The 135,418-nt window shown below is 55.4% G+C and overlaps 10 protein-coding genes across 23 annotated transcripts in view; 4 read left to right on the forward strand and 6 right to left on the reverse strand.

Moving 5' to 3' along the window:
* The first annotated feature begins 415 nt into the window (after window positions 1-415).
* On the forward strand, window positions 416-8,045 carry LOC138991742 (proline-rich protein 36-like). The gene is made up of 2 exons (XM_070387268.1): window positions 416-7,443; window positions 7,586-8,045. Exon 1 carries the CDS (start codon window positions 5,519-5,521, stop codon window positions 6,569-6,571), a length of 1,053 nt encoding a protein of 350 aa, XP_070243369.1. The 5' UTR covers window positions 416-5,518; the 3' UTR covers window positions 6,572-7,443; window positions 7,586-8,045.
* Window positions 8,046-11,304: 3,259 nt separating this feature from the next.
* Window positions 11,305-17,638, reverse strand: EMC10 (ER membrane protein complex subunit 10). Of its 5 annotated transcripts, none has more exons than XM_070387281.1 (8): window positions 17,456-17,638; window positions 16,271-16,343; window positions 15,262-15,371; window positions 14,343-14,447; window positions 13,778-13,980; window positions 13,530-13,623; window positions 12,691-12,740; window positions 11,305-12,477 (listed from the first exon to the last, which is right to left on the reverse strand). In XM_070387281.1, exons 1-8 carry the CDS (start codon window positions 17,567-17,569, stop codon window positions 12,441-12,443), a joined length of 786 nt encoding a protein of 261 aa, XP_070243382.1. In that variant the 5' UTR covers window positions 17,570-17,638; the 3' UTR covers window positions 11,305-12,440. The 5 variants fall into 5 exon arrangements, with proteins under 5 accessions (XP_070243382.1, XP_070243381.1, XP_070243383.1 ...); XM_070387280.1 differs by having other exon boundaries at window positions 12,691-12,777; XM_070387282.1 differs by having other exon boundaries at window positions 12,691-12,777; window positions 13,778-13,959; window positions 17,456-17,634.
* Window positions 17,639-17,706: 68 nt separating this feature from the next.
* Window positions 17,707-23,450, forward strand: GARIN5A (golgi associated RAB2 interactor 5A). 2 transcript variants are annotated; one of them, XM_070387293.1, is made up of 5 exons: window positions 17,707-17,970; window positions 18,155-18,273; window positions 18,593-18,759; window positions 22,415-22,685; window positions 23,185-23,450. In XM_070387293.1, the coding sequence occupies exons 1-5, from the start codon at window positions 17,901-17,903 to the stop codon at window positions 23,239-23,241; spliced, it is 684 nt and encodes a 227-aa protein (XP_070243394.1). In that variant the 5' UTR covers window positions 17,707-17,900; the 3' UTR covers window positions 23,242-23,450. The 2 variants fall into 2 exon arrangements, with proteins under 2 accessions (XP_070243394.1, XP_070243395.1); XM_070387294.1 differs by having other exon boundaries at window positions 17,727-17,970; window positions 18,629-18,759.
* A 564-nt stretch (window positions 23,451-24,014) lies between these two features.
* MYBPC2 (myosin binding protein C2) lies at window positions 24,015-49,700 on the reverse strand. The gene is made up of 28 exons (XM_005905040.3): window positions 49,535-49,700; window positions 48,326-48,418; window positions 47,692-47,778; window positions 47,401-47,549; window positions 46,991-47,108; window positions 45,903-45,951; window positions 45,658-45,717; window positions 43,215-43,408; window positions 42,835-42,967; window positions 41,177-41,301; window positions 40,648-40,753; window positions 39,346-39,518; window positions 37,179-37,344; window positions 35,867-35,973; window positions 35,599-35,628; window positions 34,709-34,848; window positions 33,461-33,620; window positions 33,254-33,358; window positions 32,653-32,841; window positions 32,067-32,201; window positions 30,345-30,512; window positions 30,098-30,186; window positions 29,774-29,969; window positions 29,396-29,535; window positions 28,025-28,184; window positions 27,503-27,639; window positions 25,428-25,614; window positions 24,015-24,137 (listed from the first exon to the last, which is right to left on the reverse strand). Exons 1-28 carry the CDS (start codon window positions 49,551-49,553, stop codon window positions 24,127-24,129), a joined length of 3,426 nt encoding a protein of 1,141 aa, XP_005905102.1. The 5' UTR covers window positions 49,554-49,700; the 3' UTR covers window positions 24,015-24,126.
* A 3,014-nt stretch (window positions 49,701-52,714) lies between these two features.
* On the reverse strand, window positions 52,715-58,184 carry SPIB (Spi-B transcription factor). Its single transcript, XM_005905022.3, has 6 exons — window positions 58,137-58,184; window positions 57,115-57,142; window positions 55,532-55,604; window positions 55,032-55,243; window positions 54,520-54,670; window positions 52,715-53,265 (listed from the first exon to the last, which is right to left on the reverse strand). The coding sequence occupies exons 1-6, from the start codon at window positions 58,157-58,159 to the stop codon at window positions 52,967-52,969; spliced, it is 786 nt and encodes a 261-aa protein (XP_005905084.1). The 5' UTR covers window positions 58,160-58,184; the 3' UTR covers window positions 52,715-52,966.
* An 810-nt stretch (window positions 58,185-58,994) lies between these two features.
* On the reverse strand, window positions 58,995-80,794 carry POLD1 (DNA polymerase delta 1, catalytic subunit). The gene is made up of 27 exons (XM_070387244.1): window positions 80,694-80,794; window positions 73,951-74,150; window positions 73,475-73,588; window positions 71,332-71,478; window positions 71,120-71,245; window positions 70,858-71,026; window positions 70,701-70,782; window positions 70,487-70,616; window positions 69,884-70,050; window positions 69,399-69,503; window positions 67,550-67,690; window positions 67,361-67,471; window positions 66,677-66,868; window positions 66,491-66,579; window positions 66,289-66,405; window positions 66,010-66,123; window positions 65,559-65,706; window positions 63,158-63,253; window positions 62,904-63,041; window positions 61,888-62,063; window positions 61,519-61,671; window positions 61,273-61,375; window positions 60,425-60,557; window positions 60,222-60,335; window positions 59,849-59,901; window positions 59,672-59,769; window positions 58,995-59,184 (listed from the first exon to the last, which is right to left on the reverse strand). The coding sequence occupies exons 2-27, from the start codon at window positions 74,147-74,149 to the stop codon at window positions 59,079-59,081; spliced, it is 3,321 nt and encodes a 1,106-aa protein (XP_070243345.1). The 5' UTR covers window position 74,150; window positions 80,694-80,794; the 3' UTR covers window positions 58,995-59,078.
* Window positions 80,795-83,433: 2,639 nt separating this feature from the next.
* On the reverse strand, window positions 83,434-90,129 carry NR1H2 (nuclear receptor subfamily 1 group H member 2). The gene is made up of 10 exons (XM_005905018.3): window positions 89,976-90,129; window positions 89,721-89,863; window positions 89,075-89,136; window positions 88,872-88,994; window positions 88,269-88,559; window positions 87,915-88,186; window positions 87,548-87,727; window positions 86,736-86,835; window positions 84,252-84,460; window positions 83,434-83,998 (listed from the first exon to the last, which is right to left on the reverse strand). The coding sequence occupies exons 3-10, from the start codon at window positions 89,115-89,117 to the stop codon at window positions 83,852-83,854; spliced, it is 1,365 nt and encodes a 454-aa protein (XP_005905080.1). The 5' UTR covers window positions 89,118-89,136; window positions 89,721-89,863; window positions 89,976-90,129; the 3' UTR covers window positions 83,434-83,851.
* A 1,515-nt stretch (window positions 90,130-91,644) lies between these two features.
* Window positions 91,645-94,403, reverse strand: LOC102267065 (aurora kinase C). Its single transcript, XM_005905039.2, has 6 exons — window positions 94,381-94,403; window positions 93,958-94,137; window positions 93,640-93,778; window positions 92,708-92,844; window positions 92,002-92,188; window positions 91,645-91,842 (listed from the first exon to the last, which is right to left on the reverse strand). Exons 1-6 carry the CDS (start codon window positions 94,401-94,403, stop codon window positions 91,645-91,647), a joined length of 864 nt encoding a protein of 287 aa, XP_005905101.2.
* Window positions 94,404-114,527: 20,124 nt separating this feature from the next.
* On the forward strand, window positions 114,528-121,107 carry NAPSA (napsin A aspartic peptidase). Of its 5 annotated transcripts, XM_070387264.1 has the most exons (11): window positions 114,570-114,719; window positions 116,811-116,987; window positions 117,146-117,287; window positions 117,400-117,523; window positions 117,711-117,829; window positions 118,173-118,372; window positions 119,442-119,564; window positions 119,772-119,916; window positions 120,482-120,580; window positions 120,767-120,990; window positions 121,093-121,107. In XM_070387264.1, exons 2-10 carry the CDS (start codon window positions 116,881-116,883, stop codon window positions 120,956-120,958), a joined length of 1,251 nt encoding a protein of 416 aa, XP_070243365.1. In that variant the 5' UTR covers window positions 114,570-114,719; window positions 116,811-116,880; the 3' UTR covers window positions 120,959-120,990; window positions 121,093-121,107. The 5 variants fall into 5 exon arrangements, with proteins under 5 accessions (XP_005905100.1, XP_070243366.1, XP_070243365.1 ...); XM_070387263.1 differs by lacking the exon at window positions 121,093-121,107 and having other exon boundaries at window positions 120,767-121,062; XM_005905038.3 differs by lacking the exons at window positions 116,811-116,987; window positions 121,093-121,107 and having other exon boundaries at window positions 114,528-114,719; window positions 120,767-121,059.
* Window positions 121,108-121,173: 66 nt separating this feature from the next.
* KCNC3 (potassium voltage-gated channel subfamily C member 3) overlaps window positions 121,174-135,418 on the forward strand; it is a 15,799-nt gene continuing 1,554 nt past the window's right edge. For 2 of the 5 annotated variants that reach the window (XR_011467602.1, XM_070387245.1), the window contains exons 1-5: window positions 121,174-121,675; window positions 123,755-126,216; window positions 130,276-131,383; window positions 132,500-132,691; window positions 132,944-133,070. Coding sequence is in view for 1 of the 5 variants with exons in the window: in XM_070387245.1 (XP_070243346.1) it covers window positions 125,329-126,216; window positions 130,276-131,383; window positions 132,500-132,691; window positions 132,944-133,047 (2,292 nt within the window). In the remaining 4 variants the exon portion in view is untranslated. The remainder of the gene's footprint in view (window positions 121,676-123,754; window positions 126,217-130,275; window positions 131,384-132,499; window positions 132,692-132,943; window positions 133,071-135,418) is intronic. The other 3 variants (XR_011467605.1, XR_011467604.1, XR_011467603.1) reach the window with 3 other exon arrangements.

Genomic DNA, 135,418 nt, shown 5'->3' on the forward strand with positions numbered 1-135,418 from the left:
CAGGACCACCCAACACAGCCTCTCTGGCCCCCTCCTGCTGACCCCGCCACCCACCCTCACCCCCCGCCCCCGCTTCTCACAAGCCTGTTCCTTGTCCCCAGGATGCCCAGCCACGCTGGTCCCAGAGCTTCAAGTGCTCCTGGGGATCCCTGATGGCCCGTTAGGAGCGGCCCAGGCAGACCCACCGGGAGTCTCAGTGCCTACAGGGCTTCAGGAGAGGGGGAGGGGGCGGCAGGTGCAGGGGGAGGTGACAGCTGTCCCGCGCCCCCCCCCGAGCGCCGGGTGCCGACAGCTGAGGCTCGATTTAGCTCTCTGATCCCGGGTCTGGCCAGATAAGGCCTTGGTGGGTGCGGCCCCGCCCCCTGGGGCGCCCCTTAAATCACGGTCGGGCTGGGCTGGGGCGGCCGCCAGCGATGCCAGGTGAGAGGGACCGCGCTCCTTCCTGCCTCCCCACGTCCCACCCGCTCGGCGCTGCCCCTCTCTCCAGCTCTCTCCTCTCTCCCTGCAGCGCCCAGCTCTCTCCCTCTGCCTTTCTCTGTCTCTTCGCATCTCGGACCCCCGCCCCCGCTGCTATTTCTCCCCATCCCGTCCCCGACTACACCTCTGTCCTTCTCTTTCTCTCTACCCCGTCATCTCTCTGGGCTTTGTCTTCCCACGTCTCTCTCCTCTCTCTTCATCTCTCTCTCTCCCCCTCTCGCTCCCTTTGCACCGCGCAGCCGGCGGGTTCTCAGTTCCCTGACCAGGAATCCAGCCGGCATGCCCTGCCGCCCTGCCGTGGGATCCCGGAGTCTTAGCCCCTGGACCACCGGGGAAGTGCCCTCCCAGTCTCTTTCTTTCCGTTTCTTTGTCTCCGTGGCTTTCCCCTCTCTCTCTCGCTTTCTCTTTCTGTCCCCCGCCCAGCCCTTCTCTCTGCACCTCCGACCCTTCTGCCCATCCCTCTCCTGTCTCCCCGTCTGTCTCCCTCTCTCTCCTCGCTTCTCTCTTCGTCTCTCTCCATCTCTCCCTGCCTCTCCCCGTCTCTCTCCCTCCTCTCTCTGACCTCCCCTCTCCAGCGCCCCGATGGAGCCGCCCTGGGCCTCTGCCACAGTTTCTGCTGAATAAAGCTGTGTCTATCCTCACCTCTCCAACTCCTCTCGCCTCCTTTCCTTTCTCACCCCTCTGCCTCTGAGCTCAGCAACACCGCCCTGGGCCCTGATCCCGGGTACGGGTACCGGGGGCTGGGGTCGGGGTTCTTGCCTCCCAGAGAGACCACCAGAAACAGGGGCTGAGAGCCAGATGGAAGAGATGGGGAGAAAGGCAGAGAGATGTGTGCAGAGGGAGACCCAGAGACAGCAGGGGACGGACTCAGAGACAGAGGCAGACCGGCTGGGCGCCATGGACTCAGAGATGGGGAGGGCTGGTGAGGGTGCAAGACCCAGAGGCTCAGACAGTGAGACCCGGAGCGGCAGACACAGAGACTCAGAGGCTGACAGACCGCAGGCAATGCCCGCGTCTCCCAGACACAGCAGACGGGGCTGGTAGCCACCACCACCCCCACCTCCACCAGGCGGTGCCAGGCCCCAAACAATGGGCCCTTGTCTGACTGCATGGTCCTGGGGCAGCTGGGGCGGGGGCCACCAAAAGCCTGACTTCAGCCTCTACCTTCAGACCCCGCTACACTGCCTTCTGGCCTCTTCCTGCTGGGGTCTCCACCCCCTTGAGCCTGCTTTCTGCTCTGCAGGGGAAGGAGCCAGGCATTTATGGAGCATCTGCTGGATGCACCCGGAATGCCTCTGTGCCTGTCCTGACACCCTCTCGTCTCCTGACCCCTCCCCTTCCTCGGTGCCCTCTGCTTGTTCTTCCTGAACTTCCAGCTTTCTTCCTGGGAAGAGATGGGCATTTATTAAGTTCCTAGTGTTTGCCAGGCAGTTTCCACACACTGTCTCTGAACCCTCTACTCTCTTTGTTCTCCCATCCCTTCCACCCAGTTTCCTTTCCCTTCTTCCTGAATTGCCTGGTCTCTCCTGCAAGGAAATGGGCATGTATTGAGCACTTACTGTATGCTAGGGAATTTACAAACCCTGTCTCTTCTTACACTCTTTTCTTCCCCAATTCCTTTCTTCTCTCTCTATTCATTTCCTCTCCTTTCTGACTCTGCTTCCTCCTTGGGGAGGGAATGAACATATGCTGAGCACCTGCTGTGTGCCAGGCAGTTTACACACTTTCTCTCCCTTCCTCACACTCTCTTCCTCCCCTGTTTTTCCTCTATCCTCTCCTTGTCTTTCTGGGCTCTCTGCTCTCTTCCAAGGCAAGGGACACACATTTATTGAGCACCTATGGTATACCAAGCAATTGCTTGTTCTTTCTCCACTCTCCTCTCGCCCTCTCTTCTCCACTGACCTGTGGGCTTTGCTGTCCTGTGCTTCTTTCCGCTCTCTGCCAGGAGAGGAAATGGGCATTTATGGAGCACCGACTGTGTGCCTGGCAGTTTCCCTCCACTCCCCCTGCCCCTTGACTCTCCCTGTTCCTTCATCTCTGACTTCCCCTTTTTTCTGCTCTGTCTGCCCTTTCTTGGGGATGAAAAAGCAATATGAAGCACATATTGTATACCAGGGCTTCCCTTGTGGCTCAGCTGGTAAAGAATCTGCCTGCAATGCAGGAGACCTGGGTTCGATCCCTGGGTTGGGAAGATCCCCTGGAGAAGGGAAAGGCTACCCACTCCAGTATTCTGGCCTGGAGAATTCCATGGACTGTGTATCCATGGAGTCATGTATACCAGGCAATTAACACCACCCCCCCAGCTCATCTTCTCTTGCTTCTTTCTTCCTGCTCCTCTCCTTTTGCCACCTTCTCCCTTCCTGTGCTCTCTAAGCCCTCTCTGGGGAAGGGAACAGCATTCATTGAGCGCCTCCTCTTTGCCCCATGATTCGCCTGCGCTGCCTCCTCTGACATTGCCTCCACCCTTCTGCTCCATCCTGTCGCCTCCTTGGCCAGGCTTGCTTTACATGTGTCTTCTCTTTCCTCTTGCTGTCTCTCTCCTCCAAGAAAGAAAACGTGCATTTATTGAGCACCTCCTGTGTACATCACCTGCACAATAGCATGTCCTCTTCCTCATTTTCTCTCTTCTCCCCAGCTTCTTGCTCCAGCTTCTCCCCATCCTCTCTGCCCTGCTGGCTCTCTCCTGGGGCAGAACTGGGCATGTATGAGTGCCTGCTGTGTGCCACTGCTCCTATCAGCTGTCTGTCTGTGCTGGCTTGCCTCACAAGCCCTGCTCTCTCTTCTCTCACCCTCTTGGCTTGCTTTCCTCCTCCTGGTTGCCTCCTCTGTCCCTGCAGCCAGGGAGGGGAGTGGGTATTTATTAAGTGCCTACTGTATTCCCACTGCTTTACCTACACTGTCTCCTTCCATCACAGCTTCCATTTTCTCTGCTGGAGCTTCCTCTCTCCTCTCCTTTTCCTCCAGTCTTCATTCTCTTGGGAAGAGAACGAACACTTAAGAGCACCCACTATATGCCTGGCTCTTGCCACCCCTGGCCCTCTCTCCTCAGGCTGTGTTTCTTGCTCTCTTTTTCCTCCGTGGTGGTGGTTCCTTCATTTCTTTTCTGACCTGGCTTCTCTCTCCTGAAGAAGGGAATGAATGGGCATTAATTGAGCACCAACTGTGTGCCAGGCTTTTCATAAAGCACACTATCCCACCCCCCAACACTTGGCTGCCTCTTCTCTCCTCTCCTGCTCTTACTCTCCCCCAGAAAAGGGAAGGGGCACTAATTATGCACCAACTGCGTGCTGGGCTGCTGGGCGACTCACACTGCCACCTCTCCTTAGATCCTGTGTTCTCCCCCTCCCCCCTCCTCTCCTGTTCCTCTTCCTTCTCAGCAGTGGAAGCTCTCAATTTTCCAGACACAAGGGGTCTGGGCGCTGTAGAAAGGGCCCATCGTCTTCGCCTAGTGGTGCTGGGTGAGGCCAACTGATGAAAGATGGGGCTCCAACTGGATTTCCTCATTGGGGGAGGATGTATGGGTCATAACAGCCACTACCTGGGCTGGGGGTGGGGCTGAAGGAGACCAGGAGGGAAAAGCAGGGTAGAAAGTGCTCATTCTTCCCCTGGTGGTGAAGCTAGGTGGTTAGATCCCCGAGGTGCTACCTTCTTGGCGCCCACCCCCACCCCCGCCCTTGCCCTTCGGCTTCCTCCCCCTCCCCCACCCCAGGAAGCAGCTGAGGAAACTGAGGCTCTGAAGAGGGTGAAGCGGGTGGGCGAGAGAACTCTTGATTCTCTGAGTCCTGACTCACTGGGGGCCTGTGTCTCCTGCCACCGTGAGCCTGGCTGAGGGCCCTTCTCTCCTGGGGTCTGTCTCTCCTCTCTGCCTCTCCCTCTGACCTCTGTCTCTCTCTCCTCCCTGCCATTCTGTGTCTCATGCTCTCTGCCCCCCATCTTTTTTCTCCTTCTCGCCTGCTCCTCTGCCTCACAGTTTCTCAGCCTCGGTTTCTCTGACACACACACCTTCCTGCGTGAATCTCCCCCACGCTGGTTTCCTTTGCTCACACCCTCTTGATGAGGCCTTTCTCTTCAACCTCTCTTCCTTCTGCCTCTCCTCCCCTTTTACCCGTCTCTACCTCCCGTCCATTTGTCCGTCTCTCCACACAGGCCCGCCCCCAGGTCCCTCTCACCGCCATCTTTCACCCTGATCCTCAGTTTCCTCTTGAATTCACACACACACACACTGCTTCCCCCGCCCGCCCCCATCTCTCTTCCTTAAACCGTGTTCCTGTTCCCCTTTGGGCTCCCCTGGTGGTTCCGATGGTAAAGAGTCGGCCTGCAGTGCAGGAGACCAGGGTTCAACCCCTGGGTAGGAAAGATCCCCTGGAGGGGGGCACAGCAAGAACCCCAGGGACAGAGGAACCTGGCGGGCTAAGTCTGTAGGGTCACTAAGAGTCGGACACGACTGAGCGGCCAACACCCTCACTCTCGCCTCTTGCTGCAGCCTCTCCTGCTCTCGCCTCTCTCCCCACCATCTCTCCCCACGAGGCTCCCGCTGCCTTCCCGTCCTGTCCTCTCTTGCTCCCACTCGGTCTTCCCTGCATCTTCTTGTTTATTTGGCTGTGCCAGTCTTAGCTGCGGCACACGTGGGAACTCAGCTGCAGCAGGTGGGATTGGTTCCCTGACCGGGGATTGAGCCTGCGCCGCCCGCACAGGGCGCTCGGAGTCTCAGCCACTGGACGCCCGGGGAGGTCCCTCCCCGTGTCCTCTCTTCACTGGTCTCGTCCTCTCTTTCCTCCCCGCCTCCCCACCCCACCCCCACCTTCACCCCCCCCACTCCCTCCTGGCACTGCCCTGCTTTCCCTGGGGACAGCTGCCCACCACCCCCTCCCCTCAGCTGCCTCTCCCGCTCTCTCCCTCCCACACCTGCTCCCGCACAGCGGGTTGGCAGCCCCGCCGACTCCCACAGTGGGGAGGCCCCTCTGCTGACCCATGGGGCCGGACCGCGTGTCCCCGCGTGCTGGTGGTATTTTTATCCTGTCTCGGAACACACGGTCCTGTGATGAATGTTTCACAGTTTACGGAATTCATTTCATGTCCTGCCAGGTCCGGGACCATCAGCTGCACGTGTTCATCCGTCTGCAGCTCATCGTTACCCAGGCTGCGGGACACGGCCCCTGACCTGGCGCCTTATCCTTCGGGAGGTGGCAAAGCTTCCCTTCCTCCCTGTCCCTCTCTCTCTCTGTCTCTCCCTTTCCCTGTCTCTCTCTCTCCTTGTCTCTCTCCCCCTCTCTCTGTTTCTCTGTCTCTCTCTCTCTCTCTGTGTCTCTCCTTTTCCCTATCTCTCTCTCCCTCCCCCTCTCTCTGTCTCTCCCCATCTCTTTCTCTCCCTGTTTCTCTGTCTCCCTCTCTGTCTCTCCCTCTCTCCCTGTCTTTCTCTCTGCCTGTCTCTCTCTGTCTCTCCCTTTCCCTCTCTCTCTCTCTCCCTGTCTCTCTCCCCCTCTCTCTGTCTCTCCCCCTCTCTCTGTCTCTCCCTGTTTGTCTCTCTCTCTGTCTCTCTGTCTCTTTCTCAGTCTCTCCCTCTCTCCCTGTCTCCCTCTCTCTCTCTGTCTCTCTCTCCCTCCCTCTCTCTCTCCCCCCCACCCTGTCTCTCTCTCTGCCTGTCTCTCTCCCTCTTTCTCCCTGTCTCTCTCTCTCTCCCTCTGTCTCTCTCTCCCCATCTCTCTCTCTCCCTCTCTCCCTCTGTCTCTCTCTCCCTCTCTCCCTGTCTCTCTCTCTCCTTCTTTCTCTCTGCTCCATCTCTCTCTCCCTGTCTCTGTCTCTCTCCCCCACCCTCTCTCCCTGTCTCTCCCTGTCTCTGTCTCTCTCCCTGTCTCTCCACACACACCCACCCCCCGTCTCTTTCTCTCTGCCTCTCTCCCCACCCCACCCCCGTCTCTCTCTCTCCTCCCTCTGTCTCTGTCTCCCTGTCTCTCTCCCCACCCCCCGTCCCATCTCTCCCTCTCTCTCTCTCTCCCTGTCTCTCTCTCTCTCCCCCTGTCTCCCAGTCTCTCTCTGTCTCCCTGTCTCTCTCCCCGCCCTGTCTCTTACCCCTTCTCTCCCGGCCTCCTCCTAGGGTCTCCGCTCCATCCCCTCCTGCCCCGCTGGCCTCTCCTCTACTCACAGCCTCCTCCCTCCCCGCTCCGTCTCTCCCTCACCCCTCCTCTGCTCTCCGCTGGCTTCTCTCCCTGCCGGCTCCCCCTCCCGCCCGGGCTGCCCCTGCCCCGTCCCCTTCACCGGTCTCTCGAGGCTCTGCCGCAGCTCTCCCCCTGCCTGCCCCTCCTGTCCCTCTCCCCCTTCCCCGGGCTGCTCCTCCCCCTACCCCCTCCCCGCCCCCCACGGCTCCCTCCCCACCTGGCTTCTCCTTTCTCTCTTACTCCCCTCTTCCCTCGGGGCCTCCCTCGGGGTCTCCGTTCCCCGTTTCCACGCCGCTGTCCCCTCTGAGCTGCCCCTCTCCTGCTTTTTCTCGCCTCCTCTCCCCTCTCCTCCTGCCCTCCCGCCTCCATCTCCCTTCTCCTCGCTCAGTCGCCTTCCTCACCTTCCTCTTTCCCTCTCTCCCCAGTGGCTCTTTCCTACCCCTCCCACCTTCCTGCCTCCTTCCTCTCTCCCCTCTCTGGATCTGTCATTTCTCTCTCCGTCTTGGGAGGCCCCTGCCCAGCGCCGCGTCCTCACCCCGCGGGCTCCTAGGGCTCCTCTCCCGCCCTTGGGACTCTCAGGTTGCCAAGTTCTGAGCTGATGGCCAAGTCGCCACCCCAGGGATCCCGGGGCAGGGCTGTCGAGCCGGAGTCCCCCCGAGCTGGAAGCACCTATGTGACACCCATTTTTTCTCTCTTTCCTTTCTGCCCCGGACTCTGCACGCTGCCTGGAGGGATCGAATCGGGCCCCCGCGCAGGGGAGCGAGGAACGGGCTCAGAGGAAGGAAGCAAGTTGCCTAAAGACGCACAGCACGTAGGTGGCGGGGCAGTTGACGAGGAAATCGGCCCCTTGACTCTGCTTAGCCCTGCATTCGGGTCTGAGCCTGGTGAGGAGGGGGCTGCCTCCCTCCCGCGCCGTTCTCCTCCCCAACCCTCCGCCGTCTTCCCCTCCTCAGGCGGCGTGGAGCACATGGGCAGCTGGGAGGACTTCACCCACCGCCGACTCCACCGACGAGGAAACAGGCGCCAGGTGTGCCTGAAGACTGGCATCCGCCATAACCGAGACCTTAAGGGAGCCTCGACGGCGTTGCCAGAGGACCGACGGCGCCCCCCGCAGGGCCCTCCCCTCCGCCAAGATGGCCCACGCTTGGCAGCGAGAGGTCCCAGGATCGATCACCGGAGAGGCTCTCTCGGACTGCGGTCGTCCATCGCCACCTACCGGCGGAAGACAAAACTACAACGCAGCTCTAAAAGACACTAGGAATGGCGGCCCCAAAGGAAGACAGTGCCTGGGGGCGAGGCGGGGGCTGGAGCGGGCGGAGAGGAGAGGATTTGCAAAATTCTGTAAAAATTAAAAACTTTTCTACGCCTAACCAATATATAAACATCATACTCAGCAAGCTTCTTGGTATGCCAGCTTAGAGCTCCAACTGCATGCGTGTTTTCTTCATGGGTGGGTGGGTACTCTCCTGCGTGGTCATGGAGACGCACGTGTCAGTGCTTTCGGAAACGCAGGGGAGTGGGATTCAGTTTACACAATGTGCTGGGAAGCCTATTTCTAGGAATTGAGCCAATTGAGTTTCATTCCTCTACCATGACCTCGCTGAACGCAAGGTGGGTGCAAGCAAAGGTGAACGGCTGACAGACAGCCAAACATTGGTCCCTGATCCTCACCTGGGGTCTCTCTGACTGGCTAAAGAAAGAAGCCTCTAGAGTTGTTTCCAGAAGCCACCTGATTCAATGCACAACTTGGGGTGGCAAACATTCTTTAAAAATATTAAAATCAACCTTATATGAATATATTTTAAAAGAATACTTGCCAAAGAACTATCTTGTGTGTGTTCTCAGTCATGTCCAATTGTTTGCAACTCCATGGAGCCCGCTGGGCTCCTCTGTCCATGGGATTTCCCAGGTAAGAATACTGGAGTGGGTTGCCATTTCCTTCTCCAAGGGATCTTCCTGACCCAGGGATCAAACCCATGTCTCTTTCATCTCCTGCACTGGCAGGCAGGCTCTTTATGGCTGAGCCAGCTGTTCTCAATAAGCCAGACGACAGTATGAAGGCATAGGTGCGGGGAGGGGTTTCCCCAGTACCAGGGAACAGGTGGCATTCTGTGGGGTAGGAAATTGGGGAGGGGCCTTCCCTCCACTGAGTATTTGCCTCATGGGTGCTCGTGCCTGTCTTAGACCAGACGTCAGGAGGCTGGGGTGAGGAAGCGGGAGGGAGAGAGGGAGGGCTGAGCTCGGTGGGGACAGAGAGGAAGGCGTGAGACAGGACAAGGAGGGGTGGGGTGTGGGGGTGGGAGAGGAGGGAAGGTGTCTGCAGTCTGGCCTGGGGACATCTAAGTAAATCAGGAACCAAGGCTGGGGTAGTGATTCACGAGGCAGAAGAGGAAGAGGAGACCAGAGGGCCTCACAGGCCAGGCTGAAGGCTGGGACTCTGTCCTGAGGGTGCTGGGAAGCCAAGGAGCAGGGGTGGCTCTGGGTCGGAAAGCCCTCCATGACGGGGAGGGCCTGGATGGGGCACAGTGGAGGCTGGGGAGGGGGTCTGGCTGCAGGAGAAGGGAGAAAGCAGGGAAGAACAATGGGCAGGCGGCCCAGCCCTCTGGTCTGAGGCTGGGGCTGAGGGCTGGCACCACTCACTGTGCATGTCCAACTCTGTGTGCATGCTAAGTCGCTTCAGTCGTGTCCAACGCTGTGTGACCTATGGACTGAAGCCTGCCAGGCTCCCCTGTCCATGGGATTCTCCAGGCAAGAAGACTGGAATGGGTTGCCGTGCCCTCCTCCAAGGGATCTTCCCAATCCAGGAATCGAACTCGTGTCTCTTATGTCTCCTGCATCTGCAGGTGGATTCTTTTACCTCTAGCGCCACCCAGATTCCTGGGTGACACAGACTCCCTCACCGGTCCCTGAGGCACAAGGGGAAGGAACCTGGGGTCTGGAGAACCTGGAGGGGAGTTGGGACTGGAGACGGGCTTGGGAGCCATCAGGAAGGGTTGCTCCCAACCTCCAATGTGAACGGGCAGCTGGTCTATGGAGGTGGGGGTGGGGGGTCCCACACACGAGTGGGGAGTCAAGCGGGAACATGGGGATCCCTGCAGCACCCAAAGGTCCATCGACAGACCAGTAGGATCTACTCAGAGCCAGGCACGAGGTGCAATGAGAACCACTCAGTATCAGACATGGAAACCTCCCTGACTTTTGTTGGGTGGTGGGGTGGGGGTGGGGAGCTGGGGTAACATATTTTTGCAAAAACTGTGTATTGTGACTGTGACTGTGTACACAGACTTGTGTACACAGACTTGCTTATTTCTGGAAGGAGTTTCTAAAGTCAGACGCAGGAGACTGAAAGCTCGGCTGCCCCCCATTGCAGGGAAGAGGTGCCAGGCTGGGCTGAGCAGAAGGTTCTAGGCATTGGATGCTGCAGAATCCTTTGGGTTTCGTTTGGTATCCCCAGATACCCTGATCAATCCAAAGAAAACAGTGACTGTGCTCTCCAGGGACGGGCAAGATTGAGAAGAGAGGTTTAACCAGGACAGATACCCAGGGAGCCAGCACCAGCTCGGATACTGACTAGAAAATGCCACAGAGTAACTCTGCCAGCTTGAGAGTGGCTGAAAAAGTCTAAGAAGAAAGTAATCAGATAAAGACCTTAGATCTCAGGTTACTAAAAAAAAAAAAGTAACAAAATGGTCCAGCAAATGACTGGCAGGAGATCACAGCTGCGAATTATGCGAATTAAAGGATCAAGAGCAGTTTTGTGAACACTGCCCACGAAAGCATCAGTGACAGATGCGTCACATGGAGCAGGAGGGGAGAGTGCGGGTCAGTGTCTCCTACGGCCGAGAAAGAAACGCCAGTTAGAGCAACTCGGGGACCCTCTCAGCTCTTAAAGCTACCAAAAAAATGGGTAAACCAATAACCCCCAATGCTGGCAGGCGTGCGACAAAAGTCACACTTGAAAACACAGAGGCAGTGTTTCCCAGGCCTCTTGTCACTGGCCAGAGGGGTGGGCTGTGAGCTCCTGGAGCCGGGGGGAGCTGCAGCAGGATCAGAATCCAAGGGCATCAGAAGACAGAAGGCACATGGAGGTCTCAGCATCATCAGACGAGTCACAAGAGGAACTCAGAAACATAAACACCGCTGTGGAGCAAAGGACGCGAGCAGCTCTCAAAAACACCGACTGCGCCACCACGGTCTGCAGTCGTGTGTTTCGGTCAAGTGTGAGTTTTGTGAAAAAAGTAGGTGGAGGGTGGGCTGAATGAGCTCGGTGTCCCTTTTCTGGTGGCACACGGGGCACAAGGCCACTCTCTGGACATGGCAGAGGACAAAACCGCAGAAGACACTGACCTGGAGCACAACGGTGAGTGCAGCTCAGTGTACAATGCCCAACTTACTACTCTGGTTACAGAGGGCGGCGAACAGCCTTCCCGCTGGCTGGTGCTGGCAGTCACTCCAGGAGGGAAAATTACCTGATCGAGTCATCAGGGAGACTCCACCAAGCACCTTCCTTGGCCATTTGGTCTGCTCGTAAAAATGTCTCTAACCTGCCGTAGTAATTCTTTGAGTCACGCGTCTGCGGGAAGTCAAACTCACACCAGGGACAGGCAGGTGACAACCTTCGTCATCCCGCTATTTATAACCACATGAAGCAGGAGGCAAACTGAACGCTGAATATTTAGGGGACGCTTTAATAAACTGCTATACACACACCGTGGAGCCTGATGTCGCCGTTACCATGACAATGGCAGCCTTTTTTTTTTTTGTGGCGTTTCTAAATCACATACCCAGCCACCGGCAGAATTCAGTAGCACCTGTACATCCTGACAGTCTCTTAGCCTAGTTAACAGCTGCGTTTGCCTGTTAAGTTGCAAGCTGCAACTTTCCCAAACGTTTACCTATTTCATTTATGTTGTTGATGTTTTTAAACAGACAGAAGGAGGAAGGGAGATAAATGGCAAGGACCCAGCAAAGTCCCAGGGCAACGACCAGCCGGGAAAGGGATTCTATACATCCACTGGCCCCTGACTCCACTGCTGGGTAGATCGCTCTGCTTTGACTTCCAACATCACTGGTTCAAGCCCCAGAGCCTCTGGAGGACCTGGCGTCCTAACAGCAGGAATTCTCAACTTCCACTAGAGCCGTGGGCAGATACAGGCCAGAGCAGGGGGAGCAAGGCTGTGCAGATGTGAAAAGGGGGGGCCCCAGGCCGGCCTACCCCTTCTCTGTGCCAGCTCTGGGCTTCGGGGAGCCCCAGGGTGCCCTCAAGACCACAGACAGAAGGCTGGTGTCCCAATCCAGTGTCAGACAAGGGGCATCCCCTGGCCTGGTGGGGTGACGAGACTAGACAAAGGCACGAAGGCCGGAGAGAATGAGGCATGTTCCCACCCCGCAGGGCTTGGGAGGGCGGGGTGAGGGGGCCGGACGTGAGGTCAGAGCCGGACCGGGAGCGTGGGCTCTACCCTGCGGCAAAGGGATACCGCAGGGGCTGCAGTGGGGCCATGGGGGAAGGTGGGGTGCAGCAGGGCCCAGAACCCAGCCACCCCCACACCCACAGTTAACTCCAAGCACAAGAGGGGAGGGACTCCTCGGGAGGAGGCGCCCTCTGACCCCCACGGGATGCAGAGATGGACGGTCCGGAGAGTCCCTCCTAAGATGATCAAGGGTGCGGGCATGCTGGGCAGGAAGGGCGTGCTCCGGGTGAAAGAGGGCAGGCAGCACCCCGGCCCCGTGCCCCTCATCGGCCGCTGCCTCCGCCGCCACCGCCGCCGCCGCCCCCGCCCTGGCCCCCGGCATCCGGCGCTCCCGACATCATGAGGAAGAGGACGACTGGGACGATGTACATCCACTGTGAGCCGGCGGCACGGGGGCGGATGGGCAGATGGACAGAGAGACAGAGAAGAGAGGTGAGGTAAGCGGTGGCCCAGCCAGCGTGGGGGAGGTGGGCGCGGCGTGAGGGGAGGCGTGGGGGGAGTGGGCCCGGGTCCCCTACTGCACTACGGGCTGGGGGAGGGCTGGGGGGCTGCGGGGAGCGGGGAGACGGGAGGGGGCAGGTCCTCACTCAGGCCTCGTGCGGCGGCGGTGCGGGCCCGGGGGCGGCAGGACGCAGGGCTGTGAGCAACACGGCCCCCCCCAGGATGAGATGCCACTGAGGGGGGCGGGGGCGCAGGTCAGGGCCAGCGGTGGCTGCGGTGTCCGGCGGCCGTCAGGGAGAGCGGGCCGGGCCGGGCGCGCCCTCGGCCTCTCCGGGCCGCGTTTCCAGCGACCAGCACGCTAACCGAGGCCTCGCTGGCTTCCGCGACCCCTGCCCTGGCCCGGGTGGGACGGCCTCCTCCAGCCCCAGCGTCACCAGCACCAACGACCCTCGGCTCCCAGGATCCTCCCCAGACCCTGCCACCCACCTCCCCAGCCTGACGGGTGGACCCCCCGCCCCAACTCCCTCCTTTCTAAACCTGTCCCTATGGGGGGACAGGGATCTCTCCCTTCCACCCCGCAGCCCCAGCGCAGCTCAGGCCCCCTCTCCTGTCCTCGGTTGGCATGGACCCCGCCCCTCCCTGACCACGCCCGCCCCGCCCCCGCACTCCCTCCAAACTGGACAGACACTGCCTGTGCTTGGTCTGACCCCGGCCAGGCACCCAGGGGGCTGGTCCCGGCTCCCCTCAGTGCCCAGCTCCGGGGCGGGCTGTTTTCTGAGACCGGATGCCCCGTGACCACCGCCAAGAGCAGACACCGGCGGGGGAGGGCCAGGGCGCGGGGCTCCAGCACTCAGCCCAGGGGCCAGGGAGACGAGCACAGAGACCTGCATACAGGAGGGGAGCCGAGCAGGACGGAGCAGGGCTCAGGATGGGAGGGAGAGGGCTGGTGGGAAAGGGCCCCAGGGGCGCGCAGAACCCCACTCACATATTTAGCGAAGAAGGACTTCTGCTCCTGGGGGTTCTTGGCCTTCTGGGCCTGCTCCATCTCCAGGCGCTCGATGAAAGCCGCTGTCTCAGGCCTGGGAAGGTAGGGGTAGAAGGAGGAGATGGGATGAGGGGCCCCTCCCTGCCCAGAGCCCCAGGCAGCCCAGAAGGGTCGTGGGAGGGGTGGGGTGGGAGGCTGGCCCGGCCTGGGGGGCCTGGCTCTGTCCCCTTCCCACACCCCCTGCTCACCCGGGTGCTGTGACTGGTGGCTGCAACTGCACAGAGGTGTTGAACAGCTCCAGGTCCACGTCCTCCACCTCGTGGCCCCGGCAGCCCCCGGGGTACGTCACCACCGACACGCCCACCACATTGCCGGCCACATCCACGTGCAGGGTCAGCTGGTCCGAGAGGTGAGACTCTACCAGGGAGCACTGGGGGAGGAGGGGAGGGGGCTGAGAGGAGGAGGGCCAGCAGGGGCTGCTGCCCAGGCTTCGCCCACACCAGCACCCCCTCACAACCCACGGGGCCTCTGAAGCATCTTTCAAAGCCCTCCACGAGACCCCCTCTCACCCCACCAATCTCAGGTGGAATCAGCAGCCTCTCCAGCGCCCACAAGGCCCTGAGCTGCCCCATCGGAGCCCCCGCCAACCGGACTGTCCCTCTCCAGCCCAGGAGACCCTCGAAGGCAGGACCAGGTCCAAGCCTTTCCCATCCTTAAACGCTGGGCCACGGACAATGGAGGCCGAACGGAAGGACCCGGGCTGGAGCGGTTCGGCAAAGCAAGGATGGGGCCGGGTCCTCGTCGCTGACTCACCGCAGGGACAAAGGAGGAGACGTAGCCACCGGCTTCTGGGCCATCAGGGGCCCCAGGCCGCCGCGGGACCCGGACACGGTACAGGCCGTTCAGTGCTGCCACGTCCTGCAAGGGCAGAGAGGAGGGGGTGGCAGTGAGCGAGGCAGCACCCAGCCCCCACCAAGTCTGCACCCCCATGGGGCCCCCCAGCCAGGAAAGCCCCTCCCCACTCCCTGGCCCAGCCAAGCCCAAGACTCCTCCCACTGGCCTGCCCCACTGGGCAAGGGGGGAGGGGGAGGGAAGACCACCAGGAGGAGAGCAGAGCCCGGCCCAGCGACGGAACAAGTCCCTGAGAACGCTGCCCCCAGATTTGGGTCCAGTCCCACACCCAGACTGTTATTCCTTTAGTTTTTTCTTTCTTTCTTGGGGTTGCCCCAAGTGGCTTCTGGGATCTTAGTTCCTGGCTGCGCATGGAACCTGGGCCCACTGCAGTGAAAGCGTGTAGTCTTAACCACCGAGGCACCAGGGAAGGCCCGGGACTCCCCAGTTCTATGAGCAGCAAATTTTCTCTGGGGGTGACAGGAATCACGTGGGCACCATACTGGTCCAGGTGGACCTCACCCTGCTATCTCCCACAGGGAGGGCACCCAGGGGCCCGCAGCTGCCCAGAATGAAGCCTGTGTCCCCAGCCTCCCCTACAGCTCCATCTGGCCAAAGGGACAGAGCAGCAGTGGACTGTGGCAGCTTTTGTGAGGTTCCCCCCAAAGTCAGCTAGCTGGTCCCTCCGCCTCGCCTTCCTCCCTTTCTCCACCCTGCTGTCCAGAGCCCCACCTGAGCCCAGTACCTCCCTGCACCCTCCCTAAGGAGGACCCGGAAGTACGCCCGCTGTGCTCCGAGGCACATGCCCCCCACTCCAGCAAAGCCAGGGTCCCCTCCTCACCCGGAGCCGGCCCCGCTCCTCCTCGTTGAGCTGCCGCTGCGATAAAGACAAGGTGCCGTCTTGCTGGTTCCAGAGCAGCGAGCCCCGCTTCCGGAAGTGGGCACTGTCATCTGGAGGGGGCAGGGGCACACCCGGACTCAGCGGGCCACCACGCCTGTCAGCCCTCGCAGTGACCAAGTCACCTCCCCACCTGAGCCCTCATTGTTCCACCTAAAAACTGGGGACACCACCACCGTGTCTTGCCCACGATAGGTGCCCGGACTCCAGAGCTCCTAAACCTGGCCTCCAACTTGCCAGGTGACCCAGGGTCGCTCACATAACCTATCTGGCCCTCAGCTTCCCAGCTGCAGATCATGGTGTACAGAGCTTGGGCACTCCCAAGGCCAGGCTTTCTTGGGCAGATGCCAGGCTCTGACTGGAGAGGTCTGCAGAGGGTCCCAGCTTCAGTGGTTATCATGAATGCCCCCCCCCGCCCCACCAGAGTCTGGGTCCTCAGACTGCATTATGAACCCCTGGGCTGCACTGACATCTATGGGAGTCTGGATGCCTGCATTAGCGCAGTTTAAGCTGGGCTTTAGAGCAGGTACTGGCTCTGTTATTCACTTGTAAAAGGACCTTGTCTGATGTCCCTCTGCACCTCGGTTTGCTCTTCTGGAAAATGGAGCTATCCCTAACCCCTCCTATTTGCATGACTAGTCTGAAGATGTCTGAGTTAATACAGGAGGAGCATTTACCCACAAGGGCAGGGCACGGGACAACTGGTCAGGAAAGGCTGCTCTGAGCTTATTACCACCACAGTGACCTTTCTGACACTGGCATTTTTCTTACCAGTATAGGGGTATTCAAAGACAGAGCTTCTATTCTTCCCCCATCCAACTCCCCCGTGTTAATGCAAACACACTCCCAAGTGCAAAGCTGTGAGTGAATGGACGACGTGTTTCACATGGGGAGGCACCTGAATTCACAGGGCAGTGGATAAGTGTCCAGGTCAGGACGTTGTTGGACTCACCGATCTCAAATGAGTGCTCCAGTAGCAGCCCCACGGTGCCGCAGCCCTCACCTTCTCGACCTTCCACCCCCACCTGCGAGTGATAAAAAGGGACCCACTTAAGGACCATCAGAGTCCTCAGACCGGCAGGATCCAGGAACCCCAGGACAGACAGACCCGTAGGCTGCTTGCTGGAAGAGCCTTATTTTCATACCCATATCCAAACACTGATGCATGCTCACGATTCCACCGGAATCTGACCATTTCATGAAAATTTATGATCTGGACGGGCCCCAGAAAACCAGAGCCTGCAAACCAGTTGCCTCATTTTCAAGGCAACTACCTCCAGGTCACTTTCACGCCTAGCATCATAAATATTCATGAGTTAAAGGATAGCCTTCCCAACCTAATATTCAAGTGACCTCGATGTCACCTTAAGCCTCAACAGTCACGATGCCGCCATCAAGCAAATTTAAGATTTCAGGCCTTCCTTTTCTCCAGCTCTCCAAATTTCTCCTACCTCTGCATACTCAACTCTCCACCCTCAAGCCTGCGCTACCTAGTTCCAGATTTTAATCCTTGAGCTCAACACTCCGCCCACCCCACGCGTATGCGGGAGACGGAACTCCTGCATTCTCTCGAGAGCCCCCTCGCCATTTTCATTTTAGCCGCCCCGACGTCTGATTTGCCAAGATTCCACCCGGGCCACACCTCCTCAAGCATATTCATGACTGCGGATCCCAAGCGTTCGAAACTTAAAGTCTTGCCCCGATCTCCTCTTTGGGTGAAGCCGAGTTTTCACCGCACCAAGAGCCCTCGTGCCAAAATCCCAACCGAGCCCCGCCCCCTTATGCATATTCACGAGCTAGAGCCTTCCTATGGAGAGGGAAATGGCAACCCACTCCAGTGTTCTTGCCTGGAGAATCCCAAGGATGGGGGAGCCTGGTGGGCTGCCGTCTATGGGGTCGCACAGAGTCGGACACGACTGAAGCGACTTAGCAGCAGCAGCAGCAGCAGAACCTTCCTAACCTCTTGCTTTCTCCCAGGCCTCATGCATGCGCAGGACTGCAGCCTCGCTTTGAACGGTTTTCATCTCGCCTTCCCTCCCGGCCCTGCGCAGCCTCGTTCCCACCTTAACCGACCTAAAGACCCAAGACCACGATCGCCGGCGGCCCTGCCCTCTATGCAAAGCGAATAAGTACTCACTCCCCGCACAGCGGCTCCGGACCGGCAGCCACTACCCCGCGCCCGGCTGGGGGTTGCTGCCGCCACCAGCAAGAGGAGGAGCAGTCGAGTCGCCCCAGCGGCAGGGACGGACATCTCTGCCCCTTCCCTCCAGCCCAGAGGCTGGAGTCAGGCGGGCGCCGCGGAGCACGCCGGGAGAAACGGGCCGCATCCCGTCGCCCGTGCGCCTGCGCCGGCTCCTTGCGTCTGCGCACTAGCGCCCACCGGTTACCGGGGCCTGACGTCACTGGACGACCGCGGCTCCCTCCGGGCGTCCGGGTACCGCCCCCTCTGGTGACGTCACAACCGTGGACTTCCGACGTATCGGCGCCATCCGCCGCCCTATGACGTCACAGAGCCCGCGGCCCCGCCCCCGTTTTCTCCCTGGGCACCGCCCTCCGCTCCTCCCAAGGGGCGGGGCGTTGCGATGAAACGGGGCCACGAGCCTAAGCCGGCCTTCGGTGGAGCAGGTGAGGCGGGACCAGGCGTGATGGCAGGTGAGAAGTGGAACCGGGCCTGGAGGGGTTGGATTAGGTGTGGGAACCAGGTGAGGGATGGGGCCTGCGATGCGGAGACCGGTAGCCGGGAACCGCCTACCCTCCGCGCGGGGCTGTCCGCCCTGGTTAGGGGACACCTACCCAGCCTCTTGGAATAGATCTGAGAACTTCGCCGCTTCTGTAGAACGCCCCCTGGTTCCAGCCTGTCCCACGGGCCGGCCCGGACGGATCCAGCGCCATCTCCTGAGCGGCGAATTCGACCAGCTGCGAGACTTCCCCATCTTTGAGAGCAACTTCGTGCAGGTGTGGAGCCCCAGGACCCTCTGAGCCCAAGCCTGGGCCCCGACCTCCAGACCTAGGGAACCTCTCCTCGCCTTACCGCCCATCTCCTGACCTCCACACCCCACGCCCGCCAATACCTCCAAACCTTTAGTTTCTCTATGACTGCTAACCGTTGATTCCCTCAGTCCATGTCCCTGACTTCATACCCAGGTGACTCGACCTTTGACCCCAAGATATCTGATCCTCTTCTTGATGGTTAATTTTATTGGTTCATGCCCCTTAATCCTACCAAAATTCCTGACCTCTGATCCCTCCCCAACCTTGCTCTCCGTTTATCCAGCTTCTAACCTCTGATGCCACCCCTCCCCCGGCCCAGGTGACCCGGTTAGGAGAAGTTGCCAACAAGGTCACCATGGGAGTGGCAGCCTCCAGTCCAGCCCTGGAACTCCCAGACCTGTTGCTTCTGGCGGGCCCTGCCAAGGAGAATGGACACCTGCAGCTCTTCGGGTGACTGCCCCCGCTCCCAGCCTACACTGTGTTCCTCCTCAGCTCTGGGCACCCTAGATTCCCTGAAACACCTCCTTTCACCCGGAAGACCCCCAGGGCCAGGAGCCATGGATGGCTGCCAGCCCTCTGTGGGCTACTGGTCCACCCAGGAGAACAACACAGGGCCATCCACAGGGATCAGCAGTCAGGGATAGATGGACATGAGGCGAACCCCATGGCCACATCCTGGTAGGGGTCAGGAGAGCGGCCATTTATGCAGCACCTACTGCATGGGTTTCCTTGGTGGCTCAGACGGTAAAGTGTCTGCCTGCAATGCGGGAGACCCGGGTCTGATCCCTGGGTTGGGAAGATCCTCTGGAGAAGGAAATGGCAACCCACTCCAGTACTCTTGCCTGGGAAATCCCGTGGATAGAGGAGCCTGGTAGGCTACAGTCCATGGAGTTGCAGAGTCAGACACAACTGAGCGACTTCACTTTCACTGAATGGCAGTTGTCCCATGGACCATGCACATTGTCTCGTCTCTGACCCCATACTCTCATAACCCCATCCTCAAAAAGAAAAACCGAGGCCCAGAGAGGCGAGCCACTTGGCCAGGGTCCTAGAGTGAGTCAGGGGTGGCCTGGATTGGAACTGCCTGCTCCTCACGACTGGCCCCCTGGATTCTGGAGCCTCAGGCCACTCTCTCCAAGCTGCCCCTGCAGGTCTTTGTGTTTTGTTTTGTTTTTTTCATTGAAAAAATAATGCAAATACACTCTAAGGTACAAAACACACAGCACAAAATGCACCCTTCTCCTATCCTAGGCTCCTGCCTCCAGCTCCAGCTGCAAATACCAAAGCATTTACATGAGTAGAGTATATTTACAGAAACATTCTGCCAGTGGCTTTCTTTTGTTTTTTGACTGCATGTGTGCTAAGTCGTTTCAGTAATGTCTGACTCTGCAACGCTGTGGACTGTAGCCCACCAGGTTCCTCTGTCCATGGGATTCTCCAGGCAAGAATACTGAAGTGGATGGCCATGCCCTCCTTCAGGGTATCTTCCCAACACAGGAATCGAACGTGTGACTCTTAGGTCTCCTGCATTGGCAAGGGGGTTTTTTTACCACTAGCGCCACCTGCATTTCATAGTTAATGAAAGAAAGGGGGAAGGGAGGGAAGGAAGGAAGGAAGAATGGAGTCACATTGTCACATACACACAAACACACACACAGACACACAATCCTTTGTTTCCAGTTCTGAAATCCAAAAAGTTTTTTTTTTTTTTTCAACTCATTCAGTGATATAATCTGATTCTGACCCAAACGAACTTGAAGCTACTTACAGCCTTTATTTATCCGCCCTGGATAAGTTGAAAACATTTCACAAAGCAGTATTCTGATGCCAGAACCCTGTAGTGAGACATTCTCTACCACCTCCCTTTACTTTTCAATATTAATTGTATCCCACCACTTGAGTCACGACTTGCAGTTGGAAGAATATCAGGGATGGTGCTGAGAAGGGCTCTTTGATCTCCTGGTAATCTCCTTCTGCACTCTCCCTTCTCCCACCATAAAACATACCACAGAAGTAAAATCATTGAGCTTGCTCTGCCAACTCAGTCTCCAGACTCACCCCCCTGCCCCTCATTTCTAACCAGCTCCCAGCCCTGGGTGATTCTGTGCGGGGATGGACAGGTCCTCTTTTGGACACACCATTCAACAAACTCCACCCCCTTGGACATCAAGCTTGCATCTGCCTCTTGCTGTGATTACCTAATAGGGAATGTCCTTGAATGAATGGCTGCCTTCAGACAGCTTGGGTTCATATCCTGGCTTCACCTCTTCTCTGCCTTTGGCTAAGTTTCCTACCCGTCTGGGTCTCAGTTTCCTCACCTGCAACATGGGGATAAGAGGAGAACCCACTTTCCAGGGCTGTCGGGGGATAAACTGAGTAAATGTTTGTGAAACACTTGGAACAGCACCTGGCACACAGTATGAGCTGTGAAAAAGTCAGCTGCTTTTCTTCCATTTGGGGACCATAATAACAGATCGAGTCGCCTACTGAGGGACACTGATGTGTCCTGTGCCTGGGGGTGACCACCAGTGCAGCAGGCAGGGCACATCCATGCACAGCCGGGAGGGTGTCAAGTCAGTTTCTGGAGATACATTGCTGGGCCTGAGGGGGCTGGTGTGTAGCTACCCAGTGTTGCTAAGAACCTTGGTACGACTTGGGTTCAAATTCCTGCTGTGTGATCTCTGCCAAATTATCCATCCTGTCCGGATTGTTTCCTCTGCTGCCTTTTTTGGACCTTGAGTTAGGCTGGGGGCCTGAGCGATTCATATATTCAAATACTCAGTGAGCATTCATTGAGCATGGACCGTGGGTCAGCTGCGGATACTAAGGAAACAGCAGTGAAAAAAATCACACCAAACCCTCTGCCCTCAAGCTCACCTTCTACTAGGAAGGCAGACAGAATAGATGTCAGTTTGTCCAGTGGCTGAGGTCTGTGGAGACAGATCAGAAGGGGGTGAAGGGTGGGCATGGGGAGGTCAGTGAGGGCAGATGTGGTTGTAAATAAGCAGGAGGTTGTAAACAGATCTTCTGAGAAGGTGCCTCTTGAGAAAACTATGAGATGAAGGGGCTGAGCCATGGGGATGGTTGGAGGAGGAAGATTTCGGGCAGAGGAAACAGCCTGTGCAAAGGTCCTGGGGTAGGACCAAGCCTGGCAGGTTTATGGAACAGTAAGACCAGTATGGCTGGAGACAGTAAACCAGGAGAAAGGGCGGGAGGGGAGGACGGAGAAGGCACAAAACAGCGCAGATCTTGCAGAGCCTAGCGGTCAAGACCAGGACTCCGTTTCCTCTGAGCCCTGGGAGCGATTTGAGCTAACTCTCCTGTTGATTTGGCTCCGAGGTAAAGAATCCACCTGTAATGCAGGAGACGCAGGAAACACGGGTTCGATCCCTGTGTCGGGAAGATCCCCTGGAGGAGGAAATGGCAATCCATTCCAGTGTTCTTGCCTGGACAACCCTATGGACCAAGGAACCTGGCGGGCTACAGTTCATGGGTCCCAAAGAGTCGCACACGACTGAGTGCAGGCACCCATTTCACCCGGGTGCTGATTGGCGCCCTCTGGCGGCAGTGTGGGAAAAGACTGGGGTGAAAGCGGGAAATTGTGGAGAGACTTAGAAATGGTTGGATTTGGAGTATTAATATTAGTACATTTTAACGGTGGAGCCATCAGGACTTGGTAAGATCGGTTAAGGATGTCAAAAAGACGGATCAGGAGCGATTCGCACAATTTCTGGCTGAGCAAGTGGGAGGATATAGCGAAGACGAAGAAGAAGAGGAGCAGGTTTGGGGTTGGGCTTAGGTCAAGAATTGGGCTGTTGGATGTTACATGTGTCTGATGTCGATCCAACATCCAAATGTTAAATTCAAGCAAGCAGCTATCTATTCGAGTCTTGCGTTCAGGAGGGGGAAGACCAGCGGGAGACAAAGATGGGCTCCGTGTCTGGACGAAAGTTTGGGATAGATAAAATGCAAGAGGCAGAGAAAGTGACAAGACTCCTAAAAAAAAAAAAAAAGACTCCTTCCGGGGGCGGAGAGGGGCGCTGGGGTGGGCACTGCTGGCGCCTGGGAGGGTCAGATGCTGAGGCTGCCCCTTCCGCCCACCCAGGCTGTTCCCCTTGCAGTTCGTCCAGCTCTTCGTCCACGACGAAAGCCGCTGGCAGCTCAAGGTCAAGTTCCGCACTGGCCGTGCCTTCTACCTGCAGTTGCGGGCCCCGCCCGAGAGCCGCGACCGCGAGTTCGGCCAGTGGGTGCGCCTGCTCTACCGCCTGCGCTTCCACTCGGCCCAGGGAGCCGTGCCTTTCACGCAGGACTACTCGGCGCTGGAGGACGACGAGGACGATGATGAAGACGAGGACCGCGATCTGCCAGCGGGAGAGGCGAGGAGGGGGAGGGGGGTGGGCGAGGCTCCTGGGTCGGAGGGAAGAGGGAGTTGAGGGCCTGGATCCCGGATCTGAGAGTGGAGGTGACCCAGAGCCCAGACTCCTGAGTCCTGAAAGGGTGTTCTGTCTCTGCTCAGAGTTCAGGAGGCTCTCAAAGCAGAGCAAGGTCCGCAGGGCCTTGATGCGCCAACAGAGATGGCAATGGTTTCCTAATGGGGCATCACCTACCCAGCCTCCCTCCGCTTGACCTAGCACGCTGGGATCTGGAGAGGGAATACCTAGGCCTTGAAGAGTCGGCCAGGCCAGTTCCCCCGAATGCCTGGGGAGGGGAAAGACACCAGTCTTCAAAGGGGACAGTGGAACCTAAGGGGCCTCTTCCTTGAGAACCCCCCTGCTCCCCACGCCTTCCCAGGAAGTACAAAGCGCCCACTCACCCATCCCCCAAACAGCAGATACATCCACAAAGCGTCTGAGACCAACTCTCTCTTGTACCCAGCTTCAAGCCATGGAAGCCAGACTTGACCCACAGATGTCTGAACTCTGGGGACTCTGACTCCTCCAACGTTCTTTGAGGTCACCAAAAGACCAGAGATCAAAGTGTCCCCTACCTTGGGGCCAGACAGATGAATTAATATTAAAGTTACTAAAGATTGGGCACTTAAGAACTAAGAAAACCGGGTCACGAGCACTTTCCCCATCGTCACCAATTCAACGTGGCGGAAGCAGCTCTTTCAGTAATGGCTCCTTGGGCCCCCGCAGGCACCATTCCAGCATGTCTACGCCCTAAGGGTAGCCCCTCCGAGTCAGTCCTTGGGTTCCTCTTTGACCTACTATGGCTGCCACTGTAGCCAGCCCGCCTCCTCCCCGCTCACAGTGGGTCCTCCCAAGAGGGCTGCCTCCAGAGGGTCTTGGGTCCCCCTGTGACTGTGCAGTTGCCATGGCAACATGGTGAAAGCGAAAGTTGCTAAGTCGTGTCAGACTCTTTGCGACCCCATGGACTTAGTCCATGGAATTCTCCAGGCCAGAATACTGGAGTGGGTAGCCTTTCCCTTCTCCAGGGGATCTTCCCAACCCAGGGTTCGAACCCAGGTCTCCCATATCGCAGGCAGGTTCTTTACCAGCTGAGCCACAAGGGAAGCAACATGGTAGCCTCCCTAAAGTAGCTGTTCCAAGATGGCGGCCTCAACATGGTCTGCTTCACCAGGGCTGCCTCGCGGTGGTGGTTGCCATTCCAACCTGGCTGCCCCACCGCCCACAATCAGGTGACTAAACCTCCGGGAGGAGGAAGGCCGGGCCACAGACTCAAGAAGGACAGACACACGGGTGTCAAGACAAGACTATTTCTCACTTATAATTCGGGAAAGGGAAACGTGTCCGGGAAGGTCTGGGTTAGGGCTCAGCAGCCAGTCAGTCATCTTGTTAGGTGGAGGACAGAGCTTCACTGTGGCACTGTTGGGGGGAAAGAGAAGAGGGTGGTAAGAATTCCTGTGCCCCCCGCCCCTGCCTAGCCTCTGCCCTTTAGATTCGCTTGGCCAGCAGGGGGGGGGGCGTCAAGTTTTCCCTTCCCCACCCAGCTGGACACCAGGTTAACCCAACTTCATCCAGCCCTTGATTCCTGTAGTTTTAAACCCCAAGCTGGCATGTTCTGACTTCTGAGCAGCTGCTAGAGGCCAGCCCTCACTGGAATCCTGAAGAAGGCATATTTCTGAGCGGATTCAATAGTTGATAAGGGGACAGCAGAACCCTAGGAACTGGGTCGGCTGGGCAGGGCGGTGCTTTAAAATGACAGGCAGGAGGTGCGTGGAGAGTGGTCCCTTGTCTGCTGGGCTGTCATCAGAGCCGGGGGCGTCACGGCCGGGGAGGTACCCTGGAGGCCCATGTGAAAGTCGGCCGCCTCTGAGGGGACTTGGTGAGCGGCCTCCCCATCAAGTCTTGACTGGGGGATGTCTGTTGGATGGAAGCCCGAGGTGGGAGAGGCAATGGCATGTGCAAAGTCCCAGGGGCAGGAGAAAGCACAGCTGGTTTGTCCAACCCCCATGTTCAGTGTGGCTGGAAAACGGGGGGCGCCAGGAGGGGGGACCTGAGGCTGGAGAGGGGCTGGGGTGGCAGATTCAGGACTCTGACACCAGGCTGAAGGGTCCCAGGGCCGCTGGGGGAGCCCTAGGAGGGCTGTGCGCAGGTCAGCCGTGGGTACAGAGCGCCCTCTAGGGCCTGGAGGTGGAACTGGAAAGAGACGAGGCGGGGTAGGAGGCTGGGGTGGAATTCAGCAGGAAGAGGACAAAGGAGGCTGAGGCTGTGGGGCAGAGAGGCAGGGACGGGAGGCACAGAGCTTGGGGACAGGCCGTGGAAGGGGGCTGTCTTCCGGGCTCTCCCGGCCACCCCTCGCCCCGGTCCTCTGCCACTGCCCATGACGGTTTCGATGCTGTGTCCACACACCTCCCCAGCTACACCGGAAGCCTTAGTGATCATTTGCTAAGCTCTTCGCATCCTCATTCACCTCTTATTTGTCCTTCAGCTCCTCTGGAGAACCTCAGACTCCTGCCCAGGCGGGGTCAGGTGCCACCCCACCCCCAACACCCTGTGCTGCCTCTGTCCCCCCTACCTGGCAGTGTCCCTGCTGGGGCCTGAATCAGCTTCCCAATCGTACTCCTAGAGGGCGCAGGTCTGCCCCGCACCATCAGCTTTGTGGATGAGGGTCAGGTGGGTGGAGCATAAGGCCCCCCCCACCCCCAGGCTCACCTCGGACTTCCAGCTTGCACTCGGCCAGGGCCTCCCCCAGCTCGTTGACAGCCCGACACGAGTAAGTCCCCGAGTCGAAGGGGGAGGGACGGCGGATGTTCAGCGTCAGGACCCCCTGCTGGTTAGTCATCAGGAACTTGGGATCTTCGCGGATCTCCATCTTGTTCTTCATCCAGACCACCTTGGGCTGTTGAGTGGAGCAGACAAGGAAGCCGCATGATGGAGGGTCCCCTGCGCGTTGGCACAACGGGGCCTTGGGAGGCAGTGTGGAGTCTCCTTTTGGCTCTCCCACCCCCTTATTTTGACTGGCTGATCATGGCTGGGTCACTTCTCTCTGACCCCCAGTCTCCTCTTCTGTAAGAGCAAGAGCTCCCCGTTGTGGTGGCCCACAGGGCCTATGTGATTTGGCCCCATCGGTCCTCTTCCCTCACCTCCCGCCCCCTCCCTCTCTCTGTCCAACCCATGGGCAGCCTTGCAGTTCCTCCGACCGGTCAGGCCCCGGAACAGCACCTGCCTGCCTTTGAGGTCTCCGCTCCCACGTCACTTCCGGGCCCTAGACTGGAACAGGAATGCCTACTTTACACTCTCACGACTGCCTGCGTTTCCCTAGCAGACCCTCCACGCTTTCTAATTTTCTTAAGTAATTGATTGATTTGGCTGCCTTGGGTCTTAGTTGCATCATGCGGGATCTTTTGCTGTGATACGCGGACTCTTGTTTCGGAGCGCAGGCTCAGTTCCTCCTTGGCAGGTGGGACCTTAGTCCCCCAACCAGGGATCGAATCCTCCTACCCTGAATTGTAAGGTGGATTCTTAGCCCATTGGACCACCAGGGAAGTCCCCACCCTTTGTCATTTCATTGTCAACCAGGTGGCACTAGTGGTAAAGAACCTGCCAGCCAACCCAGGAGATGTAAGAGATCTGGGTTCAGAGCCTGGGTTGGGAAAATCCCCTGGGAGAGGGCATGGGAACCCACTCCGGTATTCTTTACCATCCAAGCCCCCAGGGAAGCCCCCATTCCCATATTCTTGCTTGGAGAATCCCATGGACAGAGGAACTTAGCAGGCTACAGTCCATAAGGTTGCAAAGAGTCAGAAATGACTAAAGTGACTTAGCACGCACGCACATGTGACTTCAAAGGAATGGCCATCTTCCCCAATATAGAGGAACTCCTTGTTCAATTCACCAGCACATAGAAAGTCTCTGAAATATGTGTGTTGAAAGAATGAATGATGTAAATAAGCAAATGAAGTGAATGAATGAACTGAATAAATAAATGAATCAGTAGGGGAATGAATGAATAAATGGAGTTAGTGAATAAAACAGTAAACAGCAGTGATGAAATCCATGGTAGGCCTACTGGGGCTGATGCTAAAAACTGGAGTTAGACCAGGAGACGGCAAAATGTGTCAAAAGGGTCAGGCAGTCAATGATTTAGGCTTCCTGAGCTCTATGGTCTCTGGGCCAGAGACAACACACAAACCAGTGTGAACAGCCATGTTCCAATAACAAAAGGAAAAGAAAAAGGATTAAAAAATCTTATTTCAAGAAAGCAGTGGCAGGCAGATTTGGCCTGAGGGCCATAGTTTGCAGCCCCTGGTCTAGGTGGGCCCTTGGGAGTTAAAGACTGCAAGTATCAGCATTCCCAGACAGCAGCCTGGAAACTGGACAGGGCCTTGAAGTGTTAGAACCCCTCCACCCCAAAATTCCTGTTTTTGAGGGAAGTCGGAGTGTAACGAGCTGAGATTTGTGCTCTGGCTAGAGGAGAGAGACAGGAAGCGGGTGAAAAGCAAGCAAATCCTGGGGCTTCCCTGGTGGTCCAGTGGTTCAGACTCCGCACTACCACTGCAAGGGGCACAGGTTCAATTCCTGGTTTGGGAAGCTAGGATCCCCCCCATGCCATGTGGCACAGACGAAATTAACAAATACAAACAAAGGAAACACTTTTCACTAAAAGTAAATCCCATGAGCAGACGAGAGAGAACTCAGGGAGGAGAAGCCCATCGGTGGGAAGGCAAGGAGGCTTCACCTTGGAAGGTGAAGATGTTCCTCCAGGGTTACACACACACACACAGCACCTTCGGGTGGCCTCTCACGGCACAGTTGAGAGCTGCAGCATAACCAGCCACCACCACCCGGTCAGGTAGAGGCGTCAGGAACTTGGGGGGCGTTCGGAAGTCGTGCTCCTTGTACTCGGGCAATTTGAGGGTCATACCTGGGGGAGGGGAGATGCACCTGTGAGGGGACTAACCCTGACTGTCTCCGACCACCTCTCCTCCAGCACCAGGTGCCATCAACTCTGAGTCCAGGAGGGGGATGATCAGAGGAGTCAAGTGCAAACCCCAGAGAGGCTATGTATATGACAGATAACCAACAAGGCCCTATTGTATAGTATAGAGAATGCTACTCAATATTCTGTAATAACCTGCGTAGGAAAAGACTCTGAAAAATGATGAATATGTGTATATGTAGAACGGAATCACTTGGCTCTACACCTGAAACAAACACACCATATGTCAACTATACTCCAAAAAAAAAAAACAAACCCAGAGAGAGATGGGGGACCAGGACTGGCCCTGAGCCGGTGGGGGTGGCCAGACCTGTCTTGACGATCCGGGCTGTGTTCTTGGAAACGCCAGGCAAGTCGCTGAGCCCACAGACGTTTTCGCTGTAAACTCGGAAATAGTACTCGTTGCCCATGATGAGATCGGACACGGTGCAGGAGGTGTGCCGGTTGCGCTCATAAACTGTGAACCACTCCTGCAGCGTGGGGGACAGGGAGGGACCGGGAGGGTCAGGGACACGGACCCAGGAAGAGCGTCAGGAAAGCAGACGCCTCGCTCACAGAACCTGCCCTTCCCAGCAGCCCTGTTCACAGCCAGAGGGAGGCGGGAGCAACCCGGGTGCCCCTCAGCGGCTGAACGGACAAGCAAAACACGGTCCGTTCCAGCCAGGGACTGGTAGGGGAATTCCCTGGCGGTCCAGTGGTTAGGACTCTATGCTTCCACTGCAGCGGGGAACAGGTTCCATCCCTGGTTGGGGAACCAAGATTCCGCAAGCCAAGTGGTATGGCCAAAACTAACCAAATGAACATGGCACTCAGCCACGAAAAGCACTGAAGCACAGATACCAGCTACAACATGGATGAACCTGGAAAACATGATGTTGAGTTGAAAGGAGCCAGACACAAGGGCTCACAGCGTGTGACCATGTCCAGATGCGATGTCCGGGATGGGCAAATCCACAGAGACAGGATGCAGATGGGGGGCTGCCAGGGGCTGTGTGGGGGGGAAGAGGAGGGACTGCTTGATGGACACGGGGTTTCTGTTCCAGGTGATGGAAATGTCTTGGAATGAAATAGAGGGGGTGGTTGCACAACATTGGGAAGATGGGAAATCCCACTTAAAAATGTATGCATGCTAAGTTGTTTCAGGCATGTCCGATTCTTTGCGACCCCATCCATGGACTGTAGCCCGCCAGGCTCCTCTGTCCATGGGGATTCTCCAGGCGAGAATACTGGAGTGGGTTGTCATGCCCTTCTCCAGGGGATCTTCCCAACCCAGGGATCGAACTGGAGTCTCTTACTGCCTTGGCAGGTGGGTTCTTTACTATTAGCACCACCTGGGAATTTTCGTTAGGTGAATTTTACCTCAATAGAAAGAAAAAGAAAACCTATTAGAGTTCCCCTGGTGGCCTAGTGGTTAAGACTCAACGATTTCACTGCTGTGGCCCAAGTTCAATCTCTGGTCAGGAAAATAAGATCCCACAAGCCACATGGTGCGGCCAAAAAAAAAAAAAAAACTATTATGCACTAAATCTCAGCTAAAAAGTCTTTCCTCGCGGCCTCCGGCCCATTCTCCCGGATCTCTCAGTGCCTCAGTTTTCCGCAGCTGGGAAATGGGAAGTCTGCTGTAACAATCTCCCTAGCTTTTCTCCCCTTACCCTCACACCGCCCCTGGCCCCTCGCTCACCATGGTTTTCTTGTCGGCTTTCTGGACAAAATACCCGGTGATCTCACTGTTGCCGTCATCCTTGGGGGGCTGCCACTCCACCAGCGCGTTGGTACCCCACACCTCCTTCACCATCACATTCTGCGGGGGCCCTGCCTTTTCTGGAGGATGGGTGGGCTGTTAGAAGTCAGCCCAAGCATCTCTAAATGTCCGGCGCCTCACTCCTCTGGGCCGCCCGCCCACCCCACCCTTGGCGGGTCTCAGGTTCCCCTCCCCCGGCATCCCGCAGGCATTTCCTCCCCTTCTGTCCCACCCTCCTCCGGTCCAACTTCTCCACTTTCCCGCGTCCGGGCTCATTCTCCTCTCCTCCCCTCCCCTCCCCGCCCGCGGGCCGCGCACCCACAACCCGGATGCAGACGGTGGCCGTGTCCTTCATATTCTCGATCTGCACCGTGAGCTCGTACTCCCCGGAGTCGGAGCGGGCCGCCTGGCGCACGAAGAACACCGTGTCGAAGTCGCTGGTGCGCACGTGCACGTGCGAGGTGTCTATGGGCGCCCCGCCCTTGGTCCACACCACCTGCGGCCGCGGCTTTCCCTGCCCGGGGAGGGGCGGGGTGGGGCGCGTGGGTCAGCCTGGGTCTGACCCGCAGGAGCTGACCCCTCCTCACCCCTGCGCCCCGCTCCGCGCCCCCCCCCACACCACCCACCCGCAGCTCGACGTACCTGGAAGGGGATGACCAGGTTGAGATGCTCCCCGACTTTGCGGACATAAGTCTGGCGGAGGTGGCGGGGTAGCCGGATTTTGGGTTGCTCTGAGGGTACAAACCCAGGGAGGGGCTCAGTGCCAGAGGAGGGTGCGGGGGGACGTCCCACGGAGGCACAGAGACCAGGGGAGACGAGCGGGTGGCCCTAGTGACCACACCAGCTTGGTCTTTCGGAGCGCAGGGTCGAGGGGTCAGGAGGTGCTCACCCACAATCTCCCGGATGGTGACCGGCTGGGCCAGGGTGGCCGGCTGGCTGCGGCCTGCGATGTTGACCCCAACCACGCGGAAGGTGATTTTGGCTCCTGTGGGGAGATTCTTCACAGTGAAGCCGCAGCGCTCCACGGGTTCTGTGTTAGCAGGGATCCACTCATCAGCTATGAGAGAGGAGCCAGGCTGGGGAGCCTCCTTCAGGACCTTCCTAGGGGCCCCCTCTGGTCTGTGTCCCTTCAGTGCCTCGGGGCCCCACCGCAATGCCTAACTGCAGCTGACATTTCTTGAGCTTGTCTCAGGACCAAGTCGGAGCTGATTACTGTTAGTTCATTAATTACTGCCTCCGCAGTTATCCCCATTTTAGAGGTGAGGAAACTGAGGGTCAGAGAGGGTAAAGACTTGGGAGTGGTAGTTAGAGAGGGCCCCCTCGGATTTCCTGCCTCTGTAATAGGTGACTTTCCATCTTGGTTTCTTTGCCATGGGTTGGTGAGCTAATATGGATCAGACCAAGAGTTGACAGGGTGAACTCTAACAAAGTAGATTCTGAAACACAGATGGGGAAGGGGAGGCCAAGGGGAGAGTGGAGCAAAGAGCACTGGAAAGAGAAAGGGAAGAAACTGACCAGAGTCCAAGCATCCATCATTCACGTGCATCCCCGGATGCGGTCATCACTGCATCCCATCAAGGTGGGAACTGGCTTTGCCATTTTTAGATGAGGAAGCAGAGGCTGAGATTTGCCCAAGGTCACACAGTTAAAAAGTGTAGGGTAGGGCCAGGACTGGAACCTACATCTGTCTGACTTAAGGTCTGGGATATGGCGTCACTGTCTTCCCTGTGAGAGGACCACGTTGGAGACATCCCCAGAGCCCAAGCACTGGGCCTGTCGTGGAGTCACGGAGCCATTGACGCCAAAGACGGCTCAGTTTGTTCAGTGAAGGTTGGAGGGCGAGATGTGTGGAAATATGGATGGATGCATGGATGGATAGATGGATGGACATATAGACAATAGATTGTTAGACGGTTAAATGGTCCTGTAGGCAAACAGAGGGATGGAAAGCAGGGAGGGAGAGAAGAAAGTGGCGAAGAGATAGATATAAGGATGAAAAATATGTAACTGGTTGGGTAGATAGCTGGATGATCCAAACAGTTTTCAGATAGATAGAGAGATGGCTGGATGGATGACTGGGTAGTGAAGAGGAAGGAAAGAAGGGAGGAGAGAAGGAAGGGAGAGGGAGAGAGAGAAGGAAAGGAAGGAGGGAGAAATAAGGGAGGAAAAGAAGAAAGGAAGGATGAAAGATTGGTGGGATGGGCAGATGAATGGATAAATAGATAGAACAGAGGAGAAGGGGGTGTAGGGAGCAGATAAGTACTTGGATGGATGGATGGATGGATGGAAGGTTGGGTGGGTGGGTAGATGAATGGATAAATAGAATTGAGGAAGGACAATAAACATTTGGAGGATGCGTAAAAGGTATTGCTGTACAGAGAATGTGTGTAGGAGAGGAAGAAAGGAAGTGGGTAAGGAGAGAGGGAGGGACAGAGGACAAGCTGGTCACTGGGGGCCTGGCTTGACCCATCCCATCCGGGACTGGAGCAAGCACAGACAGAAGGGTGGCTCACGACGCCAGAGATCTGCCCCATGAGCAGTCCCAGCCTGGACGCCCACTGGGGCTCTGCCTGCGTCACTGCCCCCCACCAGGCCAGACAGGGTGACTCACAGCCCTCCACGCAGTACTCGATCAGGTACCCATCGATGCCGCCCGCCCCGATCTTATCTGGGGGCCGCCACTTGAGGGTGGTGGTGGTGTCGGTCACGTCCTCCACAGTCAGGTGTTGCGGTTCACTCGTGGGCGCTGTAAGATTTCAGGGAAAGGGGGTGGCGTCAATGAGGACTCAGGGGTCAGAGCTGGAGTCTCTGGTCAGGAAAGGGGTCCATATGGTGACTCAGAGGTCAGCAAGCAAGGATGTGGCATTGCTGGTCTCGAAAACCAGGGATCCAGGGATCGTGAGGTCTCCAAGGGCAGGGATAAGTATTAGCGTGGTAGATCAGAGGTCAAGGACACATTCGGGAGACAGCATGGAGTCCAGGATCATAAACGTGAGTGGAGAATGTACTGGGTGGGGAAGAGGTCAGAAGGGTGCGTGGGGCTGGGGGGTCAAAGTCTTGAGTTGTTGGATGAGAGGGGGCAGAAGTCAGCAGAGTTGAGAGACTGCAAGGCCTGGATGTAGGGTCCGAGATCAGTGACAGGTGGGGCATGGGTCAGGGGTGGGCAGGGACTCGGGGAGGGTGCAGAGAGGCATCACCAATAGGCATGAAGGGCTTGGTGTTCATGCTGGGCTGGGAGACCCCGATGACGTTGACGGCAAAGACTCGCATCTCGTAGAGGATGCCCTCGATCATGTTGGTGGACTCGTAGGTGGTCTCCGTGAAGACCTCGAAGTTCAGCTTCATCCAGCGCTGGGAGCCCTTCTTCTTCCGCTCCAGGAGGTATCCTGGAAGCCCCCCAAGGCAGAGAGAAGTGTAGGCAGTCATGGGGAGGCCTGGGGTCACAGGTCAGTCGGGGGGCAATCAAGGGCGCAGCAGAAGGTCACATGACCCAGAGAGGTCTGAGGCCATGAATGTTAGGGTCACAGAGCAGTTAGAGGTCACCCACGTAGGGCCAGGGATTGAGAAGGGTCACAGGTCATGAATCAGGGAGTCAGGAGTCACGGAAAATCCTCGGCTGTTAGCGAAAGCCAGGAGGAAAGGACGACGGGAAGGCAAAGGGGATGGTGAGATGCTGAAGACGGAAAACCACGTCTCCAAGGGTGGTCACTGAGGCTGCTGAGGACTCTTGGAGGTCAAGGAGAAGTCGGGGAGCGGGGGAGGTCAGCGGTCATGGACCTTTGGAAGACAGGCACTCACCAGTGACCGGCCGTCCCCCGTCGTACTTGGGGGGCTCCCAGACCAGGACGGCCCAGTCCTCTCCAACCGACGTGACACGCACCGCCTCCGGGGGGTCTGGGACATCTGGGCAGGGCAGGGGGCGGGGTCCAGGCAGGATGGTCAGAGGACCCCTCGGGGCCTTGGGGGACCACCCCCTGGCTCAGCCCCTGGGACCCCCGCGCTTACCCACAACCTTCAGTAAGATGGAGGCCACGTCTTCGCCCACGGGATTGGTGACCTTGATGGTGTAGCGACCCTCGTCGCCTCGCTCTGCGCTCTCGATCACGAAGCTGCTGATGTCGCCTCGCTGCTCGATGCGGACCCTGCCCTCGGTGCCTGTGAACACCTGAACACAACCGCCAGGTGGCCTCCGTCCACTTCTCTCCAGACCCAGATTGGCCTCTGCCCCTGCGCTGCTCAGCAGTCTGCAGGGGCTCCCCGTGGACCCAGCCGCAGAGGACCCGGTGGGCCCGCCCCCAGCCTCATCACCACCCCCTCGCCCTCCTCTCCCTCCAGCAAACACCACCCTTCATTAAACACACCAGACCGTCTCATCTCCAAGATGTTACAAAGCTGATCCCTGGGGCGTGCAATGCCCTGACCCACTTCTCGACCTGCTATATCATTACCCATCCTCTAGAACCCACCCAGAAGTCACCTCTCCTGGGAAGCCCTCTTGGATACCCTCAGCTTGGACACCCTCAGGAAGGGGTGCCCCAGCCCCTGAATCCTCATAGTTTCCAGTACCTCCCTTTATCTCAGCCCCAATCACCCTGGACTGTGACTCGCTGGGCACCGGTCTGCCTCTCTCCTCAAGTGAAGGCTCCAGGAAGGCAGGGGTTACGTGTGATTCCTGGTTGTATCCTCAGTGCCTGAGCACAGAACCTGGCATAGAGGGAACCTCGGGGCGGGGGAAGGGGGGGAACTTTGCTGAGTGAAGGAATGAATGAAGACTGAGTCAAGTCTCTCCATTTTACAGAAGAGGAAACTGAAGCCCAGAGGCGAGAAGAAAAACTGAACTGTCTCAGGGCCTGGAACATACAAGATGAAAATATTCATTGGATGCACGCATAGATGGATGGGTGGATAGATGGATAAGTGGACTAATTCATGGATAAGTGGACAAATGAGTTGATTGTTGAATGAATTAATCAATTAATGAAAGATAGTTAGATGGATGAGTTGATGAATGGCTGGATTGACTGATGGATTAACGGGTTAATGGATGGGTGGATAGATGGAGTACCCATCATGTGCTGGGCCAGTACCATGTGATGAACAAATATAATCTCCAGTCTTCATCTCTCTGAAGAAGGAATCGTACTCATTTTACAGACAATGAGAGCGAAGCTCAGAGAGGGGAACCAGCTTGCCTAAAGCCACCCAGCAGGGCTGAGAGGGAGAGGTCAAGGCACTGGGGAGGCCGCACCACACCTCATCCTCCTTCATCCAGGTGGCAACAGGCCGGGGCTCCCCTGTGATGGACACGTCCATCCTCAGCTTGTTTCCGGCCACGACCACGATAGCATTTTCCGAGGTCTGCCCAGAGCAGTCCAGGTGGATTTTGGGTGGCTCTGGTGGCAGAGGAGAGAGTCTGGGCAACTTGGGAGTGGACAGCTAGGCCTCCTAACCCCTCCAGAGGACCTCCTGGGAAGCTGGGTTCCAACAGCCATAGAGAACCAGCGGTCCAGGCCCCCAGCTCCCTCTTCCCTCAGACCCAGGATCCAGACCCCCAGCCCCTCCCCGCTCAGACCTGGGGGTCAGGACCCCCAGCTCCCTCTTCCCTCAGACCCAGGATCCAGACCCCCAGCCCCTCCCCGCTCAGACCTGGGGGTCAGGACCCCCAGCCCCTCCCCCCTCAGACCCAGGGGTCCAGGCCCCCAGCCCCTCCCCCCTCAGACCCAGGGGTCCAGGCCCCCAGCCCCTCCTCCCTCAGACCCAGGAGTCCAGGCCCCCAGCCCCTCCTCCCTCTGACCCAGGAGTCCAGCCCCCAGCCCCTCCTCCCTCAGACCCAGGATCCAGACCCCAGCCCCTCCTGACTCAGACCCAGGGGTCCAGCCCCCAGCCCCTCCTCTCTCAGACCCAGGATCCAGACCCCAGCCCTTCCTCCTGAAGACCCAGGAGTCTAGCCCCTGGCCCCTCCTCCCTCAGACCCAGGATCCAGCCCCCGGCCCCTCCTCCCTCAGACCCAGGGGTCCAGCCCCAGCCCCTCCTCCCTCTGACCCAGGGGTCCAGCCCCCAGCCCCTCCTCCCTCTGACCCAGGGGTCCAGCCCCCAGCCCCTCCTCCTCCTGCTTAAAGACCATAGCAGCCCCTGGTCCTTACCTTGCTTGGGGACATACTCCACCTTGATTTCTGGAGGATGAAGAAGACCAGATGGTTAGGTCTATGGGGCCCCTCATCCCCCCATCACACCCTGGAGGCAGAGGGGAGAGCCTGGCGTCACCCTGGGACCTGGGGGTGGGGGTGGATTCAGGCCCACGACATCCCACCTACCCTCTACCACCCCCCAATGTACAGTTAGGGCAACTCAATCCTGAAGAGGGGCATCTGAGATCCCCAGGGGAGGTGGGAAACCCAGAGGCACCCGCACCCAGGAATTTGAGCTTGGCCGAGAGGGACAGGGCATAGCCATCGGGCACAAACGTGTAGTCTCCCTCATCCTCGGGCCGGACGTCATCAATCACCAGCTTGTGGAACCTAGGGGAGGGCAGGGCAGAGGTCAGCCTAGGTCGTCCTGGGGACCACCGCGGAGAAACACGCTCCACGGCACAATCCACGTGCCCAACGCAACGCTAGTAACTGGAACCCAATCCCACTCTGCTCCTTACTAGCTGTGTGACCTTGGGCAAGTCACTTAGCCTCTCCCTGCCCCTGATTCTTCACCTATGAAGCAGGGGTAATGTTGACAGTCTACGAGGGGGTTGCTGTAAAGCATTCAGAAGACTCTCCAGCACTCCGTAACGCGTTAGCGTTGACTCTCGCCCTTGCTGACACCACCAGCACGCAGCAGTCCTTACACAGAACCCAGAGAAAGGCTACGTTCTGCCCAAAGCTGCTGTCGGGAGACCCACAGGGACACAGTGTTCCGCGGGCGGCGCGGCGGCACTCGGCACCCGGCACCCTACAGATTACCAGGTGTCGATGTCAGGCATCCACATGCTATGTTTTGAATTCCCGTCCCGTTTCCCTAGCTAGACACCCTCCCCTCCAAAGTAGTTCCCCCCCTTTTTTTTTCTTTTAATGTTTTTGCTGCATCACATGGCATGTGGGATCTTAGTTCCCCAACCAGGGATCGAACCTGTGTCTCCTGCATTGAAAGCACAGAGTCTTAATCACTGGGAAGTGATTAATCACCAGGGAAATCCCTTCCCTGCCAAAGCCGACTGCAAACACGGCCACAGATTTCCCTCCCTGGAGTGGTAACCCCTGCAAGGAGAGCTCTCAGGTTGTGACCTCTTTTGTCCCATAGGACATGGTAGAAGCGACACAGGGACAGCGCAAGGCACTCAGAGGCCCTGTTCGCTTCTGCTCTCTCGTGGGACACCTGTGTCGGCCACAGGAATATGCCAGGACCAGCCTCCTGGGGGATGAGAGGTGCCACGGACCAGACGGGAGCAGCCCAGCTATCCTAGCTGAGACCCTGAGCGAGTCCAGGATGATGGCTATCCGAGATCAGCCAGCCTCCAGCCATGCCTGAGACTCACAATGAAATAAACTCCTGTTCTTTTTCTTTTGGCCGCACCACACAGCCTGTGGGATATCAGTACCCCAACCAGGGACTGAATCCAAGCCACTGCAGGGAAAGCACCGGGTCCTAACCACTGGACCACCAGGGAATTCCCTAAACCCTTGTTCTTTGAAACCGCAGGGTCTGCGGGCCACGTGCACAGCGCACTCCGTACCTCCCCGTGTGGGAGATGGTGATCCGTTTGCTGGGCCGCACCTCCACCCCGTTCTTGTACCACTTGCCCGTGACCTTCTCATCGGACACCTCACATTTGAACACGGCCTGTTCCGAGGCCTTCACCGTCAGGTCCGCAATGTCCTGCAGGACTTCCAGCTGTTTCTCTGGACGGGGAGGGAAGGAGATGGGGTCATCAAGGTCCAGTCTGTCCACGCAGGGATTTGCCAGCACCCACTATGGGCCAAGCACAGTCCCCGGCTCCGGGGACCCAGCCATGAAACAACCCAGAAAAAAAACCTGTAGGTTTCACGAGCTCACGTTCTAGTGGGGAAACAGATACTGAACGGAAAACACATAAACCAAAAACTGGAGGGAGTGACGGTTGCTTGGATGGCATCATCGACTCAGTGGACCTGAATTTGAGCAAACCCCAGGAGATACCGGAGGACAGGGAAGCCTGGCATGCTGCAGGTCAGACGTGACTTAACGACTGAACAATAACAACAAGAGGGAGAGACGAGGCCTGGGGGAAGGCAGGGAGGCTGCAGAAGGCCCCCAGGAAAGCAGGCACAAGAAAGCAGGCTTATCAACTTGGAAAATAGCCAGCAGGCTGGCGCGGAGTGAGGGAGGCAGACAAGGGAGATGAAGCAGGCAGGGTCAGACCCTGAGGGCCACAGACAAGGCTCTGCATTGACTCTGAGGGAGGTGGAAAGTGTTGCCAAGATGGCTGGGGTCTGACTTACTTTTTTTTTTTTTTAGTTTTAATTTTTTAAATAAAACAATGCATTTGTATGGCTTAAAAATAAAATGATAGGGGCTTCCCTGGTGGCTCAGTGGTGGGGAGGCTGCCTGCCAATGCGAGGACACAGGTTCAATCCCTGGTCTGGGAGGATCCTGCATGCCGTGGAGCAACCAAGCCCATGCCCCACGACTACTGAGCCTGTGCTCTAGAGCCCGGGAGCCACGACTACTGAGGCCCTTACATCCTCGAGCCTGTGCTCTGCAACAGGAGAAGCCACCACAGTGAGAAGCCCACGCACTGCAAGTAGAGAAGAGCCCACGCAGCAGTGAAGACCCGCACAGCCCAAAAAATATAAATAAATACAGTTATGAAAAAAATAAAATGATAAGAGGATGTAAATATAGAGGGGGAGATTGCTCACCTCCCCACCGCCAACTGTACAGGGCTCTATGCAATCTCCAAATACATTATAGCCAGCTCACAGCCGTAAAAGCAAAGATGTGCATACAGTTTCTTTCCTCCTTCCTTCCCTTCCCTCTTTTCTTTCTTCCTTCCTTTCCTTCTTTCTTTTCTTTCCTCCCTCCTTCCCTCTCTCCCTTCCTTCCTCTTTCCCTTCCATACAAATAGCGGCATATTTGCTTCTTCACCTAACAATATATGTTGGAAACCCTTCCAAATCAACAGAGTTCTTTTTATGGCTACAGATGGATATATCATCTTTTATCTGGCCTATCAATGACTCAAGGTTTTTTGGTTTTAAGAATTACAGGGGACTCCCCTGGTGACTCAGTGGCTAAGACTCCATGCTTCCAATTCAGGGGCCCCATGTTCGATCCCTGGTCAGGAAACTAGATCCCACATGCTGCAACTAGAGTTCACACGCCACAACTAAAGATCCCGCATGTGACCATGAAGACCCAGTGCAGCAGGATAAATAAAATAAAAATATTTAAAAAAAAAAAAAGAATTACAGGCTCACAGGAGTCGGGGTGGGGGTGGTGACATCTCTTGTAAATGTAGTCATCTGCACCAGAAATTGACATGGGTCCTATCCCGTGAGCTAGACCACAGAATGTGTCCCGTTTCCATCCTCTGACATTTTACAAGGATTGCTCTGGCTGGCATGGAGGTGGGGGCACAAGTGTACAAACAGAACGAACAATGTAGAGACTACTGCACCAGTCCAGGCATAAAGGGATGGAGACCTGGGCCAGGTGTGGGCAACGGAAGTGGAAGGAAATTGTCAGATTCAAAATATCCTTTGAAGGTGGAGCCCCCAGGATCTGCTGGTGAATCGCATGTAGGGTAGGAGGCAAAGAAGGAGTCAGGGAGAGCGCCAAGACTTGGGGCTTGGGCACCTCGGAGCTGTGTGTTGAAGAACTCGCAGTGCGGCCCCTGCCCCATCCCCCGGGAGGCCCCGTACCTTCCACGATGAGCTCCGCCTCACACTGGCCGCCATTGGTCATGACCTGGTAGTGCCCCTTATCCTCCATGGTCACTTCCGAGTAGATGAGGATGTGACGCTTCCCATCCTTCTTGAGGCGGTACCTGGCCTTGAAGGAATCCTCCCGAGTCAGTTCCACGCCGTCTTTCAGCCTGGGGGGAGGGGGAAGTGAGGAATCCGTTTGGCCCAGAGTCTGGATGTCAGAGGTGAGTCAGGGGTCAGACAGTCCTGAGCAAGAATCGGGGGTCAGAAGGGAAATCAAGAAAAGGAGGCGAGAGAAAGGTTGACAGAGGTCTAGAGTAGATGGGTCACAGGTCAGAGGAGAAAAACAGGAAGAAGTGGTCACAGGCCACAGGACTTCGTTGGAGGTCAGGAGGCAGAAAATGAGGTCACAGTAGAGGTCAGAGTATAGAGGAAGTTCAGGGTCACCGAGATATGGCAGATATCATGGCCTCAGAAAATGGTGCTTCCCTGCCTGGGCCACTCCTCCCACCTCACTTCTACTTCCTCATCATTTGAATATCAGCTCAATTGTCACCTCCTCCAAGAAGCCTTCCCTGACCTCCTGAGTCCCTCTCTCCTATTTAAAAATGGTTACAGCATCAGTTATTGCTCCTCTGATATACTTGTCAAAATAGAACTGTGATAATTATTTGTGTGATGACTTGATTAATGCCTCTATCTGTCTCCAATACATACACACACACACATACACACACACCATGCCCCAGCAATTTGCCAGATCATAAACTGCATAAGGGCAGAAGCCATGTTGATATATTTTCTCCCCATTTTACCTCCAGTACTTTGAAGTGTGCCATCACACAGTAGGTGCTCTATAAATACTTGCTGGATGGGGGAATAGATGTAAGAATGGATAAATGGATGGATAGATGGGTGAGCGGGTGGATGGATGAGATGGATGGCTGAATCAGTGAGATGAATAGGGGGATGGATGGATGCAGGGTAGATAAATGGACAGACAGATGGATGGATGGATACATGAGTGAATGGACCAAATGACGGATAATTGGTTGAATGGGTGAATAAATAATTTAGTGAATCAGAAACAGCAAGGGTCCGGAAAAAGACCTGGAAGAGCAGAGGTCAGAAGTTTCAGGAAGAGGTCATGAGTGACGATCAGGATTTATAGGGAAAGGCTGAGGTCTCCCAGAAACCTGAGTAAAGGTCTGAAGCCTTCAAGAGAGATCCTAAAGACAGAAGCTGAGACGAAGACACTGTGGGCATCCGTATGGAGATCAGGGGTCAAGAGTCACTTACCACATGACTTGGGCACCCTCTTCTGACACCTCCACTGCCATTTCTACCCGATCGCCAACAAACACCTGCTGGTCCTCCAGGGGTGTGACAATCAAGACTGGGGGTTCTAGAAAGAGACTCACAGACTTAGAGAACAAACGTATGGTTCCCAGGGGGAAGGATGGGGAGCAGGAATAGTTAGGGAGTTTGGGATGGACATGTCCACACTGCTGTATTTAAAATGGATAACCGAGAAGGACCTACTGAATAGTACATGGAACTCTGCTCAATGTTATGTGGTAGCCTGGATGGCAGGGGAGTTTGGGGGAGAATGGATGCATGTACACGTAAGGCTGAGTCCCTTCACTGTTCACCTGAAGCTATTACAACATTGTTTGTTAATCTGCTATATCTCAATACAAAATAAAATGTTTTTTTAAAGACTCAGGATTCTGTGGGCATTGGGAGAGAGGGGTCAGTAGTCTCCTGGTAGCCCCACAAGAGGCCAGTAGCCCCACTGCCCAAGCTCACGCCCAAATCTCGGCCTCACCTTTGACGAAGAGCTCGGTGAAACACTTCTCGTCTTTGACGACGACCTCATAAGCAGCATCGTCCGCCAGCGTGCACTTGTTGATGGTGAGGATTCGCTTCTTACCGACATTCTCAAACACGTATCTGGTGCAAAAGTCTCAGCTCAACCCAGGGCACGGAGGGGATCCTCCATTCACCCATCTATTCTCAGGACAAACCATTCACTCTCAGAGCCAAGTTGTGTGGGAAAGGGGTTGATGGTCCAAGTTCTAGTATTTTAAAAACCACAGCAGAAACGCTAACTGTCCACGCATATCGACCTTCTTCCATTTAGCAGCGGCACACAGCAACCCGCCTAAAGGACTACATTTCCCAGACTCCTTTGCAGCTAGGATGGCCACACTGCTGAGCTTGGACCAACAGAATGTGAGTGGAGGAGATGGGCATAACTGCTAGGTTATCCCTAATTTTGTGATGCTTGTTCTAGACTTCTCTCCTTCTCTCTTCCTATCTGATAGATACAATTGTGCCCATGACCCAGTTTCAATCATGCAGATGAGGACAAGACCATAAGAAATTGTGTAGCCAAAAATGTGGAACCTGGATCTAGATCAATCAGCTAGAAACATCATCTTTCTCTCTAAACTACCGTGTTCTGGGGACGCTTCGTTATAGCAAGTTAACCTGCATCTTAATTAACATAACTTTTCATCACATCCCAAATGCTCATGATGAGAAATGTACAAAACACAGCCAAGGGAAAATTAATAAAAGTAGAACCCATCTCCATAATTGTTCTGCCAAGAGATACTTGCTACAAACATTTTGACCTCTGTCTTTTTGATCTTTTTATATAAAATCTATACATAGATTTACATTTTGTGTAGCAGAAATGAGAGCTCTTCTTCTGCACATAACACTAGCCTTCAACAGCTTCCCATGTTAGTGTCAACTTTAGAATCTTTTTTAGTGACAGCACAGCACTTTAATATGGAATTGTATGCTTTGGTTGTTTTCCATTTTTTGCTACAGCAGCAAACGATCCAGTGAACATCCCTGCAGCTAAATATGCATAACCATGATTAGGCCCTTAGGAAAAATACCTAGCATTGGACAATCTAAAAGTGAACACACTACCCTTCTGGAGATTTGCCAATATACATCCCCACCACCACCATCTGTGGGCCAGTTTTCCTGTGTCTTCTCCAGCACTAGGTTTTATCATTTTCTAAAGTCTCTGTCCAACTGGAGAGCAGAAAGACCACTGCTTTTTGTTTTGTTTTCTGGTTTCCTAGCCCTGAGGCATGTGGGAACTTAGCTCCCCTACCAGGGATCCGAACCCACACCCCTTGCAGCAGAAGGCGAAGTATTAACCCCTAAACCACCAGGGAAGTCCCAAGACCACTGTTTTTGTTTGTGTTATTATTATAGGTGATGGTGTTTGTGTTTGCAAGGTCGAATATGTACTTAGTGTATCAGCCATTTGGGTTTCTTCTAACTGAATTCCTGTTCTTCACTGCCTTTGTCTATTTTTCTACCCAGGTATCAATATCTGTACTTTTCATATGGATGAAGGAGTGCCCTTTCTGGGTTAAGAGTAGCCAGTCTTATTTCTGGACTCTTCCTCTCTCTGGGACTTGGATTCCCCCCAACCTGGGCTCTACCCCCGACACATACTTGCTACTTGGTTTGATTTCCTGGCCGTTCTTGAACCACTTGAGGGGAAGGTCTGGGTCGCTGATTTCTACCACCAGCTTGATCTTGTTGCCTCTGTCCACTTGGTAGGCTGGATCCAGCTTCTTTGTGAAGGCTGGAGATGGAGGGATGCGAGTGGGACGGAGCTGAGATGTTCTCAGTGCTCTGAGCCATCAAGGCTCCCTCCCCAGACCACCAAGGTCAAAAACCCTCTTATGAACTTGGAGGCCCCTGAGAACAGGGCTCTCTGTTACTTCTCAGAGTGGGACCTCCCAAAGATAAGTCCAGGGTCCGACCATTGGCTGCCCACAATGCTGGAGTCCCCGTGGGGAGGGCCCTTCTCCCCTCAGACCAGCACTGACCTGCGCTCTTCTTGACCTCGACCTTGGCCTTCTTGAGCCGCTTCAGCATGCCCCGGAGGTCAGTGATGCCGTACTGGAAGGCGATCCTCTCATACTCGCTCTTCTTTGCCCCTTTCAGGAGCTCCCAAATCTCTGGCGGGATGCCGAGGTCATCATCATCTTTCTTCTTTTTCTTCTCCTCCTCAACCACCTGCCTGAAGGTGGGGAGAACAGGTCGGGGGCACCAGGGGAGTGAGGAGGTGAGGGTCTCCCCCTGCCTCCTCCTCCCACTTTCTGTGTCACTTGCCCTCTCTGTGCCTGTTATTCCTTATCCTGTCCCACCTGGTCCATCGCCCAGCCTCCTTCCTCCCTGGCCTCCTGACCTCATCCCATCTCTTCCCCTCTAGTCTGTTCCCTCCTTGGCCCCCGAGGGCTATTTCTGAACCCTTACATCAGATGCCATCCTTTCTCTATTCAAAACTCCTCCGTGGCTCCCCACTGCTCTAAGAAGGAAACCCCAGCTTCTCAGCCTCGCAATCACAACCTCACCCTCTGACCCATCCCCACTCCCCCCACTACCCAAACCACCCTGCTTGCCTTTTCCTGAATGCTCTGGACTTGCTCCTGCCTCCCTGAGCCTTTGCACAAAATGTTTCCCTGCCTGGATGACCTCTCCCCCTGCCCTTCATCCCACAAGACCTAGCACCAGAGTTCCCTCCTCCAGAGGCACTCCCTATACTCTCAGGATAGCAGTTGCCCTCACTCTGGGCTCTCACAAGGCCCTCGTGGGACCGTCTCTCCGACCACACTAAACAGTCCTGGTCTGTGTCCGTGTCTGCTGGACCAGACCCATCTTCTCAAGGCAATGAGCGACCCAACATCAGGGAACCAGTCAAACTTCTCTCTCTCCCCTGATCTCAGCTCAGGGCCTGGTAGACAGGAGGCCTCAGAAGATGTTTGATGAGTGAGAGAGTGAGTAGATTTCTGGAAAGAAGGAAGGAAGGGAATGGAACAAATGAAGGACAGATGAGTGGGCAAATTTGGGGACATGTGACTATCTGGATTGATGTGCAGAGCATTAAATGGGGGACTGATACTGGGTGGAGAGGTCCATGGATGGTTAGGCTGATGGATGAACAGGTCAATGGATGGGTGGATTGGCAGAGAATGGATGGCATTAAGATAGGTGGATGGGTTGATGGAGAACGGCTGAGTGAGTCGGGACGAGCTGGCTGGGTGAACGTGTTGATGGAAGATGGCTGGGAAGATGGATGTCTGGGTAAAGACAAACAGATAAATCTATTAGTAGGTAGAATTGTTGGGGATTTCATTATGGGGATTGATGAGTGAATGGAAGGATGGATATATGGACCAGCAGATAATGAATAACTGAGTGACTGGACAAGCATCATGTTGAATTATATAAAATGGCCAATATTCAATCTTTTTTTTACCTACACAATAGCAATTGCATACAGATGAGTCTTGGAGAAGGAAATGGCAACCCACTCCAGTATTCTTGCCTGGGAAAATCCCATGGACAGAGGAGCCTGGTGGGCTACAGTCCATGGGGTCGCAAAGAGTAGGACATGACTGAGCGATTAAGCATACAGCACATAGATGAGCCTAACGGAGTGATCTGGCAGATGCATGTGCCATTGAAGAGCTGAACAGTTGATAGAGGGAGGCCTGGCTAGATGAGGAGGTAAATGAGTTAGGATGGGTGGATAAGATGTTGGACTCAGTTGAAAGAGAGATGCTGGTGCAGATAGAGTCACAAATGGGAAGGTGGATGTAGGGTAGATGATGGATGGTGGAAGGGTGGATAGACAGATGCCTCAATAGGTGGGGAAGTGGAGGATGGAGTCGGTGGGTGAAGGATGAATGAATGGGTCAATGAATGGGGGGCTGAGTGTAATGGCCAATGCATGGGTGGACAGACGGGAAGATGGTGAGTAGATGAATGGATATGTGGGCAGAGGAATGGGCAATGGGTATGTAGGTGGATAAGTGGATTCGTCGGTGGATAAATAGGTAGCTGGTTGGATGAACAGAGCAGTGGGCAGACTGATGAGTGGGAAGGTTGATTAGTAGATGGATAGATAAGTAGCCGGTTGGATGGCTGGATGAATGAATGGACTGGTGGGGAGGTGAGTGGACAGGTGGATGAATAGGTGAATCAGAGCCTGAGTGGACAGGAAGGTAGATGTGAGGGTGATGGCTTAGAGGGTGGGTAGGCAAGCAAACTGATGGGCAGATGATTGATTGGGTGGGGTTGAAGGTACAGGTGTGGGTGGATGGGTGGATGGACAGGTGGCAGGGTGGTAGGGGGTGGGTAGATGGAAGTGGAGTGGAGTCCCAGGATAGCAGTGGAGAAGCAAGGGGGGCAGGGGAACCTCACCCACCATCTTTCTCCTCCTTCAGCCCCCATCTCCCCGTTCCATGCCAGACAGAGTGGACTCACCTCTTCTTCAACAGTCCACTGAAATCCAGCTCACCCGCAGTGTCTGACTTTGCTTCACCCCTGTGGCCATTGAAAGGGAGTGTGGACCTCATTAAAGTCCCAACTCTCAGGCTCACCCTGGATCCCCACTCCTAGGCTTCCCTGATCCTCCCCGTCTCCCACAGCTGCCCCCCAAGGGAGACCCTCCCATGGTCCTTGGCACCAGGTCACACCCCTGCTGCTTCCCAGGGTCCAGGGTCACTTACGATCGCTTGAAGCTCTCTAGACTCTGCCCAGCGGAGTCCTGACGGGGCGCTGGGGAGGGGTGATGGGGGAAGAGAGGATGAGCTTGGAGGCAAAGCCTGATCTAAGACCAAGAGTGCCCCTCCCTCCAGGCCTGCACAGCCTCCTCCAGGCCTGTACAACCTCACCCAGGCCCCTTTCCCTCCATCTCGTGGGCCAGCACACCCTCTCTATCAGACGTGGACACCCTCTGCTTGTAGACTCATTTCCCTGCCATGAACCACCCTCTCTCAGCAGCCTGTATCCCCCAGCTGAGCCTTCTCCCCAGGTGGGCGCAACCTCAGCACCTGTGCCCTCCATATTTAAGCTCCCCCACCACCTGAGCTGAAGACTCCTCAAAATCTGTACACCCTCAGAGCTCCACACACATGCCCCCAAAGCTGTGTAACTTCCCATCAATCCTGTACACCCCCACCCTCAACCCATTCACCCTTAGACTCACATGAAATAAACAATAGACAATAAAATGGAAAATACATTTGAAAAACAAAACTTGGGACACTCTCACTTCTCAAACCCTTACTACCACTCTCTCAAGCCTGTATGTTGTGACCCTGGAATCTACATAACTCACCTCCTAAGCCTCACATGCACATCTCCAAACCCTGAACCTTTTCACCCCCAAATCTACACCTCAACAGGCTCTAGGATGGTAGACTCTCTCCCCAATTTTGAATGGCTTCCTTGGTGGCTCAAGTGGTAAAGCGTCTGCCTGCAATGCAGAAGACCCAGGTACAATCCCTGAATCGGGAAGATCCCCTGGAGAAAGAAATAGCAACCCACTCCAGTATTCCTGCCTGGAGAAGCCCATGGATGGAGGAGCCTGGCGGGCTACCGTCCACGGGGTCACAAAGGGTCAGACACAACTGAGCAACTAATACTTTCACTTCCCTTCCAGGTTTGAATACCCTGATCCCTGCCTCTGTGCTCCATCCGCCAAAAAACAGTGCCCACCTCACCCCCACCTCTACACTCTATCCCTACACCTGGCTAGCAGATCCGCCCCCTTACCCAGACCCAAGACCCTTGGCCCCCACCCCCACCAGCATACCCTCCACATCGATGTTGAAGGCACAGCTGTCACAGAAGTCCTTGGCTTTGACCTCTATGCGGTAATCCCCGCGGTCCCCCAGTACCACCTTCGTGATGTGCAGCTCTATCGTGTACACCTGGGGGCCAGGCCAGGGGTGCCAGTGCATGCGATGACCCTCGGTGCCACCCCATGCCCCTACAGCCCACCTCACCACTCTCCAAGTTCTCCCAGGAAGGGCCAGCTGTCTCCTCCCATGCCTGGACAATCTTGACCTCTGGGGGCCCACATCCCTGACCCTGAGAGCTCTCGGGGGCATGCACACCCCGTGCCCAAATGCAGCCTGCTCCTACGGGAACATTCTCCCCCTCTTGCCCCGCACAACCTCCAGCCCTGCCCCCCACGCCCTCGCCTCCCCATGGGGTCCTCACATTGCTGGCGGCGTCGTGGGACTCCTTGAAGGAGAATCGGGCACCGCTCTTGCTGCCCAGCTCCAACCACTTCCCCTTGAACCACTTGACGGCCGGTTTGGCCGGCAGCTCTTTCCCATTCAACTTGGCCACGATCACAGTATCCTTTCCTGGGAGGAGGGGGGAATGGGGTGGCAAAGGAACCGTAAGACCCTACAAAGCGGACTGGGACGCTGGTAGCCTCCGGCCCCACCTCCCTCAGACCCAGGAGCCCCCAGACCCCCACCCCCTCCTCGCCTAGGCGCCCCTCACCAGTCTCCACCGACACGGAGTCTGGCTTCTTCAGGAAAACGCCGGTGGGCTCCTCCGCGGTGGGAGACTGGTCTTCGGGTGGGGCTTCTGCTCAGGAGATAAGATCCGGGGTTATGGCGGGGGTGTCTGAGGCGGGCCGGGGAAGGGGGAGGCAGGCCACTTTGGGAGCGGGGTTTAGAGCGAATGATGGGACCTTCTTCTGCTCGGCATCAAAAAGACCCTGGAGGCAAAATGGCTTTTCCTGACCTGGGAGAGACCAACTGTCATTCAGGTGTGTGGGTGTCCAGACTCCCCAACCCGTTTGGGCCTCAATTTCCCCATCTGAGATCCGGATGGTCTTAAACCGGGGCTTTAAAAGGGTAGGAGAGGTGTCAGGACGGGCTGGGGCCGTTCAGAGCTGGGCGGGACTTGCGGACGGATCGGCCAGTTGCTGGAGGCTTGACGGCCAGGCTGAGGGGCTAGGCTCCGCCTTGGAAGCGCTGGGGAGCCCTGCAGGGCTGTGAGTAGGGGAGGGCGGTCAGCCCCGGAGCTGTGGGGAAGACGGACCGAAGGAGAGGGCGGGGAGGTACCACCCGCGAGGCTGCGGATGAGCCGCCAGGTTCCGCTCGGCCCGCGGGAGCGCCATCTATCTCACCTGTAGGGGGCGCTGCAGGGGCCTCTTGAGGGGTCGCTTCCTTGGGAGCCGGCTTGGCAGCAGCATCTTTGCCCGCTGGGGCCTTTTTGGCCGCTGTGAGGCAGAAGACATTCCCGGTTGAGCACGCGCTCCGTCTTCTCTTCCAGAACCCCGGAGCGCAGGCCCCCGGGCCCCGCCTCCTTCAGATCCTGGAGTCCAGCCGTCCAGGTGTAAATTTATCTCTAATCCGAGAGTCTGTGGATCCGGTTTCTCCTTCCCCTCCCCGGGGAAGGTCTTGCCTTGTCCACCCGGGCCACCCAGCTCTGACCTTTTAGGTCTTGACGGTATAATTAGCTCTTCCTCTGGGCTGGAAATCAGATACTGGTGCTGACCACAGCATCTTTCACACGCCCTGCCTGCTGGCGCCCGGCCCGCCAGGACCCCAGCTGCAGCGAGGGGCTGGACACCCACCCTTCAGCCTGGTTGGCCTGGTACCAAACGACTGGACGTCCCAGGAGGAAGGGTCCTCTCTGGAGGCTTGTATCTCCTCCGTTCACTGCTTCATAGAGAGGAAGCCCCATCCCATTCGCATATAAAAAAATGCTCTCCAGTCCCATTCAAAGAAGGGCCCCGAAAACTGTACACAGAGAAAGGCTCTCCAGCCTCTGTATGGAGAAGGTCCCCTAATTCCTATACCGGGAAGCCCCACACCCCATCGAAAGGAGGTGCCCTCATCTTTGTACAGAGAACTCGCCTTACCACGCAGACCGGGACCCTTAATAACTAGACACGCAAGGACCGGACCTCATCTCCCTGAAGAAAAAGGTCCCAATCTGCACTCACAGAAGTGACCCCAGGTCCTTTCCCAGAAGACCGCATCCTCAAATGTAAAGGACCCAATCACCCCGCCAAAACCCTGCAGTCTCCAACCGCAGGACTTCCATCCCAGTGGAGGAAGAGGGACACTGGTTCACAGAGAATCTCCACGTGCACCCAGAGATAAGCCCCCAGCTCCCTGCAGAGAAAGGAACCCCCACCACCACAAAGGGAAAGGGAATCACCCTCCACACATACACCTAACTCAGGTATGGGACCCTCCCCTCCCACACAGGGAAGGGCTCCCCTCCCCAATGGGAGAAGACACCCCATTCTCCCGGCCCCACGGAGGGAGGAGACCCCAATGAAAACAGGGCTGCGTCTCCACAGAGGGAAGGAGTTCCCCCAAGCCACCTGGTTTTGCCTCAGGCATGTCGTGGGACCTCCTCCTGCTCCTCCGACCGCAGCGGTGTCCCGATGGGCCCTAGGGAGGACAGGTGGACCCCCCCGGGGGGGGGGGGGGGCCTTTAAGGAGTCGGGAGACTCCCAGGAGGCTCCGGGAGGCATAGACGCGCCTCTCCACCCCACCCTCCCCTGCCGCCCCACATTCCGCCTGTGTGTTTTAAAAGGCGAGAAATAACAGCTGGACAAGGAGAGGTGGCCGAATGCCAGGTCCCCAGGGAGAAGGGGGGCTGGGCTTCCGACACCTGGGTCTAAGGGAGGATGTGCGGCAGGCGGGGACTCCTGGGTTCTGAGGAAGGTGGGGGCCTGGACTCCTGAGTCCGGGTGCAGAACCGACCCGGAGTCCAGATTCTTGGATCCCAGAGAAAGGAGGATGAGGGCCTGGACTCTTAGGTCCTGGACGGAGGGACAGGAAGGGACTGGGGTTTGAAGTGGACCAGGACTCTGAGCCAGGACTCTGGCATGGGGGTGGGGGTGGGGGGGTGGGGGCGGGGCGCGTAGGGATGGTGGGGAAGATAGGGTCTAGAAAACCATTCTTAGTATCTGCAAGGCAGGCGTTTTCGGGAAACCAGAGCCGGGAGGGAGAGTCCGGTTTCCCAGCGTAGGCAGGATGGCCGCAGAGGAGGCGTGAGGGGGTGGGGGGCGGGCACTGAGGCTCGGGGACTCCGGAGTCCCGCCCCCCCCCACCGGCGCGGGCCTACACACAGGTTTGGGGCCCTGGCCGCCTGGGACCCCTCCTGGGGCCGCGCCCTGCCGGATCCCCGCCGTGGTTCCCGGAGCGGGCGCGGCGGGCACCGGACGCTGGGGAGGGGGCGGGTGCCCCAGCGGGGGCGGGTGGGGAGACCGGGAAGGCCCTGGAGGGCTGCCCGGACGTTGGCTCTCTTCCCGGCAGGGGGACCTGCGGCTTTCTGCATGGGGGTGGTGGTGGCTGGACGCTGTGCAGGGGGAGGCGAAGGAGACGAGGAGGGGACCGCGGGAGGGGAGCGTCTTGGGACGCCAGGTGTCTGGGGGGAGGAAGGCGAGGTGGGCGCGAGAGAAGAGGGGAAGGGTATGGAAGCTTCAAAAGTGGAGGACGGGCGGGCAAGTAACGCCGGCGGAAAGACCCTGGAGTGAGGGAAGACTAGTCGGTCCCGGCTATTTTCCTGTCCATCGTCACCTCCCGCACCCCCCCCCCCCCGCCCGCCCGCCCCAATCCTTTTCCAAAACCCCCTAAGAGCCGGAAACGTCCCCGCCTTCTCAGAGCTCCTAGCCAACCCAGAGGCAGCTTCCGGATGACGCCACGGGTTGCCAGGCAAACTGCTACGCGGCTCCAGCGGGCCCCGCTGGTGGGTGGAGCGCACGGAGCCTGGAGGGCAGCTCCGCCAGCCCGAGGGCTGTATCCAGCGAGACTGGGACAGAGATCTAGAGGAAGAGGGCAGAAGTTCAGAAGGGGGAGGGGGGACAGAAACCCAGAAGGATAGGGAACCAGGGAGAGGGTGGAGAAGAATTCCGATCATCAGAGAGTCGGAGACAAAAATTGAATCGAACCACCAGTGCCTGCATTTCAAGCCCTTGCCGCGGCCTTCAAGGCTCAGTCTGGTCTGACTCTAATTGCTTCTTGCATCTCCTCTTATCTCCCCCGACGCTGCCCCGGTGTCTCTGAGGGTCAGCAGGCCTTGGTGGATGGGCAGCATCACAGTCCTTGACACAGGGTCCCAAGAGGTCTGTCTACCTTGATGTATTTTATTTTATACCACACTTGGGGTAATGATAGTTTTTGCAAAAGGTACCTCATTTGCAAGAGGAGGCCCCCATAAGACACTTTGTCCCTGGCAACACCCCTCCCACCCAGCCGCACCCCTCCCCGGAGGGGGCGCTCCCAGCCCCGGGCTCTGCTATCAGCCGCTATGTGACCCCTTCAAGGACCTCTTCCTTCTCTGGGTCCTTGATGCTCCTTCCTGTCTTCCTTCTGGCCATCAGTGAGTGGATGGGCAGATTTCAGGTGATGCGTCAAAGGCTTGACAGGGCTGCAAAGGACTTCCGAGATCTTCCTCCTTCTCTCCCTTTCCACAGAAGGGCCAAACTGGCCCAGAAGCAGCAAGTCTTTCTGGTCACCCTAGATCCCCCAGTCGCTCAGGCTCAAGGACTGACTAGGGCCTCTGGCTTCTTAGCCCGCAGCCTGTGACACCCCCATGGGTTCCAATCAGAGCTCATCTGGGCTTCACCTCAATGCTGGATTCACACAAAAATGGTTGGGGTCAATGGACGACTGAAACAAGCCACGGGTTATGACAGCCAGGGGCGATGGGGACTTGAGATCGGAAAACATAGTCCCCATTAGACATGGCCGCCACCCTGTTCCAGCCTCTCCACACAGAAAAGCTGGTCCACCTGCTGATGGACTGCACAAAGTCTCTGGTTAGAACCGACATGGGGGGTTTACCAAGGTCACACAGAAATCAAGGAGTGGCCAGAATGATCCCCAGTATGGCCTTAAGGAGGGTTTCCCCGGAGAGGGAGGGTCCCCATGAGAACTCAAGGGCTGTTGGTGGGGTCCCCAAAGGGGTGTATCAGATGAGGATCCCAGAAGGGCCTCAGAGGTGATCAGAGGATTCCAGACAAACAAGGGCATCCCAGGAGACATGGCCCAGACACAAGGTTCACTGAGGTCTACCCCCCCAAACCTGACAATGGTGTTTTCAGACATGACAAAAGGATCCCAGAGGCACCCATCATGTGATTGGAGATTTTCAGACATTAAAAAGTGACAGCAGGGTGGTTCCAGAGAATTAGGGGATCTCAAAGATGACAAAGGAATTTGGAGGCACAGATAGAAAGAGAGAGTCACAGATGGGCATAGAGACACGCAAGCAAACGGTCCCCACAACCCCACCCCCAGGGACCCAGACATAACTAGGAGATTTCAGATTTGACAGGAGGGACTCAGACCTGAGAGGGGATCCCAGAGAGACCCTGGACAGGGCTTAGGGTTGCAGGCAGAGCCCTCCATCTGGTGTGATGATCTCTAGGTTCACCCTCCCCTAGATGAGATTTGAGGGATTGCAGGCATCACAAGGGGATCCCAGAGAAGTTCCTGGGATTCTGGAAGCACTTTGCCCTGCCCCGCCCCTCTACACAGACACGTAGTATAGTCGACTCCGGGTCTTCTGACCCAAGACATGAAGATCTTGGGGCCCCTGGACATGACAAGGGAATCCCAAAGGGGCCCCAGACACGATAAGGGGGGGATCCCAGAGGGGCCCCGGGCTGGGCTTAGGGATTGTGGCAGCAGCCCGCCCCCCGCACCAGTGTGGGGGGTCCATGGGTCCTATGACCCAGGGTGCGGGAACGCCCACGTGACACAGGCGTGGAGCCCCTGAGGGCCCCCGAGAGGCCGCCCCGGGCTCAGGCCCGGCGGGCGGCGGGCAGCAGCGCACTGTCAAACTGGTAGGTGAGCTTGCGCTTGACCTTGCGGATCTCGCCGGTCTTGGCGTAGTTGCGCAGGGCGCGCGCCAGCTTCTGGTAGGTCATGCGCTTGCGGTTGCCCTTCTGCTGGCCCCAGCGGCGCGCCAGGAGCTCCTTGTGCTTCGAGGAGAATTGGAAGACCCCGGCGCCCGGCTCCACCCACCACACGCACTCGCGCATGTCTCCGCGCGTCAGCAGCCCCAGCAGGAACTGGTACAGGCGCAGCTTCTTGCGGGCCCCTGCAGCGGGTGCGGGGCGGTTAACGGAAGCATCCTTCAGGGCCCCACCCCGCGCCCTCCCCGGTCCGGAACCGCCAAGCCCCTACCTCCCCATCAAGAGAAGTGGGATGAGGGAGGTGGCTGCTGGGTCACCGTGCCTGGCTCCCTCTATGCCACCCCTCCCATCCGGGGTAAGTTGCTCCCCCTTCCTGAAGTTGTCACCCCGGAACCCCTGTCTCCCATCCCTGCTTTGCTTTTCAGGCTGTGTGCCTATCCTGTGCCTGCTCGGTGGTCAGAATGTATCTGTGGAGCGCACGGATGAATCTGCCAAATGGGTTGGCAGTGCTCCTCAAAGGCTTCTAACAGCTGACTAGTGAAGAGATCTGGAGTTGGTTTGAATCTTCCTGGCCATTTCTTCAGCCTCAGGCCTCCCAGCATGTCAGCTCGAGAGACTGGGATCCTGGGAGAGGCCAAGGGCTTTAACTCCTGGGCTTCTAGAAGCAGCAAGGGGCCCACAGAACTGGCCATGGGAGGATGGGGGCCTGTGGCAATTCATAGCAGGCATTAGATACAAGAACCCCACCTCTGCCACTTTCCAGCTGTGTGGTGTTGGGGTGGTGACTTAACCTCTCTGAGCTGGTGTTTCCTCAGTTATATAAATGAGGCTTGTGTGTGTCTGTGTTTTACTTTTACCAGTCTTTATGAAGCACGTGGTACCCACGGGCTGCGCTATGCACAGTACAATTACGAGCTCATTTAATCTTCATCAAAACCCCACAAGACAGGGATGATGATAACAAAGCCCATTTTACAGATGGGAAACTGAGGCCCAGATAGGGAAAGTGACTAATAATTCCAGCTTGCAGGGGTTGCGAGTAATGGAGGTCAGGCACAGGGGCAGAAACAGAGGTTGACTAGGTGGGAGCTGATATTGTAATGGTTTCTGTTGCTCTTGTGTCCGTAATGATGGTGAAGATTCATTGAGTACTGACTCTGTGCCAAGCATTGCTACCTCGTTGACACTTACGATCCCCCAAACCCTCCTAGCCACCAGGAATAGATACTATTAGTGTTTTCGTCCCATTGTACAGATAGGAGACCAAGGCACATAGAGGCGGTTGCCCAAGGCAGCACAGCCAGCAGATGGCAGATCTGGAAACTGCCCTCAGCACTGGAGTATGTACTGTAGGTGCTCGGGCAGACATGGTTCCCTTAACTCCCCCACTCCCCCCACCACCAGGTGGAGTCCCTCGCACCCCACTGGCTCCCACATACCTGCCTCGGATCCCCTGCCTTCCGGGCCAGCCACAAGGACCTCATCCGACTCGCTGTCCGAGACCTCCAGGGCGGGACTGTCCAACAGGAGGTCCTCCTCCTCTGAGAGCACGGGGCTGGGGTAGGGGGCGTACGCCGGGGGGCCCAGGGTCTGCGGAAGGTCAGGGTTACCCATAGCCAGGGGGGCTCCCTTCTCTGCCTCCCTCTGCTTCGGTCCCTTCGCTTCTTCCCAGGCCCTGGCTGTGGGCTCCCTGCTCCGCTCACAGCCTGCCCTCGGGCTCACTTCCGATCTCCATGGCATGGCCAGGGACACCCAGGCCACCTCCCTGAGAGCCTCCCGCTCCTTGACACACGTCTGCACCTCTGGTGGCTGGCTTGTGTGATGGAGTAATAATACCGTTTAACCCGAGTCATCAGAGGGGTTAAGGGTTCCCTATGCGCTCGGGTTCTGATGCGGTGCCGGGCACCTCAATCAAAGGATGGGGAACTTCCGCGGTCTCCCCGGCCCTCACCTGGCTTGGGAAGTCTTCCGTGGGGTACGCCGGGAAGCCAGGTCCCGGGGCCTCCAGGCTGGGGGCCGGGTCCAGGCTCCCCACGGGGCTGTAGGTTGAGGGGCCATAGCAAAGCTGGACACCCTGGGGTTGGCCGAAGGTGGCCACAGCCGGGTCGAAGGTTTCATAGGAGGCGCCTGGGACGGCGGGACTGAGGCCATAGCTCCACAGGTCTAGGGGGAAGGGCGCAGGATTAGAAGCCAAGAGGTCTGGCCTCAGGCCCCTCCCCCTCGAAGCCCCTGCCAGCACAGAGGGGCTATTGTGGGCTGTGCAAATCTGTGACCCCAGGATTTGCATGGGCGAGCGGGTGCATGGGAGAGGAAAGGGGAGGAGGTCTGGAGGCCGGGGGCTAACCTTGTCCTGCTGGGCCAGCTGACAGCTCCCCTGGGCCTCAGCTCCCCCATCTGTGAAACGGGCCCAAGGGGCGGGGCGGGGAGGGGGGCTGGGCCAGGGTCACTCACCAGGCGCCCCCTCTGAGTCCGGGTAGCTGGAGTGCTTGCAGCTGTCCAGATCGTAGAAGACCCCATCCGGGTACTGATAGAAGTGGGGGAGGAAGAGGGGTCACCCAGGCTGCAGGGAAGACCCCACCCACCCCGGACCAGGCAGGAGACTCTGACAGGCTGGGAGAGGGAGAGAAAGAGAGGCCAGGCACCAGAGACAGGGGCACCGAGATGGGAGGTAGACACAGCACAGCAGAACACACAAAGACCCAGACACACACACACACACAGAGCGAGAGACACGGGCAGAGACACAGAAACACAGAGACCAGGCTCTCTGACAGACAGCAGCCAGCTCCCACTAAGGGTGTGGGCTTCCGGGAACCCCAGCACCTCGCCAGTACACAGTCATAGCAGCTGAGGAGGGTGGAGAATTCCCCCAGGCTTGCCTGCCTCAGGGCCGGGGGCACAGGGGGTGAAGGGTAAGAGGCACGGAAGCGTTTTTAACAGAGGGAAAGAAGCTCTCGACCCTTCTTTTATCCACCTCCACATCGCTTCAATTCACCCCAAGAGCTGAGTGTTGCTTTAGCAGTGAAAATCTAAAACTAGAGATATGTCATCCTGGTCTTAGGGCTAGGTATTTACCCACCAGATCTGGAAACGTTAAGTCCACAAAAGAGCCTTGTTCAAGAACAATCAGGGCAGCTTTAGTAACAGCCCCAAACGGGAAACAGCCTGAGTGCCCAGGGACAGGAGAACGCACGAGAACTGTGGTGTCGTCCTGAGACAGAGTACTATACAACAAAGAAGAAGGACCCATGTCTGACACACACTTTAGGTCACGTGAAGGAAGCCAGACCCAAAGGGGGCCACTGTGCATAAAGCTCAGAACCAAACAAGACTAATCTGTGGTGGAAAGTATCAGAGGGGGCTATTGACTGCGCAGGGACATGACAGAATCTTCTAGAGTAATGGCAATGTTCTATATCTTCATACAGTTTGTGGTTACACAGGTGTGCACATAAGTGAAAACCTCACTGAGCTGTCCACAAGACTTGTCACTTTTCTGACTTGTAAGGCAAACCTCAATTAAAAAAAAAAAAAAACTCTTCAAGCTGGAGGAGTGTGGGATGCGCTGGGGAAGGGGCACCCGCAGGGGTTTCCTTCAAGCATATGTATGGGGTTTTATTTCTTGGAGTAGGTTGTGGGTTTATGGGGAGTGGGGTGTAGTATTCTGCGTGTCTGAAATAGTTTCGACTCAATTTTTGAAAATATATGAAATCAAGCAGAGAAGGGAAGAAGGAAGAAGTAGATTTACTGAACGTGGGATGCATGGAGGAAGAGACGCAAAGTAAAAGACACAAAGACCTACTCCTCCCCATTGGAGGAAGTGGACCAGGGTCTGAGAGAAGGAAAGAGATATTAGAAAAATCATCTGTGATGGCAGGGGGTGGGGAAAACGGAGCTTGGGGATAGCAATGAAAAGTCAGAAAGACAAAGGGACAGGAAGAAGCAGAGGAGGAAACTGAGGCAGGAAGGTCGCGATGGGCCACGTGGGTCTCCCCCGACCCCAGCCCTAGCTGACCCCCAGGACCCCGACTCACCAGACAGCTGAAGTGTGGCCCGTCGAGCCTGGAGGGGGAGAGACACAAGGGCATGTCAGGGGCGTCTTCAGCCTCCTGGCTCTCGAAGTGGTTGGGGGATGGATAGGGGGCAGGCGGCTGCAGCTGTGACCACCGCAGCCGGTCCGCGGCTGCGTGTCTCCGTGTGGGACCAGCCCCACCACACTCACCCCCACTCTCCCACCGGGACAGGAAGTGGGGGGCGGAGGCCAGGCAAATGTTCCCCCCTCCCCTGGGATTTGCATAGACAGAGGCCGGGCGGGGGCAGGGAAAGTGAAGGAGAGAAAGTCCCCGGAGAGAAGATGTGGGTGCCCGAGGGCGGGTGGGGGTGGGGAGGGGGCCTCGGTGAGCGAGTCCGTTCAATGGGTCCATCTTGGACCAGAGGCGAAAGACAACGGGAGAGGCGTGTGGATGGAGATGGGAAAATACAGAAGAGGCTCTGCCGAGGCGAAGGGAGGAGAGGAGGGAAGGGAGAAAGGTGTGGAGAGGTGTTCACGCTTGGGCTGCAGGAGGTATTTATTAAGCCCCAGAAATGGGTGGGGAATAGACAGGCAGACAGATGGAGAGATGAGACAGACAAAAAGACACAGCGAGGGAGCAAGAGGCAGTAAACAAGAGACCCACAAACAGAAAAGATGTGGCCCGCGGCACAGGCTGCAGACACAGGAGTCGGGGATGCAGTGAGACCTGGAGGAAGACAGGGACGGAGGCCAAGGGCCACTTGGGAGGACACCAGGGCGGAGAGAAGCAAGCGCCCCAAGGGAGAGAGATCCTCTTTTCTCTCCTCAGGGGTCCAGCGGAGACATGGTGGGATGCAGGAGGGAATCGAGGTGGCAGAGGCAAAGAGATCCAGGAGGGGGAGTGGACCCCAGCCCCTCCCACCCTCCTGCCTCCTGGGTGGGGCAGAGACCACCACCTCAGGGGGGAGGCCTGGTGGCAGAGGGGTCAAAGGTGAGGGGCAGGGCAGGGGTTCTGAGTCCCGGTTTTGGAGGGCCCCCACTTACTGTGCAGCCTCTAGGGTGAGCATGGTGGTGCTTGCTGCCGCCTGCAGCCACCACCCCTATTTATACCTTGGCCCAGCCCCCAGGGTTGGGGGGGGCAGGGGTGCCGGCTGGCTGTGAGCTCAGCCCTCCTCGAAAATCCCCTCAGGGAGGGGGTCGGGGAGGGGGCTGGATTGCACAACCCCTTGATCACGTGGCAGGGAGGGTGGGCCCAGGGGCTGTCTGGATTTGGGGATCCCCAGGGTTGGGGTGGGGGTGCTGGCCCTGAGGAGTGGAGATGGGAGAAGCATTGGCTTTGGCGGGACCCTGAGAAAGTAAAAGTCAAGGGGTCTTATGGTCAGGGGGCGTGTGTGTGGGGTGTCTCTGGATGGAGGAGCCGGGGGGAGTGGGTTGCTGGGGGGCACGCAGAGACTGACATCAGGTGAGAGCACTCGGGTGTCAGAGGCAGGGGAGCAGGGGCTCCCAGAGTGGACGTGAATTCAGCAGGGGTCCCTGAGGAAGAAACTCAGTCCTGAAGCCGGTGGGGACCCCGAGGTGGAAACACTGTGGGTGTGTGACCTGAGAGGGGGGGTCCCCAGGTCGTTCCGGGGAGCGGGAGCCTCCTACCGGGGGCTGCCCCAGGCGTGGAGGAAGCAGGTCAGCACCTGGAAGGCGGGGCCCACAGAGGCTCTGTTGGCTGGGGTCTGGTGGGGGCGCTCAGGAGGGGCGGGGAGATCCGATCCAGCCCAGGGGTCTTGCAACGGACGGTGAAGGGGCCCATGGGGGCCTCCTGGGGGTCGGGGCATCCCACTCAGTGAAGCGAGGCCACCTGAGCCAGGGCTCATGACGGTGGACCACGACCCCCCAGAGACCACAAGATACCACGGAACAAAAGGCCTGAGCTTTATTAATTCCCCGTCTGTCCCCCCCGCGCCCCCAAGGTGGGAAGTTCGTTGAGGTCAGAGGTCACCAAGCCTCTGGGCCGGGGGGTCCAAAGCGCCGCAGCAGCCGCTCCTGGTCCTCCAGGTCCTTCCGCACCTTCTTGCGCATGTAGAAGATGGGACAGTCCCGGCTGTGGGCCGGGCGGAGGTCAGGGCCCGCGGCGGGGCAGGGGCTGTTCCCAGGACTTTGGCCCCTGTATGCTGCCCACCCGGCGCCCGCCCATCAGGGGCTGTTTGCTCAGCGGGCCCGGGGGGGTGGCGGGGAGCCGGTAACAGAGGGTGCTCGCGCGGGCCAGCCGTATATCACCTGGCACCTGGCGTGGGAACCCGCCCCGCCCACCCGTTCCCTGGGGAAAGCCTGGCCCGCCCTGGGGGAGGGGGCCGAGACCCTGCGTGTGCTTCTGTGTGACGGTGTGTGCGTGTGGCCATTTCCCGGGCGTACTGGGTGCCCGGCCCTCCCCGCTCGGCAGCCCCCCAGCCCCGCCCCAGGGAGGCTGGGACGGGTGTACTGGCCCATCGTGCAGGCCTGGACACTGAGGGTCAGGGAGACCCTCACAGCTGGAAGGGGATGTGTTGGGGGGAACCTGGGGGGCTGCACTGGGCCGGCCGGCCGCCCACCTGGTGCAGATGACGTCCTCGTGCAGGCTGCCCTGGCAGCGCTGGCACTGCGTCCACAGGCGTGAGAATCGCTCCTCCAGGGCACTCAGGTGGGACACCTGAGGGCAGCAGGGGCTGAGCGGGCGCCTGGCCCCGCCCAACCCCCAGCTGCCCGGCCCACCTCCCCTGACCCCTCACCTCCTTCTGGTACAGCTCTGACTCCCGGGGCTGGCAGAACTTGCACACGGCTCCTGGGATGAGGGTGGCGGCGGGCGGGGGTGGGGGGCCGGTCAGCACAGGGGAGCTGGGGCTGAGCCAGGGCCTGGGCCGCCCCATCCCCGCCCGCTGCCCATCCCGGCTTCTGAAAGTCCCCACAGACGAGAGAACAAGGGAGCAAGTGTGTGGAGAAAACTCCCTGGGGAACTCCCGGGGTAGGGGGCCCGGGACCCTCCTGGGGGCGCCTGCAGACGGGAGCCCCACCCAAGGGCCACGCCAGCTTGCGGGGCTGGTGCCGGGGCCCTCGGGTGACGGCGGAGACGGGAGGGCCAGGGGGCTGGGGTCCTGTGCTCACCCTGGTGGCTGAGGACAGTGCGGCAGCCGATGCAGCAGTTCCGGCGTTTGGCGAAGGCCAGGAGGCCGCCCACCTTGCCCGTGAGCACCGTCTTGCAGCGAGTGTGGTCCCCGCCTGCAGGTGAGGGCAGGCGGTAGGCCGGGTGCCCGACCCTGACCCCCGTACCCTCACCTGCCCCGGGGTCCACCACCCCACCCCCGTACGCAGCAGCACAGCCTCGGCACGGCCCTCGCCCAGGATGGGCTCGAAGATGCGCAGGAGCGGCTTGGCGAGCTGCTGCTCCAGGTAGTACTGCGTGTCGATGGGCAGGCTGTGCTCCAGTACGAACAGGGGGTCCTGTGGGCAGAGCAGGGCGCCGTCACACCTGGGGACGCAGTGGAGGGGCCCCGGAGGGGCTGAGGCACTGGGGTCCCAGGAGTCGCAGAGGCTGGGGGGGGTCCTTCAGTCATGAGTTGGGGTAATGCTGAGTGGCAGTCGCTAACCCAGGCTAGGATGGGGTCAGAGGTCATGGGGAGTCCCTGGTCACAGGCTCAGTGACCCACAGGTAGAAGCTCTCAGGTAGCCAAGGAAGGGTCAGAGAGCACGGTGGGGGCAGGAGGCAGGAAGATGGAACTGGAGGCTGGAAGCCCAGGTCTAAAGTGATGGGGCAGGAACTGGGGACTGCGGAGGGGGTTGTGGGGTCAGGGGTCACTAGACATCCAGGTAGAATGCAGGAGGGTGTGAATCCCAGGGAAGGACAAGCTGGAGAGCCGGGACCAAGAAGCCAGAGCCACAGAAACAGGCAACGCAACACGCACTCTCGCCGTGTGCAGGGAGGCTGCGCCCCCTTCTCCAGGAGGGGTCAGAATAGCGCGGAGGTGGGGGGGCCCTTCCAGAGGGTTCGGGGAAGCCTGAGAGCAAAGCATCACGGAGCCAACTCCCAGGGGTGTGATGGGGGCGGTTCTCAAGGTCCCCGCGGGGCCGCGGAGAGGAACACCCTCCCACCCTGCCTGGAAAGCAGAAGTGAGAGCTCGGAGAGCTGGGCAGAGCGCGCAGCCCAGGTGGGCCTGACCTCGGACTTCATGTAGGCGGCCACGCCCTTGGCAGCGCTGATGATCACGTAGGGGACGCGGTCGCCCAGGCTGGGCGCGCTCCCGGGGTCCCGCTTCCTCATCCTGCGGGGAGACCGGGGCGGCGGGCCCGGGTGAGGACAGGTGGGCCGGGTTGGGGCGGGCGGGGGGGCTAGGAAGTGGCTGGCCCAGCTGGCGGGTGAGGGGCTATTTCTGGCCGCCCCCGCCCCTTCCCGGGCTGGGCGCACCTCTCGGCCAGCTCCACGTGGGCCTGCTTGCCCGCGTAATCGGCGGCAGCGCGAGTCAGCTCCTTGGTAATGACCAGCTGCGAGATGTCAATGCGATTACACAGCAGATCGGAGATGACGTCCTGTGCATGAGCCACGGCGCCCGAGGGGTCTCTGCAGAGGGGCGGCTGTCAGCGGAACTCGGGGTGCGTGCCAGGGGTGAGGAGGGGCCCTGCCCGGCCGCCGGCTGCCAGGGGGCAGAAACGGGGCCGGAACCCGCAGCTGCCCGACCCCACACTCTTTCCATAGCGCCGCCACCGAAGGGCTGTGCCTAACACCTGTGTCCCCAAGGGAGGAGGGGCTGGGGGCCGGGTGGGGGTCCCCACGCACCGGTCGATGAGCAGGCGGCGGAGGGAGGCGGTGACGAGGTTGGCCACCAGGGGGCAGTTGTCCCTGCGCACGGCCTCCAGGCCCTTGCAGTCCATGCGGTCGTGGGCGTCAGGCCGGGAGGAGAAGAGCAGGCCTGCATAACGCTTCTTGCTGATGAGCAGGTAGGGGAAGTAGACCTGGGGAAAGTCGCCACGGGCTGAGGCCCTGGGACTGTGGGTGCCGGCGCCCATTCCTGAGACTTCCCCAGAAACGGGACAGTCAGGGATGGTCCCGGGGATGTGGGATTGGGTCACTGGGGAAGATGGACCCTAAGACTCCAGCATCTCAGCTCGAGGGGCTGTGGTGGTGGGGTGGGGGTGGGGGGCAACCTCAGCATTCCAGGGACCTTCCCCAAATCGGAAATAGACTGGAATAAACCTAGACCCTAAAACCCAAGATCCAGACACGGGGGTGAAGTCTGGAGGGCCCCAAATGGAGGCCTGAAACAGACCGGAGGCAGGCAGGGGAGACAGGCAGCACCCCCTGAAAAAGAGGAGACTGGCAGGGAGTGACCTCCCCAGATGGACAGGCTCCAAATCTGAGAGCAAGTGTACCCCAAGGCCTGACCCCAGCACCCCAATCCAGGAATCTCCTGGTCAGGGGCCCCCAATGGACAGGGCTGCCCCCCCAAAGACCTAAAAACCAGAGATGCTCCAAGGCTGACAGCATCTTTAGGAAACAAACACCGTCTTTCATAGCAAAGCCCAAGGCTGTGGAGGTTTCTAAAACCAAAGTCCTGAACTCAGGAGGATCCAGGCAGCAAACAAAATACCTCAAAAGTGGGGCTTATGAACTCAAAGAATGGGACACCCAGTTCAGAGCGCCCGGAAATAGAGACCCGGGGAACACAGGGTGCCCAGACGCTGACATAGCAGGAGAACCCCACACAAATGCAGACATCCTGAGACTCAGAGACCCTCCCCGCAAAGTGGCAAGACACATCTGTCCACTCCAAGCACTGGGAGCCCCCCACTTACTTTCTCAAACTCTAGCCGGATGGGCGAGGGGAAGTGGCCGGACACCCAGTCTGCAGCCTCCCGTCCCAAAGCCATCGCCTCAGCCACGGATGAGACGCCGAAGCGGCACATGACCGAGTCTGTGTCACCATACACCACCTGGGGAGGGGCGCGTGTGACCCGGAGGGGTGGGGAGGTGCTGGGCGGCCCCTGCACTCCCCATGCCAGCTCCGGGCCTGTCTTGGGCAGCAGCGGGCAGGCAACAGGCCCCTGACCTTGGCGCTGGTGCTGTAGCCGTTTTCCACCGTGTACTTGGTCTCCACAAGCTGCTTTGTCTTCTCAATCATCTGGCGCCCGAACCCGGTGACACTCTGTTGGGGAGAGAATCACGCAGAGTGAGGGCCCAGAGGCCGTCCGCAGGATCCAGGTATGAGCATGGGTGAGCCACTATCTCTCTGGGCCTCAGCTTCCAAATCTGCAAAATGGGGTACTGAGCTGTTCCTTCATGGAGGTCCTTAGAGGAGGGCCTGATCGGCAGCAAATACTGGCGGAAAGGCCAGTGCCAGAAGAGACCATCAGCTCAGTGCGTCTCCAGAGAGGTGCTGAGACATCTGGTGACATTCCTGGTCCCATTCCCCCATCCTTGGGCAATCAGAAATGTCCCCCACAAAGATAGGGGGCTGTACCAGGGCCAGGGGGAGACCATTCCTTTCCAAATAAGGAAACTGAATTTGGGGAAGGAGGAGGGACACACTAAGGAGAAACACACATGACTTCTGTTCTTGTTTGGATCCAGCCAGAAAACCTTTGTGTTTAACTGGAGCGAACAGGCCATTTATGTTTAGTGTAATTACTGATTATATCTGAGCTTAAATCTACCATCCAACTGTCTTCTATTTGTTCCACCCATTCGATCTTCCTTCTAACTTTTTTCTGAAATGACTCAGTACTCTTTTTCTTCCACTCTCTGGCCTTCATAAGCTTAAGAGACAGAATAGGAAAAGACGCTAAGAAACAGACATAACTGAGACAGAGAGAAGGGGCTGAGAGGAAAACGACAAGAGAGACAGGGCCAGGAAGCGGCAGCAGTGATGAGGAAGTGCCAAGGGAAAAGCCCAGCCACATCTTCCTGCCTGGCCTCCCCTAGGGAGCTGCAACCTGATGCCCAAGCATCCACTGCTTTCCACCGAGGAGGCTGGGAGAGGCCCCGGGGATTAGGAAGGGCCAGAAAGAGTGGTAAGGCTGATCTACCACAAGAGATTAACCTCGCTCAAACAGAGGTCTGGCTCTTGGCTGGCTCCTGGGAGGGAACCTCGAAGCCCTTGGCATGTCCTGCCTGACCAATGTCTTTGTTCATCTGGGACCTTGGGTCACACCAAGTGATCTAATGTGATTTATGGTGGGGGCCTTGGGCCACACCGTATCACCTTGACCTCTAGAGGGACTGGAGACTGAGTACCAGTCACATGGTGTACTCCATGCACCTGACCCTCAATAAAAACCCAGGCCACCAAGGCTCAGGTGAACTTCCTTGATGGGCAGTACCACATGTGCGTCAATGTGGGGAGGAAGAAGAGCTGTCCGCAGGACTCCCCTGGGAAAGGCAAGTGGAAGCTTCCGCCTGGTCTCCCCTGGACTCTGCCCCATGTGCCTTTCCCTTGGCTGCTTTTAACCCCTATGCTTTCACTGTAATAAATCATAACCATGAGTATAACAGCTTTTCTGAGTCTGAATCCTTCTAGTGAATCACTGGATCTGAGGGTGGGCGTGGAGGCCCCTGAACTACACCTGATCCCAGCTCGGCAGAACCTCAGAGAGTCAGGCCCGCTGTGGTCTTGCTGTGGGTTTGTTTTTCTGTCTGAGCAGTAAACAGCCCCCACAGGATGCTGCTGTGGGCACGTCTGCCCACGCTTCCTCTCGGAGCAGAGCACTGTCCCAATGCCGGCCGAGCGTCCTCGCCGGGGTCCTCACTCAGGCACAGGACGGGGGACCCGCGCGCCTGTCCATATGGTGACTGAGGACATGAAGTCAAATGCCCGCGCCTGACTGTGCTGCTGGGTGACCCCCAGCCTCAGTGGTCTGGGCTTTTATTGGGGGTCAAGTGCCTGGAGCACCATGTGACTGACCTCAGTTACTCAGTCTCCAGTCCCTCCAGAGGGCAAGGGGATACAGTGTGGCCCAAGGCCCCTGACAGAGGGGCCCCTGTTCTCCCATCAGGAGGGGGAAGGGAAGGTGCTCTCTACTCTGCCACCCCGATGGGGACTAGCACAGCAGGTGGGATAGGGTAGCAACTGCCAGGGACACGAGGCTGCCAAGTGACTGAGGGACAGGTGGAAAGAACAAGCCAAACTGGGCCCCTCCCTTCATTCCTCTGCCCGCCCCGCCCTGCCCCTCCCTCCCCAACTGCTTTCCTGTACACATTTACTTCCGTTGCCATCGGTGTCCCCACAAGGCTGGACACTAGGGCAGGAACTCTCACCGGGTGTCATCGGCTAGACCCACAAGGCCCAGCCCACAGGGAACGGTCAGCAAGTGTTCTGCTGAACCAATCACGTAGGCATCCACTCTCCAAGAGGCCGGTGGGCTGGGGCGATCCCGGCCCTGACCTCCACCACACTGAGCCCTGGTTCTCCCCAAGAGGGGGTGTCTGCCCTCCACCTGCCGCTGTGCACTCACCTGTGAGATTTCCAGGCACGGGAGCCTGCCCACCTGGGCGCCAGTGAAGCCGTACACAGAGTTAGCACTCACTTTCAGCGCCAGCTGGCGCCCGTCCAACACTTGCCGCCGTAGGGGGTCTGTCTCCTTGGCCAGCTCGGCCTTGGCCCTGGGAAGAGAAAGGAGGACGTGGGGACCAAAGGCCACTCAAGGGCCATCCCAGGCCTCACGGGGAGACAAGAGGGCTGGGTCAGGGTGCTTTTCTGAAAAGGGGTGCCACGTACAGTTGTGCAGGTTGCACACTGCATGGAGTTGCCTAGCAGAGGGGCTGGTGGGAGCTGCCTGCAGTGAGTGACTTGTTCTAGTTGAGGCGCAGCTGCAGCGACCTGCGCTGGTGAGGGACAGGGATTCCAGGCCACTTCAACAAGCCTGAGCTCAGAGCAGGGTGGGTGGGGGGAGCTCGAGGGCCCACCTCTTCCGGGCGCTGAGCAGGTTTTCCAGGATCTGGGGGAGCAGCCCCTTCCGCACCGATGCCTTCACAAACTCGTCCCCCGTGGGCGTCTTGATGAACTGATCCTCGGTCAGGCTGGATGGGAGATGGTGGGGGTGACACCCGGCCCTCCTCTTCATCCCTTAGGATGCCCCTACCTCTCGCCAGTCCCCTCCCCTCCCCACTAGCTTTGGGTCTCTGGCCCCACTCTGGCCGGTCCCCGGCAGTCTCCGGGTACATGTGGTGAGTGAGGCGCCATACCCCAGTTTCTGGGCGGCCCCGGGCCGCAGGAGTGTGGTGTAGCACAGGTTGTGGGCCATCATGATGGACGGGTACAGCGAGGAGAAGTCCAAGGTGGCGATGGGAACGTCGTAGTACCTGGGGGCACGGGGGGGGGGAGTCAGGGCTGGGCACCCCCTTGCACCCACAAGCCCTGGACCCCTGATCCCTCCGCGGGCCTCACCCTTTCAGCGGCTCGATGACCGTGGCCCCGGTATAGTCCTCACCACCCTCCGTCTTCACCACGGGCATCAGCAGCCCCTGGCGCATGGCCTAGGAAGGGAGAAGTCGGCACCCAAGTGTTGGGGGTGAGCAGGGCCTCTCGGTGGGGAGCGCGGTGGCCCGGCCGCCCCAGGCTCTGCCTGCTGACCTGTCGCAGCAGCTGGGACACGACCTTGACCTGCTGGCCGCGGCTGAGCAAGTAGCTGAGGGGCACGCCGGTGACGCGCGCCATCTCCATGGCGTTCACCAGCACCATGAGCCGCTCCAGCAGCCGCAGGGGCAGGAAGGCGTCCTTGAGGCAGTACACGGCCAGGCGGCGGCGCGTCTGGTCGTTACCGTTCTGGGTACAGGGACAGGGGTCAGGGGGGCGACAGGGTGGAAGGGAGGAGGGTGCGGTCTGAGAGGCTAGTGTGGACTAGGAAGGGCAGGGCAGTGGAACAGAGGTCGCCATGCCAGAGGTCACAGGAATGGCTAGGGATACAGTTCCCATCTGCAGAGGGAGGTCAGAGGTCAAGGGCAGGAGGTGAAGGGAAAGGTCAGGAGAACAGGCACAGGATGTCCAAGACCAGGAAGGTAAGAGGGAGACAGGGCCGCCAGCCTGCGGAGGTGAGGGGCGGGGTCTGAGGGGACAGGAGGCGGGGTCTGAGGGCATGAGAGGAGGGGTCTGAGGACATTGGAGGCGGGGTCTGAAGGCTTGGGAGGCGAGGTCTGAGGACGCGGGAGGTGGGGTCTGAGGGCCCAGGAGGCGGGGTCTGAGGGCCTGGGAGGTGGGGTCTGAGGGCTTTGGAGGCAGGGTTTGAGGACGCGGGAGCGGGGTCAGGGGCACACGCACCTGCAGGTCTGTGATGATGCTGTGCTGCACGTCCTCCTTCTGCTCGCCCAGGAAGTGGAAGCTCACGGCATTGAGCGTGTAGGACCGGAGCTTGTACTCCCGCAGCAGCACCTGCAGCAGGCGGGCAGGTTGGGCGGCGGCCCTGGGGAAGTGGCCCCGCGAGGGCGGCCCCTCCCGGCCCAGCCGTACCTGCAGCATGTCCATCTGCACGCGGCCCACCATGCTGACCACCTTGCTGTCCCGCCGGCCAGTCTGCCTGGACTGGAAGGACGACTCCCGGATGTTGGAGCGGAGGCCAATCACACGGCCCAGCAAGGGGAAGCCTGGCACCTGGGGGCACAGCACACAGGGAGGGCGGAGGCTGGGGGGATCTGCAGGGCTGAGCCACAGGAGCAGTGACCATATCACCCACAACACCCGCTGCGGTGCCGTCCTTTGCCTGCTGAGAGCCCTGTGGACTAGGGCAGCTCTAGGGCATAAGGACCCTCAGGGACAGGCAGGCACGAACTGGAGGCTGGACAGAAAGTGTTAGAGGGGCCTGGGACTATGGGGGTGAAGGGGGCAAGGATGGTGCCCAGGGGCTGGGGGGCTGCACCGGGATGGGGAGGCGGAGGAGGAACAGACTTGGGGACAATGCTGAGCTTGCCGGGGAAGCAGTGGGTGCACGGGGTGGGGGGGCCTGGGGGTTGACCAGGTGGAAGCACAAGCAGGGGCCAGCGTGGAGAGCTAGGTCTGTACCAGGGACAGTGAACTGGGGGGACCAGGCATGGAGGACAGGCCTGAGCTGGGGTGGGAGCGGAGGGCAAGGGAGGGAAGCAGAGACTGGAGTATAAACACCAGGCTGACAGGGGTGGGCTTCTCCCTGAAGACGCTGGGGAGCCCTGACTGTGGTTGTTCGCTCTTTCCATTATCAAACTGGCCAAATGTATAGAAAAGGAAGAAAACAAGAAATCAACCCTGAATATCCACTGAAAGGACTGATGCTTAAGATGAAATTCCAATACTTTGGCCACCTGATGTGAAGAGCCGACTCACTGGAAAACACCCTGATGCTAAGAAAGACTGAGGGCAGGAGGAGAAGGGGGTGACAGAGGATAAGATGGTTGGATGGCATCACTGACTCAGTGGACACTGAGTTTTGAGCAAACTCAGGGAAATGGAGGACAGGGAAGCTTGGCGCGCTACAGTCCATGGGGTCACAAAGAATCAGACACAACTGAGCAACCGAACAGCACAATACACCTGTTAAGAGCTGAAGTGTGTCTGCCTAAAAGATGCTGAAGTCGTAACTCCTGGAGCTCTGAATGTGACCTCATTTGGAAACTGAGTCTTTGCCGGTAAGCAAGTTAAGATGAGGTCTAGGTGGCCCTGATCCAATGTGACTGTGGTCTTTAAAAAAAAGGGGACACTGGCGCGCAGAGGGGAGAGCTGGGGAGAGTGCCAGGTATACCCCACAGTGTCTGAGGCAGCAGGAAGCTAGGAGAGAGGCCTCAGAAGGAACCAACCCTGTGACACTCTGGCCTTCCAGCCTCCAGACTGAGAGACCACACACGACTGTGAGCTTCGGACCCCACAAACCCTCACGCCCCCATGCCCATACCAGGTTCAAGCATCAAGGTTTTGCCACCAACTTCCTGTTTTCCTTAAGTTTTTGCTGACATATTTTAAAGCCTAGAGAACAAGGCACTGCACTCGTGCTTTGGTCTGCCCTTCCAAATACCCAAGCCTTTGCTCTTTATTTTTGGCCGCACTGCCCAGCACGAGGGATCCGAGTCCCCTGACCACGTACTGAACCCACACCTGCTGCAGCGGAAGCGCAGACTCCTAACCACTGGACCTCCAGGGCAGTCCCACATGAGCCTTTCCTTACTTAACTACCTCGCCTCTGTGAAAGCCACAGGAACCTTCTGGGCTTTCAGAAGGCCAGGGACGGGGCCAGAGCTGGGGTTTCCAGGAGGCCTCTGGAGCCGCTGGGCAGTGGCCCACAGCCTGAGCCCCCAGTGGGGTGTCAGGGCAGCTTCCCCCGAACCTGCCATACCTTGAGGGTCTGGGCCCGGGAGATGAGGTAGGGAAGGTCAAAGTTCTGGATATTGTAGCCGGTGATCACATCGGGATCCATGATGCGGATGAAGGTCGACCAGGCCTGAGGTGGGAGCACGCAGGGTCACCCAGGCTGACATCCTGGTCAACCCCCCACCGTGGGTCCTCCCCAGTCCTGGGACGTTCTGGAAGCCCCCAGGAGCAGCACTAGAGCCCTCCCACCCATGGAAGGAAGACTGGGCAGGTGCCTCTGAAAATAAGGAATCCAGAGGGGGAAACGGCTCAGGAAACAGCCTGGGGGGGGGGGGGCTGGTGGCGTGTGTGTGTGTGTGTGTGTGTGTGTGTGTGTGTGTGTGTGTGCCTGGGGCAGCGCCTTGTGTGTGTGTGTGTGTGTGTGTGTGTGTGTGTGTGGTGGGGAAGGGGAGGGGCGGTAGGGGCAGGGGGAGCTGAGGAAAAGGAGATGGGGCATGGAATGAGAGCCACCTGGAGCAGGTCCTCCTCCCGCTCGTAGCTCTGCACCTTGGCGCCCAGGATGGGGGCGCAGGGCCGCAGGGTGAGCGCCAGGCGCAGGAAGGGCTCCGGCTCGCCCCAGCGCAGGCCCAGTGAGCAGATCTGGATCACGGGGTCCCGCTCGGGCTCAGGGAAGATGCCTGCACGGGGGAGAGGAGGGAGGCAGGGCACCAACTCCTGACGCTCCCTCGTGACTCACCGGGTGGGCGCACCTCTGCATCCCACCAGGCCTGACCCATGCAGTCCCCACTGCCCGCAGACCCTGCAGGATCCACCCTGGCTCCCACACTGCCTGCTTCTCCCAGCCCTCACAGACTGGGCGGGTCCTGCCCCAGGGCCTCTGCACTGGCTGCCCTCCCCACCCCCATGCCCTGCCCGTCCCTCTTCACAAGGCCTGCCCCCTCACCCTGGAGGCCTCCCCCGCCCCGCGGCCCCACCCTCCTTTTCGTTGCATCCAGTTGTGCCTTTACTCCCTTCTCCCTGAGTGAGCTCAAGAAGCGCAGGGACTCCTGGGAGACGGGCCCATCACTGATGTAGGGAAAGAGGGAGGGAGGACTCCAGGCCCCGGGGACAAACCTTTGCGGCCAGCGCACTCGATGTCGAAGCTGAGCACGCGCAGAGGGGCGATTCGCTGCCACTCTCCTTCCGGCGGGTGGCTGATCACGTCTGACCACAGCACGTCGGCCTCCAGCTGACACAGAGTGGCCTATGGGGAAGAAGTAGGTCAGCGGTTACAGGGTTCCGGCTCTGTGTCCCTCCAGCCCAAACTCAGCCCCGGAGACCCCCATACCTTCCCCTCCGGCCTCAGGATGTATTTCCCCGCTGGGAGCTCCAGCCAGTTGCAGCCCACGATGTCCGTGTCCACCATGAACCTTCAGGGGGATGAGGGTCAGTGGGCAGAGGCAGGTGGAGGGGGCGAGGTGGGAGAAGTGAGGTGGGGGACATACCGGATCTCAAAGTCAACGTTGGCCTCGTAGGGCGCAAAGCTGGGGGTGCCGAGGCCGGCCAGGCGGATGCCCTGCTCCAGGAGGCGGCGGGCAGGTGCCATGAGGCGGGGCAGTGCCAAGGTGATACGCAGAAACGGGGAGGGGCCGTGCCCATGGTACCCGAACATGCCTGTGGGCAGAGGGGACTGGCATCGGCTCGCGGAACCCCTGCCGGCCCAGAACCTCCACCCCCGACCGCCGCGACCCCCGGGGCGGCGCTCACTCTCCCGGGAGCACAGCTCTACCGCCAGCACGGCCGGCCCGGTGAGCTCCTTGCCCCCGCGCTGGTCCCGGCTGATGGCTGCACTCAGCTCCCGCTGCAGCTCGCTCAGGTGCTCAGGTCCAAAACCTGGGGTATGGGAGAGCCGGTCAGATGTGCAGGGGATCCTCGGGTGGCCGGGACGAGGAGGGGTCTTTGGGGTCGGGGTCACTCACCGGGGGGCGCTGGGGTGTAGAAGTAGGGTGCAAAGCCGTGGATGTGGCAGCAGACGGAGACCCCCTCGTCGGTGACCCCGAAGGCGCGGAGGATGGGAACCGAGCCCTGGGATGGCGGGGGCGCCCCAGGCAGGGGCCGCGCTGGGGCTGGGGGAGGGGGGAACACAGGTAAGTGGGGGCTGCCCCCTAAGACCCCTCAAAAGTGTGCCTGCCTCCCTCCTGGTTTCTGTTCCCATCCTTTCCCCCCACACAGCTAGAGGAGCACCCGACTTTCTTTTGCAAATGAAATGTTTCCTTTTCAAAAGTGGAATCAACTTTGCGTGGGCAGCGTTATGAGCTTTAACGCTGGGATAGATTCGTGTAACCACCGCCAAAAATGGGGTACAAGACGGTCCCATCACTCAAACAGCTCCCTCGATCTGCCCCTTGGTAATCACACCTGCCTCCAGCCCGCCCCTCCCCAGCACCACCGGTGTGTTCCTTGTCATCCTGATTTTGTCTTTTTGAGACCATCCACAGAATGGAGTCATTCAGTACGTAACCCTCCAGGTCCAGCTTCTTGCACCCGGGCTGACATCTCTGGCACCCGTCCCTGTCAAGCTTGTCAGTGATTTGTTTCCTTTATTGCAGAGAAGCACTGCATGGTGTGTTATCCATTCACCCGCCACAGGACATGTGGTATTCCCATTTTTGGGTGGCTAAGAGCTATCAACATCCGTGGTTTTTTTTTGAATGTAGGTGTTTGCTTCTCTCTGGTAAATATCTTTCAGGCAGAATTGCCAGGCCCTATGGTAAGAGTAGGTTTAAGCCTGATCTCTCAATAAAGCTCAGGGCAAAAACCATAAACTTAACTACCACAGGAAAAACTGTAAAGGGCTAGGTTGAACCCCGTAAGATTCTTCCAGGCTGCTTCCCAGCGCGGTCGCATCAGGCCATGGCCTCACTGAGCGCACGGCTTCCCGAGACTCCATACCCTCGCCTGCACTTGGTGTCGTCTGCGTATTTGACTTCAGCCTCTCTCACAGGTGTGTGTTCGTGTCTCACGGTGGCTGTCATTTACATTCACCCGACAGCCGATGACACAGTATCACCTCACGTGCACATCTGCCCCTGTAGATCCTCTAGTGAATTGTCCGAGATTTTTGTCCACTTCTGAACTCTCTCTGAATGTTCTTTATTTGCAGCACCGGTCCTGCCGGACATACAGACTGCAAACGTTTCCTCCCCACCTGTAGCTTGTCTTTACTTTCCCGCTCAGAGCCTTCAAAATGCAAGTAGGAGCTTGGACGTGCACGTGCGCTGCGCGGTCAGTCGCTCAGTCGTGTCTGACTCTTTGCGACCCCATGGACTGTAGCCCGCCAGGATCCTCTGTCCATGGGATTTCCCAGGCAAGAATACTGGAGTGGGCTGCCATTCCCTTCTCCAGGGGATCTTCCGGATCTAGGGATCAAACCTGCATCTCCTGCATTGGCAGGTGGGTTCTTTACCACTAGTGAGTGCCCCTGGAGCTTGGATGGGGTCTCTCCATTGCCAAGGACAGGCCAGCTCACTCAGAGTGGAGAGCTAAGGTCCTCGCTGGCCCCTCGCTGCCTCACTGACCTCCTGGCTGCTCCTTAAACGTTATCAGCCCTGCTCCCTCCTTGGGGTCCTCTGCCCAGAGTCCCGTTTTCCCAGACAACCCCACGACTCCTCATCACCTCCTCAGAGGGGCCTTCCCAAAGCTCCAAGAGGCAAGGTCCAGCACCCCCTCCCTACTTGATGCTCCTCTGTGACCCTCACCACTGCCAGTGTTCCACTTCCTTTCTTGTTCTGCCTCTCCTTCTAGAAAGTGAGCCTCGGGGAGCAGCGACCTGGTCTGCATGGTACAGGGCCTGCCTCAGTGCGGATGCTTGGTTGTTCCCGACTGACGGGATAAATGAATGGAAACCACACCACACGCCTCTCCCTTCTGCGAGGAGCCAGCCCCTTCAGGCCTCAGTTAGAAGATACCTCTTCCTCCAGGACGCCCCCCTCCCTGCCCCGACCTGTCCCTCCCTCTCAGACCCCTGGGCGGGGACCCTTTGTGTCCCTCTCTTCCCACACAGCCAGAGTGGCTGACCCGGCCCCACCTCCCACGCACCAGGCCTCTGATCCCTAAACTTACCCACGTAATGGTCGATCTCCAACTGCTGGAAGATGAGAGGCTCCATCTGGGGGTCCAAGGCGGGTGGGGCAGGCCGAAGCCAGCGGGCATCTATGGCCGTTGGGGAGAATTGCCCTGGATGGGGGGAGGGAAGCGGGGCTCCATGGAGTCGTGGTCCTGCTTCAGAAACAAGTAACTGCCTTCCTGGCTCTGCTCCTGTCCCCTTAAGCAGCATCCCATTTGGGAAAGAAAGGTGGAGGCGGTGGTCTGGATCAGGTGGGACACTCCAGGGGGATTGAGGGGTCAAGGGTCAAGGTTAGAAGCGACAGGAAACAGAGGTGGCCTGCTAAAAGCCAAAGATCAGCCCCTTGCGGAACTCGAAGCAAGCCAGGGGCTGAGAGTTAAAAGTTATAGGTCAGCTCCACGGTTCCGAGATGTGACAGGTATGGGGTCCCCACAGGGGTGGGGCGCAGGGGGGCCCCTGCTCCGAGTCTCACCGTCCACCGCCTCCAGGGCCGACTGCAGCTCCTCCTCCTCCTGCTCCTGCAGCCTGCGCTCTGCTTCCATCTCCTCCATCAGCGCCAGCTCCTCCTCGAACTGCGAGGGCCGGTATGCCTCATCCTCATCCCAGAGGCCCCCACGGGCCCGCTTTGGGGGCACCCCAGGCCCCGGGCCTGGTCGCCGCTTACCATCCATCCTGTGGGGCAAGCTGGGGTGAGGTGAGGGTTGCTGTCTTCTCCATGGCCTCCCATGCACCCACCATGACCGTGAGCCTTTAAAAAAATCTCGAGTAGGGAATTCCCTGGGGGTCCAGTGGTTAGGATGCCACATTTGCACTGCTACGGGTGGGGGTTCAATCCCTGGTCGGAGAACTAAGATCCCACAAGCTGTGCCGTACAGCCAAAAAATTTTAAGAAAGAACAGACTATGCTCATCCATGATGCTAAAAGTCTGGCTAGTGGCTGTTTCTGGGGTGGGGGAGATTGACTGGGAAGGGGTATGAGGTTGTTCTGCAGGGTGGTGGAAGTGTACTGCACGGCCAGCTGTATGGTTGAGACCTGTGCATTTCACCACGTGTAAACTGCACCTCAAGTAAAAGCATAAAAAGTGGGGAGGCTGCAATTCCACATCCAGGGGTTTATGCTACAGATATACTATCACCTAATGAAAAACTGCATTTACAAGGTTATTTCCGGCAGCATTGTTTGCAGTCCCAAAAGACTGGAAACCACCTAAATGTCCTCCCCTGGGGGACTGTTTAAATAAGTTACATGAATTCTGTTCCCTGGAATATTATACAGCTATATAAAGGAATGAGGAAGCTCTCTATGAACTGACAGAGGACTCTCAAAGACCCATTGTTAGGTAGAGAAAGCAAAGTACAGAATGGTGTACTTAAGAGAGCTTTTGTACTAAAAAAAAAAAAATTCTAAGAAAATGAAAATGTTTGCCCTGACTCTAATCAGTAGGAAATAATCAAACCAAAAGTAAAGACTGGCCTGCAAGATGGAATCTTCAAAAAATGTCCAAGTCATGAAGGGGGAGGAAAAAAGATCAGGAAACTATTTTAGATTAAAGGAGAGACTATGTCGTCATGACAACTAGATGAATCACTAGTGGGATCTCTAGTGTGATCCCAGGTCAGATCTTGGATTTAAAAAGTGGAAATAACTCTGAAGGGTATCGCTGGAACTGCACAAACTGAGTAATTGTCTGAGATAACAGTATCGCTTCATAGAGAATGGCCTGATTCTCATTATCCTGTAGTATCATGATGGCTACAACCTGTACGTAGTTCAGCAAAAAAAAAAAAAAGTGTACGTGCATCAAGATACAGCAAAATGAGGCAGCACATTCACAACTGACAAATCCACAAAGGGTTCATGGGTGTTCACTGTACTTGTCTTGGGATGTCTCTGCAGGCTTGGAATTTTTTTAAATTAAAAGTTGGAGGAAGGGACTGCAGAGGGCACGGACTCAATCTCTGGTCAGAAACTATGATCCATAGTTGGGGCCAAAAAAAGAAAAAGCTGGAGAGAAACACATAAAAGAAAAATAACATGTATACAAGGTGGTGGGGAAATATATCAAAGATGTTGCTTTTTCACGCATAATTGTGGCAGATAGTAATAAACTGGCAACACTGGCTTTCTGGGGGGCTGGGGTGGGGAGATACTTTGACCAAGATCTCATTCACATACCATATGATTCATGCATTTTAAGCGTACAGTTCAGTGGTTTTCAGTATATTCAGAACTTGGGCAACCTTGACCGCAGTCCATCTTAGAACACCGTCATCACACAAAACAGACCCTCTCCACTCAGTGCATCTCCCGCCCTCCCCCAAAGCACCACTGATCTGCTTTGTCTAGATGATTGGCCTGTTCTGTGCATTTCCTAGAAATGGAATCCTGCGTATGGCTTCTTTCCCTGAGAATGTTTTCAAGGTCCACTCCCGTTCTAGCACGGATCCGGGCTTCGTTCCTTTTTATGCCTGAGTACTTCCCCACAGCGTGGCTATCCCACGTTGTGCTCACCCGTGAGGGTCGTCTGCACCTTTGGGCTCTTCTGAATGCTGCTGCTGTGACCGTGCAAACACGGGTTTTCGATGAGGAGGAAAAATCTGAACCGACTCTCCTGTGCCCTCCACGTGTAACTGTGCAGACACGCGGTCTGATCTCAGAAGGAACGAGCCTGGAGCCCTTTGCTCCAGCCATGCGAGTAGCCAGAGGGATGCGGAGAGTTAGGACCCGAGGGAGATGCCCGGGTGAGGCAGAGGAAGCTGAGGGGTTGCCAGGAGCCCTGCGGAGTGGCCAGACCTGGCTTGTCAGGGGGAGGAAGAAGAGGGCCAACTGGCTGCCCTGGGTCACTGGGCTGTGGCCAGGGGGTACGATGGGGGCAGCTGTCACCGGAGCAAAACCTAGGGTCCTGGACTAGTCTCCTATCCCAGGCGCTGTCAGGCAAGCCAGCATGAGAAGGAAGGGGTCCCTGGGTGTCCCCCTCTCAGGGGTGCGGGGCAGAGCTTGGCACCTTTCTGGGTGCTTCAGCAGCAAATACTGAACAGCAAGTGAATCCAGCATTAGCCGCAACGAGTGCCTGCTCTAGGTCACACACCCATTTCTCTGTGACACTCACTCCCTGGAGGTTGTCATCCCATCCCACCCACCCTCACCGCTTTTTTTTTGCTACACCACAAAACATATGTGATCTTAGTTCCCTGACCTGGGACTGAACCCACGACTCCCTGCATTGGAAGAGCGGAATCTTAACCACCAGACCACCAGGGGATGGCTTTAAATGCCATCTCTTAGCTTTTGTGTCTCCCACCCAGACCTCAGCTGGGGCTCCAGGCTGACAGATCTGAGTGCCCACTATGGCGACGTCCCTTCAGACACCCCAGACTCCAAAGCCAGGCTCCTGATCTTCCCCCAAACCTGCTCCTCGCACCCCACAGTCTCCCCTGATTCGGTACAGCTCCCGGCAAGTCAACAACCTTGGAGTCACCCCAACTTCTCTCTTCCCTTCAGACCACACGCTCACTCCATCAGCAAACTTATTTATCAGCTCTGCCTTTCAATGGAAAGGCGTTGCACTGTTCTCAGCAAGCCCTCTACACCCCTGCTCAGCCCCAGCTCCCAGGCTGGTCTCTCTGGCTCCCTAAGATGGTTGGCCTCTATTTTGTGCATTGCTGTTTGTCTGGCTCCCCCTGCTGGAAAATAAGCTCAGCTTGGGCTGGGATGCAGTATCCTTCACTGAAGAATCACGGGTGTCAGTAACAGTGTCTGGCCCATAGAGGACACCCAAGGAATATCTGTTGAATGAATAGCCTTGCCTGCTCCCCATCTCCCTCCTTCCACCTGGCCCCCTTCAGTGTTTTCTCCACTCAGCAACCAAAGAGATTGTATACGTCAGATCGTCCCACCCCTGCTCTGCTCAGAGCCTGTCCCTGGGTCTTGCCTCATGCACAGTTAAAACAAAAGTCCTCATCATGGCCCCCAAGACCCTGCACAACTGCCCCCACCTACTCTTTCAGGGACACCACCCCCGCCCTCTCTCCCTTGCTCACTCCAGCCACTTGCCTCCTCTCTGTTCCTCAAACACTCCAGGCTTGCTCCTACCCCAGAGCTTTGCACAAGCTGTTCCTGCTGCCCAACCAAATGCTCTTTTCCAGACATCCCCATGGCTCTCTCCTCCCCACCTTCAGGTCTTTGTTTCAATTTCACCTTCTCAGCGAGGCCGGCTTCAAAATACAGCCCCTGGGACCTCCCCGGCAGGCCAGTGGTTAGAGACTCTGCACTTCTACTGCAGGGGGCGAGTTCAATTCCTAGTCAGGGAACTCCCACATGCCAAGGTGCCACCAGAAAAAGAGATACATAAAAATTTGAAAAGACAGCCCCGCTGCCCCCTCCTGACACTCTCTAACTCCTTCCCTAGCTTTATTTTTCTTGCTGGCCTCTGTCGCTGTCTGCTGCACTGTATCAGATCATTAAGAGTTCTCAAAGCGTGGTGCCCTGCACCTGCAGCTTCTGGTGGGAACTGGTGGGAATGGAAGCTGTCAGGCCCCACCCCAGACCTACTGAGTCAGGGCCTCTGGAGGTGGGCCCAGCCACCCGAGTAGGATAGAGCCCTCCAGGGCCTCCGAAGCTGCTCAAGCCTGAGCACCACTGCCTATTCATTTTGCTTACTGTCTGTTCCCTGTGAGGAGAATGGAAATACTGCAAAAGCTGGGATTTCACCTTCTGTTTCCTGCTACATCTCATGTTCCCAGGAGAGAGGCTGAGGCCGAGTGCACACCCAATAAATACGTTCTGCTGCTGCTGCTGCTAAGTCGCTTCAGTCGTGTCCGACTCTGTGTGACCCCATAGACGGCAGCCTACCAGGATCCTCCGTCCCTGGGATTCTCCAGGCAAGAACGCTGGAGTGGGTTGCCATTGCCTTCTCCGAATACGTTCTGAATGCAGGACCAAGGAAAGAACTTTCACCAAAGAATTTTCACCAAAGCTTCTGAGGCAAGTGCTGCTATTAACTCTCCAACACAGTGACTGGCACGGAGGCCCAGAGATATGAAACCACCTTCAAGCCTGAGGTGACACAGCTAGCTCAGAGGGGCAGAGCCAGGGTTCCAATCCAAGCAGACTGGCTCCAGGGCCCCACTAGTGATGAGCGCTCCAGACTGTCGGCCTCCGGGGGTGCCAGAAGCGATATGGGGGTGAACTGCCCTCTGCCCAGCGGGGGAGACAGGACAGACTCATCTGCTTGCTCACCCTGTATCCGGGCTCACACACATCTGTCAAAGGATGAATTAAATAACGACAAATGGATCTATTCACTCCTGCCCCCCTGAAAACTCCACACCTTTCATGCTTTGGCCAGGTCCCACCTCTGGGCCTCCTGACTCCTGCTGCCCTCGTCCTGGGCTGTGGATCACCTGGGCTTGTGTCTGGCTCCCTCACCAGACAGGGAACTCTTGAGGGCGGGGCAGGGCTGAGGCTGCTCTGGGTCCCCAGGATCACCCAGCATGGGGCCTGGTCTTGGGAGATGTTTGCGGGATGAAATCTCCCTTTTTCTTAGTCACCTAACTCCTCTGCACCCTCTGAAACTCAGTTCTGGTTGAGTTCCTCCTCACTGATCAGCGGCCCCTAGGGGCTCCCACTGCACCTTGGGGGCATTTCCATTACTGCACAAGCTGTGACAACTTCCAGCTGAAAGGTCCTCAAAACACAGGGGTCAGGGGCTGCCTCCAGTCTGGGTCCCCAGCATCACCTAGCAGAGTGCCTGCGATGCAGGCCACTTTGAGTTGTGTCGGTTTAGACTCTTCTCTGGTGTCACCAACTCCACGAGTCCATCCTGTGAACCCTCATTTTCTTCTCTTAGCTCCCAAAGACTAGTGCCGCCTCTGTTTAGTTCAGAGAGCTCTGGCTTGAGATTCCTGTCCTTCTTCCAACCAAACTGAATTATCACTAGCTCCCCAGTGCCCAGAAAAGGCCCTGAGTAGGGCAGGAACGGCCTGGGTGGGGAAGTGCAGGAAGGAGGGGGAGAAAGGGCAACAAGAGGTTCCTGGAGTGGGTGTGGCCATGAACCTGAGTCACTGACATCACCCTGCCCACTGGCACCACCTAAGCTCTGCCCTCAGGGTGGCACCCCCAAACCTGCTCCCCCTCAGCTCCCCCTCTCCAGCCTGTTGCTCAAACAAGCCCCATGATCCTGGGCTCCCCTTCCCAACACTCACCTTGGTGTGTTCAGACTCCAGAAACAACCTATGCCTGATGGATTCTCCCCACTTGCACTGCAGGCTCAGCCACCTAGCATTCCCCCTTGCCTCCTAACTGGCCTCTCCTCCTTCCACTCTCACCCCTGCTACAACCCCATCTTCAATCAGCAGTCAGAGTTTTTTTAAAACGCAGGGGAAGATCAAGTTGCTGTGATGCTCAAAACCTCCCCGGCTCCCTACTGAACCTACAGTAAAAGTTAAAGAGAACACCGAGATTTACAAAACCCTATAGGATCTGGTTCCCCACCATGTCTCCAGCCTCACTCTTCCCTACAAGTTACAAGGAAGCCAAGCCCCTTCCTACTTCAAGGTCTTTTTACTGGATGGCCAGCGCCCCGCCAACCACCACGTCCAGAACATTTTTTCCGGGGCTCGCTTCTCTCTCAAATGTCACTTCCCCAGAGGGACTACTCCTGTTCACTCTAGAAATAAAAAAGCAGACTACTCTGTTTTACTTTCCTTGGGGTTACGAATCACAAGCTGACAACATTGGTTTGTCGTCATTACTTACTACTTGTCTACTCTCGGTCTGCCCCTGGGAAAGAGGCTTTCTCTGAATTATTTAGGTTGTAGCCTCGACTCCTAGGGCAGTGCTGGGCACAGTGTACTCAGTATCTAGAGAATAAAAGATGACACCATGCCATCACGTGCACCATCGAGAACCCAATGCCTCCGGGACCCGTTACTCCAAAGACTCCCCAGTGTGCGTCCCCCTAGTCCCCGGCGCCCAGCGCCAGCGCCCCCGCAGGCCGAGGGGACGCCCCTACCCCGTCATCTGCCCCCGCGTAAGCGCCCACGGCCACTGGCCTCTGCCCCTCCTCCGCGCGCCCCCTAATCAAGGGGATCCCTCCCGCCGCCATGCCCCACGCGAGCTCTCACAACCCTCTCTCAGGCCCACGGACTCGGCTCCCCAAGCCTTCTTCCAGGCCAGGCCAAGTCCTCTGCAATTCCCCTTCTCCCGTAACTCACCCGCTTCAAACAGTGTTTCCCGCCACAGCCCACGCCGCCGTGACCCCTGACTCCGGCGCGCGCAGGCCCAGAGGCGCGGCGCGCGGAGCCGGACCACGCCCCTCCCACCCAAATAGGGGAGACCACGCCCCTCCCCCTTTCTGGGGCGTAGGCCACGCCCCCTTCATCCAACTTGGATGGTGGTCTAGTCCCCTTGCTGACGTATCCTCGCCAAGTCACGCCCCCTCTGACGCAAGTGGCTCGAAGCTACGCCCCCTTCCTCACCGCCGGGTTGAGACCCAGTGGTCTCTGCGCACGCGCAGCGGCTCTGGGCGCCAGCCCTCCCTTCGACCCTCCCCGCTCTAAGGTGCTGGGCGCGCACCCTCCACCCCACCCGCGTCCTGGCCGAGGCCTTGTCGGGAGGACCGCCTGGACAGTTTGTCGGGAGGACCGCCTGGACAGTGTTCCTCCTTCAGCCCGCAACCTGACCTTTTCCCTCCCGATAGAGGCTGGCCTATGCGCGCTCAGATCCTGGCCAGGTTGGTTCTCCTGTCTGGTGCGGCCTCAGCTTCCCCATCTGTAAACTGGACTCTGCGCAGGGCAGGCATATCTCTAGAGCGAGAGGCACTCTGCTTGGGATAGGACGATCGCATGTAACTATTCTCACTTCCCCCGTTCCCTCTCCCCTCTCTACGAAAGTATATTTTTCAGTACCCCACCCACCCCTCCAGACAACACCCTCTTCACCCTGGACTGGGACTGTCCATTCAGCTCACCTCGATGTCCCCTCACGGCCTGGCGCAGGAGAAGAAATTAGAACTCCACTGCCTTTCCTTTGAGCTCATCTAGGCCTCTTTTGAGGCCTTGCCTCACTTCCTACTCATCTCCCACATTGTCCCGTGCTGCCCCCATTCCCTTACCTCTGTCAGTCCCTGCTCAGCCCCCCATGACCAGCCCTGGCTAGTGGTCAACTCCAAGGAGGGACTTTACCTTATTTATTTGATTTGATTTTTGGCCGTGTGGCCTAGCTTGCAAAATCTTACTTCCTAACCAGGTATTGAACTCAGTTTCCGGCAGTGAAAGCATAGAGTTCCAACTACTAGACCACCAGGGAACTCCCTAATACCATTTGTAAAGGTCCATTTACAATTATTACAAAATACTGGCTATTATTGTCCATGTTGTACAACACATCCTTGAGCCTACCTTACACCCATAGTTTTTACCTCCCACTCCTCCACCCGTTGTCCCTCCCGCAACTGGTAACCACTAGTTTGTTCAGTCTGTCAATCTGCTTCTTTTCTGTTATAGTCCCTGCTGCTGCTGCTGCTAAGTTGCTTCAGTCGTGTCAGACTGTGCGACCCCATTTCCTTCTCCAGTCATGAAAGTGAAAAGTGAAAGTGAAGTTGCTCAGTCATGGCCGACTCTTAGTGACCTCATGGACTGCAGCCTTCCAGGCTCTTCCGTCCATGGGATTTTCCAGGCAAGAGTACTGGAGTGGGGTGCCATTGCCTTTTGTTGTATTTAGATTCCGTATGTGAATGATACACAGTATATGTCTTTCTCTGTCTTATTTCACTTGGCATGATGCCCTCCATAGAGAAGGAAATGGCAACCCACTCAAGTATTCTTGCCTGGAGAATCCCAGGAACGGAGGAGCCTGGTGGGCTGCTGTCTCTGGGGTCTCACAGAGTTGTGTACGACTGAAGCCACTTAGCAGCAGCAGCAGCAGTGCCCTCCAAGTCCATCCATGTTGCTGCAGATAGCAAAATTTCACTCTCTCATGACTGAACAGTATCCCATTCTCCATGTATGTATGACACCTTCTTCCATTCATCTGCCGATGAACTCTTAGGTCGCTTCCGTATCTTGGCAGTTGTAAATAATATTGCTACGAACATTGAGGTGCGTGTATCCTTTCAAATTTAGTGTTTGGGGTTTTTTGACTATATATCCAGGGGTGGGATTGCTGAGTCCTGTGACAGAGTTCTAGTTTTAGCTTTTTCTATTCGACCCCAACGAATGGCATGTGGGATCTTAGTTCCCCAGCCAGGCACTGAACCCAGGTCCTCAGAGTCCTAACCACTGGACTGCCAAGGAATTCCTCTAATTTTAGTGTTTTGAGAAACTGCCATACTGTTTTCCATGATGGCTGCAGAGAGACTTTATCGTGTTCACAGATGTTTCCACTGCCTAAGAGTGTATTTGGCACAGAGTAAATGCTCCATGGGGCTTCCCTGGTGGCTCATATGGTAAAGAATCTGCCTGCAATGCGGGAGACCTGGGTTCGATCCCTGGGTTAGGAAGATCCCATGGAGGAGGGCATGGCAACCCACTCCAGTATTCCTGCCTGGAGAATCCCCATGGACAGAGGAGCCTGGCGGGCTACAGTCCATGAGGTCACAGAGTTGGACACAACTCAGCGACTAACCACAGCACAGCACAAATGCTCCATACGTATCTGTTGCAAGAATAACATCTGTGTCCTGAGAATGGCCAGCACAGTGCCTGGCCCACAAAGCAGCCTCAGCCAATACTTGCTGATTGAATGAAACCCCCATGCCCTCCTCCACTTAAATCCTCCCTGACCTTCAGGAGCAGGCTCCAACCACCAGATGACCCTGAGGTTGTCAGGGCCTCTCCTGGGCCCCCAGAGCGCCTAGTCATATCACCCTGAACCCTCCCTAGTCCAGCACCTTCGTTTGGTGTCCACGAAGACCCTGGCAGCCCATTCCTACCTCAGACTCATTCTGAATCAGAGCAAGTTTCTAGTCATACTTTATTTTCCTGTTTTTTTTTTTTTTTTTTAGTTTTTATTAAATAAAAGGACCAGAGTGGGGAGCCTGTGGTCTCTCGGGCTGTGGGAGAGCCACAGGCCCTCCTGCCTCTGTTCAAGGTGCACTGCATGGTAGGCTTGAGGTGTAAGCTGGGCGGGGAGGGCAGCTGGGAGTGCTGGGAGAGGTCAGAGGTCAGGACCCATGACCCCCTCCAGCCCTCCCAGGAAGACTCAGTGGGGCAGGCAAGGAGGCTCCTGGATCCCGACTGGGGCTCATCCTGAGGACTGGCGGGGGGCCAAGGCTTTAGCTCCAAGCCGCAGGGCGGGAGCCCAGACCCGGCCCAGTCCCTTCCTACCCCAGTGTCCAGTCATTGGGGGTGTGCAGGGCGGTGGGGCAGGCCCCTCACTCGTGGACGTCCCAGATCTCAGACAGCAAAGGTGGCAGCTTCTTGTCCTGGAGCCGCAGGGCGAAGACCTGCTCCGAGTGCACGGAGCTGAGCGTGCGCAGGCTCACAAGCTTCATCAGCATGCGGGGGAAGCGCAGCTGGTCCTGCAAGGAGACAGGAGGGGGTGGGCGTGGGGCGGCCCACCTGGCCCAGCAGGAGGGCCCCCTGACCCCGGAGAGACAGTGTGGGGCCCCTGGGCGTGGACTTGGCCTGACTCCTTGATGAGGGGACAGGGGCCTCGAGGACAGGCTGCTGAGAGGACACTGATCAGAACTCAGCTGCTGGGGCGAGCCAGGGACGTAGGAAGCCGACCCTACATGGGTCTAGGTTTCCTCTGGAGGGTCTGGGCTCCGGTACCTGTGGCCTCTTGATGCGGGTGTAAGACAACAGTGCGTCCACGTAGGGCTGCTGCAGGGCCTCCACCCGGCTGGGCTCCTGCACATTGGGCCGGTCGGCTGAGAAGATGTTGATGGCGATGAGCAGGGCGTACTCGGCGTCGTCCAGGCCCAGTCGCCTCATGGCCCGCGAGAACTCGAAGATGGGGTTGATGAATTCCACCTGCAGGCCTGTGGAAGCAGGAGACAGGCTCTGATGAACACTCTGACCCTAAAACTGGCCCCCATGCCTGGCTACTGGCATTGCCCACCGTCAGCAGAGCGAGGGAAACAGCAGCAGGTAGAGAGTGCCGGTCACCCTGTAACCATCAACGGTTTGGCATGTCGTGGGTATGCCGTATGTCTCGCCTGAATGAAGCAATGAGTAATAAGTGTGAACATTTATTCAGAAGTTTCTACCACCCCATCACCCCCTTCACTTCCTTCCTGGCCTTCCTGGTACCTCTCCTCTGGAAAAGGAAAGATGTTTAATCCCAGGTCACCTTACATCACCCCGAGGTGGCATCCCCTGCTCTCGCATTGAAGCTGAACTCATTTCCAGGTGTGACTCATTCATGCATCAAACTTGATTGAGCACCCACTGCACGTCAGGTCCCGGGCAGAGACATTTGTAAGCCAAAGCCCCCTGCTCTCGTGGCACTTGCATTTGGGGCTTGAAGGAACAAATAGACAAGTCTGCAAGGACGCCATCCACCCTGTGAGATGATTCTAGTTCTGTGGATTGAGGTAATGCAGGGGAGGGTAACAGGGAGAGAATCACATCCATATCTTAGACATGAGGGTCACTGCAAGGGGACTGTTGGAAGGCCTCCCTAGCTGCAGGGTGTCCAACACCAAAGAGGGGAGGGAGGGAGTTACCAGGCTGTTTGAGTGTTCCAGGGAGGGTGCTCCCAGTCTGTTTTGCCTGGGACTAGGCTTCCTAGGCCCTGGGACTTTTGAGTATTAAAGCACAGGAGACTTGCCTCGTGGCAGAGTGGGTAAGAATCCACATGCCAATGCAGGGGACACAGGTTTGATCCCTGGTCCAGGAAGATACCACATGCTGCAGGGCAACTAAACCCACGCACTGCAACTACGGAGCCCAACTGCCTGGAGCCCGTGACACACGCAACGAGAAGCCCGCGCACAGCGACTAGCGAGAGCTCACACAAGCAACAAAGACCCAGCGCAGCTAAAACGAATTAATTTTTAAAAAAATAAGAAAAGCTTGGAAGGTCCCATGCAAACTAGGACAAGAAGGGTCAACCCAGTTCTGGAAAGAGGGACCAGCAAACAAGCTGTGAGGCGACAGCACATTTGGTGGGTTCAAACAACAGGGAAGCCAGTGTGGCTGGAGGAGGGTGAGGGGAGGCTGGGAGATGAGGGCGGGGAGGAATGAGGCCACGCCCTGCAGGGCCTGCGGGCCAGGTGAGGACTCGGGCTTTTCTCCCAGTGTGATGGGAGCCATGGATGGTGCCGAGCACAGGAGAGACGTGAGCTAACGCGGTTGTTAACTGGATCCTTCCAATGACTGTGTGAACAAACCCACCAGGCTGGGGTGGAGGTAGAAGCCCAGCAAGGGGCTCTGCAATGTTCCCGGAAGGGCCAACTGAGGCCTGGACTGTGGCAGTGGCAGAGGATGGGGCGGTAGGGGGAACCAACCTCTGCTCCAGCCCCATCTCACTGTGCTGCAGCTGCCCGAACCTCCCTATCGCTCCTTCACACCACCCACTCTTCCCCACCCCAGGACCTCTGCACATGCTGAGACCCCTGCCAGAAACACTCTCCCAACCCCTAGTGCTCCCCTGCCAAGCTTATACTCAAAGGGTTACTGGGACTGCCCTGGGTATTGGGAGAGCCGGGAAATAAGAGGAAGGAAAGATGGAGTGAGGAGCAGATGTCCAGGAGTACAGAGAAGTGCCCCATGGAGAGATGACAGGAGAAAGCAGGACTCTCTGAGAACGCCCAGAGGCGGAGAGACTGAGGCCCTACACTTGCGTTTCCTGGTAACTAACACTACTCCCCACCTCCCTTTTCCTCTGGTCCCACTGAGCCACACAATCTCCAGAACCCCATCGCCTCGGTTACACCCCTAGGGAAGTGCTCTTGGAGGGTAGGGATCAGGGCTGCCCTGTACAGCTGGGGAGGTTATGCATTTCCCAGTGGACTGAGATCTAGCCTCTGTCACATGAGACCAGGGCTGGGGAGGAAAAAGTGTCTTTCCTTAATTCCTACCAAGATGCCCTGTATTACAGCACATGCCCCTCTGTCGCACCCTGCACCATGTCCCCCTGTGCAGAGTCAGGGCTCAATAACCTCACTGTGCTCTTAGCTCTCACTGTGAGGTGGGTGGGCTCAGCCGTCACCCTAGTTGGAAGGTGAAGAGATGGAAGCTCAGACAGGGATGTGAGGCCCTGGGTCTCCTGGCCAGCAGGGACCCCACTGCCCAGCCTGCACTTGGCCGTACCCGCGCGGTGGAAGTCATCCTTGCTATAGGTGAAGTCCTTTAGGAAGGTGATGCACTCAGTCTCGTGGTTGTAGCGTCTGGCCGTCTCCAGCAGCATGATCTGAGGGCGGCGGAGGGGACAGGAGTGAGGAGCAGATGTCCAGGAGTACAGAGAAGTGCCCCATGGAGAGATGACGGGAGAAAGCAGAAACCCTGTGGCCCCTCAGCCCGTCCTTCCTCTGCTGGCCTGAATGGGGGGGCCCGATCTTGCTGGGATCATCCCCTGCCCGTCTCCACCCCGCCCCATCATCTCTCAGCCACAGGGCTGCAGCCAGCACGCTGGACGCTCCAAGCTCTCTCCCTTCCCCAGGTTTGGCACCCCCAGCCTTCTCCGCTCAGGACACTCTCCCCAGGTGCTTACGGGGCACAGGGCAGAGCTTTCTTTCAGTCTGCTCCGTTCGCCGCCATGCCCCCAGCACTTGGAATAGGGCCTAGCATACACTAGACACTCAGCACTTACTCATTACCACGATTTTGGTTCAAACATCAACTCCCTGAACAAGCCTTGTCAGCATGTTCCCTGAAGTGTGGCCGTCCAACCCAACCCTCAATTATTCTCCATCTCAGGCCCTGTTTCTCTCCTCGCCTCATAGGAGGCTCTGATGACTTATTTAGCATTTGAGGGTTCTCCTGGAGAATACCACCCCCACTAGGGCAATGCCTAGAGTCTGCTTTGTCCCTATGCTCCTGACATCTCTCCTGGGGTTTATCTCAGGACTTCTTCTAGAGCAGGATGGAACGGCCTCTCTGAGGCTGGGCAGGCTGGCCGTTACCTCGATGGTAGAGGCCTTCAGGAGAGCGATCTGGTCTTCACGACCGAGCTGCAAGAAGCCAGGCACCTGCTTGGCGAAGTCCACGATCTCCTGCACGGAGATGATGGCCAGCTCCGTGAAGTGGGCGAAACGCTGCTGGCGAGCATCACGGGACTGCGGGTCTGCACCCAAGGGCCAGGGCTGGGGACACGGGGGGTGGGAGGAGCAGGCAGGTTACTATCAGGACATCTCCCATGAGCCCAAGGCTACCCCGTCTCAAAGCGCCTGTTCTCTGGAGCCTCATTCTCTCCCTGTGCCCTGGACTGTGGCCCTGTCAACTTGAGCGCGCTGGGTGCATTGTCCCTCGAGGCTGTGGAAGGGGCCGTACCGTGACTTTGGGCTGGTCGGAGAAGGAGCGTTTATTGCACTGCAGCTGGGCCGCCACCAACTGCTGGATCATTAGTTCCTGAGCAGCTGTTAACTGGACACCTTCACCTTCTCCAGAGCCCTGGCCACCCCCGTCGGACCCTCCAGGGGAGGCCCCAGGCCCAGAGGCTGGGCTGCTGCTGCTGACTCCCGGCCCCGTGGGTGACGACTGCTGCTGCTGCTGCTGCTGCTTCCGAATCTTCTTCTTCCGGATCTGTTCTTTGGAGAGGACGCCTGGTGGGGCGACACAGGCCTCAGCAGAGGTCCCAGAGCTGGGCAGGGGCCGGCCTGGCCCTGCTCCCTCCCCAGGACTCACACTGCTCCCGCATCCCTGCCTCCTTGCATTTCCGCAGCCGGCATTGCTGGCACTTGCGCCGCATGAACGCGTCCATCTGGCAGGTGCCACCGCCCCGGCAGGCGTAGCGCCCGGCCCCTCCTCGGATCACACTTCGGCGGAAGAAGCCCTTGCAGCCTTCACAGCTGAGCACGTTGTAGTGGAAGCCAGAGGCTGTGTCCCCGCACACTTGGCACAGCTCATCGCCCAGCATCTTTGGAGCTGGGCCCTTCTTTCGCTTGCGCTCCGGCTCCTCTGCTGTGTCTAGGATGACTGGCATGGGTGGACAGAAGCCATGAGACAGAACCACAGGGATAAACAGCAGCCAGAGGGACAGATCCATGAGAGATCAGAGGCAACAAATCAGAGTTGGAGGGGGACCCACAGAGATGGTGATTCGGAGGGAAAGATGTGTTTCCGTGAATCCCAAAGAATGGGTCAAAATAAGAGGTACCAAGAACAGAAAAAAAAAAATCAGCAAGACACTGGGGCTGGCCATCCCCATTTCTGATCTTTCTCTCCTTCTAGATTCCTCTCTGAGCCTCCGTATCAACTCCCAACCCATGTCCCTGGACCCTGTCTCACCCACAACGGAGGCTGAGTCGGCCCCATCAGTGCTTGGGACATCAGGAGCCGCCCCTCCAGGGCATGGTTCAGGACCATCCTCCTTTCCCCCAGGTGAAGAAGAGGGAGTGCTGGGGCCATTTCCTGGGAGGAGACACAGTGAGTTTCGGCTGACAATAACCTGATGGGAGAATAGCTGTGTTGGGGAAGGGGGGGTCACTCACCAGGCAAGGGGGTGTCCACGGAATTCGTGGTGGGGGTGGACATGGTGGGGTCACGGAGCAGCCTGCAGATACAGGGGGTCGGAGAGTCTTGTGGAACCAGGGAGGGTCAGAGTAGGCCAGCCATAGGTCTTAATAAGGGGACCTCTCTTTCCTCCATCTCTCACACTCTTCCCCTACTTCGTGCAGACCCCACCCCCAGTCTCTGCCAGCCTACAGACCCTCCTATCCAGTTCTAATAGGGCCCGCCCCCTTTCTGCTCCAGGACAGCCTTCGGCTGGGTCTCAAGCCCCGCCCTCCCCTAGTGTCAGCCCCCCTCTTTTAGGCTCCATCCACTCCAGACCTCGCCCACCGGATTTTTCCAGAAACTATCCCTTCGGCTTCGAGGGCTCCGCCCTCACTTCCTCTTTCCCCTCCAGCTTCACCCCACCTCCGCCGAGGAAGCACCCCCATCTCTCCTTCGGACCCCAGCTCCGTCCATAATGCTCCGCCCACATTATTTCCTTCTAGACCCCGCCCCATCTGCGCCCATCACGGCCCCCCGACCTCCTCCCATCATGCTCCGCCCACATCTTTTCCACCCAGGCCCCGCCCCATCTGCGTCCATCAAGGCACCCCGACCTCCTCCCAACATGCCCCGCCCTCACACCTCTCTCCAGGTCCCGCCCCTCTCAGAACAGCAGTGGGAGGCGGGGCTCATGGCTGCGCGCGAGGGTCTCGTGGGCGGCCTCTCTTGGGGGTGGGGGGTCCCCTACTCCCGTTGCCTTGGAAACAGCCGGGAGTTGGCGCGAACTAGGAGGGGAGAGGGTGGAAGGAGAGAAGGGGGCTGAGCCAAGCAGCGCGGGGAACGCCGGGAAGCCCCAGGCCCAGGGCTCCTCCCGCGTCGCCCCACACTTGAGTGCACCTGCTTCCGTCCCCTTGCTCTGCCTTCTTTTCCTTCTTCTCCGTAGCCCCTGGCACGCCGCCGCGACTGAGTTCCCCTCAAAAGTAACTTCGCCACTTCTTCCGGCAACCCCACCGTGCGTCACTTCCGGGAGTGGGCGGGTAGTCGGGGTGACGAAATTCCGGTTCGTCCAGGGATAGCGTAATGGGCTGCCCCGCGTCGGAGTCGTGGACCCACCGGAAGTTTGCGTTTCCGGGTAACTAGGATGAGGGCGGGCGGAAGAGTTCCTGACTCATTCAGTCAAATGTTGGGCAGTAGGGCGGCGTGAAAGTCAGTCGCTCAGTCGTGCGTGTCCCCACTCTTTGCGACCCCATGGACTGCAGCTCACCAGGCTCCTCTGTCCATGCAATTCTCCAGGCCAGAATACTAGAGTAGATACTCGTTTTCTTCTCCAGGGGATCTTCCCAGCCCAGGGGTTGAACCCAGGTCTCACGCGTTGCAGGCGGATTCTTTACCGTCTGAGCCACCAGGGCGGCGTGGTGAGTCCCAAATCTTCCCGCCCCGCCCTGCGTGGCCTTAAACTCTGCCTAATATGTCTCTCGCTCGAGGGCCAAAGGTTTACTCGGCATCACCTCCCCAGCTGCGGCTCCTTTAGGCACACGGCTGATTAAAAGCATATTTGTCATTTTTAAGTTGTGTTAAGTTTTCTGATTTTGGAGGAGAGCTGCTTACTGGTTTCAAATAAGTGAAATTACCAACCTAGACCTAGTAAAAGCATATTTTAAAAATAATTTGGTGGGACTTCTCCGGTGGTCCAGTGGCTAGGATTCCAGGCTCCTAGTTCAGGGGGCCTGGGTTCGATCCCTTCTAGGGGAACCTGTTCCCATACGCCACTAAGGCACAATGCCGCCAAATAAATATATTAAAAACACATCCAACTTGCAATGCAGGGAATGAGGGTCCCATCCCTGGTCAGGGAACTAGGATCCCAGTGCAGGGGGCAGGGGCAGGAGATACTAAGCCCACGTGTTACAGAGCCTTCCTGCCACCACAGAGCCAACGCCTGACCAAAAGATCCAGCATGATGTAATGAAGATCTCAACTGAGACCCAACGCAGTCAAATAAATTTTCTTTTTTTTTTTTTAAGAAAGAGACCTGGTACAAGATGATTCAGCTTTGGATTTCCCTGGTGGCACAGGGGGTAAGAATCTGCCTGCCAGTGCAAGGCACACCGGTTCTATCCCTGGTCTGGGAAGATTCTATGCAGAGGACCAACTAAGCTCATGGGCCACAACTACTGAAGCCAGCATACCACATCAAGTGCAGCCCCTGCTCGTGGAAACTAGAGAAAGCCCATCCTAAGCAACAATGACCCAGCACAGCCAAAAATAAATAAAATTATTTGGCCTTTATTAGTGGTAAAAGTCGCTCAGTCATGTCCGACTCTTTGAGATTCCATGGACTATACAGTCTGTGGAATTCTCCAGGTCAGAATACTGGAGTGAGTAGCCTTTCCCTTCTCTAGGGAATCTTCCCAACCCAGGGATTGAACCCAGGTCTCCCGCATTGCAGGCGGATTCTTTACCAGCTGAGCCACAAGGGAAGCCGTTATTAACTAGCATGATACATCTTACACGTGAAGAAACAAAAGACAGAAGAGATACCAGAGCCAGGGTGTTCCACAAGCAATCACAAAAGAATAGGGATGGACAGGGCTAAGGAAGCCATTTGAGCAGCTGGGGGCAGCACCCTCCGAGAGTGAGCCTGGACCCACGGGTGCTTCAAGACCTGGGCCAAGGGCTGCCGCTCTGAGGGCTGGTATCTGAGAAGCCTGGAGATCAGGTCCCAAGCCCTCAAAGGTATTGATGCAGGAAATCTTACATCTACCTGATGAGGCCAGAGAAGAAAGAGAAGTATGGTTAGTTTCCTTGGTCCATTCAAGGCACTGGCCGGGATCATAGTAAACCAGCTTTGTGTGTGCCCCAGGCTCCCAGCCGCCCCTTACCCCCAGCTCCTGCACGAATGCCCAGAGTGTGGCCATCCCACCTTGAGGATGTGTCTGTAGGTCTCACTATGGGAGGTGCTCTCGAAGGGTGGATTTCCCACCAGCAGCTCGTAGCAGAGCACCCCTAGGCACCATAGATCTACCTTCTCATGGTATATTCTCCCCTCAATCATTTCTGGGGGCAAGTAGTCCAGCGTCCCACACATCGTCTTTCTCCTAGAGAAAGGAACATTAAGCGGAGGCTCAGTAGAAGGGACACGATCCTTCCCCAGCATCCAGTCCTGGGCAATCTCCTGTCAAGCACAGGAACTTGGAAACACCAAGTTTTCCTATGAATTAAGGTTGAGAAGGCAAGTCCTGGGACCAACAATCCCATATTCTGAGATTCTTCCTACAATTATTTAGCTCATGATCCAGGAAGTTTTGGAACAAACTGATGGTCCACCAAGAGGGACCAAGTAAATTAATTACAGTTTATTGATAGAGTAAAATTCCCGGAATTATGGCACAATCATTCTTAATGTACTTACACGGAAACTTATTGGTAAAATTTTATGTAAACCTTAAAAAATAGAAGATATAGTCGAACCACCTTCTTTCAGTCTACAAATACTTGTTAAAATATGCATTTCAAAAGGCAGCATTGAAATACAAACCCAGGTTTGTAGCTGGGTCTTACATGTGAAATGAATTAAATTGGATCATTCTTAACTGGCCAGGGTGCCACCACCTGTCCTACCTTAGGGAGTGTGCACAGACCAGCCAAAGTCTGCCATCTTCACCTCACCCATGAGCCGCAGCAGCAGTTTCTCTGGCTTCATATCCCTGTGAATCACCTTCTTTTCATGGCAGTAGGTCAGAGCATCTGCCAACTCCTCCATTACCTGTGTGAGCAAAGAAAAAGCAGTCTGGAAATGAAGCCGGCCATGGGGTGATGACGGCTGTCATTCCCACCCAGAGGTCCTCCAAAAATCCCTAGCTTTCTAAGTCAGTTTCATTCATTTATTCAGTGAACTCCCCCACAGCCTTTCATGTTTCTTTCCACAAGGTAATGCAGTTAGATTCTGTTGTTTACAACCAAAGAACACAAACTTATACACACTACTTATTAACATCCTGGGGGTAATTATTCAGTTCAGTTGCTCAGTCGTGTCTTGACTCTTTGCAACCCCATGGACTGCAGCATGCCAGGCCTCCCTGTCCATCGCCAACTCCCGGTGTTCACTCAAATTGAGTCAGTGATGCCATAGGGTATCCAAAAGTAAAATTGTAGGATATAAGAGTCGCTATGTAAAATTGATAGAAAAAAGCAATTCAGGACTTCCCTGGTGGGTCCAGTGGTAAAGAATCCACCTGCCAATGCAGGGGACACAGTTTCGAGTCCTCATCCAGGAAGAGTCCACAAGCCACAGGGCAACTAAGCCAGTGCGCCACAACTGCTGAGCCTACGCACCTTAGAGCCCATGCTTCACAAGAGAAACCACTGCAATGAGAAGCTGGTGCAAGTAAAGTCCCACATGGCAACAAAGACCCTGCACAGCCATAAATCAATTCATTAATTCATAAAAGTTTTTTTTTTCAAAGGAAGCAATCTGAACCTTCATGAAAGCCATAGGCAGTGACCCCCATCAGCCCATAGGAAACTCATGAACCCTAGCCCTCAGCCTCCTCTGCCTCACCGTGGCTGTGCGCGGTTCATCAAACGCGTGGCTGTTTTGTAGCTCCTTGTAGAGCTCACCCCTTGGAGCATATTCTAGAATCAGGTACACCCGGCGCGCATCATGGAAGTAGTTGTACAGGTGCAGGATATTGTGCTGTCTGGGGGACAAAGGAGGAAGGGTCAAGACTCCTCCCTGAGGCCCAATTCATGATGCTATTACAAGTGACTGGTCACACAAAGGGGCAAATTGTGCTGGGGCCAGGAGAGTAATAGCTCCATCTGGAAGTCTGTGAGGGAAAACGCATGGGAATCTCATTCATACAGAGACTGTCCTTACTGTAGGTGCGCCTGGATTTCAATTTCCCTGCGCAGCTGATATTCCAGTCCTTCCTTTTCTATCTGGGACTTGAAGAGGACTTTCAGGGCCACAATGAAATGGCAAGCCATGTACACATTCCCGAAGTTTCCCTTGCCGAGAGGACCCCTGATTTCAAAATCAGCAATTGTGTAATGCCGCCTGAGAGGAGAGAAAGAAAAGAGCCTCAATTTAGGAGGTGGGTGGAGAGTCGGGGATCCTTCACGCTCACCTGTGTTCTTTAGCTTTTGCCTCCCCGGACCCCTTTTCCTTCTCAAGGGCCCAGCCCGGGTGTCTAGTCAACAACTGTCAGTCCTGTGAGGCAACACTTGACACGCGCAGGTTGCTTTTCATCTCCGGGTCCCACTTCCCTTCCTCTTCCAGATTCAAACCAAAGGCACTCACACGATAGGGGTGCTGGGCCCCATTTGACCTGTTGCAGCTACTAAGAAAAACAAAGAAAAGAGAGGTCATACTGTCTTCTGTGCACGCCCATCCCCAACAGCTGACACCAGACCTTTCCTCTAAACCCTCTTTGTCTGGTCCTTTCACCTGCGGGCTGACCCCTGCTCGACTTCCTAGCAGCTTTTCGGTGGCTCTTGACAAGAGATGGTGGTGAGAAGGGCGCCTTCCTGAGCCTTGTGGAGCTGGGTATCCAGGCAGGAGAACACTCAGGATGAGCTTCTTCCATTCCCGACCTGCTCGCACACAGAGAGGTGCCGGTGGCTGAGCGGACACCGCCTGGAGATTCCACTGGGGAGCATCAGCACACTCTTTATATTAAGGGCTCCAGCCCCATTGGCTGAGTAGGTTGGCTTCCATTGGTTGAAATATCTGAGGCTTAGGCAGTGTACCCTCCGTCCATAGCTCATCAGGCACTCTATCTATCAGATCTAGGCCCTTAAATCTATTTCTCACTTCCACTGTATAATCATAAGGGATTTGATTTAGGTCATACCTGAATGGTCTAGTGGTTTTCCCTACTTTCTTCAATTTAAGTCTGAATTTGGCAATAAGGAGTTCATGGTCTGAGCCACAGTCAGCTCCTGGTCTTGTTTTTGCTGACTGTATAGAGCTTCTCCATCTTTGGCTGCAAAGAATATAATCAATCTGATTTTGGTGTTGACCATCTGGTGATGTCCATGTATAGAGTCTTCTCTTACGTTTTTGGAAGAGGGTGTTTGTTATGACCAGTGCATTTTCTTGGCAAAACTCTATTAGTCTTTGCCCTGCTTCATTCCGTATTCCAAGGCCAAATTTGCCTGTTACTCCAGGTGTTTCTTGACTTCCTACTTTTTCATTCCAGTCCCCTATAATGAAAAGGACATCTTTTTTGGGTGTTAGTTCTAAAAGGTCTCGTAGGTCTTCATAGACCTCTTCAACTTCAGCTTCTTCAGTGTTATTGGTTGGGGCATAGACTTGGATTACTGTGATATTGAATGGTTTGCCTTGGAAACGAACATAGATCATTCTGTCGTTTTTGAGATTGCATCCAAGTACTGCATTTCGGACTCTTTTGTTGACCATGATGGCCACTCCATTTCTTCTGAGGGATTCCTGCCCACAGTAGTAGATATAATGGTCATCTGAGTTAAATTCACCCATTCCAGTCCATTTCAGTTCACTGATTCCTAGAATGTCGACATTCACTCTTGCCATCTCTTGTTTGACCACTTCCAATTTGTACAGGAGACAGGGATCAAGACCATTGTACACTGACATTGTACAGAAGACAGGAATCAAGACCATTCTCATAGAAAAGAAAAGCAAAAAAGCAAAATGGCTGTCTGGGGAGGCCTTACAAATAGCTGTGAAAAGAAGAGAAGCGAAAAGCAAAGGAGAAAAGGAAAGATATAAACATCTAAATGCAGAGTTCCAAAGAATAGCAAGAAGAGATAAGAAAGCCTTCAGCAATCAATGCAAAGAAATAGAGGAAAACAACAGAATGGGAAAGACTAGGGATCTCTTCAAGAAAATCAGAGATACCAAAGGAACATTTTATGCAAAGATGAGCTCGATAAAGGACAGAAATGGTATGGACCTAACAGAAGCAGAAGATATTAAGGAGAGATGGCAAGAATACACAGAAGAACTGTACAAAAAAGATCTTCACAACCCAGATAATCACGATGATGTGATCACTGACCTAGAGCTAGACATCCTGAAATGTGAAGTCAAGTGGGCCTTAAAAAGCATCACTACGAACAAAGCTAGTGGAGGTGATGGAATTCCAGTTGAGCTCTTCCAAATCCTGAAAGATGATGCGGTGAAAGTGATGCACTCAATATGCCAGCAAATTTGGAAAACTCAGCAGTGGCCACAGGACTGGAAAAGGTCAGTTTTCATTCCAATCCCAAAGAAAGGCAATGCCAAAGAATGCTCAAACTACCGCACAATTGCACTCATCTCACACGCTAGTAAAGTAATGCTCAAAATTCTCCAAGCCAGGCTTCAACAATATGTGAACCGTGAACTTCCAGATGTTCAAGCTGGTTTTAGAAAAGGCAGAGGAACCAGAGATCAAATTGCCAACATCTGCTGGATCATGGAAAAAGCAAGAGAGTTCCAGAAAAACACCTATTTCTGCTTTATTGACTATGCCAAAGCCTTTGACTGTGTGGATCACAATAAACTGTGGAAAATTCTGAAAGAGATGGGAATAGCAGATCACCTGGTCTGCCTCATGAGAAATTTGTATGCAGGTCAGGAAGCAACAGTTAGAACTGGACATGGAACAACAGACTGGTTCCAAATAGGAAAAGGAGGCTGTATATTGTCACCCTGTTTATTTAACTTATATGCAGAGTACATCATGAGAAACGCTGGACTGGAAGAAACACAAGCTGGAATCAAGATTGCCGGGAGAAATCTCAATAACCTCAGATATGCAGATGACACCACCCTTATGGCAGAAAGTGAAGAGGAACTAAAAAGCCTCTTGATGAAAGTGAAAGTGGAGAGTGAAAAAGTTGGCTTAAAGCTCAACATTCAGAAAACGAAGATCATGGCATCCGGTCCCACCACTTCATGGGAAATAGATGGGGAAACGGTGGAAACAGTGTCAGACTTTATTTTTCTGGGCTCCAAAATCACTACAGATGGTGACTGCAGCCATAAAATTAAAAGACGCTTACTCCTTGGAAGGAAAGTTATGACCAACCTAGACAGTGTATTCAAAAGCAGAGACATTACTTTGCCAACAAAGGTTCATCTAGTCAAGGCTATGGTTTTTCCTGTGGTCATGTATGGATGTGAGAGTTGGACTGTGAAGAAGGCTGAGCGCCGAAGAATTGATGCTTTTCAACTGTGGTGTTGGAGAAGACTCTTGAGAGTCCATTGGACTGCAAGGAGATCCAACCAGTCCATTCTGAAGGAGATCAGCCCTGGGATTTCTTTGGAAGGAATGATGCTAAAGCTGAAACTCCAGTACTCTGGCCACCTCATGAGAAGAGTTGACTCATTGGAAAAGACTCTGATGCTGGGATTGATTGGGGGCAGGAGAAGAAGGGGACGACAGAGGATGAGGTGGCTGGATGGCATCACTGACTCGATGGACGTGAGTCTCAGTGAACTCCGGGAGTTGGTGATGGACAGGGAGGCCTGGCATGCTGTGATTCATGTGGTCACAAAGAGTCGGACACGACTGAGCGACTGATCTGATCTCTGATCTGAGGCAGAGTACCCAATGGAAGGGGTAGGAATAAAAGCTTCCCCCTGCCCTGTGATTTGGGGGCGGGACTGAGGGAGCTGGACCAATGAGAGGACAGGGCGCGGAGACTGGAAGGCGGGCCCGAGGCACAAAGACAGGAGTGGAGAGAGTGGGAGAAAGAGAGGACCGGCTTGGAGAGGCTGTGATGTGAACACGTTAGTCGCTCAGTCGTGTCCAACTCTTTTCGACCCCATGGACTGTAGCCCACCAGGCTTCTCTGTCCCTCGGGAATTCTCCAGGCAAGAATACTGGAGTGGATTTCCCTTCCCTTCTCCAGAGGATCTTCCTGACCCAGGGATCAAACCCTTATCTCCTTCATTACAGGCAGATTCTTAACCATTTGAGCTGCAGGGAAGTCCTTGGGATGTGACTAGACTGAATGAATGAAGAAATATATAAATCCCTGAATGCCTAAGGGAACTCAGTGAGGTAATGCAGGTGCGACTGGATATAAATCAACCGCAGGAAGCTGCCAGGGGAGGTTGTGGTGTCAACAAACTGCACAGCCACGTGCAGCCCATCCTGATCCAGCTTGAGCGTCCTGTCCTACTCAGGCCTCTCTCCAGGGAAGGTCCCTCTCCATCACTCACATAAGTGAGGGTCACCACGGTGGAGCTCCCCGACATTTGTGCTTCTGTCCCCTAATAGCCAATGGCTTGTGTACTCTCCCCCAATACACCTGCCTCCCCAGCCCAGGAATGCCCAGGCCATTTGGCCTGGGAGCAAGGACCCACAGCTGCACTCACTCTCTCCTCTCTCGTGGACTTACTGCAGTATTGCTGACCCTTGAACAAGAGGGGGTGGACACTTTAGGGCGCTGAACTTCAGCACTATCAGAAATCCACACACAGTGTTACATGCTGCATGCTAAGTCGCTTCAGTCGTATCTGACTCTGTGTGACCCTATGGACAGCAGCCCTTCAGGCTCCACTGTCCACAGGATTCTCCAGGCAAGAATATTGGAGTAGGTTGCCATTTCCTTCTCCCTTACTAGCGTGTGAGCTAAGGGAGAAGGAAATGGCAACCTACTCCAGTGTTACAGGGTAGAACCAATTCTGACTCCCTGTTGGATCTGTTTCTTTGACTTTAACCTTTTCTTTGCCTTGCTTTTATTATTATAATCATACATAATAGCCTTCCTCAGGGAAAGCTGCCCTCTCCCAGACTATTAAAATGCCTTTGTTTAACTCACAGAGATACAATCTGACATAGCCTAACTTTGAATGGCAGAGAAGGAGGAATTTAACACATCCCCTCCTGTTTTGCAAGATAAATAGCTTTTCTACTTGACTTCCTCACCTCCTCTACTTCTCTGTTCTATAGAAGAACCTGGCATCCAGACCCCAGATGAAATCGTTATTAGACATTAGTATGCCATGTTCTCGGTCAGCCAGCTTTCCCAATAAAGCCATATTCCTTGTCTCCACACCTGGGACTTATTGGCCTGTCGTGTGGCCCGCTGAGCGTGGAAGAATTGATGTTTTTAAACTGTGGAGCTGGAGAAGACTCTTGAGAGTCCCTTGGACAGCAAGGAAATCAAACGGGTCAATTCTAAAGGAAATCAACCCTGAATATTCATCGGAAGGACTAATCCTGAAGCTGAAGCTCCAATACTTTGGCCACCTGATGTGAAGAGTCGACTCATTTGAAAAGACCCTGACACTGGGAAAGACTGAGGGCAGGAGGAAAAGGGGGCAACGGATTATGGTTGGACGGCATTATCGACTCAATGGACATGAGTCTGAGCAAACTCCAGGAGATTGTTCAGGACAGAGAAGCTTAGCATGCTGGGGTCGCAAAGAGTTGGACATGACTGGGCGACTGAACAACACCACTTTCAGCACTGTCAAAAATCCACACTTAGGACTTCCCTGGTGGCCCAGTAGTTAAGATTCTGCCCTTCTGATGCCAAGCAGGGCCTTTGGGGCTCCCAGGAACAGAGGTCTTTTTGTCTCCCGTTAGTTTTTTTTTAAGCTGCACTAGGTCTCCGTTGCTGCGTGCAGGCTTTCTCTAGTTGTGGCAAGTGGGAGCTACTCTTCTTGCAGTGCACGAACTTATTACGGTGACCTCTACAGGCTGTAGAGTGTAGGCTCAGTAGCTGTGGCACACAGGTTTAGTTAATCTGCAGATAATCTGTGGAATCTTCCCAGACCAGGGATCAAACCCATGTCCCCTGAATTGGCAGATTCTTATCCACTGAACCACCAGGAAAGTCTGTCTCCTATTTCTTAACAGGCAAGACTCCAGCCTCTGTGACCTCTGAGTTCCAAAGGGCAGAACAGTTGCTAATTAAGGGAGGAGCAGCCCTGAAACCACCTGAGGCAAGATTAAAGGGGCCAGTGAGGGTCATCAAGATTAGGAGACTGGATCACCTAAGACCCTGGACACACCCTAGTCTTGTCAGCAGCCCAACCCTGTTGAAACTGCCAAGAATTCAAGATTGTTCAGTCACTCAGTGGTGTCCTATTCTTTTCGAGTCTCAAGTCTGTGTGAGTCTCAAGACTGTTACTTTTTTTTTTTTTTACAAAATATACATATTTATTTATGCCTGTGCTGGGTCTTCATTGCTGCATTCAGGCTTTCTCTAGTTACGGAGATTGGGAGCTATTCTCTTACTGCGGAGCACAGGCTTAGTTGCCTCATAGCTGTGGGATCTTTCCAAACCAGGGATCGAACCTGTACCGCCTGATTCTTAACCACTGGACCACCAGGGAAGGCTGTTACTGCCTTGATCCTTATCATATCCCCTGGCCTGATTAACCTGTCTATTCACCAGGGCACGGTTCTTGAGGGTCTAGCCTACTGTATTCCCCTGTTGCCTGGCAAATAAATACAGCAACTCTTTCTTTCTCCTCCATAACTCTGTCTCTATTTCTGTTTGGCTTTGGTGCACAGAGAGCCAAGATTTTGGCATCAAGTCCCCCTGTATGGGTTCAAGTCCCAACTGACTTACAAAACTTCACTGTCACTGCTGTGGCCCAGGTTCGACCCCTAGTGGGGAAACTAAGATCCTGCAAGCCGAGCAGTGGGACAAAAAACAAATGAAAAATTCAGAATACTTGAACAGGTAGAAGATGGAAATTATTCCAAAGTCTTTCCCACATGATAATCAGATCTGTATTATGTGTATATGATCTATATCCAGTGTATATGTATTTTTTTAATGATAATACATGCTCCGTGCTCTTTTGCAGATGTTTTCTCCATTTCGGCTTGGGCTTCAAGTTGTGGAATTTCCCATCCCGGGAGGTTTGCCAGTAAAAGGAGGGCTAACAGGAATATGGGGGAGGGGAGTGGCTGAATGGGTATTTCTGCCACTTCCTCAGGGTGTAATGCTGAGCCAAGTTATTCACTATTGCTGTGCCTCAGTTTCCGCATCTGTAAATTGAGACCAACGAGAGTTGGGTGGTGCACTGTCATTATGAAAATGGGTGGCCTCATGCCGTGCGGGGCCACCCAAGATGGACGGGTCATGGTGGAGAGTTCTGACAAAAAGTGGTCCACTGGAGAAGGGAATGGCAAACCACTTCAGTATTCTTACCTTGAGGACCCCAAGAACAGTCAGTCAGTTCAGTCGCTCAGCCGAGTCCAGCTCTCTGTGACACCATGGACTGCAGCATGCCAGGCCTCCCCATCCATCACCAACACCCGGGGCTTGCTCAAACTCATGTCCATTGAATCAGTGATGCCATCCAACCATCTCATCCTCTGTCATCCCCTTGTCCTTCTGCCTTCAGTCTTTCCCAACATCAGGGTATTTTCCAAGGAGTCAGTTCTTTGTATCAGGTGGCCAAAGTATTGGAGCTTCAGCTTCAGCATCAGTCCTTCCAATGAAAATTCAGGACTGATTTCCTTTAGGAATGACTGGTTTGATCTCCTTGCAGTCCAAGGGACTCAAGAGTCTTCTCCAATACCACAATTCAAAAGCATCAGTTCTTCGGCGCTCAGCCTTCTTCACAGTCCAACTCTCACATCCATATGTGACCACTGGAAAAACCATAGCCTTGACTAGATGGACCTTTGTCGGCAAACTAATGTCTCTGCTTTTCAATATGCTCTCTAGGTTGGTCATAGCTTTTCTTCCAAGGAGCAAGCATCTTTTAATTTCATGGCTGCAGTCATCATCTGCAGTGATTCTGGAGCCCAAGAAAATAAAGTCTGTCACTGTTTGCATTGTTAACCCCTCTGTTTGCCATGAAGTGATGGGACCGGATGCCATGATCTTCGTTTTCTGAATGTTGAGTTTCAAGCCAGCTTTTTCACTCTCATCTTTCACTTTCATCAAGAGGCTCTTTAGTTCCTCACTTTCTGCTATAAGGGTGGTGTCATCTGCATATCTGAGGTTATTGATATTTCTCCTGGCAATCTTGAATCCAGCTTGTGCTTCCTCCAGCCCAGCGTTTCTCATGATGTTCTCTGCATATAAGTTAAATAAACAGGGTGATAATATACAGCCTTGACGTACTCCTTTTCCTATTTGGAACCAGTCTGTTGTTCGATGTCCAGTTCTAACTGTTGCTTCCTGACCTGCATACAGATTTCTCAGGAGGCAGGTCAGGTGGTCTGGTGTTTCCATCTCTTGAAGAATTTTCCACAGTTTGTTGTCATCCACACAGTCAAAGGCTTTGACATAGTCAATAAAGCAGTAGATGTTTTTCTGGAATTCTCTTGCTTTTTCAATGATCCAGCAGATGTTGGCAATTTTATCTCTGGTTCCTCTGCCTTTTCTAAATCCAGCTTCAACATCTGGAAGTTCTTGAACATTTGGAAGACACTTTTCATTCTGTCTGCCTCTGACAGATAAGGATAAGAGGCTTATGGAAGCTTCCTGTTGGGAGAGGCTGATTGTGGGGGAAACTGGGTCTGGTTCTGATGGGTGGGGCCATGCTCTGTACATCTTTTTTTTTTTTTTAATTTTTATTAATTTTTGGTTGCACTGGGTCTTCATTGCTTTGCAGGCTTTTCTCTAGCTGTGGCGAGTGGGGGCTACTCATTGCAGTGCGCGGGCTTCTCATCGTGGTGGCTTCTCTTGTTGCAGAGCACAGGCTCTAGGCGCACTGGCCTCAGCAGTTGCACCACACGGGCTCAGCAGTCATGATATGAGCAGGCCTTAGTTGCTCCACGGCATGTGGAATCTTCCCAGACCAGGGATCGAACCCGTGTCCCTACATTGACAGGCAGATTCTTATCCACTGTACCACCAAGGAAGTCCTGCTCTGTACATCTTTAATCCAATTTTCTGTTGATGGGCGGGGCTGTGTTCCCTCCCAGTTGTTTGACCTGAGACCAAACTATGGTGGAGGCGATTAAGATAATGGCGACCTCCTTCACAAGGTCCCGGCACTGCCTCATCAGTGCTCCTGACCCTCGCCTCTGCTGGAGACTCCTGGACACTCCCAGGCAAGGCTGGCTCAGTCTCTTGTGGAGTCACTGCTCCTTTCTCCTGGGTCCCGGTGCACACAAGGCTTTGTGTGTGCCCTCCAAGAGTCTGTTTCTCCAGTTTTGTGTAAGTTTTGTAATCAAATCCCACTGGCCTCCAAAGTCAAATTTCCCTGGGGGTTCTCAGTCCCTTTGCCGGATCCCCAAGTTGGGAGATCTGTTGTGGATCCTAGAACTTTCTTAACAGTGCGATAATTTCTTTGGTATAATTGTTCTGCAGTTTGTGGGTCATCTGCTCGGTGGCTTGATGGTGGAGTTAATGGAGACCTCCTCCAAGGGGGCTTATGCCACAGGCTGTGTGACCAGTCTCCCGCACCCAGAGCCCCTGCCCCTGTGGCAGACCACTGGTGACCCATACCTCCACAGGACACACTCACACAGAGTTCTGACTCAGTCTCTGTGGGGTCTCTGGGTTCTGGTGCACACAAGGGTTTGTTTGAACCCTCTGAGCATCTCTGGTGGGCATGGGGTTTGATTTTAAATGAGACTTCGCCCCTTCTACCATCTTCCTGGACAGTATGAACAGTATGAAAAGGCAAAAGGACATGACACTGACAGATGAACTCCTCAGTCGGTAGGTGCCCAGTGTACTGCTGGAGAAGAGTGGAGAAACAACTCGCGAAAGAACGAAGAGATGGCGCCAAAGCGAAACCAACACCCAGTTGTGGATGTGACTGGTGATGGAAGTAAAGTCCGATGCTGTAAAGAACAATGTTGCATAGGGACCTGGAATCTAAGGTCCATGCTGCTGCTGCTGCTGCATCGCTTTAGTCGTATCCGACTCTGTGCGACCCCATAGACGGCAGCCCACCAGGCTTCCTGTCCCTGGGATTCTCCAGGCAAGAACACTGGAGTGGGTTGCCATTTCCTTCTCCAATACATGAAAGTGAAAAGTGAAAGTGAAGTCGCTCAGTTGTGTCCGACTCTAGCGCCATGAATCAAGGGTAAATTGGAAGCGGTCAAACAGGAGATGGCAAGAGTGAACCTCAACATTTTTGGAATCAGTGAACTAAAATGGACTGGAATGGGTGGATTTAACTCAGATGACCATTATATCTACTACTGTGGGCAAGAATCCCTTAGCAGAAATGGAGTAGCCCTCATAGTCAACAAAGACTCTGAAATGCAGTACTTGGGTGCGATCTCAAAAATGACAGAATGATCTCTGTTCATTTCCAAGGCAAGCCATTCAATATCACGGTAATCCAAGTCTATGCCCCAAGCAGTAATGCTGAAGAAGCTGAAACTGAACAGCTCTATGAAGATCTACAAGACCTTCTAGAAGAAATGTTGCAGAAACCAGTACTCAAGAAACCAAGCACCACACTCGGAGAACTCAGGTTTATTACGCCTGCAGGCCCAAAGGAGTTAACACTCCAAGCTCTGAGCCCCGAACAAAGGTGTTGCAGTGTTTTTGTACACCGACAGGCACGATTAAGCAGGTTCGTGGGTTTGTAGGGGCTAGGGTGATTGCAAAGAGCAGGACAAGGGTGAGTGAGATAAGCTCCAGTTCCTAGTATTGTGAGTCCCCACTTTCTGAGACCTACATGATCTAGACTTTGCAGGGAGCAAGCTGAGTTACAGAGGCAGAAGAAGCAGGAGGTTATGTAAAAATTTAAAATTTTCCTCTTCACTAACACCCAAAATAGATGTCCTTTTCATCATAGGGGACTGGAATGCAAAAGTAGGAAGTCAAGACATACCTGAAGTAACAGGCAGATTTAGCCTTGGAGTACAGAATGAAGCAGGGCAACAGCTAATAGAGTTTTGCCAAGAGAACGCATTGGTCGTAGCAAACATCCTCTTCCAACAATACAAGAGACAACTCTACACATGGACATCACCAGGTGGTCAATACCGAAATCAGACTGATTATATTCTTTGCAGCCAAAGATGGAGAAGCTGTATACAGTCAGCAAAAACAAGACTGGGAGCTGACTGTGGCTCAGATCATGAACTCCTTATTGCAAAATTCAGGCTTAAATTGAAGAAAGTAGGGAAAACCACTAGACCATTCAGGTATGACCTAAATCAAATCCCTTATGATTATACATTGGAAGTGACAGATTCAAAGGATTAGATCTGATAGACAGAGTGTCTGAAGAACTATGGATGGAGGTCTGTGACATTGAACAGGAGACAGGGATCAAGACCATCTCCAAGAAAAAGACCTGCAAAAAGGCAAATCGGTTGTCTGAGGAGGTCTTACAAATAGCTGAGAAAAGAAGAGAAGGGAAAGGCAAAGGAGAAAAGGAACAATATATCCATTTGAATGGAGAGTTCCAAAGAATAGCATGGAGAGATAAGAAAGCCTTCCTCAATGATCAATGCAAAAAAATAGAGGAAAACAATAGAATGGGAAAGACTAGAGATCTCTTCAAGAAAATTAGAGAAACCAAGGGAACATTTCATGCAAAGATGGGCTTAATAAAGGACAAAAATGGTATGGACCTAACAGAAGCAGAAGATATTAAGAAGAGATGGCAAGAATACACAGAAGAATTATACAAAAAAGATCTTCATGACACAGATAACCATGATAGTGTGATCACTCATCTAGAGCCAGAAACCCTGGAGTCTAAAGTCAAGTGGGCTTTAGGAAGCATCACTATGAACAAGCAAGTGGAGGTGATGCAATGCCACTTGAGCTATTTCAAATCGTAAAAGATAATGCTATTAAAATGCTGCACTCAATATGCCAGCAAATTTGGAAAACTCAGCAGTGGCCACAGGACTGGGAAAGGTCAGTTTTCATTCCAATGCCAAAAAAGGGCAATGCCAAAGAATGTTCAAACTGTTGCACAATTGCAGTCATCTCACATACTAGCAAACCAATGCTCAAAATTCTCCAAGCCGGGCTTCAACAGTATGTGAACCGTGAACTTCCAGATGTTGAAGCTGGTTTTAGAAAAGGCAGAGGAACCAGAGATCAAATTGTCAACATCCATTGGATCATCGAAAAAGCAAGAGAATTCCAGAAAAACATCTACTTCTGCTTTATTGCTTACACCAATGCCTTAGACTGTGTGGATCACAACAAACTGGAAAATTCTTCAAGAGATGGGCATACCAGACTACCTTACTGGCCTCCTGAGAAATCTGTATGCAGGTCAAGAAGCAACAGTTAGAACTGGACGTGAAACAACAGATTGATTCCAAATAGGGAAAGGAGTATGTCAAAGCTGTATATTGTCAACCTGCTTATTTAAATTATGTGCAGAGTAGTATATCATGAGAAATGCCGGGCTGGATGAAGCACAAGCTGGAATCAAGATCGCCAGGAGAAATATCAATAACCTCAGATATGTAGATGACACCATCCTTATAGCAGAAAGTGAAGAAGAACTTAAAAGCCTCTTGATGAAAATGAAAGAGGAGAGTGAAAAAGCTGGCTTAAAGCTCAACATTGAAAAAAATGAAGAACATGCATCCGGTCCCATCACTTCATGGCAAACAAATGGGGAAACAGTGCAAATAGTGACAAACTCTATTTTCTTGGGCTCCAAAATCACTACAGATGGTGACTGCAGCCATGAAATTAAAAGACCCTTGCTCCTTGAAAGAAAAGCTATGACCAACCTAGATAGCATATTAAAAAGCAGAGACATTAATTTGCTGACAAAGGTCTGTCTAGTCAAAGCTGTGGTTTTTCCAGTAGTTACATATGGATGTGAGAGTTGGACCATAAAGAAAGCTGAGCGTCGAAGAATTGATGCTTTTGAACTGTAGTGTTGGAGAAGACTCTTGAGAGTCCTTTGGACTACAAGGAGATTGAACCAGTCAATCCTAAAGGAAATAAGTCCTGAATATTCATTGGAAGGACTGATGCTGAAGCTGAAACTCCAATACTTTGGCCACCTGATGTGAAAAACTGACTCCCTGGAAAAGACCCTGATGCTGGCAAAGATTGAAGGCAGGAGGAGAAGGGGACGACAGAGAATATGGTTGGATGGCATCACCAACTCGATGGACATGAGTTTGAGCAAGCTCCGGGAATTGGTGATGGACAGGGGAGCCTGGCGTGCTGCAGTCCATGGGATCGCAAAGTGTTGGACACGACTGAGCAACTGAACTGAATTGAACTTGTCATTATGATTAAATGAAATAAAAAGTGGTGAACATTGCCAGGCTCAAATAAGGAGCTCAGTATGTGTACATGCTAAGTCAGTTCAGTTGTGTATCACTCTGTGCGACCCTATGGACTGCAGCCTACCAGGCTCCTCTGTCCATGGGATTTCCCAGGCAGGAATACTGCGGTGGGCTGCCATTTCCTTCTCCAGGGTATCTTCCAGACCCAGGGATCAAACTGGCGTCTCTTAAGTATACCTGCATTAGCAGGCAGGTTCTTTCCCACTAGAGCCACCCGGGAAGACTCATTATCTGTGAGCTATGTTTATTCTGGTGAAACTGTTTTTTAACTTTTCACTCTTAGAAAAAAGTGTCAAGGGCTGAAATGGTCTGAAGATGGACAACAGTTTTGGGGCAAGTCACTCAGTCTCAGTTTGAAACCATTCAGGCCTGTGGGGGGACTTCCCGTGACAGACCCCTTCCATATATTCTCTGCTGCAGAGTCTGTCTGAAATACCCAGAGAATAGTATCTCATGTATATTTCCTGAGTTTTTCAGATGTTAAAAACCACCACCACATGTAAGAAATAAACTACTTGATGATTGCAGACTGTTAACAGGCTGAGACTGATAACAGACTGAAAGTGAGACTGTTAACTATCCCATTACCTGAACAGCAACCAAGCAGAGAACTGTGCACGAACTGATCACATACCCTGGGACAGCCTTCCCTCACTTTGCCTTTAAAAATGCTTTGCTAAGAGAAGGGGGATAGATCGGAAGTTTGGGATTGACATGTAATATTGCTATCTTTAGTTCATTTTTTAAGTTAGTAATTAACTTTTGGTTACACTGGATCTTTGCTACTGCACACGGGCTTTCTCTAGCTGTGGTGAATACAGGCTTCTCATTGTGGTGGCGTCTTTTGTTGCAGAGCACGGGGTCTAGGGCACGCAGGCTTCGGTAGTTGCAGGACATGGGCTCAGTAGCTGAGCCTCTCGGGCTCTAGAGCACAGGCTCAGTAGTTGTGGCCCACGGGCTTAGCTGCTCCACGGCATGTGGGATCTTCCCGGATCAGGAAGATCCCACCTGTCTCCTTCATTGGCGGGTGGATTCTTTACCACTGAACCATCAAGGAAGCTCCCCTCCCGCTGTTTTGGAGCATCTGTCCACAGACGATGAACTCTAGCTGCTCAGCCTGGAGCCCACCTATCTCCTGTCTCATTAGGAGTATAATTCCTAGAGTTTGAAAAAAATTTAAACTAGAACTCAAAAAGAAACTGAGGTGTCAGGTAGGGAAAGAGCGAATCTTGACTGACGAAATGGCCCACAGCACCACCTTGTGACCATTTATGGAGTTGCAGGCAAGTCCTTTCAGTTCAGTTCCGTTGAGTTCAGTCACTCAGTCGGGTCAGACTCTTTGCGACCCCAAGGACTGCAGCACGCCAGGCTTCCCTGTCCATCACCAACTCCCGGAGCTCACTCAAACTCAGGTCCATCGAGTCGGGGATGCCATCCAACCATCTCATCCTCTGTCGTCCCCTTCTCCTGCCTTCAATCTTGCCCAGCATCAGAGCCTTTTCCAAGGAGTCAGTTCTTCCCATCAGGTGGCCAAAGTATTGGAGTTTCAGCTTCAGCATCAGTCTTTTCCAGTGAATATTCAGTCCTTATTTCCTTTAGGATTGACTGGTTTGATCTCCTTGCATTCCAAAGGACTCTCAAGAGTTTTCTCCATGCTGTGCTAAGTCTCTTCAGTCATGTCCGACTCTTTGTCACCCCATGGACTGTAGCCCACCAGGCTCCTCTGTCCATGGGGATTCTCCAGGCAGGAATACTGGAGTGGGTTTCCAGGCCCTTCTCCAGGGGATCTCCCTGATCCCCTGGGATCGAGCCCACGTCTCTTACATCTGGTTTTTACCCTTAGTGCCACCTAAGAATTGGGAATGGGAGATGCTGAATCTGGGTGAGGGGACCCCGAGGTGTCAAGACTGAGTATTCTAGCTGCTTGTAAGAGTTATTGTAGAGAAAACTGGCCCTCCACTCTGTTGTGTCAGGGAAATCTCTCAGAGTAACCAGTGCTCAAAGTGGATCATTAAACATATTTATTGAGTCTTTGCAAGATGCTAGGTGCTGTCCTCGGAGAAGGCAATGGCACCCCACTCCAGTACTCTTGCCGGGAAAATCCCATGGATGGAGGAGCCTGGAAGGCTGCAGTCCATGGGGTTGCTGAGGGTCGGACACGACTGAGCGACTTCACTTTCACTTTTCACTTTCCTGCATTGGAGAAGGAAATGGCAACCCACTCCAGTGTTCTTGCCTGGAGAATCCCAGGGACGTGGGAGCCTGGTGGGCTGCCGTTTATGGGGTCACACAGAGTCGGACACGACTGAAGCGACTTAGCAGCAGCAGCAGCAGGTGCTGTCCTAGGTGCTGTGGACAGAGAGGCAAGGGAAATAGACCAAGATCCCTGCCCTTGCATCGAAGAAGCATGTGGCTTACTACTGATAACATTAGTTATGTTGTGTTAATCAGAGTTAGTGAAATGTTAGATGTCAAATACTACGGGGACAAATTCTCTCGTGGTCCAGTGGTTAAGAATCTGTCTGCCAATTCAGGGCACACGGGTTCGATCCCTGGTCCAGGAAGACTCCACATGTCTCGAGGCAGCAAAGCACACATGCCACAACTACTGAAACCTGCACACGCAGAGCCTGTGTTCCACAACAGGAGAAGCCAGCCCAAGGCGATGAAGAGTAGCCCCCATCGGCCGTAACAAGAGAAAGCCATGCACAGCAGTGAAAGACGCAGCACAGCCAGAAACGAATACATAAACTTCAAAGAAAAGGTATATATATTTTTAAAAAGCTATGGGGGAAAAATAGATCTGGGTAAAAAAGATTGGAAATTCTGGAAGAGAATGGTTTCCATATTCAATAGGGTAGACAGGGTAGACATCACTAAGAAGGTGGAATTTAAGCAAAGATTTGAAGGAAGAGAGGGAATGAGTAAGATTTTTCTGGAGGGAAAACACGAGGACAGAACAGCCTGTGAAAAGGCCCTAAGGCAGGAGCATGTCTAGGATGTTTGAGGAATAACTAGGAGTGAGGGGGGGAATGAGAACAGACAGTGCCAGGGAGGTTGTTCTTTAGTCTCTCAGTCATCTCCGACTCTTTGTGACCCCCTGGGCTGCAGTACGCCAGGCTTCCCTGTCCTTCACTATCTCCTGGAGTTTGCTCAAACTCATGTCCATTGAGTTGATAATGCGGTCCAACCATCTCATGCTCTGTCTCCCCCTTCTCTTCCTGCCATCAATCTCTCCCAGCATCAGATCTTTTCCAATGAGTAGGCTTTTCACATCAGGTGGCCAAAATATTGGAGTTTCAACTTTGGCATCAGTCCTTCCAATGAAGATTTGGGACTGATTTCCTTTAGGACTGACTGGTTTGATCTCCTTGCTTTTCAAGGGACTCTCGAGAGTCTTCTCCAGCACCACAGTTCAAAAGTATCAATTGTTTGGCACTTAGCCTTCTTCATGGTCCAACTCTCACATCCGTACATGACTACTGGAAAAACCATAACTTTAACTATGTGGACTTTTGTTGGCAAAGTGATGTCTCTGCTTTTGAATATGCTGTCTAGGTTTATCATAGCTTTCCTTCCAAGAAGCATGCGTCTTATAATTTCATGGCTGTAGTCACTGACCGCAGTGATGTTGGAGCCCAAGAAAAGAAAATCTATCACTGTTTCCACTTTTTTCTCTTGTATTTGCAATTAAGTGATGGGACTGGATGCCATGGTCTTAATTTTTTAAATGTTGAATTTTAAGCCAGCTTTTTCACTCTTCTCTTTCACTCTCGTCAAGAGGCTCTTTAGTTCCTCTTTGCTTTCTGCCATTAGAGTGGTATCATTTGCATGTCTGAAGTTGTTGTCATGCAGGGACTAGTGCCAAATCATGTAGTTCAGTTCAGTTCAGTTCAGTCGCTCAGTCGTGTCCAACTCTTTGTGACCCCATTAATCGCAGCACGCCAGGCCTCCCTGTCCATCACCAACTCCCGGAGTTCACTCAGACTCACGTCCATCGAGTCGGTGATGCCATCCAGCCATCTCATCCTCTGTCGTCCCCTTCTCCTCCTGCCCCCAATCCCTCCCAGCATCAGAGTCTTTCCAATGAGTCAACTCTTCGCATGAGGTGGCCAAAGTACTGGAGTTTCAGCTTTAGCATCATTCCTTCCAAAGAAATCCCAGGGCTGATCTCCTTCAGAATGGACTGGTTGGATCTCCTTGCAGTCCAAGGGACTCTCAAGAGTCTTCTCCAACACCACAGTTCAAAAGCATCAATTCTTCGGTGCTCAGCTTTCTTCACAGTCCAACTCTCACATCCATACGTGACAACTGGAAAAATCATAGCCTTGACTAGACAGACCTTTGTTGGCAAAGTAATGTCTCTGCTTTTGAATATGCTATCTAGGCTGGTCATAACTTTCCTTCCCAGGAGTAAGCGTCTTTTAATTTCATGGCTGCAATCACCATCTGCAGTGATTTTGGAGCCCCAAAAAATAAAGTCTGACACTGTTTCCACTGTTTCCCCATCTATTTGCCATGAAGTGATGGGACCAGATGCCATGATCTTAGTTTTCTGAATGTTGAACTTTAAGCCAACTTTTTCACTCTCCTCTTTCAATTCAGGAATGCCATTGGTATCTCTGATTCTTAGATCCCACCTTTTTTCCCCCCATTTCTCTCATCTCCTCCCATGTCCTCCCTTCCTTAGACTGCATAGATTCTGTGGTCAACCACCATAATCATGCCCTTGCCCAAGTGACATGATCTCCTTTCCTCTTTCTCCCTCAGTCATACTTGCCTGGCAAAACCCCAACCCTGGTTGAAATGAACTCACTGCCTTCTCTGTGCCTGCTCCCACCCAGCTGAACTCAGGAGGGAACATGTTTCAAATGTGCGGCTGCAAATACTCAGAACCAAACTGCAAGGCTGCCACCGTTTTCCTCTCCAGCCCCTAAGAAATCATTTTCTCATCTCTTCTCTCTAAACCTCCAGCCATTCTCCCCGCTCTTCATTCTCACTTCTTCTTTTGCTGAAAAAAATAGAAGCAATAAGAAAGAAACTTCCTTAGGCTGGCCCCAGGGACACTACAGCTCACTTGCAGAAGTGTACTCTTGCCCCTCCCGTGAGCATGTTTAGACAATCTGTAAGAGGCCAACCGCTCCACTTTGACATTGAGTCTCCTCTCCTCTCCCTACCCAAACATTTCCTTCTTGCAGTGTTTCCTTCTCTCTGTTGCATCATTATTTGTGCAACACTTGAGCCTTTGCTCCTTTAGGATTCCTCTTCACTGAATGCCCCCACTTCCTCATGGTGCTGTTGAGAATGCTTCCTGAAACTCGAGGGTCCTAGGCCCTCCCTCTTTGTAACTTCACCCTTGACAATCCCTTTCGTCCAGCATCCAGCTAAGCTACAACACCCTAAAGGAAACCCAAAGTCCAGAGACGGAGTCCCAACAAGATTTTGAAAGCAGATCTTCTGGCCTTACTGAAGCTCTATGATGATGGCTGCCTCAGCTGACATCTGCCTGCAACCCCACGAACCAGAAGTGCATAGTCAAGCTGCTTGCAAATTTCCAACCCAGAAAGCTCATCAAAAAAATAATAAATGATTATTTCTTTTTTTTCCAAATTTTCAACGTTTTATTTTGTACTGGGGTATAGCCAATTAATATTGTTGTGATAGTTTCAAATGAACAGTGAAGGGATGCAACCATATACATACATGTATTCATTGTCCCCCACACCCCCTCCCATCCAGGCTGGCACATAGCATTGAGTAGAGTTCCATGTGCTTTATAGTAAGTCCTTGTTGATTATCCTTTTTGAATATAGCAGTGTGTACATGACCCTCCCAAACTCCCTGACTATGCCTCCCCTCAGGAACCATCAGTTTGTTTTCTAAGTCTGTGAGTCTCTTTCTATTTCATAAGTTCCTTTGTATCATTTCTTGTTTAGATTCCACACATAAGGGATGTCATATGATACTTCACCTTCTCTGTCTGACTTACTTTACTCAGTATGACTCTCCCTAGGTCCGTCCATGTTGCTGCAAATGGAGTCATTTCATTCTTTTTAATGGCTGCGTAATATTCCAGATATTCCACATCTTCTTTATTCAGTCTTCCGTAGATGGACATTTAGGTTGCTTCTGTGTTCTGGCCATTGTAAACAGTGCTGTTTCTGTCTTAAAGCACTCAGTTTGGGAATGATTTATTACACAGCATTAACTAACAAGTACACCCTCCTAAGTTTGCTTTTCTCCAGTTCTAATCAATCCTTTTAAATGGAAATACCATTAATACAGTTGTAATAATGTAAATGAATTTTTTTTTTCTGATAGATTCTTGGGCTGTATCTTGGGCCTTTGGAATCAGAAACTCTGAGGGTGGTATCTAGAAATCTAGGGCACTTTTCAGTTGGATTTTTGGATACTCCTCAATATTTAATTAGGGAAAGGGGGCAGACACAGACACTATGAGTTATTCTTATACTTCCCTGGTAGCTCAGACGGTAAAGAATCTGCCTGCAATGCAGGAGACCTGGGTTTGATACCTGTGTTGGGAAGATCCCCTGGAGAAGGGCATGGCAACCCACTCCAGTATTCTTGTCTGGAGAATCCCATGGAAAGAGGAGCCTGGCGGGCTACAGTCCATGGGATCACAAAGAGTCAGACACGACTGAGCAACTAACCACAGCACAGCAATGGGACTATGAACTGTTTTTATTTGTGTGTGTGTTTCATTATTTTCCAGATAAGACAGTAAGTGGGTCCTTGGACTTCCCTGGTGTCTAATGATTAAGACTTTGCCTTCCAGTGCAGCGGGTGCAGGTCCGATCCCTGGTCAGGAGTCAAAATCCCACACGAAGCATGAAAAAAGAAAAGAAAAGAAAACAGAAGCAATATTGTAACAAATTTAACTAAGACTTTAAAAACAGTCCACACCAAGAAAACCTTACAAAAAAAAAAAGAAGAAGCAGGGTTCTTGGTACTCTGGCAGTTTGATTCTCTCACCCTCCCCCCAGACCCTTCACAAACACTCTGCCCATCCCTTTTGTGGCCCAAGAAAACCCTTGTGGTTAATGAGTCTCAGAAAAAAATGAAGTGAAAGTTTAAGTAAAAGAGACAATATCTAAAGAATGGAGGGGGCAGGGCACAGAAGACCCTCCACCACGCCAGTAACATAGGATAATATTTCCGGAGACCCTACAAAAATATTCTGCCCATCCCTTCAAAAGCACCACCCATTATCCCCACATCACCCATCAAAAACTCCATGTCTTAGTGGAGTGGGCAGTGACCAGAGTGGAGTCTCCGCCCTTAAAACAGAAAACGGCTCTGAAAACAGAGCTGCAGGTTGCCTGGGTCCACACGGGTCCCTGGAGATGTCTCTGCCACCGCTGCTGCTGCTACTGCTGCTGCCGCCTCCATTCCTGACCCTGGAGCCCGCCAGGGCCTCGCTGATCCGGTACTGGGGACCCCCACCACCCTCAAACCTGGGACAGATGCTCTCCCTCTTGCCCTCAAGTCCAGGGCTCCCCAGTTCAGGGACTCCAAACCTGGCACCCCAGCATCCATGATTCCTATCTTTTCGGTTCCTGGGTCTCTGAATTGGGCTCTCACCCACTGAAGGCTCCTCCCTGATCTCTCCTGAGACCCAAGCCCTTTCAGTCCAGGGTCCTCCACCCTGAGACCCTGGGTTGAGGCCCATCCCGAAGTACACATTTTTGGAAGGACTCTGCTGGTCCCACTCTGAGCTGTGATCATCTGATGCTGAAATCTTCAGACCTGTGACACCCCTCTTCCAACAAAACTTGGAGAGACAGGTCTGTGACATTTAAATTGAGACTCCCCCAGTTTTTCATCTTCCAAACTGTTGAGGTCTCAAGAAGTCCCGTTTTAGGGACCCCTATGAACTCACCCCCACCTCTGATGCCTCCCCCAGTCTTTCCCTTCCTCTACTCTCTTCTCTCCACTTTCTGGAACTCTTAATGGCAAGAGGGGGTCTACTCTTCCAGGAAACATTTTATCCCCACTTCATATTCTTAAGCCTCTCAAAGATTGAGTCATGGATGGCGGGGAGCGGGGGGATCGGGGGAGGGCATTGCGGAGAGCAGAGCCCCAAGGAGAAACTACAAGCAGGTACAGAAAGATTACGGCACGTGATGTTTGCTAACCTACTTTTTCAACCTAATAGATCATGGCCACTTCCCAAGTTAATGCAAAGAGACTCTCTGAGTGTTGACTCAGGACCAACAGCACTGGCATGAGCAGGACCCAGGAACCTGGTAGAAATGCAAATCTTTGGGCTCCGTCCTAGACACCTACTCAATCAGAAAGTAGCAGTTCTAAAATTTATTTCACTTTTGCTGCTGCTGCTGCTAAGTCACTTCAGTTGTGTCCGACCCTGTGCAACCCCAGAGACAGCAGCCCACCAGGCTCCTCTGTCCCTGGGATTCTCCGGGCAGGAGTACTGGAGTGGGCTGCCATTGCCTTCTCCAATTGCACTTTTGAATATGTACTTATTTGGCTGCACCAGGTCTTAGTTATGACGTACAGGACCTTCTCTTCGACATGTGGGATCTATTAGCTGTGGCATAGTACCTCTCAGTTGAGACATGTGGGATCTTAGTTCCCTGACCAGGGATGGAACCCACGCCCCTTGCAGTGGGAGCTCAGAGTCTCAACCACTGGATGCGCTGGGACTCCATTGCTTTGCACAGGTTTTCTCCAGTTGCGGCGAGCGGGGGCTATTCTTCGTTGTGGTGTGAGGGCTTCTCCCTGCAGTGACTTCTCTCGTGGGGGAGCACGAGCTCTAGGCCTGTGGGCTTTGGTAGTTGTGGCACATGGGCTTAGGTGTTTCGTGGAGCGTGGAATCTTCCTGGACCAGGAATGGAACCCATGTCCCCTGCACTGGCTGGCAGAGTCCTATCCACTGTGCCACCAGGGAAGTCCTATATACATTCTTTTTCCTATTCTTTTCCATTATGGTTTATTACATGATATTGACTATAGTTCCCTGTGCTATACACTAGGAACTTGCTGTTCATCCATTCTATATATATGATATTGATAGTTTCCGGGACTTTCCTGGTGATCCAATGGCTAAGACTCCAGGCTCCCAATGTAGGGGGCACAGGTTTGATCCCTGGTCAGGGAACTAGATCCTCCATGCCACAACTAAGAGTTTGCATGCTGCACTTAATACATACCACAATTAAAAGATGCTGCAACAATGGCCACTACCCCGTGTGCAGTAACTAACACCTGACACAGCCAAATAAATAAAATATTAAAAATATTGACAGCTTGCATCTGCTAATCCCAAACTCTCAATCCATCTGCCCACCCCGCCCTGAATATGTTAGAATCTTGGGAGAACTTCATGTACGTCCATTCTGGAATGGCTTATTTTACATCATTTGGAATGTCTTTTATTGAAACATTTTGGGGAGAGTCTGTTTGGGATGGTTTGCTCTTGGGAGAGTCTTCAGGGGGAATCTGTCATTGTGGTTTGGTAGGTGTTTGGTGGGGGTTTTCTGGAAGGTCGCTTTTGTAGGGCTCCTGGCAGTGACCCTGATGCTTGGAAAGGTTGAAGTCTGGAGAAGAAGGGGACGACAGAGTTTGAGATGGTTGGAAGGCATCACCGACTCGATGGACATGAGTTTGAGCAAGCTCCAGGAGTTGGTGATGGACAGGGAAGCCTGGTGTGCTGCAGTCCATGGAGTAGCAAAAGGTCGGATGTGACTGAGTGACTGAACTGAACGGGTAGTGACCATTACTCCAGGACCATGGAAATGTTTACACTGTCATCATATCCTCTTTGGGGCAGTCTGTTATGGAGGATCTCTATAAAGGGTAGCTCCTGAACTGTTGGCATCTCTTCCCCCACAGGATCCCACTTCGAAGAGTCAATATTGGATTCAAGGCCCTGAACCCACCGAGGGGATGGGAGAAGCTAGCGGAGCCCCCCAGGTTGGCGGCTCCATCCCCTGGGAACAAGTCCCTCTTTGTGCCTCTCTCCGATTACATGAACGTAAGTCACAGCCCTACAGAGGCTGCCCCCCCAACCTCCCCCAGCCCCCACCCCATCCTTCCTGCCTTCAAGTCAAGCTCTTCATCCACAACCTCTCCTGTTTTGCCATCAGGTCCAGTATTATGGGGAAATTGGGCTGGGGACCCCCCCACAAAACTTCTCTGTCGTCTTTGACACTGGCTCCTCCAATCTCTGGGTTCCGTCTGTGAGATGCCACTTCTTCAGTCTACCCTGCTGTGAGCTTTCATAGGGGAAATTAAGGTTGAACTCGGGCAAAGGGAGAAGGGGGGCGGGGCCTGGTCTTAGGGTTTTTGAAGACCTGTTCCCTTCCGACACACCCTCACAGGTGAGTTGGCCAGAGGGGCAGGAGGCACCGGGAAGACCCCTCTTCCCCAGTGACGTCTCCCTGACCCTCTAACCTAGGGCTCCACCACCGCTTCAACCCCAAAGCCTCCAGCTCCTTCCGGTCCAATGGGACCAAGTTTGCCATTCAATATGGAACCGGGCGCCTAGCCGGCATCCTGAGTGAGGACAAGCTGACTGTGCGTGACGTTTTTCCCGGGACGGCGGGAGCCTAGAAGCAGCCCATTTCTAACATTATCTGGCTTAGGGAGGGGTTTGGAGAGGCGGGTCCTCCTGGGTAAACAGGCAGACAGGGCTTCGGAAATGGGAGGCGGGGCTTCCTGGAGGAAGGAGGGTGGGGCGGGGCCTCCTAGGCAGCGGTGGGGCTTTTCCAGGCAGAGCTTCCTAGGCAGTTGGAGGTGTTCACAGCTTCAGGGGGTTTTGAGGACCCGATCTGGGATTCATGCCCTGGTTTGGGAGACCTCAGAGTTATGTAGGTAACGTCCTCCTGGAAGTAACTCACTCCTTTTGAATCTACCCCAGATTGGGGGAATCACAGGTGCAACAGTGACTTTTGGGGAGGCTCTGTGGGAGCCCAGCTTGGTCTTCACTTTTGCCCACTTTGATGGGATACTGGGCCTCGGTTTTCCCGTTCTGGCCGTGGGAGGAGTTCGGCCCCCGCTGGACAGACTGGTGGACCGGGGCCTACTGGATAAGCCTGTCTTCTCCTTCTACCTCAACAGGTAACGGATGAGGGTCTACCTTCCGCTTAAGTTCTAGTCCCAAGAAGGAAGTTCTGCCCTCCTTCAGGAAGTCCCTTGCCCAATAAAGGAAGTCCCACCCTCCATTCAGGAAGTCACTGTCCCAATAGGAGAAACACCTGGACCCTATTCAGAACTTCCACTCGCTAAGCAACACCTTGAGACCTATTGAAGAAACTCACCATCATTTAAAATGTTCCACATTTCAAAACTCAAACCAGGAAATTCCATACCCTACCCCATCAAATACTGAATTTAAGAACCCCATTTCAGCATAAAGAAATCCCAATTACATTTGGGAACACACATCAGAAGTCAGGAATTGCCCCTTTTAACCTAAGAAGTCCCATCTACCTTTTAGGAAGCTTAAGCCTTACACTCAAAAAACCCCAGGTGTCATTCAGGAAGTCTGCAGGGAGGAAATTCTATGTCTTTTAGTTATCTAGATGTCCAACCCAGGAAGTCCCATCCACTTTTTTTCTTTTTGCCCGGTCAGCATAGTTCCCCAACTACAGATCGGACCGGTGACCCTTGCAGGGGACGTGCGGAGTCCTAACCACTGGACTGCCAGAGAATTCTTCCACCTAACACTTAGTAGATCCTGTCCTTCCACACTTCTGGGAAGTCCTCACCCGAAACCCCCATTCCCACTCTCAGTCAGCTGAAGTCTAATTCCACTGAATGTCTAGACATGCAATTCAGAAAGTCTCATCATCCACCTGGGGTGCCTCACTCCTCTCAATCATGCCACCCAGAGCCAATTCAGAAATCTCAATGCTCTATTCCCCTCAAAGTCCTACTTTCTATGGGCAAATCAAGAAGTCCCATGCCCACTTCAAGAAGCCCCCCAAGACCCTGAAATCCTAACCTCCCCCAAGAAAATCCCCATTTCTCTTCACTTCTTGCCTTGCTTCCAGTCCCCACATTGAGGTCCTGCCTGCATCCCACTATCCCACCTAGAAACCAGACACCACCCCTTTGGCAGGAAGTCCCTCCCTTGGCCTTTCCTGGGGCTAACAGGAGAAATTCCCATGACTGTCTGCCTCTGCAGGAACCCTGAGGCAGCTGATGGAGGAGAGCTGGTCCTGGGTGGCTCAGACCCAGCACACTACATCCCACCCCTCACCTTTGTGCCAGTCACGATCCCTGCTTTTTGGCAGATCCACATGGAGCGGTGAGGAACCTGGCCTCCTAGGTCTAGGAGGAGTGGGCTAGAGCCTAAACTCCATGGTCCTGGGGAAAGGGGAGTTGGGGATCCACATTCCTGGGTCTGATGGAGAAGGGGTTGTGGGCCTGGACTCCTAGGTCTGAGGGAAGAGAGGGCTGGGGGTCTTGCCTCGTAGGATGCCCGCTCTAATGACTGCCCCCTTCTGCCTCACAGTGTTCAGGTGGGCACAGGGCTGACTCTCTGTGCCCGGGGCTGTGCTGCCATTCTGGACACAGGCACGTCTCTCATCACAGGACCCACTGAGGAGATCCGGGCCCTGCAGAAAGCCATTGGGGCAGTCCCCCTGCTGATGGGGAAGGTGAGGACCTGGTCTGGTGCACATGGGCTGGGGAGACTCACAGGGATCTAACAGTGGTCACTGTACAGGATGCTATGGCCTGAGGGTGGGAATCAGATGGGTAGGAGGGCATCCCAGGGCAGAAAGCACTGGACCTTGTGAGTGGGAGGTTGGAGGGAGTAGTGGGAGAAAGCAAAGACACTTCCCTAGAGTCTATCCTGAGTGTCACAGTGCATAGGAGAGGATGGTGATCCAGGTTTACTGGATGAGAGTGAGTGAACATAATGAGTATAAGACTAGTTACATATACCTGCAGGCCCAATATGGCCCGTGAGCCACCAGCTTTTGATTTTCAATTAGAGGTAAAGAGGACCTGATCAAATGGGAGCCTAGGATAAGTGGCAACAATTATACAGTAGTGAGGAAGAGCCAGTAAGGCTACAGAAGACAGGAGATCTTGACCACACAAGGTCTTTAACACCTAGTTGCCCAAAATGGACATGACCCTGCGGCACTGGGGAGTCACAGAAAAAAATTGAGCCGAGAAGGAATCCCTCATTTCGGACTTGTTCCTCTTTTTCCTCAGTACTACATCGAATGCTCGAAAATCCCAACGCTCCCCCCAGTCTCCTTCCTTCTTGGGGGGGTCTGGTTTAACCTCACGGCCCAGGACTACGTCATCCAGGTAGGTGGCCGTCATAATGACGTCAGAGTGGCGCGTTTGGAAGGGTGGGGCTGGGAGTGAGACGTCACTAGGTCCAAGCAAGCGGCACAGAAACACGTCTAGGGGTGGGCAGGGCGAAGCTCTGGCTCCTAGGAGGAAGGCAGGCCGGTGAGCGTGACACCTGTGACTGGTCTTATCGCCCTGTAGATTACTCGGAGTGGCTTCAGTGTCTGTTTGTCCGGCTTCATGGCTCTGGACGTGCCTCCGCCCTCAGGGCCCTTCTGGATCCTCGGTGATGTCTTCTTGGGTAGCTACGTGGCCGTCTTCGACCGTGGCGACAGGAAAAGCGGCGCCCAAGTTGGGCTCGCCCGCGCTCGACCTCGCGGAACAAGACAGTGAAGGGGCGAGCTTGCGCAGGCGCAGTCCTTAGGGTGAGGCTCTGGTTGGGCGCATGCGCACACCCTGATAGTAAAAGATTTACTATTTACATCAAACTTATCGAGGTCGCTTCTTCTTCTTCTTTTTTTTTTTAGGGGGAGATTTTAAGGGGAGAAAAAAGTTAGTGTCCGGCTCTCTGGAGTTGAGACAGAAAGGCATTACTCCTTTTCTACCAGATCACACCAGTGGAAGGATCTTGTACTACGAAGCCCATGAAGCCCCTCGCCTACACTGCCTCTCCTCAAAGGCACCCGACGCCGCAGAGCATCACGGACGTTGTAGTCTGAGCGGTGTTCACGCTCTGACGTGGGCCGGCGTAGCCACAACACGCGTAGGAGGCGACAGGTCGCGACCGCAGCGACAGGTGGCAGTGGGGGGGGGGTGTCTGAAACCGTAAAGGGTTTCCCAACCTTTGTTCTAAGGGGAGGGCATACCGTTCCCGCACACTTTATCTCCTGTTCCTCCTCTCGACCTTTGGGATTTCGGGACCCCTGGGTACGCCAAAAAGGCGGGGCTTGAAGCCCCCGGGTGGGTGGGGGAGCTGAGCCGCCCCTCCTCCGGCGATGATGTCACTCCCCCCTCCGCAGCCTCTAGCTGCCCAGAGCTGCCGGGGTTGGGTCACCCCTCCCCCCACCTCCAGCCCCGGATTCCCCCATCCCCGCCCCGCCTCGACTTGGGGTGAGTACGGAGGAGGGGTGGGGGGAGAAGGCTCAGGGTCTGGGGGTGGTAAGACAGCCCAAGTCCCAGTTTTGAAGGCGGGGGACAAGGGAGACGGGGACTCAAAGATTACAGCGGAGAGGTACTCGGAGGGTCTCTCGGAGGGATCAAGGATCCGAGGCAGAGAGTTCCCACATTTTCAGCTTTAGTGCCTGGGGGAGACTGTCCGTCCTGGATTTGGATCTGGTAGGAATGTGGGCAGAGGAACAAGGAAGGGGTCTTGGAAGTCAGAAACAATTCCAGGGCTTTGGGGAATGAGAGAGGGAGAGTTAGGAGGGGGCGCCAAGGATGATGAGGGTGAGAGTTTGGGGCTTTCAGGAATTTTGTGTCTTGAAGGCCTGGGAAAGGATAGATGGGGAAGGAGGAGGGGTGGGGAAATGGTCTGAAGACGTGAACATTGACCTCCCCTCCCCTGGTGTCTGTCGCCAAAAATCGAGTCCACTTCCCTCTGGTCTGTTTGCCAAGCTGGTGTCCCATAGCCCAAGCCCTCCTTATGCCGTCAGAAGCCTTCCGTATGGATGGAGAATCCAGGCTCATAAATCCCCCCTCATACCCCGGTGGGGCCTGGAGAGGGCTATATGGAAGTGAGGGCATCCACGTTTCCCAGGGCCTGATGGAATCTGGATCATCCTTGACCAAACCTCTTCCCCTCATCCCATGGTCTCTAATCCCGAGTCTCATTCCATATTCTCCCCTATTTCAGCCTCCTCGCTTCTTCCTCCTCCCCTCCCTTCTGCCCGGGCACCTTCTTCCGCACCTTCTGACCTTTGCAAAAATGCTGATTTGGTAACTTGATCCAGTGCCTGGCTGCTGTCAAATGCAGAAAAATACAGAGTTTGGGTGGGGTTGGGGGGGAGGGTATAAGGGGGGATACTTGACTTAGGTCCTTACCCCAGCGCTTACTCCCAGCCCCTAATGCCCACTCAACCCCTTTACTAGGATCCATCCCCACCCCCACCTGCCCCCAAAGCCTCACTCAACGCAAGCCCATTCCTTCACCTCAGGACTCACAGCTTCTGCCTAGGGATACACCAGAATTTGGAGCAGAAGAAGAGTAGGAAGTCCCGATGTCCTCTCGGGTCCCATGGGAGCTTGAGGACTGCCCGAGAACACTGGGTCAGGGGGCAGTGGGGGATCCTAGGTCTGCGGGTGGGGGAGTCGAAGGAAACTACCTCCCAGATCCGCAGGACGGGCCCCACTTCTGCAATTCTGCAGTGACGCAGCCTCGAGTCCTGGCCAGGATGAGGGTTAGAGAGGGTGATTCAGTGGGAGCCAGAGAGAGAGGGACAGAGATCCAGGAGAGGGACAGAGGCCAAAGGACAGCAGAACAGAGCCCCAAAGAAGTGGAGACAGAGACCCAGAAAAAGGGGGACAGATTCAGAAAGGGGTCAAAGAGGCACGGGTGAGAAGGGGGTAGAGACGCAAGGGAGGGAAAGAGACAGGACAGAAAGAGAAAAGGCAGTGACAGAGGGGCGAAAGAGACGGAAGAGGGGGAAAAGACGCAGGGAAGGAGGTGGTCAGAGAACAAGAGCTGGGGGGACCGAGACCCAGAGAGAGGACGGAGGAGACCCTGGCGGGAGGGGAGTATTGAGGACAGAAACACAAAGAGGAAGGACAGAGACAGGAAGGAAAAGAGACCCAGAGAGAAGAGTTCAGGGACCCAAGAGAGGAGAAAGAGGCCAGAGAGAGAGAAATCAGAGAAGAAGATAGAGGCCAAGAGAAAGACATTGAGGGTGGAAGACCCCGCCATGGTCCGGGGAGAGGAGATTGAGGCTTAGAGAGCAGAGAGGTAAGACTCGGAGGAGGGGGACAGAGACCCAGAGGGAGCGCAGAGACTTAGAAAGGAGGGGTCAGAGTCTCAAAGGAATAAGGGCAGAGGCGGGGGGACAGATATTCAGAGAAAAAGAGACACTGATGAGAGACACAGAAGCCGGAGCGGGGATGTGTAGGGAGGCGATACCAACCAGCCGCCGCACCTGCCGGGGATAGTGCAGAGCGGGGAGGCCCGCAGCCCCTGACCAGCCCCCTTCCCTCCCACAGGCACCGCCTCCGGCCGTCGCAGCCCCAGCAGCAGCCGCTGGCCCGGCCCCTGCCCCGCGCCTGCGCTCTACTACCCGGCGGCTAGGCCCGCCCAGGGGGCGGGGCCGGACCCGCTGCTAGGCGGTCCGCCTAGTTCTGGTCCCGCCCTCCGTTGGCCCCGCCGCGGTCTCCCCGCCCTCTCTCCAGGACGCTCTGACACCTGACTCCGCCCAATTTCCTATCGGCCCCGCCTGTTTCCTCAGCCTAGACTGTGCTTCCCGGTGTTTTATTGGTTTCTCCCCTCCGCCTCCCTTAAGACTCTCCTCACCAGTTCCCATCCATCCCTCGGTTCTCCTGGCTGCAGTCTGCCGTTATCTATACCTTGTCCCCTTTCCCTCACCGCGTTACCCCCTTTAAGGCCCTGCTGATCCTTAAGACTCTCTCCCAGGTTATTTGGCCTCCAAGACTTCCCGTTGTAGGTTCCACCGCTCCGTCCATTCCGATAGCCTTGTACTCTTTGCAGGTCTCACATTTTCCTTAGCCATTCTCTACACTCTTAGCCCTGCCCCGCCCCCGCCTACCCTGGTTGCTTTCAAGTCCGTTAAAGCCCCTCTCCTCTCTTAGTCTTGCATTTCCACAGGCAATTCAAGACGTTTTCTACCATTCGTGGACCCCACCCACCTCTCACAGTCTCTTCCCATCCATCCTGGCATTCTTCTGGTCCAGGCCCGGTTAATCGGGCCGAGTTTGCAGCTCCGACCCGGTACTTTCTTTACCTCGCCTCCTCCATTAGACCTAGTCAGAAGCTCTCAGGTTTCCAGGCCTCGCCCCATTCCGTCCCCTCTCTACTGGGTCTTAGTCCCTCTTCCCCTTTCTCTTTTCCTTTTCAGTCCAGCCTAGTGCCACTCTTCATTTCCAGTTCTCGCCCCTCGCCCAGTCCCGCCCCCTCACCCTCCCAGAATTAGGACTTTCTAATTTCTGTGGCCCTGCCTCTTCTTAAGATCCGCCCTGCCCCGTCCAAGCAATGTTAGGATCACAACCCGGCAGTCCCCATCTGCCCCACTCCACCAGGTACTGCTTGCCGGCGCTTTAGGCCCGTCTCCATCCAATTCGGACGGCCATCCGCCTTGTGGCCCAACCCCTGCCTCCGCCAGTCTCGGTCAGGCCCCTTTAAATAGCTTGGACAAGTCCTATTCCTCTATCCGCCCCGCTCCTTTTTTTAGTTAAATCAGATATCTTTCTCACATCTAGCCCCGCCTCCTCTGTTCTCCTCCTAGTGCGGCCAAACCAGGCAACTTTCGCGTCCCATCCAGCCCCTTTAACACCTCGCTCGGCCCCGCCCCTTATCTCAGAAAGACCCAATCGGTGTGTCGCATGTGCGGCCCCGCCCCGTCCGGCAAGTCAGTGTTGGAGTCTGGGTCCTTTTCTCAGTTTAAGCCCCGCCCCCATCCCTTCCAAGGCCAATCAATTCAGCTTCTCCCTCCCTTCGGCCCCGCCCCTTTCCCCCATCACCTCCTCTCACCCAGTCACATCTGTCTCTCCCCCGTGGCTCCGCCCCCACAGCGCCCCGCCCCTGCCGCTCCGCCCCCCATCCAATGCTGAGCTCAGTCTGCGTCTCGTCCTTCCGCGGGCGCCAGGGGGCTAGCAAACAGCAGCCGGCGCCGCCGCCGCAGCCGTTCGAGTCCCCGTCACCGCTGCCCTCGCCGCCGCCGCCACCACCGCTGCTGCAGCAGCAGCAACCTGCACAGCCCGGCCCCGCCGCGTCCCCGGCGGGCCCCCCGGCACCCCGCGGGCCCGGGGGCCGGCGCGCCGAGCCATGCCCCGGGCTGCCGGCGGCGGCCATGGGGCGGCACGGCGGCGGCGGTGGCGACAGTGGCAAGATCGTGATCAACGTGGGCGGCGTGCGCCATGAGACGTACCGCTCGACGCTGCGCACCCTGCCGGGGACGCGGCTGGCCGGCCTGACGGAGCCCGAGGCGGCGGCGCGTTTCGACTACGACCCGGGCGCCGATGAGTTCTTCTTTGACCGGCATCCGGGTGTCTTCGCCTACGTGCTCAACTACTACCGTACGGGCAAGCTGCACTGCCCGGCCGACGTGTGCGGGCCGCTCTTCGAGGAGGAGCTCGGCTTTTGGGGCATCGACGAGACCGACGTGGAGGCCTGCTGCTGGATGACCTACCGGCAGCACCGGGACGCCGAGGAAGCGCTCGACTCCTTCGAAGCACCTGACCCTTCGGGCGCCGCCAACGCTGCCAACGCCGCGGGCGCCCACGACGCGGGTCTGGACGACGAGGCGGGCGCGGGCGGCGGCGGCCTGGACGGCGCCGGCGGCGAGCTCAAGCGCCTCTGCTTCCAGGACGCGGGAGGCGGCGCCGGGGGCCCGCCAGGGGGCGCGGGCGGCGCGGGCGGCACGTGGTGGCGCCGCTGGCAGCCCCGGGTGTGGGCGCTCTTCGAAGACCCCTACTCGTCGCGGGCCGCCAGGGTGAGCGCTCTCTCAAAGCCCCCATCCCCCTCCCCTCTCCTGGAGCTCCCAGACCCTCAGGGCGCTCCCTATCCTCGCCCTCAGCCCCTGGCCCCTCTCAGACCCTCCTGGTCTCTCAGCCTCCCAGTTTCTTAGAAGCCTCTTACCCCATTCCTGGGTCTTCCGTACCCCTCTGAACACACCCACCTCTCTTGGCCATCCCCAGATCCTCAGAAGATGTTTCTCCAACCTTGAGAGCCCTCCAGACCCCTTTCAACCCCACCTTGCTTCTCTAGTCCATCCTAGACCCTTAGAAACTTCTCCGATGGGCCAATATCCTAAACAACCTACCTGAACAGCCCCACCCCCGCCTTTCCTGGACCCCTCTAGAGAGCTTTCAGAAGACCTTTCCTCAACCCTCAGAGTCTTCCCAGCCTCTTTTCACCTCTTCTCACCTCTCTGGGCACCTTTCAGACCCTCAGCGAACTCTCCCCTAGCCTTCATTTTCTTGGACCTCCCTAAATCCTCAGAAGACATTGCTTCCTCACCCTTAAAGTGTCCCAGGGCTTGTGAACACTGTCTCCATCCCCTACAGACCCCGTGAAGCCTGTTCTTCAGTTCTCCAACCTTCAGTCCTGCAGGCTCTCCCAGCACCTCTCTCATTCTCCCTCTGCCCATCTCCAAATCCCCTCCCTCTTTCCAAGTTTGCGTCTTCTGGTTATCTTTGAGCCCTCCTGCTTCTTCTGCCCTTTAAGTCTCAGAATAGTTCTCACCCCACTCTCAGAGCCCCCCAGACCCCTCTGAACCTCCAAACCACTTGCTCCTGCTAGGACACTCCCCCGTCACCCTCACTGCACGCTGAGTCTTGGGGCATCTTCTCTCCTGGATCCCTGCTGCCCCCTCTGTGTTTCACATCCCTTCTCGCATTCTTCACACCAACTCCTCTCCTGAGGGTTTCTCAATACAGCTCCAGACTTCCCCCAAAGCTTTCACACTCCTCCTCAACGTCTCCAGAAGAGTCCCGAGCCCCCAGAATGTCTTTCATCTCCAGAACTTCCCATATGCCCTCTAGAATCGCTTCTGCCTCATCCACAGATTCTCCCAGCTTCTCCGTTCCATTGTTTAAACTGCATAGCCCACTTTCTATCTCTGGGACAACCCCACCCTCACCCCCATCCTCAGCCTCCCAGCCTTTTTCCTAGTCAGTAAATGACTTTCCTTCCTGCTCCAGAACTTTTACCTAACCTCAATCCTTGGGACCCTCAAGTTTTCAGACCCAAAACTTCCTTCTCAAAATAGCTCCCAGTTCTTTCTGGTTTCTTTCCACCTGTTCCCCCATCCCCGGCTCCAATCCCTGCTTGCTTCATCCTTCTCAACAACCTCCGCCCCCCCACTACCCAGTCTGAAGCCTAGAACTGGGCTCCTCAGCCCTTCCTGACCCCTGTCCCTGCAAAATGAACCAAAGAGCCCACACTCCAGCCTTATCCTCTCTCCCGCCTTATCGCCCTCAAAATTCTAGACTACCCCCAAAGATCCCTTCATCTCCCCGCTAAAAAACTTTCCTCAAAAATCTGTAACTTCTTTGGCTAAATAGCTAGCCTCCCCACTAGTTCTCACTTGAACCTCTTCCTCCTCCTAACTTCCTCCCTGTGTTGATGGAGAGAGGACAGTTCAAGATAGGGGGAATAAGAAAAAGGAGGGAAAGAGGAGAGACTCCAGCCCCCCTCCTAGCCTCTTGGGGACCCAAACACCCGGAGTAGCCGTCCGGCACCCTCCCCCCACCGTGCCGCGTCCTGGGCCGGGAAGGACGCGGAGCCGCAGTGCCGCATTCACGCCGGGGGAGGGAGTGAGAGGGAGGGAGGGGGGCCCGGAGGCACCGCATAAAGTTTGTTCCCCGGGAAGCGCTGAGTTGGCAGGATTTGGGTTTGGGGTGGAGGGAGGTGGGGGAGAGGAGGTGCGGAAGGGACGTGGCCCTAGATGCCCCCTCAGGCCTCTGAGAGTCACCCTCCTTCCATGGCCTGGGGAGCCCTTCCCTCTTGTGACCCCATTGAAGGGTCCTGAGGTGAAGCTAGGGGTTCAGGACAGCTCCGGAGGACATTTATTTACTTTACAGCTGTGTTTTGAGTGTCCATGTAGTGTCAAGCACTTTCTAGCCTTCAAGTGAAAGTTTGAGAGTCGAGAGCTGAAGCCAGAGCAAAGCGGAGGGTCCGGTTTCCTCCCCCCTCGCTCCCCTCTCCGTAATCTCCCCTTTCCTTCTTACAGGTACTCCATGCTCTCCTACCCCTTCTGCTTTTGAACCATCTTGGGACAAGGGGGTAAACCAATCCTGACGCTGTCCAGCTGCGCACTGCGGCGGGTGCCCACCTTTCTTTCTGTGTCCTGGGAGGGAAGGAGTTACTCAAGCTTCTGGCCTGTGGCCTCCCTCTGTGAAGCGGCACCGCGGCTGCGCACCGGCTGTTCCGCTCCGGCCCGGTAGGGGTTAAGACTGCTCCCAGTCCCTGCGGCTGCGCACTGCGGCGGGGGAGCTGTCCGTGGTGCTAGCCACCGCGCGCCCCGCCCCCTGGCCTGGCCGGCCCGCCCCCACTGCGGTGCCGCAGCCTGCGCGCTGCGCCCGGTTCGGAGTGGGGTGCGGGGCGGGGGGCGGGACCGGGCATGCGCTCTGCGCCGGCCTCTGGCCTCTTAAACCACTGCGGAGAAACGAAGAGGGGGGTGGGGCAGAGGGCCAGCGCTGACCCTCCCTCCCCCGAGGCTACCCCAAGGTCTAGGGTCATTTCTGCAGCCTAACACTGGCTCTCCTCTCTTCTCTGCAGCCCTGTCTCTCTCTTCTCTACCTATCTGATTAAAGCTCCCTCTACCTCAACGCCCATCCCCTTCTCAGGACTAACCCTACTGCTTTGACCTCCCTTCTATATATTTGATAAAGCCAACTACAATTCCTAGAGGCCTTCAAGATCTTGACCCTGCCTTCAGTCCTCAAGGCCTTCATCAAAACCCACACCATTGTGCGCTCAGGACACAGATCCTTCCCCATCTTGAAATGATCCAGGCACCCATACCTCTGAACCTCCGACCAGTCCCCTCACCTCTCCTTGGACCTAGCCCTACCCTCTCCCCTTCTTCTATGCCCAAGCCCCAGACATTCCCTTCGTTTCCAGAGCCTTAAACCCCACCCCTATCATCTTCCCTTTTTTTCAGTCTTGACCCTTCACTTTCTTCTTTCTTCAGAGCCCTGACACCGCTCCTCTCCTCTGTGGGTCCACCCCTTTGCTGTTTTCTCTGGGTGAGGGCCTCACCCAGCCTTCTCTGTTTTCTCGGACTCGGTCATTAGCATCATGGTCCTTAAACATTGGCACCTGAGGTCTCAATCTTGGCCCCCCTTTAACTGATGCCCCTATACCCTAACAAAAGCTCAAGCACTGGTTTTGGAGCCAAGTCCTTTGTATATTCATCTAATGTAATCCTAACAATAATCCTGTAAAAATAAAACACCAAAACTTGAGGTTCAGAAGGCTTAATCTCCTTGCCCAATTAGGCAAAGAAAAAGCTGGATTCAAACCCAGGCTTTCCTACTCTTAACCACCTCCTGGTTCTGCCTCCCCATCCACCTTCTCCCCTTCCCCTTCCCCTTCCCCCCAGTTCCAAGGCAAGCCCCAAAGCCTCTGAGACACAGGATGCATGATTTTAGTCTCCCTTCCCCCACCCCCCAGCAGAATCATTGGACCCTGCCAGGGACCCCTGAGATATGACACAGGGAACAGGAGGGTGGTGGTGGGGGGGGAGGTGGTCTAGGAGACAGAGCACAGAGCCAGAAATTGCTGTTTCTAGGAAAGAAGTGGACCATCTGCTGCTGCGGCTGGGGCCAGCTCCTCTCCCGAGCTGGGGGAGAGCTGCCTCTGATCCTTTTGCAAGCTTTAGGGAGAACAGGATGCAAGAAGCAATGGACGCATTGGGGCTGGGACACCTGGATTCCCCTGGAGTTTGGGTCTGAGAAAGGGGCCACTGGGAGGGTCTTGGGTAGATGGCTGGTTGACCAGATGCCTGGGTCACCTTTTGCCCTTTTTCTCCCACCCTGCCCCACAGTATGTGGCCTTCGCCTCCCTCTTCTTCATCCTCATCTCCATCACCACCTTCTGCCTGGAGACCCATGAGGGCTTCATCCACATCAGTAACAAGACAGTAACGCAAGCCTCCCCGATCCCTGGGGCTCCGCCGGAGAACGTCACCAATGTGGAGGTGGAGACGGAGCCCTTCCTGACCTACGTGGAGGGCGTGTGTGTGGTCTGGTTCACCTTTGAGTTTCTCATGCGCATCACCTTCTGCCCAGACAAGGTGGAATTTCTCAAGAGCAGCCTCAACATCATTGACTGTGTGGCCATCCTGCCCTTCTATCTGGAGGTGGGGCTCTCAGGCCTCAGCTCCAAGGCCGCCAAAGACGTGCTGGGCTTCCTGCGGGTCGTCCGCTTCGTCCGGATCCTGCGGATCTTCAAGCTGACGCGGCACTTCGTGGGGCTGCGCGTGCTCGGCCACACGCTCCGCGCCAGCACCAACGAGTTCCTGCTGCTTATCATTTTCCTGGCCCTGGGTGTGCTCATTTTCGCCACCATGATCTACTACGCCGAGCGCATTGGCGCCGACCCCAACGACATCCTGGGCTCCAACCACACCTACTTCAAGAATATCCCCATCGGCTTCTGGTGGGCCGTGGTCACCATGACAACCCTGGGCTACGGAGACATGTACCCCAAGACGTGGTCGGGGATGCTGGTCGGGGCGCTGTGTGCCCTGGCCGGGGTGCTCACCATCGCCATGCCGGTGCCCGTCATTGTGAACAACTTCGGCATGTACTATTCGCTGGCCATGGCCAAACAGAAGCTGCCCAAGAAGAAGAACAAACACATTCCCCGGCCCCCGCAGCCTGGCTCGCCCAACTATTGCAAGCCCGACCCGCCCCCACCACCCCCCCTCCCTCCTCACCATGGCAGCGGCGGCATCAGCCCCCCACCCCCCATCACCCCGCCCTCCATGGGGGTGACTGTGGCCGGGGCTTACCCACCGGGCCCCCACACGCACCCCGGGCTGCTCAGGGGGGGAGCGGGTGGGCTCGGAATCATGGGGCTGCCTCCTCTGCCGGCCCCTGGGGAGCCCTGCCCATTGGCTCAGGAGGAAGTGGTTGAGATCAACCGGGCAGGTGAGGAGGGGTCACCAGGGGTGGAGGGGGGTGGAGTGGGCAGGCAGAGGTGGGGTAGTGCTGAGGGGGGCAGGAGGTATGTGCTGAGGCTCGGAGGTGGTCACCAACGGACACAGGAAAGAGGAAAGGGAACAGCAGGTGCTGAGGCCAGAGAAGAAGCAGGGAAGCAAGCAGTGATGGAGAAGCAGATTTCGTGTGAAAGAGTTTTAGGGAGAGACAGACCTACAGCCAAGGTATTCAGGGGGTCTGGGGGGAGGGCAGAGTGATCAGCCATATGGTGAGAGGGACTCAGAGTAAAGGGGGGTGGTTCAGAGAGACATGGGGAGAGAGTTTCACATGGGAATCGAGGACCAGAAACAGGCCAGGGGCAGCTGCAGCTTATGTGATGAAGGAAATGAGAGGAAAGTTGACTGAGCCTGTGCGTCCCTCCCCCCAGGGGAGTCTGTGTCTCAGAAGCAGGGATTGGGGCGACTGTCCGGGGGGAGGGAGAGGCTTGGGGGGCCCCACCCCCATGCCTTAAATAGGTCAAGAAAGGGAGCTGGGCCGCCCGGCCCCCCATCTTGCTCCCTCAGCCGCTGACCCAGTTTCACACCAATTATAAATAGCTGGAGTCAGAGCCTAGGGGACCCCCACCTCCCCCTCCCTCATCTGTCACCTTCCCAACGCCTCCCCACTGTGCCCTTGCCAGCGTCCAACACCCCTCCCTAGACAACCACCTCCCAGCCTCCTCATCCCTCCCAGCCACCCTTCCAAACCTATCCCACAGCACGCACCCAACCACAGCTGAACCTCATTCAGTCCATTTCAACCACGCAGCCCACCAGTACCCAGCTCACTTCCCAGCCACCTCTTCTGTTCCCATCCCTCCAAACACCCAACCCCCTGGTCCAGTGCTGCCCTTCTTGGCACCCAGTGCCTGGCCTGACTCCACTTCCTGGCCTTCAACACCCTTCCCTGCTGTCCTTCCCAAGACTCAACACCCTCCTGGCCATGACCCTGCTCCCCAAACCCACCAGCCACACCCCCCTGACCCCCTGCACGTCTGGCACCCTCTCCTCCACAAGTTCCCACACCTCACTGTCGCCTTTGTGTCTCTGTCTGCCCCTCTGAACACAGATCCCCGCCCCAATGGGGACCCTGCAGCTGCTGCGCTTGCCCACGAGGACTGCCCGGCCATTGACCAACCCGCCATGTCCCCGGAAGACAAGAGTCCCATCACCCCTGGGAGTCGGGGCCGCTACGGCCGGGACCGAGCCTGCTTCCTCCTCACCGACTACGCCCCATCCCCTGATGGCTCCATCCGGAAAGGTGAGGTGCCCTCCACTGGCCCCCACCTGGGATCCTCCCTCTCTGCCCTCCCCTAGGGGAGGGCAGAGAGGGAGATGGGGGAGGAGGTGCTGGACTTCCCTTCCCCCACCTCCTGGCCCCCAATTCCCTCCCTCTCAGACTCCCTCCCCCGAATTTCCTCACCACTGACCCTTCACCTGTCTTTATTGCATCTCCATTTCCCCCCCACCCCACCCCACCCCGGACCCTCTGGCCTCTTCCCCCACCCCCCAGCCACTGGTGCTCCCCCACTGCACCCCCCAGACTGGCGTAAGCCAGGCCCCCCAAGCTTCTTGCCCGACCTCAACGCCAACGCTGCAGCCTGGATATCCCCCTAGTGGACGAACCCCCTCCCCCCGGGGTAAGTAGCCCCCACCCCTGTGAACCCCTTCCCTCCCGACTAACCCATCTGAGAACATGCAGCCCCCACTGACTGAGACTCCCACCCCCTCACTGTGAACAGCTCCATCCAATTAACCCCCAGCCCCGACACTGACCCCACACCCATCTGCCCAGGACTTGCCCTGCCTCTCACTAACTGCTAGAACTCACCCCACCCCTTCCCACCATGTGCCTGACCCCCCCACCCCAATGGCCTCACGACTGACCTCCATCCTCACCCCCATCCACATCTCTTCCCCTGCCTCCCCGCCATGGTTTTACTTTTGTTTGTTTAATCAAGAAAAGGGGGCATACACCCAGGACGTTCTTCTGAGTACAGGATGAGGTGAGAAAGACTCAGCCACTTATGCAGTCACTTGTGGCTTGGACAGCACTTACCAAGCACCCACATACATGCTCCCGGTGCTAAGCACAGGGAATCAACGGGGAGCACATCAACCCTGTCCTCTACCCCCAGTTTGGTGGGAGAGGCAGACGCAGACCCAGACCTGAGGCAGGAGAGCAGGCTGAGCTGAGGAGCCCTGTCCTGGGATCTGGGAAGGAGCAGGTCAGACATGCGTGTGAACAAGCTCTGGGAGCTGGTGATGGACAGGGAGGCCTGGCGTGCTGCAGTCCATGGGGTCACAAAGAGTCGGACACAACTGAGTGACCGAACTGAACTGAGGTCCACTCTGGGACTTCATGAGGAGGCACTGGAGTGGGGAGGCTGAGGTGGAGGCTGGGGTGAGGGTCCCAGGGGAGAGGACAAAGCCTGAGCCAGGGTCAGAGCTCCAGGGATGGGGAAGAAGAGAGGCAGAGGAACAGGGCCAGGACTGGACAGTGGGGAGGTCAGAGAGAGAGTGAGGGGACAGCAGGTGAATTATTCAGCAAACATAACTGCACACTTTCCACATGCCATATATTCTGTAATCCTCACAACAACCCCAGCTAACCCCTAACTTCATTCATTCATTCAGCAACTAATGATTGCGGGTGGAGTTCCAGGCAGTGGAGATTTGGCAGGGCGCAAAGCACACATCTCCCATCACAGAGCTGATACTCTAGAGCCCTGTGACAATGTACTATAGCCAAGGGCCAAACCTCTCCGCCAGTTGCTTTGTAAATAAAGCTTTATTGGAACACGGCCACTGTGTACAACAGCAGAGTGGAATAGTTTCAACAGAGATGTATGTTATGGCCCACAAAGCCCTGGAAATATTGACTATCTGGCCCTTTACAGGGAAGTTCTCCACTCCATGAGTGGGGGAAACAGAAAACAAACAAGATAATTACTCTAACCAGGTCAGATAAAGGGGGTCTGTTAAGGTCTTTCTGAGAAGGCAACCTAAAACTTGAAGCTCAAAAAGGACCAGCGAGCAGAAGAAAGAGCAAGTTCAAAGGCCCTGAGGTGCTGAGGTGGGATGCCCTTGGTTTGTTAAAGGAATAGCAAGGAGGAAAGTGTGGTTGGAGTTGAATGGCCAAGAGGAGAGGGGAGGAGCCTAGGGGGAAGTGTTTTGGGCCATGGTGAGAGGCTGGGTTTGATCTTAAAAGTGTTGAGAAGCCACCTGAAGGCACCTGGTCCATCACTTATTCATTCAACAAACACCTATGAGTCTTCCTTCCAAATGCAGCTTAAAGAATCCCTAGCTACAGCCTAAGGAGATGGCAGAGCAGGACTCAGGGAGCCTCCAAGGAGAACCACATCTAAAGCCCCTTCTTTCACGGCCCTTTCAGAAGCTCAGAGAGGGCCATGGCCAACCGCCAGCCACAGAGCAGATGCAGGACAAGAAGCAGGCTTGCGGGCTCCTAGTCCAGAGGGGACTGTCTGGCTCTTCTTGTTCCATTCCTGGACCTCTCCTGTTGCAACCTCACCTCCCCCATCATCCTCCACTGTCATCTCATTACCAACCCCCACCTCCCTGTTCCCATCTCAGCCCATCCCCCGCTTGCACCCAGCCGTGTTGCCTACTCCCTTTGTTCCCCCACCCCCAGGTCTGGATGGGCCCCTATGAAATTGAGGGATGGGGCAGGAGGACTTGGGAATGTGGGTACGGGAGGAGTTGGGGGATTGGTGGAGGTTGGCTGGGCGGGGGGGGGGTCTCTGCTTCTTTTGCCTCTAATGCCAAAATCCATTCATTGAACTCAAATAATGGCTGGAGCTGATGGGGCTGGCTGAACTCCCTCCCCCAACTCCGTACCCCTTCCACACACCTGTCTTCCTCTTTTAACTTCTCCTTCACCCTCCACTGTTCCCTAGCCCCCCTTCTTTCAAGACCCTTCCTCCTGACCTGGTCCCCACCCACCCCATCAGCCCCCTTCTCTGTCTTC

This window comes from Bos mutus, chromosome 18 (assembly GCF_027580195.1).
Source record: "Bos mutus isolate GX-2022 chromosome 18, NWIPB_WYAK_1.1, whole genome shotgun sequence".
NCBI classification, from domain to species: Eukaryota; Metazoa; Chordata; class Mammalia; order Artiodactyla; family Bovidae; genus Bos; species Bos mutus.

Coding starts and splice junctions, on each gene's coding strand:
- LOC138991742 (XM_070387268.1), top strand. CDS start 5,519: ATGAATGTTTCACAGTTTACGGAATTCATTTCATGTCCTGCCAGGTCC.
- EMC10 (XM_070387277.1), bottom strand. CDS start 17,569: ATGTCCGTCCCTGCCGCTGGGGCGACTCGACTGCTCCTCCTCTTGCTG. Junction 16,344..17,455: donor CCGGAGCCGCTGTGCGGGGA/GTGAGTACTTAT, acceptor TATCACTCGCAG/GTGGGGGTGGAAGGTCGAGA. Junction 12,478..13,529: donor AGTCCTTCTTCGCTAAATAT/GTGAGTGGGGTT, acceptor GCCGGCTCACAG/TGGATGTACATCGTCCCAGT.
- GARIN5A (XM_070387293.1), top strand. CDS start 17,901: ATGAAACGGGGCCACGAGCCTAAGCCGGCCTTCGGTGGAGCAGGTGAG. Junction 17,971..18,154: donor GGGACCAGGCGTGATGGCAG/GTGAGAAGTGGA, acceptor CCGCTTCTGTAG/AACGCCCCCTGGTTCCAGCC. Junction 18,760..22,414: donor GGACACCTGCAGCTCTTCGG/GTGACTGCCCCC, acceptor CCGCCCACCCAG/GCTGTTCCCCTTGCAGTTCG.
- MYBPC2 (XM_005905040.3), bottom strand. Junction 30,513..32,066: donor CGAGTACTGCGTGGAGGGCT/GTGAGTCACCCT, acceptor CCTCTCTCATAG/CTGATGAGTGGATCCCTGCT. Junction 25,615..27,502: donor CCGTGAGAGGCCACCCGAAG/GTGCTGTGTGTG, acceptor TCCACTCAACAG/CCCAAGGTGGTCTGGATGAA.
- SPIB (XM_005905022.3), bottom strand. CDS start 58,159: ATGCTCACCCTAGAGGCTGCACA. Junction 57,143..58,136: donor CTCACCCTAGAGGCTGCACA/GTAAGTGGGGGC, acceptor CTCCCCCTCCAG/GCTCGACGGGCCACACTTCA. Junction 55,244..55,531: donor GGACTCAGAGGGGGCGCCTG/GTGAGTGACCCT, acceptor CCTTCCCCCTAG/ACCTGTGGAGCTATGGCCTC.
- POLD1 (XM_070387244.1), bottom strand. CDS start 74,149: ATGGATGGTAAGCGGCGACCAGGCCCGGGGCCTGGGGTGCCCCCAAAG. Junction 71,246..71,331: donor CTACACCCCAGCGCCCCCCG/GTGAGTGACCCC, acceptor CCCATACCCCAG/GTTTTGGACCTGAGCACCTG. Junction 66,580..66,676: donor TGTCCCAGCTGCTGCGACAG/GTCAGCAGGCAG, acceptor CTCCCTTCCTAG/GCCATGCGCCAGGGGCTGCT.
- NR1H2 (XM_005905018.3), bottom strand. CDS start 89,117: ATGTCCACCCCCACCACGAATTCCGTGGACACCCCCTTGCCTG. Junction 87,728..87,914: donor CCGACCAGCCCAAAGTCACG/GTACGGCCCCTT, acceptor CCGTGTCCCCAG/CCCTGGCCCTTGGGTGCAGA. Junction 83,999..84,251: donor CCCGCATCAAGAGGCCACAG/GTACCGGAGCCC, acceptor GTCTCCTTGCAG/GACCAGCTGCGCTTCCCCCG.
- LOC102267065 (XM_005905039.2), bottom strand. CDS start 94,403: ATGGGGCCCAGCACCCCTATCGT. Junction 92,189..92,707: donor TTTGGCTGGTCTGTGCACAC/TCCCTAAGGTAG, acceptor TCCGCTTAATGT/TCCTTTCTCTAGGAGAAAGA. Junction 91,843..92,001: donor CCTACAGACACATCCTCAAG/GTGGGATGGCCA, acceptor TGGCCTCATCAG/GTAGATGTAAGATTTCCTGC.
- NAPSA (XM_070387264.1), top strand. CDS start 116,881: ATGGTTGGAAGGCATCACCGACTCGATGGACATGAGTTTGAGCAAGCT. Junction 117,830..118,172: donor TGAGTGAGGACAAGCTGACT/GTGCGTGACGTT, acceptor AATCTACCCCAG/ATTGGGGGAATCACAGGTGC. Junction 118,373..119,441: donor TTCTCCTTCTACCTCAACAG/GTAACGGATGAG, acceptor CTGCCTCTGCAG/GAACCCTGAGGCAGCTGATG.